At 43.8% G+C, this 144179-nt stretch overlaps 2 protein-coding genes and 1 pseudogene across 4 annotated transcripts; 1 reads left to right on the top strand and 2 right to left on the bottom strand.

The window, feature by feature from the left end:
* Nucleotides 1–6722: 6722 nt before the first annotated feature.
* On the bottom strand, nt 6723–10239 carry LOC132251923 (uncharacterized protein K02A2.6-like; annotated as a pseudogene).
* Nucleotides 10240–84728: 74489 nt separating this feature from the next.
* LOC132251434 (syncytin-A-like) lies at nt 84729–93663 on the bottom strand. 2 transcript variants are annotated; one of them, XM_059731051.1, is made up of 2 exons: nt 93067–93663; nt 84729–87333 (listed from the first exon to the last, which is right to left on the bottom strand). In XM_059731051.1, exon 2 carries the CDS (start codon nt 86539–86541, stop codon nt 85225–85227), a length of 1317 nt encoding a protein of 438 aa, XP_059587034.1. In that variant the 5' UTR covers nt 86542–87333; nt 93067–93663; the 3' UTR covers nt 84729–85224. The 2 variants fall into 2 exon arrangements, with proteins under 2 accessions (XP_059587034.1, XP_059587033.1); XM_059731050.1 differs by having other exon boundaries at nt 84729–87317.
* A 14701-nt stretch (nt 93664–108364) lies between these two features.
* Nucleotides 108365–142986, top strand: GPR149 (G protein-coupled receptor 149). 2 transcript variants are annotated; one of them, XM_019491852.2, is made up of 4 exons: nt 108365–110529; nt 111502–111694; nt 115781–116217; nt 142070–142986. In XM_019491852.2, exons 1-4 carry the CDS (start codon nt 109564–109566, stop codon nt 142637–142639), a joined length of 2166 nt encoding a protein of 721 aa, XP_019347397.1. In that variant the 5' UTR covers nt 108365–109563; the 3' UTR covers nt 142640–142986. The 2 variants fall into 2 exon arrangements, with proteins under 2 accessions (XP_019347397.1, XP_006263940.2); XM_006263878.4 differs by having other exon boundaries at nt 108366–110529; nt 115739–116217.
* Nucleotides 142987–144179: the final 1193 nt, after the last annotated feature.

The raw sequence follows: 144179 nt of genomic DNA, 5'->3' as shown, positions 1-144179 counted from the left end.
CAAATAATTATCCTGTTAATCTGAAGACTCTAGAAATACCAGTCATCTTATTTGCTATGCATTATTTGAGATATGTATTAAGGATCCAGTCCCAATGAGAGTAAAATTTCCATTAATTAGCAAGCTTTCCTACACTGGGTTTGCAGGTCAGGCATGTAACTGTTAAATAGAATTCTTGTGTTATTGTTATGCATTGGGTTAAACCCCTTTGTAACTGGGAGCATGTAACCACCATTTTAAATTTAAGATGTATATAAAAAGCTTCTAAGTGAAGGAAACATGACCTCCACTCCAAACACATGCACATGTTGCTGTCCCCATCAAAAACAGTAAGCAGGGCACATGTGGGCAGAGGGCAGATAAATTTCACAAGCTATTATTTTGTGAAGGTTTTGTATGTACTGAGAGAGATATCAGTAACAGACAGGTCAGAGAAACAGGAAAATGCAGGAAAGGGGAACCCAACTTAGTGAGATAAACATTACCCTCAAAATAAGTTAAAAGTGCAAGCTTTGAGCTTGAGTACTGGCTGCAAGAGATTTGGAACTGGGAGTGAAGAAACTGACTCCTGGGCAATTCTTCCTGGGGTCTGGAAACAAACTTTGAAAACCTTTAACAAATAAACAAATCTGATAAAAAAAATTCTGACTCAAACATCAGTTTCTCTTCCTGACAGAAACAATGAAAAAGGCCCAAGCTTTGGTGAACTGTTTGGTTCAAAAAGACTAAATGTGATATTGCTCTCTGAAATACATAATTTATTCTTTCAGAGATGGCTGACCTGGTGTATTCAAGTAGTCAGTCTGTTGCTTGTCTCTGGTAAGTTGATAGCATAACCATGTATGTTGATAGCATAAATATATATCCACATTTCAATAACCTTAAGAAGCCATTAGTTTTTATTTTATCCTTCAGTTACAAAAGTCATAGATGGGGCAAGAGGCACGTGCAGGAATGATAAAAATGTTCCCTGTGCTGCAAACTTGCAGCATGGGGAGAAAATTAGACCCCTGGATATCCTGGAGGAGGGGAGAGGGGACCTTCCCCAAATCCCCGTTCATTCCCCCCAACCCCGTTTGTTCTCCCCGCCTCAGGTTCATTCCCCTAGCTCCCAGCTCACTCCCCCCACTCCCCGTTCATTTTCCCCACCCCCAGTTAGTTCCCCCTGCCCCCTGTTTGTTCCCCTAGCTCCCTGCTGGCTCTCCCAGCCCCCCCACACTCACCGGCAGTACCAGAGAATGAGCACAAGGCTGGAGACATTCCCCTGCTGTCTCCAGCCTTGGGAGAGCAGGGGACAGCAGGGAATGTCTCTGGAGCTGTCTCCAGTCATCTGCTCATTCCCCTGCTGTCTCCAGCCTCCTGAAGCTGTAGAGGAGCAGGGGAAGGAGCAGGGAGATGTAGACAACAGGGAAATGCTGCTGTGTGGTGTGGTGGCTGGGCGAGTGCTGGGGCCCTTGCCGGGAACCCAGAATGTTAGGTGGGTACTTCGACGCGTGGAGTGGAAGTAGGCACAGATGCGTATTGGTTGCAACAAGGTTGTTTACTTACACTACTGATGTGTGCAGCGTAGGAAGAACTGGCTTAATTGCAGTTACAAACGAGTTACAAACATAGTGAGAATTCTCTGAGATGAGACGTTCCTTAAATGGCTTATCGAGTGCACAGGGAGGGGATACATCGGGAAGGTCGGTGATGGGGAGTGGTTGGTGGGTGATCAGTCCTCCAAGTTTACTCCAGGATGCATGCGGAGTTCTCCGACTTGGGCAGAAACTGCTTTGATCTTTATATGATTGGTAAGCCAATTGCTAGTTGCCAAGTAGGAATAATTTGTAACCGGCCAGTGGGTGGCGCTCGTTTGAACAAGGCGGCCGTTGGACTTGGTGGGCTTTTCACTGTGGCAGAATTTTCCATTGCACCGGGACTTTTACTGTGCCAATTACGAGGGCTTGGGGATTTTCCACTGTGGCGGGAAATTCCACTGTGCCAGAGGCATCCAGTTACTAGGTTCTGACAGTCTCCAGGGCTGTCTCCAGCACCCTGTTCCTTTCCCTGCTGTCTCCAGCCTCCTGAGGCTGGAGAGGAGCAGGGGAAGGAGCAGGGGGCTGGAGACCAGCAGGAGACTGGAGACAAGCCCCTGAAGGTAAGCTGGAGACTTCTCCTGCTCTCTCCAGCCTCCTGCTCATTCTCTGCTACTGCCGGTGAGTGTGGGGGGCCTGGGAGAGCAAGCGGGGAGCTAGGGGTATGAACAGAGGGTGGGGGGAATGAACAGGGGGCAGGGGGAATGAATGGGGAGCAGGGGAACAAATGGGGATCTGGGGGAACCAAGGGGGGTGGTGGGAACGAGCCTCCTGTTCATTCTCTTATTCTCTCCAGCCTCCTGCTTGTTCTCCTGCTCATCTCCAGCCTCCAGAGGCTGGAGAAGTGCAGGGGAATGAGCAGGAGGATGGAGACAGGTGGGAGGGGACAGGGAGGGGAGCTGTAGCCCCTGGGGGGGGGGAGGGCTTGAACCCTGCAAGCAGAGTAGTCCATGTGCAGTGAGGGGGTCTCTGTCCTGTGGGGGGCAGGGGACCACTGGCAATGCATAGGGGGTGCATGTGCACTCCCTAGCATGGTGGTGCACCCCCTCAAAAAAAAGGTGCTGATGACACTGTCGGCAGTGCTTGTAGCCAGTTGCTGCTTGCCACCTCCGCTGCCAGTGGTGTCTGTGGGCAGTCAGCGATCGCTGCTGGTCACCTCTGTCACTGCTGGTGGTGCCTGTGGGTGCTTGCCGCTCGTTGCTCCTCCCCCCACTGCTGACAGTGCCAGCAGTGTCTGTGGGAGCTCCCTGCTCACCACTGCCGCCACGCTCCTGCCACTGCCAGCGCCACCACGCCTCGCCAGCTGCCGGGGCATGCAGTGTTCATTCAGGGGATCCACCCCTCCTAAGCAGCCCCCACACCTGTCTCCCCACACCTACCCACAAAGTGACCCACATCCCCCCACATCCTGACACATCCACCCACATCCCCCCACCCTCTTCCCACTCCCTCCTGAAAACCCCACATCCCCCCATCACACACCTACCATGTGATAAAGAAACCCAAAGCAAACATTAAAACATAGATTTTTAGGATTTACTTTATTATGATGCTAGAGACACTGGTAGGCTTCCAAATTTCTTTAACATTGTAAATATAGCAATAAAACATTGTCTTTCTGATCAAACCCCCCTTTCTCTCTCTCTCTTGTTCTAATTGTGGAAGAATATGGATTTGGGGGTATTTTAAACAGTGAATTTGGGATGCTGCTTCAGCAGTCTAGCTGACGCAAGGGGCTAGTGTTCCCAGATACCAATTGCCTGGGCCCCAGAAGCTCCTGAGGTCAAGTAACACTGAGCTGCTGGCCAGGGCAGGTTTTTGTACTGCTGAGGCCAGGACAGGGCAGCTTTTTATACTGCTGGCAACAGCACAGGTGCTGGCCCCAGGCTCTAGCTCCCCCTGGCTGCAAATCCAGGAGGAGCCAGGCAGAGTTATTTTGTCCCAAATGGTACAATTTGCTCCATAACAAAGTGCATGTCTGAGCACGTGTGCTGAAGCAAAAAGCCCCAGCTTAAATTTGCACTGCTTCTATTTGAGCTGCTGCAAGCACACGTGCTTGCACGTGTGGATGCGCCCATCTTGGTTAGCAAAATGGGCTTATTATTGCCTTATCATTTCTCAACGTTTTTTTATTACTTGATGATTTTTTCCAGTAAATGTTATATTATATAGAAAGTTTAATTGTGTAAACATGCTAAATGTATACCTAAAATGTAGGAAAAACCTTGTTCTTGCTCTATTTTTCCTTTTATAAGCTCAAGGACCAAAACACATGACACGTTAAGGCCTTTTTCTACTCTTACTGAAGTCACTGGAAGCAAAGTCAAGTTTCAGGTTTCATTTACCCAGTCTTATGTGATGTAAGGATTGAGTTTGTCTTCCAGCTTTGGAGCCCCATTATTAAAAAGATATATTTTCCTTGTAATCCTCAGTATGTTCACATTGCAGCTAGGGAACAAGGCGAGCCTTTTTTGGGAGAATGTACCACCTTTAAATCTGTATGGACAGTTTGTTTTTTGTTGTAGGTAGTGCTTGTATCGCCTTTTTAAGGTATTGCACTATCTCAAGGCTTATTTTTTATTTAATTAAACTAATTTTTCTCTCTCTCTTTCTCTCTCTCCATTTGCTGCTTGGTGTCACCATCTTGAGGTGCCTAGGGCTCTCATTGAAACAAGTGTGGGAAATATACAGTAAAAACTTTTTTATCTGGCACCCATGGGGAATGGAGGGTGCCAGATAACAAAATATGATGGATAACTGAGCAGCCCGAACAGGCGTCTTTGCCTGTGTGGGCTGCCACCTGTTCCACCACACCCGGGGGTTTTGCCACCCCTCCCACCACATTGCTGTCCCTCCCACCACATCACTGCCCCTCCCGTGGGCCCTGAGGGACAGGGAGGGGGGACCCGCACAGCCTGCTATCCCCCTCGGTCATGGGGGCTTGGCAGTGCAGGCTGCTTTCTCTTGGGCCGTGGGGGCTCCGCGAAACTGGAAGTGCCATGGTGGGCACTTCTGGCTTCACTTTTCTCTTACAAGCCCTTACAAGCCAACATGCTGGTGAACAGTGCATGCTGGCTTGAAAGGTGCCGGTAACACAGCTTTTGCTGTCCCTAGGAAAAACTTAATAAGGTCCATATGTAAATATATGGTGAGGTCCATATGTACATATGGAAATACTTAATAAGGTCCATATGTAATCATGGTCTTTTTGGAGACAGTAAGTCCTAGGGAGATAGTGATAATATTCAAAATACAAATAGGGAGACCTTGTAAGAATATGGAGGTGCCATTTTACACAGCCATTCTTCCACTCATGATGATATTTTTAAGGAGTTAGTTTTAATCCACCTCTGATAGGTAAAGAGAAATGCAGGGGTTTTTCATTCTAGGTATTATTTTTCCTCTATAAGACAAGGCAAGCAATGCAAGCAAAGAGGATATCAGAGAATCTGTCAGAAAGAATTGGATGATTAAAAGAAAACAAAGGATCTTCTTTGGCACCTGTATTTGAAATCAAGCAAAAATGAGAGAACACTAAAGGCTGTGTACATCCACGGCATAACAAGAACATGCACTGTCAAGTGCTGAGGCCTAGGATCAGAGTCAGAAAATGCCTTTTGGATTTACAGTATCAACCCATTTTAAAAACAAATTGTAAATGCTTAGCCCAAGTCCTTTTTTCATTCATCCAGATCAGGAGATAGATGAAATTTTACCCTGAAAATTATAGGAATGAACAATAAAGCTGGTGAAAATAATTTAACAAAAACTAGAAACAGATTCAGTCAATATCCAAGGATTTCTGTTAAGCAGACACTATCAGTGATAATGTACCATTCAGTGGTTAAGCAATGGGCATAAGATGTTGTGGGTTCAGGAACAAAACTCTGGATTAGGATGTGCAAAGCTTCAGGTGATAATTCATTTCGGAGGAGATTCAGCCCAAATCACTGGCGGAATCTCCGAATCCAAATCGAATCAGGGGACTGACTTAAAGTCTGAATCAATTCAAAGCTCTCCAAATCTTTGGAAAACATTTGGAGAGCTTTGATGATTCAGAAGTCCCCAGTGGCTGCAGTAGGGAGCTCTGAGCTGGTAAGTACTAGGGGTGGAGGGGGGGGGCTGGAGGAAGGGGGATGGGACCATGGGGGGACCCCTGCCAGCCCCCCCATGGCTCTCTCCCACCCTGCCCCAGCTTTGTACTTTAAAGAAAAGCTCCAGTGCTCATAGGGTCCTGCTGGGCAGGGGGAGCAATCCCCGCTACCCCCCACTGTCCCACGCTGCATGGGGGGGGTTCTGCCACAAGCCCCCCAACCCCTCCTTGCTCCCCCAGCCTCCCCACAGGTGCCCTGCCTGGGCCAGCTTCAGCCCTTTAAGAAAAAAGAAAGCTGAGAAAAGCCCCAGGACTCACCACTTCTGGTGCAGCCTCGAGGCATCAGGGGCTCCTGTGGAGCCCCCCACATGGCATGGGGCAATGTGGGGCAATGGGAATTGCACCCACTGGCAGGAGCGGTGAGTCCTGAGTTTTTTTAGGTTCTTTTTTTTTTTTTTTAAAGGGCCGGAGCTGGCCTATGTGGCGCACCCTTGATGGGGCCTGGGGAGCAAGGAGGGGGGTTGGGGGGCTCGTGCAGAGCCCACTCTGGACTCTGCTGTGTTGAACTAACAGTCATTTATTATTATACCTCTTGGGAATCATATCCAGGATGGATCTTAACAGTTGCATCAGTACATGTATGCAGATCTTATACTTGCTTTGCCTCTGACTTGACCCAGTCCAGTCCTGCGGAAGGAGAGGAACCAAGGATGTCACTGGCTCCACATGGCAGAGAACAGGGAGTTCCTGGTGCTGCAAAACTGCCACAAGCAACTGAACCCTGCAGTGCTGAACATTAGGGCTTTGGCCTTAAAGAGACAGTGCAAGGAAAACATAATAAGACACAACACCCCTTCCCCCTAGACAGAATAGTCAGCCAACCATTTGGGAGGACTCCATTTCCGCTGTGGTCTTCCCATAGAACCGGACTCAGTGAGGGGTTCAGTGGATGACGGCCCTGTCAGCCTATCTGCAGACTCAACAGCGACGCTTCCTTCTGACAGTGATGGCAAAGGGTTTGCATTGGTGGAAACAGGTAGGCTCTTCTCCAGTTAATCCATGTCTGTTGGTGGTGGATTGGTGCTTGGAGATTGCTCAGGTGTTGGGTTATCAGTAAAAGAACGCCCACGCAGCTGATCCACGTGATGTCTCCAAACTTGTCTGTTGTCAGTGTGGACTGTATATGATACAGGTCCTGTGGTGCTTACAATTTTAGATTGAACCCACTGTGGGCCTGTCCCATAGTTCTGAGCAAACACAGTCTCCTGTGGAACAAAAAGAGGTAGGTACTGAATGTCTCTCACAAGGTCTGGGTTAACATGGTCAAGGCATGTCTTCAGACGACGACCCATAAGAAGCTCTGATGGGCTGGACCCTGTTGTAGGGCAAGGAATTACATGTTGAGCAAACAGAAATCTGGCCTGTCTGGTAGGCCAGTCTTCTACAACAATCTGTTTCAGTTTATCTTTTGTAGTCTGCACCATTTGCTCAGCTTGCCCATTGGCCTGTGGCCTGCGAGGTGCAATGGTAACAGTTTGAATGAGGTTGCAGCTGGCAAAATCTTGGAACTCCACTGAAGGGAATGCATTGCCATTATCAGAAATGATAGTGTCGGGCACCCCATGGGTTGCAAACAGCTGACTATAGTGGCAGTTGATATAAGAGTTGAGACAGTAATCACTTCAAGACATTTTGAGTACGAGTCAAGAACAATTAAGAAAGTCTTACCTTGAAAAGGGCCAGCTAAATCAATGTGGATGTGTAACCAGGGTTCCTTTGTCATTTCCCAAGGGAATACTGGTGCCTACAGTGGATTATGATGGGTTGCTTGACAAGTGCTGCACTCCCTCACAAACCTTTCTATGTCATTGTCCATACCTGGCCACCATACGTAACTTTTAGCTAGCGCTTTCATCCTCGTGATGCCTGGGTGTGCTGCTTGCAGTGTTGTCAGTATGATTTGTCTGCCCTTGTGGGCAGACAGCTTGTGCTGATATGATGAAAATGGCCTGAATTCCTCAGCCAATTTGTCTGCAGGCCAGCCCGTCCACACCCAGTTGAGGACACAGACAAGGATAGGGTCTTTTGCAGTCATCCTTGCTACCTGATCAGCCTGAAGAGGGGCTTCTGGCATGGATTCCAGCATGAGGATTTCCACTGGCAGAGGAGTAGCACAATCAGGTATTTGTAGTGGTCGGTGGCTCAATGTATCAGCATTTGCAATCGTTTTCCCAGGTTTGTACACGAGTGTATAGTCATATGTGTTTAGCATGATGTTCCAGCATTGCATACTGGGAGACAAAATAGGAGGAGCTGGTTTTTACATAGTAAAAATTCCAAGAAGGGGTTTGTGGTCCGTTCAGATTTTGAATTTGTGGCCATAAATGTAATTGTGATATTTTTTAACTCCTGCGATGATTGCCAATGCTTCTTTATCAATCTGTATGTAATTCCTTTTGGTTGAAGTCATTGTTCCTGAGTAAAAAGCAACAGGTGCATCTGTGCCATCAGGCAATGTGTGACTGAGGACAGCGCCAACACCAAACAGTGAGGCATCACAAGTAATAGACAGTGGTTTCTGCTCATCATAGTGAACAAGGACACAGTCTGATGTCAGCAACTTCTTGATGGCCTGGAAGGCTTTGTTGTGCTGGCAAATCCACTTCCACTGGGCATCTTTATCCAGTAAGCAATGAAGGGGCTCCGCTATGGTCTTTCAAGAACATGTGGTAAAAATTGAGAAGTCCTAAGAATGCTTGAAGATCCTGTCTGCATTTTGGTATAGGGGCATCATGTATTGCTTTTACCTTTTCTTCAACTGGGTGAATGCCAGAAGCATCAATTTGATATCCCAGAAAATTGATTCTGGAAATTCCCAGTTGACATTTTTCTCTTTTTACTCTGATACCTGGTTTATCGAATCTCTGTAAAACTTCTCTGAGTCCCTCAGTGAGTTGCTCTCTAGACGTCCCCATAATCAACACATCATCAAAGTATGGAACAACCCTGGAAATTCCTGCTAGCATTTTTTCCATGAACCGCTAGAAAATTCCTGGAGCTACAGAAATTCCAAACTGGAGGTGCTTGACAAGGCACGCTCCCCAGTGTGTAATTATTGCTGGGGTCTCAGCAGCCCTGTCATCTACTATCAATTGCTGATAGACTTGAGTGAGGTCAAGTTTGGCAAAAACCTTCTCTCCTGCAAGAACAGACAGTAACTGATTACTGGTAGACACTGGATGCGAATCCTGATTTAAATGCTTTATTAAAAGTGCACTTGTAATCTGCACAGTTGCAAACACTGCTGAAGCGTCACTGTTGAGTCTCCAGATGGGCTGATAGGGCCATCATCCACTGAACCCCTCACTGAGTCCAGTTCTATGGGAAGACCACAGCAGAAACAGAGTCCTCCTAAATGGTTGGCTGACTATTCTGTCTAGGGGGAAAGGGTGTTGTGTCTTATTGTGTTTTCCTTGCACTGTGCCTTTAAGGCCAAAGAGCTAATGTTCAGCACTGCTGGGTTCTGTTGCTTTGTGGCAGTTTTGCAGCACTGGGGACTCCCTGTTCTCTGCCCTCTGTCATATGGAGCAAGCAGCATCCTTGGTTCCTCTCCTTCCACGGGACTGGACTGGGTCAAGTCAGAGGCAGAGCAGGTATATGATCTGCATACATGTACATATGTAACTGTTAAGATCCAACCTGGATGTGATTCCTGAGAGTTATAATAATAAATGACTGTTAGTTCAACACAGCAGTGTCCAGAGTATTGTTGCTGAACCCATAACATATCATGCCATGAGGATTTAAAACAGGAACAATTGGTGTGGCCCAGCTTGTATATACGATTGGCTCGAGGACCCCCTGCACGATAAGCCAATCTAACTCTGCATCAATTTTCGGCCGCAGTGCAAAAGGTACATGCCGAGCCTCCATAGAGATAGGAGCTATCGCAGGATCCATTTGAAACATCACAGGTGGACTTGAGTAAGTTCCTAATTCCTCGGAGAATACCTGAGGAAACTCCCTTGCAAGCCTTTCCAGAATTTCTGTGCAGATACTGTGTACATGTTGAATACTGATTCCCAATGCTGAGAACCAACTTCTCCCCAGAAGACTTTTGTGGGAGCCCTTAGTGACTATGAGGGGTAGACGCTGTCTAGTAGATCCATACTGGACATTAACACTGCAGCTACCCAAAGTTTCCATGATCTGTCCATTGTAGTCACTCAGGCGACACTCAGGTTTCACTAATTTGTGGAGAGGGTGCCGAAACAACTGGAAGAATGTGCTTTCATCTATGAGGGATACTCTCAAACCCGAGTCCACTTCCATTTCGCACTTCTTTCCATTTATAACTACTATTGCAATCATCTCAGAACCTTGAGTTTTGATAACACCAACATTTTGAATCAAATACGATTTTTGTACCTCACGTTCTGGGGAGGATTCTTTTCTGTGAGTGGTTTGAGAGTGATACATTTGCCGCAGTTTTTTTTGTCTCCCAGAACTGGCCTTCGAGTGGCTAACCCTCTCTATGTGGTCCTTCTTCTTGCAGGCATGACAGTGCATTCGTAAACCTGCACTCCCTTTGTCTGTGTTGGCCTCCACAACTCAAACACGTCTGTGGATTAATTGGCTTATGTGGTGCTGTTGTTGAGGGTATAATCTGCTGAATTTGCTGGTGATGATCTGATTCTTGATCTTTTTGGAGTAAGTGGACATTGCTGGAGATTGCCTGGCCAATTTCTCTCATGTTATGGGATGCTGCTTCAGCTGTCAAGGCTTTTTCTTGGGCAGTAGCCAAGGTCAAATTGGTTCAGAGAGCAGGTGACATTGAATTGCTTCATCTTGAACCCTACAGATGAGATGGTTGTGAAGCAGGCCATCCAGGAGATCATTGAACTCACAAAATTCGGCAAGGCAAAGGTGCTCAGCCAGGTAATCTGCTATGCCTTCGTTGGCCTTTTGGTCCCCTTTAAAAAAAATGAATCTCTGCAGGGTAACAGATGACCTTGGGCTTTGGCTTTAAAAGGACAGTGCAAGGAAGAGACAATAAGACACAACTGGGCACAAATAATCCTTATCTTCACTTACTTGCATGAGCAGAAAAGAAGTATGAACTGAGCTGAAACTCCAGTTTATTACTCTGGTGCAGGGATTCTCAACCAGTGACTCTCAACAAAATCCTTTTAAGGGTGTGCGGGATACCACTCAATATTAGCACATAATGGGTGTGTCCTGATGAGTGCACACATGTGGTTTGCAGTGCCTCAAAGCAGTTTCAATGAGCTTTAGTTAAAGTACCCCCACTGGCATTTTTCAGCACAGGGATGCTGATACGGGTGAGACCAGAGTCTGCTGGAGCACAGTAATTACCACTGATTAATTGAGTCTGCTCCAATCACTGTAATTACAGTGCATCAGAGCAGCCTCCCTGCACACGTATAGGCACCCAGAGATTTAAAAAAGGAATCTATAGTGTCAAAACCATTCAGACCTGTTGTAATCTTTCTGAGGTTTTTTGTAACAGAAAATTGCTGAATTATTTTTCCACAGCCAACAAATGAGTGAAAGCTAAGAGCTGGCATCTTCTGAGAGGTGCCTCGAGTCTAAAAGTTCAGAAACATTGCTCTAGGATGCCGTGTAACTCTCTAAATAAAGCAAGAAACTGAATTCTGAAAACTTGAACTGTTGAAAAGGTCAGAAGATCAAAAGTTACAGGACATAGTTCAGAGCTGATATATATAGGTGCAGTCCCACTGAAGTCAACTTCCATTTCAAATCTGGGCTGCAATTTAGCAACATACTGAAGCCAACAAGAATACTTGTTCTAAAAGTTAATGGCAGGCTGAACAGCCTTGCTGCAGGGGTATTGTCTTGGAATAGGTGGGCTTCACAAGACAGAGTAATTGCACTGAAATGATGATATGTGGCTGTGCTTAAATAATGCATAGTCCCTTTAAAAGCAACAGCAGAAAGGGAAAACAAACACTTCTGAAAGTGAATACCAATTTGTTAAATTGGTTTGCACACAGGGGGTGCCTAGTCCTACAAACCTTACCTGAGTAGTCTTATTTAAAGTTATTGGCCCTACACATCTGGGTAAGAATTATTATATGAGAGAAGTTTTACAAGATGAGGCACATGGCTTGCCAAATCTAAAAATATAGAAGTAGCTCAGTCGTGCATACGTGAATGAAAGCTATTCCTATGGGTAAAGGCTGCAGCCTCTTCTGACACTGTGTGCATTTGCAACTCCTGCTGATTGCACAATGTGCTAGTAACTGGTTTGTGGCAGAGGTGTTAGTGTATAACAGTTTCTGCTTGAACAGTTTCAAAAACCTCTTGCCTTCTTTGGAAGATGAAACTTGCCAAATCTGACCAGCTCCCCATGTTCGCAGACTTTTATGAACAGAACTGTAGTTAAGATAGCTCTGCTCCCATGTGGATAATGTGACAGTCTGTACAAGTTCAAAGCCCATCATTTCTTTTGGGGAAGAAAATATTCCATTTGTGCTAGATTGCGCTGCGCACATCTCAGGAGAATGTTCTGGCATATAGCAATGTAACTATTACATAAGGAAATGGTTTGTTTAAATATAGAATGATTTACATGGTGTCACCTCATACAAACAATACCTGACAGGTCATGACCAGGACTGGGAAAGCGTTTGCTCTAATAGTTGTTTCTTACAAATATGTCTTGTTTCCACTGTTCAAAGATGCAAAGCCACATAAAATTCTCAAATGCCTCCTAGGTAGAGAGAGTCAATGCTCATTAGGCAATAAGCCAAAGCTCATTAGGCAATAAGCCCAAATTTTGCCTTAAAAATCCTTATTCCATTTTAATTAAAATGTAAAAATGGTGAAAAAAATTAGCTACTCCATCAAAGAAATATGAAATGGATTATTTGGTTTCTTGCCATGTAAATCACACATGGAACAGATTCTGGTTTGACTGCTAGGTGCCTTAAGTGGGCAAAATACAATAACACCTTTATATTGCAAGGGCTCGTGACAGATTTTAAAAGGAGCTTGCAGCAATCTCTTTTGTATATGAGGGTTTAATAGTAAAATATATTCCATAAAAGCCAATTCAAAAGGCAGATGCATTTAAAATACAATGCAAACAATGCTCTAGATTTATCAGATGCCTGTATGATTAGAGTCATAGTAATGAATAACTACAAAATTTTAATAGAAACACAGGGAAAATCTACCAAGATGACAAAATTACTGCTTTCACGTCTGGAAAAAGCCTCTTTTCTATCATCTGCAGTTTGGTTTTTTGTCATCTGTTAAAAAAAAAAAAAAAAAAAAAGGGAAGCCCAATTTTGTCATCTTGTGGAAAATTATACCAGAACTTTGTCTCACTAGGGAAATTTTGGAGCTGGCATTAGCAAAATAAGAAGCCCTAATCTAAGTAGTAGTCAATCTGGCACTGAAAATTATGTTAATTTACTGATCCTATATTAGAATGATTCTGGATTTTTTCCAGAATTCTCCTATCTAAAAGAAAGCTTGGGAATTTAGAGAGTATTAGTTAATAAGCTTTGATCACAATGAATTTGTGTTGTTATACTTTTGTTCACAGAGAAGCTTCTATTTAATTAGAAAAGCTTCATTTCCCTGAAAAATATGACATGTATAGTATTGTTCCAAAGCACATATTCCATGGTGATCCAGTGGGTTCAGTCTGTAGTTGGTTCTGATCTCCCTAACTTAGCAGGGTGCTAAGACACAATAGGTGCTTGTAGACGTGCTGTGGGGCTGCTCTGATGCACTATAATTACAGCAGGTCAGAGTAAACTCAACTGATCGAGTCTGTTGTTGTGTGATAATTACTGCACTCCAGTAGCCTCCCGCATCTTGTGTATTAGCATCCCCAGACTTCAAAATAGCAGCAGGGACGCTTAAACTAAAGCTTATTAAAGGAGCTTTAGTTCAAGCACCCTGATTAGTTCAAGGACCGTGATTTTGAAGTACAGGGATGCAGATACGCGAGAGTCTATGGCACATTAATTAGAGTGGCTCTTGGAGCTGATCTAGATAAAGCATCCCACCCCCGGAGCACATGTAAAAGTGCCCAATAGGTCAAATCCTCTTTGACCTTTTAGGTACCTCAGGGTTGTCTGATTCCACCCTGTTCAAATTCCTGGAAAACATTTAACACACAAAGTAAATGGCTCCTTGTCTATGCTGCTTTTGTGTCTTAAGTCTCAATGCTAAGGGGTGATGTATGGCAAAATATTTTGGGGGGGGGCAGTGGGGGGGATTTAAGCAGGATAGCATAAGGTCACTCTTCAGTACCTAGTAACTGAAATGGTATCTGCCTCAATATGTCTGGCACAGCTTCAGTGATGAACATGTACAGAGCAAAATCATAGACCTTATGCCTTTACCAGTGCATTATTACAGATTTATTCAATTTACCTCATTTTTAAAAGAGCTACTCTTTATGTGGTTGTGGCACTCTGGTCATACAAAGCTGTTTAATTACACTAAGCTTTACATGGCTCTAACCCAGTGGTGTGGTACAGTGATTGAATCCATGTCTGCCACATGGGCGATCCTGGTTTGATTCCCAGATGCAACATAGCTACAGCCATTGAGACACCGAATGTCTCAGCTCAGTTTGGCCTTTGGATTCTGTCTAGCAGCAGTATTGGAACTAAATCCTAACAGGACTGGAGAGTACAGTTTATTCATCACATCATTAGTTTGAAATTCGCCAAATGATTATTCCTTGATGCTCATTAGCCATATCTGAAGTTTAAAATTAAAAGTTTTTTTTATATATATCTGAGAAGAAAGCTAAGTATTCTTCCCTCTCCCTGCTCATTCACTCTAAGATAGCTGAATGGATTTTTTTCTAAGTAGTCATTTTATAAGCTTCCAGGTTCATTTGTAGGTGCAATTTTCATAGAAAAGGGAACATTTATTAAAGTTGTAGAGGAATTAAAATAGTGGATTTTAATGACAATATTACAATTTTATATATTCTGTAATGAAGTGCCACCCAAAATGGTGCATAAACACATACAGTGCTATAATCTTGGTCTTGAACAGCTCAAAATGTTAAGTTTGATCCTTAAGTATAGATTATTAGCAAATGGGGGGAGAAAAATGTAGGTAGTTTGTCCTCCTTTTACCACAAAATTCATAATTTACCTAGCCCTTATCAGAGTTGCACCTAGCCCTCTCCTATCAGAGTTACTGCAGTAGGGAAATAGGTGGGGGAGAAGTGGTAGAACTGATATGGAAAGATTCAATTTGTGTTCCCCTGTGGTTTTCTATGGAATAATATTGCTTCCTGAGAGTGAATGCAAAAATAGGTTATCTTCACCTTACCCAAAAATATCTAATTTGTCACTGAGGGGTTTATGTATACAGAGTTGTGCAGTATGTCTAATTCAGTTTGTAGCATCCCTCTTACAACTAGAACTACTAGCTGGGAACTGTAAAGTTATAGATCCCAGTGGAGACAAGAGCACAGATTGCTGTAAAAGTATGCTTTCCTCCCACTCAGGTTCTTGTAAGGAGGGATGTAGGCCTCCATTCCCTCCCTACAAGTTTTAAATTGGAAAATTCTTGTCTTAGGCAGTCTCCACTTTCTCATGTCCACTCCTAAATGTAATTTCTCTAGCTGTTTTTTTTTTGTTTATTTGTCTGTGTGTTTTTACTGCCCGAGTATCATCAGATAATTTTCAGGCTCAAAATAAAGCGAAGAGCAGCCTGTGTTCACAGTAATGGAGGGGAGTGTTCTGAATACCAAGGAATGAATAATGTATCTCAGCAGGTGCATGGGACAGAAGTAGCTACTGCTCCACCCACTATCCTCTTATACAGTGTGACCATACTCTCAATTCTCTCTTCTTAGTGATTAAAATAGCAAGCAGAGCTATCTGGCCTTGCACCTTTGTGCTTAATCTAAATTACAGCTTGCTTCTGCTTGACTGTGCTGGAAGGGGTGCTTGTATTTATATCCTACTGAATCCAGCAAACCTACTCTAGCCCAGCCATAGTTTGGCATGGAGGAGTACAGCATAAAGGATCGTAGGAAAGCAGGGCTAGGAAAGACCTCACAAGGTTATCTAATCCAGCCCCCAGATCAAGGCAGTCTCTTCCCTGACTAAGTCATCCCAGCCAAATGTCTGTCTAATCTGCTCTTGAAAACTTCCAAGGATTGAGATTCCACAACTTCTCTGGAAATCCTCCTCCAATGCTTGACCATCCCCATTGTCAGGAAGTTTCTCTTAATCTCCATCCTAAATTTCCCCTGCTGCAGCTTGAGGCCATTGCTCCTAGTCCTGTCTCTTATGGCCACAGAATAAAGCCCATCGCCATCCTTGCTATACTCACTCTGCAGGTATTATCAAGTACCCCACTAGCCTTCTCTTCTCTAGACTAAATAACTCTAGCTTTTTCAGCCTTTCCTCATAGGTCTTGGCTCCCAGGCACCTGATCATGTTTGTTGTTTTTCACGAAACGCTTTCCAATCTGTCCACATTCTTCTTGAAGTGTGAATCCCAAAATTAGGCGCAGTACATCAGGTGATGCCTCACCAGACCTGAATAGAGTGCTTTGATTCTCAAGTGACACTCTTGTTAATAGAACCCAGGATGCTGTTGGCTTTTTTTGCAACAAGAGCACACTGCTGGCTTATATTCAGTTTATGGTCCACCATAATACCCAGCCCTTCTCTGCAATACTGTAGCCTAGCCACTCATTCCCTAGTCTGTATTTGTGCATGTGGTTATTCCATCCCAAGTGGAGGGCTTGGAACTTGTCCTTCTTGAATCTCATCTGATTAATTGTGGACCATTTTTCCAGTCTATCCAGGTCCTTCTGGAGCGTAGCCCTACTTTCCAGTGTCCACTATTCCCCCCCAACTTGGTGTCATCTGCAAATTTGCTAAATGTGCAGTCAGTCCCATCATGCAAATCATTAATCAAGATATTAAACAATACTGGACCCAGGATAGAAATCTGGGGAGTTCCACTTGATGCCTCCTCCCAAGTAGACATTGGGCCATTGAAGACTACTTGCTGATTATGATGATTAAATCAGGAGTTTATCCACTTTACAGTACTTCTGTCTAGCTTGTATTGCCTTAGCTTGTTAATAAGAATGTCATGGGAGACGGTCTGAAAAGCCGTGCTGAAGTCAAGGTATATTCCTCTCCCCTCTTCCACAGAGCTTGTCACCTTATCATGGAAGGAAATCAGCTTGGTCAGGCATGACTTGCTCTTGATGAATCCATGCTTGCTGTTCCCAGTCACTTTGTTCTTCTCCAGGTGCTTCACAATAGATTCCTTGAGAACTTGCTCCATGATCTTTCTCGGTATTGAGCTCAGGTTGACTGGTCTGTAGTTCCCTGGATCTTTCCTCTTCCCTTTCTTACTTGCATCATTATATGGTGATTTCCAGAGGTACAAAGAATAGTTAGACTCCCAACTACAACTGGAAACCAATGATTTATAGACCTAATTCCAATTTCTGCCCGTGAAAATCTCCCTAAAAGGTAATGTCTGGTTTTGGTCAGGGAAGTGGCTGTGCTTTGCATTATTTAGCAAGTTTTAGTGTTTGATTTTATAAACTGTGCCTTGAGGAAAGGGAATGAAAGAGGTTGGGGTACAACCATAATCCTTCCTGGATAGGGAGAAAGAGGAGAGTAGTTTCATTTACAGGGAGTTTATGCTAAGTATAAAAAACTGGAGGCTTGACTTTCCCCCAGGGGTCCACAGAAAAGCAAGTTCAGATTGTTGTGGTTGTGTCCCTCTGCTTCCCACGTACTGTACAGAATGGAGGGAGACAGCTTGGTGGGCAAATTGGGGACAGATCATCTCATTCTCACTGGCCCACCAACACACCTAGCAGAAATGTGTTTTCTGCCTGGGGCCTGTGTTACTTGTGCAGAGTGCTCCTGTCTATTGTTGTAAAATCCTACTTCCTGGGAGTCTTAGGAGCTTGTGCAGTGATGGGAATTCTCAAAAGTTCAACTCCCATAGAGAACCACAGGACCAGAGTTAGATCTCACTGCTACCTCCACTCTTGCCTCCAGGTCAGTGCAGGCCTCAGGGGAATTCAAGGTTTGTGGGCAGATAGCAAATGAATGTTAAACTCTTCAGTGTGTGTATCCACACAAATCAAATGTCAAACAAACCACTAACTGATTCAGACAAAGAGATGACCTTAGAGGGAGGATCAAATATGCATATGCTATTTCTTTGTGTCAGCAAATCTGGAAATGAGTGGAAAGTTCAGACTAGGAAATGCAATATGCTTATTATATTTTATGTGGCAAAGAGCTTATGCTTGACATTGTAGCATGGCTGTTTCCTAAACCTCAGTTACAAGGACCTTGGTAGAGCTGCAATTATAAATGAGCAGGATGACTATCTTCTGCTTCCTTTGAAGCTGGGGCCACACACACATCTGCACACACAATTACTTTGTGTGAATGTGATGAAAGCAAACTAAATTTAGACTCCTGCATCTAGCCAATAAGCCTAACAGTAACCTAATTTTCTAGGAATGAGGCAAGATCTGTGTTTGTAGCTCTGGAAGGAAAAGGATAAAAATTTTCAGAAATTCCCTAATCCTATTTGCCCAGTCAGAGAGGCAGATCTCCAGTGGCTGTTTCATACAGTTGTACTCTCCTGGTCTGAAAAGAGTGTGATGTCTGAGCCACATGCAGTTCATATTCTGAATATCTTGCAAACTGCTCAAAGCCAGTCTACAGAATGAAAAAAAAAATGTTAGAACTACATGCAAAGGAAATCCAAATAATGAGTAAATGTGAGGAAAACTGTTCTTTGTTCACAGACACATGAGTCTGGTATAACCTATTCTGTGACCCTGAAGTTTTCAGCATTTACTTTTGTCTTAGTTTCTCTTCCTAGTCTTTGTAAGTCTTGTCTGTTTAGATATGGACTCTTTAGGGAATTGAATGTCTCTTACTATGTGTACAAATCGTTCCTTAAACTGTGGATCCCTGATCCAAGTCATGGCCACCACATGTTATATTATCATTTGATCCTTTGTGTTAAAAGCTTTCTACTTGATCAGGAATGTTTATCATTGCAAGTTAAAGAAAGTTTCTAATCTGCATTCATTTCCTCGAGCACACCAGGGAAGTTAAATATAGTCTTGTTTAAAAAAACAGAAGGTACTACATAGGCATACAAATCAGGCTGGGTTTCAAAGCACAGTAAACATGAAGCAACCAGTGGTTAAATCAGAATGAAGAAAAACTGCATCCTAATCAAATTTCAGCACATGCATATTTCATAAGAACATCTTATGCAAAGTAAATACGGTATAAAAGATTGGTGCATGGTATTGAGTTATAAATTTTCTAATCTATTTAGCTTCATCACAAACTAGGCTTTCACAGCACAGAGCAATGCAAATGTGACACACATTTTCTTGGTTCTTACAGAAGATAGCCTAACAAGACTACGTTTCACAGTTTGGGCATTATTTTTCCTTGCCATTTTCTCTGTAGATAAACTGATTATTTACTGTTCAGGTCCCTCAGAGCTCAGGTGGCACTCAGCCAGCAAGCAGCCCAACTGGTGGGGGGGGAGGAGCTGCTGCCTGAGCTCTGAGGGGCCCAATTCTGTTTGGAGCTCAGGCAGCACCGGGCCTGTCAGCAGCCTGGGCAGGGATAGAGCAGGGGGTTCAGCTCAGAAGAAAAAAGGATCAGTCACCTTGGAGCTCAAGCAGTGAGCTAGTCTGACTGGTGGCGGAAGACACCGTAGTCACTGGGCACACCAGGGTGGTGGCACTCACTCTTCCCAATGTCCCTAGTCTCACCACTCCCTAGGGTCCCCACTCAACCTGACAGGGGCCGCTGCATCCTGGGATGCTAGAGGACTTCAAATTGGGCAGAAGAGCTGTGGAGAGTGGCCACACCTTAATGGAACAGGACCAAAATTAGGCAGATTGAAGATAAATCTGCCCTGGAGTGCCAAAACTTTAAACGAAAAATGAGTGTCTTAGGCCACTTAGAAGGTGTTAATGTGTAGACAATTAAGATCTCCAGAAGCCACCTAAAATTACCATGTAACAAGACCCTTAAACACAATTTAACTGGCTTAAAGTTGTACCATTCCAGGGCAGATCTATCTCTGATCCATGGTACCCAACTCGTGTTCCATTAATGGGTGGCTCCTCCCCAAGATGAGCCACCCAAGTTGCAGGTCTCCAGCATCCCAGGATGCAGCATCCCATCCTTAGTCAGCGTGAGTCCCCCACCCTTCTGTTCCATGTGGACAAACTTTCTATCCCCTGAACTCCACTGTGTGTGTGTGCGTGGGGGGGAGGCGTTTCTGGCACCAAGCCAACTCTCCCCCATGCCCAGGGGTGCAACCCCGTGCAAACAGTTTGCAGAGCACATGTCAGTTAGCCTGGTCGCAGGGCTTGCAACAATGTGAAGATTTTGGTTTGCGGCTGGAAGGGTAAGGGCCATACTTCTGGTGGGTTGGAAAAGGTGAGCCATGGCATCTTCATTTCCTGCTACTGGTAGGTGATGCACATCAGTCTGAGGGGTCTCCCTTTAAAAAAATTTCTGAGAGGAAAGGGAATGGATTGGTCTTATTGCTATGTGTTTTGGGGGGGAAACATCTCCTGTTTATGCTACACACAAGCTAAGAATGATGTCCTAGGAGGATTTTCTCCCAGGTAACACATTAGTGTACATCCTGATATTTCAGCTGTGCCTAGCCAATGGGCACTTCTGTGAAGAGTCTCTCAGCATTTAGTCTTTGTAATTTGTTTCTGCTTGAACTCTTGTTAAAAAACAGCTGTGAGAGTTTAGCTGTTTTATATTTAGAGAGACAAGAATTAAGATGTTCTGCTTTACAAATATGGAACTCCCCAAGACCATTGTTATGTACACTAGTTCAGGAATAGCAGTGTGTAAGATTTTTGAAGAAAAAAATCATGTAAAAAGCAGCATGTAAGAATTGTTCTCAGAGCATAATATATATATTCTCATATACCACATCCCTCAAATAAGACACACATTTTTTTGGAAGACAGAACATAGAATAAAAGATTTTCCTATAGTCATGGTCTAGAGCTGAGTTTTTTTCATGGAGAGTTTGTTTTACAAAAGTTATCAGCCTCTTTTTCAGCCAGGAAGCTGAGTGTGGCTATGCAAGGGTTAATGCAGGATGGACTTGGTTCCATCCTGCTCACTTGCTGAGAAAGAGACTGGCAAACATTTTGCAATACAGCTCCTATATGCTTCTATTCCAGGGGTAAAAAAAAAAAGCTTTCCTGCTTAAGACATGCACACCAGTTTGGGAGAGCTGAATTTTGGGGGAGGGAGGATACATGTAGTATACATGTAAATATGGTAATTCCCCCACACCCCATGTAATTTCAGTAATTTTAGAATTATTTCTGAATGTGGGTAAATTTTATAAAAGATAACCATATAGGAAAATAATTTAAGTATGTTAAACGAGATTTCTGGGACTACTTGTGGCATACCTTCAATAATTGTTCCTCCTTTAGTGACTGGCCCATTAGAATATAAGGCATGACTACTGCTGCTTGCTAATGGAGCTATGTGTCTATTGTATGATGTGGTGATTAAGGTCAACTAAGAAATGATGCATAGGATAAAATATTCCACATTCACAGTAGACTCCTGGTTTATACCACTTGTTGTCCATCCTGGAAATATGCCACAATACACAATTTGATTTCAGATTTCGAACAGCAGATCAAAGCATAATCTACATCTATGGAAAACTGCAGCCAAATACATTTTAAAAAACCTGACTACATTCTGACCTATTCCTAGATACTCCCCAAGCAGGAAAAGAAGTTAATAATAACTTGTGAACAACGATTTCTGTAGTATGGGGCAAATCTCTGCTAGTCTCCACCAGTCTGTTCCTTCTTGCGCTGCATTTCTGTTAATATGCCTCTCCATCCCATTTTTAAAATGTCTTTGTAAAATTGATCAGCCATTCATACATTACGGTCTTAAATAGGATGTGATGAGAAATGAGGCAAGTGTAGAATGGGATAGGTCATAGGGCTGTGCAAAGCTTTGGGTGGTGATTCGATTCAGAGGAGATTCAGCCCGATTCGGTGCCTGAATCTCCAAATCTGAATCTAATCAGGGAACCAATTAAAAGGTCCAAATCGATTCAAAGCTCTCCAAATCTTTGGAAAAGATTCAGAGAGATTTGATGATTTGGACAGTCCCCGGTGGCTGCAGCAGGGAGCTGCAGCCAGACTCGGAGCTGGTAAGTAGGGGTGGGGGGGAGGGGGCCATGGGGGGACCCCTGCCAGGCCCCATCCCCTGCCTGCTCTCTCAGCACCCCCACCACCTTCCCCAACCCCTACCCACTCCCCCAGCCCCCCCCATTGCTGCCCCACCCACCCCAGCTCCAGCCCTTTAAGGAAAAAAAATGAGAAAAACCCTCAGACTAACTGTTCCTGCTGTGGCTTCAGGGCTTTGGGGGGCTCATGCAGATCCCCCCATGTGGTGGGGGGCAGCGAGAATCGCCCTCCACCAGGCAGGAACAGGTGAGTCCGGGGGTTTCTCTCAGGTTTTTTTCCTTAAAGGGCCAGATCTGGGGTGGGCAGGGCAGCCATGGGGAGGACTGGAACAGCAGGGAGGGGTGGGGGGGCTTGTGCAGAGCCCCCTACGCAGCATGGGGCAGTGGGGGCAGTGGGGATCGCCCCCCCACCTGGTAGCACCCAGTGAGTCGGGGCCTTTTTTTTCCAAGTGCCAAGAGCTGGGGCGGGTGGGGCAGCCATTGCCAGGCTGGGAGAGGGGTAAGGGATGGCCTGGCTGATTCAGAGATTCAGCAGCAGCTGAATCTCCGAATCAGATTTGGCCAAATCAATTCAGGACAGTGATTTGAATCATCAAATCGAATCACTGTCCCCTGATTTGGCCAAATCCGAAGCAAATACTAGCCACTTCACACAGGCCTAATAGGTTAGATGACCCAATTTACTTTTTTTACTTACTTGAAAGATCCAATCGTGTAGCATTCTGGAAGTATTTCTGGCCCCTGTGTGTGGATCCAAATCAGTATGCACGTGCATTTCCCTAGGGACAAATAGCAGCCGCACATAGTTGTGCCACTGCTTCTTGTCCCTGGGGAATGCCCATTAGGGCTCTGCAAAATGTCACCAGCTGTTTTGTTTCGACACTGTTTTTGACTCATTTCGAGCTCAAAACAGTGAAATAAAAACAAAACAATGGGGTTCAAAACAGCCTTGAAATGAAATGAGGGCAGTCAAAATGTTTTGAAAGTTTCAAAACATTTCAAATTTCAAAGCAGGTGGTGGGAGATGGGAGAGAACCAGGGCTGTGATCGGGCTGGGGAAAGGAACTCAGCCCGGCTGAATTCCCCTCTCCAGCCTGGTCGAAAATCGAAACAGCAAAACTGTTTTGACGAAACAGAATGGAACAGTATTTTCAAAACTAAACAAAACTTGAAATGAAACACTGTTCCTTTGAAACATCAAAATGGATGGCGAAGTTGAACGCTCCTGTTTCTCACAGTCCTAATGCCCCCACACACAAATTCTGGTGCATGGCAGAAGGCCGGCGCCAGCACCTGAGCTGGCCCCAGCAGCCTTACCTGGGATCCTGGGGGCTTCCTGGGGCTTCAGCAGTGGTGATCCAGTGCACGAAGCTTGGCCAGTGCAGGTATTTTTGACACTGGGATCTTCTGGTTTCAAAAAACCCAGTGTGCTGCAAATTAGCAATGCAGTGAATGCCTGCAAGTGTGGTACATGTGGTCTTCAGTGCTGCAGATGCGTCTGCAGTGCTGCATACCGTATGTACGTGCTTGTCTAAACGTGCCCCGTGGTATCTGTTCTTGTTTACGAAGGAGCTCTTCTTTATATGAGCAGTGTGGTAGATTTTTTATTTCAAGTTTACATGTTGCATTTCAGAGGAAGGGAGGGAGAGAGAGAGAGAAAATCAAGCTGTATTCAGAAGTCTGCAAAATTTTAGGTCTTCAATATTAGGTATTTCTATTTACTGATATCTGCTTTTTGCTTTACCAAAGGAAGTCCAAGCTCATTAGGTTGCTGTCTGAAACTTGTAATGGAAGGAACTCTGCCACCATTCATTGATTAATAGAGGAAGAGATTAAATGAAATAAATCTCATTTACATGGATGACCTATATGCAGGGGAGGTGGGGACATTTCATTAATTTATTTCAATTCTGGTTGATAGGAAATGTTGTTATCCTTATTGCAGGCAACCAGGCTGTACTCACTGCGCCCTCAGTGGATGCAGACAGAAGTAACTCTTGAAATGTTTTCAAGTAAAACACAATTGGAAATGCTTTAAAAGGGAATCATTTTAGCCATGAGACACAGGTATAGCCTGTGTGACATTCCCCAGCTGGAATGTTTAAAAATGCTACAGCCTCCTCTAGCACCAGCCAGGGACTCTGCTCCCACCTCCTCCCATCCTCTGTAACAAGCAGGAGGGAGCAGGGGTTTCTCACCACAGGAATCCTATTTTATAAGACCCAAATACCACAGATCTCTCCTCTCCACCTTTCAGCCAAGAAGAAAGCTAGAAGGGATTGGGCCTGGGGCCCAGCTCTTGTAACAGCTGGGATCATAGCTGTTGGCAGAGGTCTGGCAGGGGCATGGTGAGGGGGTTAACTCAGCTCTGGCTCCAGTAGGAGTAGGAGTAATTCCAAGTTGGAGTCCTGGAGGGTGCTGTTCATTGGGGTGCCTGATTAGCAGACCAGTTTATGATCCTGGGATATAGGAGGCTTGGTAAGAACAGGAAATCTGACCAAGGAAGAAGAGAAGAGGGGCTGAGATGGAACAACTAGTAAAATTTCTGAATGCAGCTGAGTATGAGACTGCTCTACTTTTTCATTTCATTGGCTGGTCTGTTCAAAAGGGAGGGGAATCTCTCTTTACAAGAAGGAGAGTCCTAATCAAAGAACTGAGAAGGCATCAAGAAGGATTATACAGTGCTCTGTGCACAGATATCCTGAGCTAGCTCTGAAACTGGAAGCATGTTAGCACACTTCTGCCTGGGCTAATTAGCTCTTCTGAGAAAAATGGTTTAGTACCTAGGCATAGCACTGTATGACTATGGTTATTCTGGTTCTGCCTGGTGTTATCTCCTGCCCTGCAGACCTAAATTTGGAGCCATTCACTCACACACAAATTCAGGAAAAAGAAAAAGACTTAACTTCTAGATTTCTCAGATAATGCCATGTATTCTACTATGTGTTCTACTATGTAGAAGATACCATCTAATCTCTGGATAGGCAGATGATTGATTTTAAATTCTGATTGGGGGTGTATGTGATTTTCTTTCTGTTTCTCTGCATGCCAGTTTGTTTTCTTTTGTACAAATCATGTCATGTTATCAGAGCATGTACAAAATAAAAAATGATCAAATATCTGGCACAGGTCAAATAATGATTTTTTTTGTTTTGTTTTTGTTTTAGCATTTTCCACTGCTGCAGAAATGTTATTTTTTGGTATTTTAAAAAAAATAATAAAACTGATGCTGTCCTCCTGATGCTGTGTGTTGTATAATGAGAAACTGAAATAGGAATAGCTAGTTTTGAATTAGGGGTTGTTATCTGGTGAGGTAGGATCTAGGGTAAGGGTTGAATAGTTCAGGGGAAGTATTGTACTGGAAATGGTAACTTTAAGGGTATGTACAGACATTCAGGGAGGTAGATTAAGGGGGAGGTTACATAGAGGTTAAAATGGCCACCTGTTCGAAGGTAAGTTAGGATGGAGGGGTAGTGGGAGGGCTTGGAGAGATTGTGGGGGCAAACAGCAGGCTCCAGGAGGAGGGATCAGAGGGGCAAGCAGGATCTGCGGAGGACATCTCTCCTCAAGGACCAGGGGCTATTTTTAGCCCCCCAACCTCCTCCAAACAAGCAAGCCACCCTAGTGAACCAACCCTCCCCATGCCACCCACCTGCCCTTCCCCCATCCCAACTTTTCTCAGCTGCCAGCACTGGCAAACTCTGGCAAAAGCAGCACCAGAAGCAGGTTGCCGGATGGGGTGTTTGGTGGGCTCAGGGGGAGTGGGGTAGGAAAAGTGCAGCCCTGAGGCTGGGGCCAACAGCTGGGCTTTCCCAGCCCTGGGGTTACACTGGGAAACTGTACAGAAGTTCAGTTAGATCAGTCTCACTGGACCCAACCTAAATTAGACAACCTCTGAGGTGCACTTAATATAGATCAGTTAGCTTTTTTTAGACTGATCTATACTTCCTGAACTTCTGTACAGTTTGCACTGAGATTCACCTACCTAGAGATCTAAGGGCATTTTTACGTGTCCCCGATGCAGCGCCAGGTGCTTTTAATGAACAAGCTGCGCTAACTAAAAGCTCCTGTGTGTCATATACATCAGTAGTGCAGCATGTCCCCACACTGAGAAAATGGCAGTGGGGCGCTTTGAACTAAAGCACATCAAATGTGTTTTATTTCAAAGTGCACTACTGCCATGTTCTCAGCACGGAGGCGAGTTGTGCCGCTGAGTTGAGCACAGATTGGGATATGTTTATTGGACAATTTGCAGTAATTCCATGAATCTTGCCGGAAAGTAAATCCCCAGAATAAGTAAATGAATGTGGAGGAAATTCCAAACTCTACAAATTACTGTCATAACTACCTGAATTGGGTACAAAAATCAGAACAGATTACAATGGTTTAGGATGGGACTAATTCACAGTGGACAATTTTAAATGTGCTCCGGGGGTGAAAGGACACTTTAATTAGAGTGGCTTCAAGAGTCACTGTAATAAAACTGCTGGAGCTTCTCATGCATCAGTGTCCCTGCATTTCAAATGACGTTGCGGGTGCTTGAACTAAAGCTTGTTTAATGAGCTTCAGTTCAAGCACCCCCACTGAAATTTTGAAGCATGGGGATGCTGATACCTGAGACGTAGAGGCTGGCTAGAGCGTGGTAATTACCATGGTCCAGCAGATTTGAGTTATCAGGTCTGCTCCAGTGCATTGTAATTACAGCACATCGGAGCACCCGCTGCGCTCATTTATAGGTACCCAATGAAAATTAAAAGGTAGGATCCTTAATATAAGTATGTCCTGATTATTTTTAAAGAAACAAGGTTTTCTATGGGGAAGCAGTATGGCTGAATGAATCGGTGATCATTCATTCATCTTACTTCTCAAGTCAGATGGATATCATCTGGAATTGCTCAGGGCTGTTATGAATGGGTTCCCAAATTCAAATCAATACACTGTTCCTGTATGAAAGAAATCCATTTTGAGATGTGCTAAAAATCAATGTCATTATAAAATCATTATGTTAGTTTGACAGTTTATGAGTTAAAATTTGTTTGCTTTTGAACTTGTAAACTGAAAACTTAAATTTTTCTTTTAAATCTATATTAATGAATTATGCACAAGTTCTTACATATGACAGCTTGTCAAAAACTTCTGTTTGCCTGTTTCCTTTGGTTTCTATGTGAGCAGCATGATAGATCTTTTATTTTAAGTTTACATGTTGCATTTCAGAGGAAAGGAGAGAGAATCAAGTTGTGTTAAGAGGTCTGTAAAATTGGAGGTTTTCTGTATAAGGTATTTCTATTTACTGGACTAAAAAGAAAGAATGAGTTTATCTCCAAATAGGCAGATTTGTTATCAAGATTTTCAAATATAAACCCATAAGTTTTAGGTGCCTTAATTGTGAGGTTTTAACTGAAGATATTTGAAAAGGATCTGATTTTTCAGAAAGTTATAATCATCCATGCTCTCTCTTCTTAAGAAAGGGAATAATTACTACTCTCTGACTCCTTTCATGAGCTTACAAAGTTGATACTCCTAAACTGAGGCATACAAACATCTGGTTGCTTTCCAAGTATCAATGTTGCATTATTTAAAAAATAAACTTTCATTGTTCTCATCTGGCATATTAGGTGATTTTTCCTCTGATCAAAAACACATTAAAATTGACTGAAAAAATCACAAATACTTCAATGGGCATAGTGTCAGTGTTATTAGACTCAATCATATTCCCACTGAAATCAATAGCAAAATTCCTATCAACTTGAGTAGTGGTCAGTGAGAGACTTAAGCAGCCTTTTTCCTTTGCTAAGTACCTATTTCTTATGAAATCTTTGTTCATTTTTTGAATGATCATATACATCTGTGAAACTGGACTGAAAAGTCATATGATAAATGATATCATATGTCAGATACTAGAACTTCTTTACTGATTGGAAATGCAGTTTTTGCCATTAAAAATTTAAACTTACTGTGGAGTTAACATCAGAGATACTTTAGCTATTTGCTGTTTAAAGCAGTATGGCAAACTGTTTTTGTCTGGACAGAATTTAAGCAGTAAAAAAAGCCAAAAGAAGGTGGTAGGGTGGCCCTTATCATGTATCACCTTCTCCAGAGTAACTGTTTCATGTGTCCACTTGTATCAATGGTAAGAGGACGGTGAAAGACTAGGTACAGATGTTACACTTATCACATAATAAGCACACAGAAAACTATTTACAGTCATAACCAAACAGATGATTGTGGCACATATAGCACTTTAAAAATGGGATATCCCACTCTAGGTTAGTCCTGGATGGATGTGGTATCAGACTAAAGCAATATAGGTTAGAGCTCTTTATCAAACTTCTGTACCACATCCTGCAATGAGTCAAGGTAGGTTGTATTCCTCTGGCATCCCAGGGGCCCCTCACTAGGTGGCTTACTAGCCTTGGCCAGTGCTCTGGGCAACCACCAGCCCCGTTCTGACCCTGTGCTGTCAGAGAGAAGAGACAGAAAAGGCTCTGTTTCTTGCCTGTGCAGCTGGGGGTCTGGGAAAATGGAGCCTCCCTGCCATGTGGGCCACACCAGCTCTTGCTGGGTCAGGTCTTGAGTCAGGGGCTGGGCTGCATCAGTGTGGCAGAGCGTTTCTGTTCCCCCAGCTGTAGCCAGGAGTTGCAGCTTGGGGTTGTGCTACTTTTCTCTGCACTGGGAACTGGGGATGGGGAGTAGGGGAAGAAACAGAGCCTCCCTGCCATGTGGGCCTGGCCTGGCTCTCCCCAGAACCAAGCCAGCAAGCATGGGGTGGGGGAACCACAAGGCAAGATGGCTCCATTCTCTTCCTGCCTCCAGTTCCTTGCATGGCAAAAAGCAATACATCTCTTGAGTTGCAGCTCCTGGCTGCAGCTGGGAAAATGCAGCCCCCTGCTGTGTGGGACCCAGCCTGCTTCCCCCACCACGACTTGAGCCAGCAAGTTGGGGCGGGGGGGGGCAGGACTGGGGAGAAGGGCTGCTCTGGCCTCCTGGGAGGTGTGCAGGAGCACCCCCAGCCTGCTGGCCTCAGCCAGTGTAGGCCGCTTCCATGCCCCCACCCTCCAAAGGCAAACCTCCGTTCTGTTTGCTCCCATGCTAATATAGGGCACTTTGAGTACAGCATGAGATTTAAAGTGCTTCCTTCTCAGACTTCTTGAATGTCTGTTTGTATTTAGTCATGGTAACTAAGCCCTGCCTCTATCACAGGTAAGCTGCCCAAGTTCAGCTTTTATTTATCAAAGAATAGGAGCAGACAGATGAAACAGGTACCGTGGAATATCTAATGCATAATAAGTCCCACTATTTTAACTCTGTGTAGTTTGTCTGGCTCCTTGTGTGTGCACTGACTTCTAACAAGTATGCCTTTAAATAATTTTAAATGCTTCTGACTCAAGGCTCAACTAAAAACCTGATAAGCAGTTTTCTGGGTAGTCTAAATTAATGAAATGCCAGATCCTCAGGAAAGGCAATTAAAAAAATTAATGGAGGTACAGACCAGAAAGGGAGATGAATTAGTTTTCACTCTTGAGTTTTTGGAAGAAATTAAATATTATCTTCTGACAAGTATTCAGGTTGTAACCATATTGGTCTAGTAGGAAAAGCAATCAGGACTTGTGGTAGAGGTAGTATCTTTTATTAGACCAACTAGATTTTTGCAAAAACAATTCTTTAAAGAATTTTTTTCTGCAAAAATCTAATTGGTCTAATAAAAAGATCTTCTGACAAGTACATATATACCTTACTTTGGACACTACTGAACATGAGTCAAAATGCACATTTTATACAATTTCAGAAAAATTCAAGGAGTCTTTGTACATTAGCAAGCAAGCAAGCAAATGGCATTCCCCTTGGTGCTTGCAGTGGGTTTTGACTTGATAGCCAGAATTTCCTATCTAGAACACAGGTTCTGTAATTCAAAGTACTACAGCCTCAATTATCTCATAAGCTAATATTCAGTTGCCTGAAGTGATTCATTGCAAAACTGCAACGATGCTCAGGGTTTGCTCTTTCTTTATATTGTATTAATATGAGAAGATAATGTAGTTATATAATGTCTACTGTCCAGTTTGTAAGAACTCAGTAAATGTCATTGCAATTTATCAGCATGACTGTTTCACTGAACTTACAAGTGATCTTAACTTTTCCTAAGTGGCCTAATCTAAAACCTGTTGGAATCTTTGAAAATGCCTATTGATTATAATTGGTTTTGGATGATGGCTTTATGAACTGCTTTGTCATTCAACTCACATGACTGCCATATACAGAATCATAAAATGCAAACAAACAATACAGTAAAAAAAAAAATCTATGTGGAAATGAAAATGCTATAGACCTTGTACAATAAAGTCTTTTAAAAAAAGTATTTTTTTTATTTTAACATATACGTAAGTGATTAATCTTCATCCAGGGCTAATTGATTAATTTTTTTTTTTTTTTCCCACACAAACCCTAAAGAAATATAAAAGAGTAATGTCTTTGAAAAAAGTTTCCTTTAACTAAAAAAAAAAAGATTAAAGCACTTTTCTACATTTAAGTACACAATTGTAAGACTGAACTCTTGTTAAGAGTCCTCAAATCCATTTTCTTCCCTGAGAAATAAGGGTGCTTGATTTTATTGGAGTGTATCAGAATTAGAATCATTAGTATTCCACCCATAACCAAGCTATGTAGGACAAATTCTTTCCAAAATAGCATTTATTCTGTGCAAAATAATTAACATTAATAATGAAAAATGAGGAGCCCTGAAAACCAAGAAGAAAAGGTGACATTCATGAATCAGTTAAACAAAAAGTATGAAGATGGGGAGTCATGCATTAGAGATGAAAGGATAGTAGGCTATATTTTGTTACTTCTTATACCCATATAATTCAGAGGAATTCACAGGTGTATTGGTAACAGTCTTTTTTTTCTATCATTAATTTTTTTACCCTCTTGTGTTTGGCATGAAGCTGAAATGGATGTATTTGTCTTTTTTAGAAAAATACAAATTCCAATCGTACCAATAATCCCTGAGCAGCAGCACGTCTGTTGATGTTAATTCAACCCTAGAAATAGTGCGTAGTTAACTTCTGCTTCAGAATAATAATCAGAAACAGAACATGTTGTGCTTTCAGGAGCAAGAGCAGTGGAAGCTGCTGAACTCCTTCAATAACTCCTTTCTGTTTAGGGCAAAATTTTACCTTCCTGCAGGAACTGCAAAGTATCAGCCATATGTTCAACTCAGCAGCAGTACCCTACTGTCTCAGAACAAAATGATATGACTGAGTAACAATTTGCAGCTTCCTGCTTTCAGACTGGAAAAATTGTAAACCCCTGACTAGGGCCTGCTGCTGCCTATTGTCACAACCCAAAGTTGTGGTTTTTTCTTTGTGTGTGCTTCGGCACTGCTAAATTATTTTCCCACCGATTGTAGCTTTCTTTGCATGATAGAGTTCTCTGCTGCGGGAGAGAGCTCTGGTGCAACGGGGGATTTCCCGCCAAATTACAGGTTCTTTGCAGGGTGCATTTCTTTTGCATATTAGTGATGCACGTTGCAAAGGAGTTCCCGCCATTTGTATTTGGATTCGTGCCACATTATTGGCCGGCTCTAAATGTAGGCACACGTGGCGGCTAGCTATTGGCTTGCTAGCCGTACAAAAGGCTTGGGTAGTTTCCGCCCAAGTCGGAGAGAGAGAGAGAGAGAGAGAGAGAGGAAAACTGGAGGACTTTACGAACCCCAGGAGGGGGAGGAGACTTCGCGCTGTGTGAAGATCTCTAAGCGCTGCGGATCCTACGCACCTCTCTTAAACAGGCAATAGAGGCTTAATAACCAAACCCACGGAGCTTTCGCTTCTATCCTCTCCCCGTCGCCGAGCGCAATCCAAGACGTATCCCGTTCCCGTAAACCCAATTTTCAAACCCATGGAGCCTAAACAACTCCGGGGGACCAGGGAACCGAACCGGACCTGCGGAGCTTAAACAACTCCGTGGGAGCGATCGAACTTGTCGTTGGTCTTCCAGCGAGGATCTAAGCAGAGCTGTGCCTGAAAACCTGTCCGGCCTACACCATTACCATCTTCGGGTGTAAGTAAACAATCTTTTCAATCAACCACTACGTGTTTATGACTAATTCTAGCTCGCCGCCGGTTTTCTCCAACCCCGCGTGCCTGGGCTGCTGGCCACAGCCCACATGCGCAAAGGTGGGCCGCGGATCGCCCCTCCCGACTCATGCTTGGTGGCGGGATCGGGGCCCGGCCCTCACACCTATGAGATTGGAGAAGGATAAGAAGGACAAAGTCTTGGAAGGAAAGGTGTAAAGATGTATATGTGTTAAAAGCAGGACATCTATGAGAAGAGTCTGGAGAGACAGCTGGAAATTAAAAAATGAACACACAGTTTAGGACAGAGAGATAGTAAATAGAGATCACAGTACAATAAATCAAAATGGAGGTGGTCACATAGCAAAAGGAGGAGCAAAAGAAAAAGAGCAGAACCAGGGATCGGCAAAATATGGTCTGCAGGCCAGATCTAGCCCACCAACAGGTTTTATCTAGAGTGCTGCAAGTCCCTCAGCCCTGCCCAGTGCCGGCACAGAAGGCAGCCCAAGCATGCTGCAGGGCAGAGGTGGTGCAGTGGCCAGACTCCGCTTCCCAGCAGCTCTGGCAGTGGCGGTTCCTTCCAGCTGCCACTGCCAATGTCGCCATCGCTCCTGGCCCTGGCCCCACTGCCTGGGCACCCCAGCCCATCCACCCTCCACCCACTGTCATGGGTGCTGGATGGAGCAGGTGGGTGGGTTGGGTCTCCATGGAGACTGGGCCAGGACCCCCATGGACAGGGCACACTCCGCAGGGCAGATGAGGTGGGGCTGGAGCCGGGACCAGGACTGGGATTGGGATAGTGGGAAGGTGACCAACCCGTGCTCTGTCACAGCCCTGCAATCTCGGGCCCAGCTCTGGCCACCCACCCTGCTCCCGGACACCACTCCCTGCCTGCCCTAGCTTAACTGCAGCCCAGTTCTGAAGCAGTTATGTTTCTGAACAGATCTTCATGCTCTTTCGTCAGCTCTGTTGTTCATTTAAGAAAATGCCAACTGATAAGTGTTGCAGACCAGACCAGACCAGACCAGATCAGCTCTATAAGAGCAAGTAAATGGGTAGTGTACTTGGCAGATAGCAAGATACCAATATTAAACACAGAGAGAATGAAGCTTTTGTGTAGATATGAATTGTAGTCGCTATATAGAGAAGGCCTTGAAGTAACTTAGTGATGACTCACTTCTTTGCAATTATGCCTGAATCCTGCTTTCCAGGATAAGAAAAGAAATCACTGAAATAATAAATTAGATTACTTTTAAAAACATGGATTGATTCAGATAAAATTCTTCTCCTTAAGCAGAATTTTTAATAACATCAGTACTTTGTTTTTGAAAAAGTGTATCATAGACAAAATCTAATAGTCAGGATGTTATAAGACACTTTGAAGATGAACCCATTTAAATTCACATTCCTTTTCATTTAAACTTATTAGTGTCTAAACTATTATCTGGAATATGCATTGTTTCTTTTAGTCTGATTAAATTGACTAATGCAGTAGATGGTATTGGGTCTGATATTCTTTTTTAGTACTTTTTACATTAAGAGTTGATATTCCTATACACTATTACTCATAATGAATATTTATTGTCAGCTATATGTTATTTCACAGGAAAAATAAGCTCCCTTTTAAACTGCATGAGACTGTTGGCTGTCATAAAAATGGATAGTCTGGTAGCAAACACTGTATATGTTTTAACAAATCTGCATTCTGTAAAATGGGTGGGTCAGATTGTGAACTATAGCAACCCACCTTTACTCTCGATTTGGTTTTGTTGCTGGTCTAAGCACACCAGTCCTTCTGTGTTGTGCAACAGGAGCTTGAAGGTGGTTCTAAATTATGCCAAGAGCAACTATCTGCCTTACTCTGCAAACAGTATCCTCTAAGGTTTGGCAGAACTCCAAAGCCATGTCTTAGTTTCTCCAATCAAACACAATGAGAAAGATAAAAGGCATTAGAACACCTGAGCTGGCTCTTCCACTGCAGGATTAGCCTTACATTGTTGTGGTTTGAACTGGACCATATAAAAGAGATTCATGGAATATTCACATGGCTGTGAGAACTGAATTAAATTATTATCAATTAAATATGTGTACTGATTTTGGAAATGTTTTTTGTCATAATAGAAAACCTCATGATCCTCTACAAATGAATACTAATCCATGCTTATCTCTTGGCTGTGCTGTTAGCTTGCATTTTCCTTAGCATTCAATAATTACATTAAGTATAATAAATTGTAAGAAAATTAGTATGGAATTTAGCAACAATTAATTTCCTCATATATGAGGCTCCAACATAATTATAATGCATGATACTAAGGGTCTGATTGTCTTACTTTCCCCAGAAGTAAGATCAAAATCACAGCCATTGTAACTGTAGAATTTAGTCTGTAGGGCTAAATTCTATTAAACTGGTATAAATCTGGACTAGCACCATTCATTTCAGTGGATTTACAACAGTTTAATTTTTATATCTTTGGGGTCAGATTCTCTGTCTCTCACTTATTTTGAGTAGTGCCTTGGCGTGAGAAGCCATTATAAGCAAAAGTGACAGGATGTAATCCTTATTAAAAAGTGTAGGTTTTATTTGTCTGTATTTGGTCAGTAGGAACAATATTGTAAACCCACTTATACTAAATAGTTATTCCCAGCAACATTCTGACTTCCACGTTACTAATTAACAATTAAAATGTTAGTGCATTATTAAAGGAAAACTACCCTTTAAATATCATCTATGAAAAGCACTTTCTGCACTCGGCATGTAGAAATGCTAGGCTGATAACAATAGTCTACAGCGAATGGTGATGTGGAAGAGAGCCATCTAAGGGTGAAGCTATACTTAGACCATACTAAGGGCACTTAAAAGGCAAACATCTGCATGTTAAAGCTTGTTAACTCATGCTTAGAGCCTTCCAGGCATCTCGATATGTTTTTCTACTTCAGGTGAGGGGTAACTCTTGGCCATGCTATCTACCTTGTATTAGGATAATGTCAATCTGCTCCAAAGAGATAAAATGAGCAATCTGCAGTCCTTCGGCATCCCAAGATGCATTGCTCCCAGCCACCCCCATTCCCCAAGCAGGGATAGAGCGCAGATGTAACTTCACCTAAAGCAGGATTGTCAGAGATATGGCTCATGCTGTTGTGTCATCTGGCCTGCAGAGCTCCTACTGAGGAGAAAGTTTGGCATATTGTTTCTTCTAACTTGGAAATAAAGTAAAACAGCAGTGAGACAATAGGGTTCTCCTTTTCTATTTACCATATGATTGGTCCAAATAGCTTGATACTGATATTGATAGAAGCTGTTCAGACAGCCTATCAGTATGACTATGAAGGCTATTTTAACAGCTTCCAAAACAGGGAGAGAGAGTTATGGATTTAAGATAGAATGAATGAAAGTTCACAAAAAAGTTTACTGTAGGCAACCAATTCCAGAACAAGCTTTCATATTGAGTAAGGCCCTGAGAAGTATATATCATGTGGAGTTTCTGGATATGAGAAGAGATGAACACTTCTAGCCCAATGGAGTTCTTTTATTAAAGAGTAAATTCAATTTGTTATGTCTGAGAATTTTTTTTCAAATATAGATGAAGAGCCCATATGAGGATTTGGTATTGATTATGCTGCAAAGCATTTCATAAATTTCAGTGAAGAAGTAAGAATATGAGCTCATTCTTGGTACACCCTTCTGTGAGGGACCACTCTGCTTTATTGTGATATTTCTGCTCACTATGTTCCCACTGTTGTCATAATTTTATATGACTCTGGTTACCTCCTTAGCCTATGCACAGAGAAGAAGTTAAGTGCTAAGGCTGGCAACAGGAGAGATGAAATGGGCGTTTAGCATCATCAGTCTTGAATACCAAGTTGGGATATCAGCATAAGTGAGATGACTAACATCCAAGAGATGAGGAGGGGAGATAAACATGAGAAAAGTGAGAGCAGGTACTATAAAAGAAGTCTGGCAGGTCTGAGTCCAGAAGAGTCTGGGGAATTGAAAAGAAGATAGAGTTTGGGAGCTAGAAACAGAAACAATTATGTGTTTTGGGGGCTGGTCAGGACTGTAGGCTGGTTTGGGGACACCCTTTGGAGGGGATTAAGATCCTCTGGCTGGCATTTGCCCCAGTAAATGCCTTTACTGAAGAAACTGTCTGCTGTGCTACTAGGAACAGTGGGTTGCACTGGGTCACCTCAGGAGGGGTGAAGTCCCTCTATCAGGGGTGGAAATAGATGCCAACTCCTTCGGCTCCAAGCCTCAGAGAACCAGGGAAGGTGGGGGACCACAATGCTGATGTCTTGGATTGAGAAGGAATTCAGGCTTCTCCCTTGCTTTAGAAGCCAAGCCTGGGTGGGCCTCAAAGAGGACTCTCCATAGGCACTGTCTTTTATTTTTCCCAGGGAGGGCCTAACATGATGCCCCACCCCCCTCTCCAGGGACATGTCCAGAGCCAAGCCAAGCCAAGCCCGTAGGAGGGTGGGGGCAGATCTGAGATGCACACTGCAAGCTCAGGGCTTCATGCCCCTCAAGCTTCTGCCCTCCCCCTGGGATCCTTGCATCTACTGCACCACTAGGACGAGGCACCCCCTGCCATGCCACAGCCCCCACTGCTGCCAGGTGGGCAGGGGGTGCCTTGCCCTAGTGGTGCAGCCAGCTCAGGGCTCCTGTGGAGAGGGCAGCGGGGCAGGGAGCCCCAGCACTGCAGTATGCAGCCCGCATCCACCCTCACCCCATGCACAGATCTGGGGGGCACATGCCCCTCCATGTCCCCCTCTCCAGGAGTGCACACAGAAGCAGGGAGCCAGGACCTTCCCTCACCCCCTGTGTAATGGTGAGTGCTGTTAAAGAATTACACCTTCTTTATAAAAGGAAATCTTGTTGATAATCTTCATGAATGACTCTAGCAGTGTTTTACAGACAACACTTTACAACAACAAGCAGCTCTATCAGCTCTCCAGCAGCCTCCACCAGTTCTGAATCACAAAACAAACTATGCTCCTAAAGAGACAGCATACTATTCCCAGCTCTGGATAAGCTGCCTGTGGCTCAGTCTCACTCCCAGCCCCAGGCCCCATGCACCACCCTAGCTGGGAATTGCCCCCAGCCCAGCCCCACTCCCTCCCTTTCCATGGGGGCCCCAATCTGCACCCCCTCCCTGCAGTTACCTGCAGGCAACTGGGGGAGCTGCTCTGTACCACTGCATGAGGCTGTATTTCTGGCCATGTGCATGTGTCTACATGCACACATGCATGTGGCACCCCCTGCGTCCTGCTCTCCATAGCCCCTTGCAGGCTGGAACTCTGCCAGCCTGCAAGGGGAAGCCCGCTGTTTCCTGTGTTTTTCCATGGTAAACAGAAAACCTAGATCTCTGCACAGTACTGGGAACCCAGGACAAATGCTGTCCCAGAGTCATGCAGCCTGGGACCGGGACTTGATGTTCCCATTTCCGGACTGTCCTGCCCAATTAGGGATGGGTGGTTACCATATCGTCTTCCCAAGTGGGGCCAGGACCTTCAGGCCCTCACATACTTGGCACCTCTGGTACTCTCAGAGACAAAGCTCCACTGGTCCCTTACCCTCCTTGGTTCTCCATGATCCTGATGCAAGGAACTAACATTCAGTTCTGTTCCTGAGATGGGGACTTTATCTCTTCTTGGGGTACCATGACACCTTTTGATTCTGACAGTGCACAAAAATTTACTGAAGTCCCACTAAACATTTCCATGAAGTTTATTGAACAATTTTACCTAATCATAATGAAACAAAAGTAAATCCTTAATGAGCCAGTGTGGCAGGGCACTGTTTGTGCCTGCCACTTTAAGGGCCTGGAGCTGGCAGCTGCCAGGTGCCTGATGAGGGCAGCCACTTTGAACCTAGGGCTGCCCATATAAACAGGGCAGTTCTGCTGCTGTGGGCCAGGCAACAATATTGCCTGGCTGGAGGGCTGCTGATATCGGCTGGAGGTAAGGGAGGAGCTGTAGGGGATGGTAAGGAGGCTCCTGGTCCTGGGCATGACCTAAAATTGCACCCTGCTGGGAGTGGGGGGCCTGGTGGGACTCCTAGTGGCATGGGAGCTCCCAGGAAATGCCAGGACAGTTGCCACCCTGGTGAAAGGTGGATCAGGGTGCCTTAACCCCTAACTCCCACAACCAGGTGGGTTACCCCTTGTTTACAGGGCCTGGAGGGTAGACCCCCAGGGAGAGAGAAAAGGCCATAGACTCAGGCCTGTCTGAACTTCCCCTGACTGGTCAATGCTGGGGCCAGGACCGGAAGGGTTGAAGGGCTGGAGGCCCATTGCGAGGAACACCCAAGAGCTGAGGGCCTGGGGCTCCAACTAGCCTGGAGGTGGGCCAGGGCTAGAGAGCCAAAGGTCCTGGGGGGACCACACCCAAAGGGGAAGCGGTTCAGGGAGCTATGCTGCCTATTATGAAGGTGGATGAGACCACCTGAGGAGAGGAATCCAGGTGGGGTTCAATTAGAAGGATTCTGGGCCCCAGTGTGGGGGCCAGTGATGATGATAACATCGAGATGCCATCTGCGAGGCTTGGGCTGCGGTGTAGGGGAGGAATGGAACCGCAGATAGCACCCCCTGGCATCAGGCCAGGAAATGGGCAGCCTTCCGCTTAATTACATCATTAACTAATTAATTCCAACACGGCGTGGCAGGCGAGAAGGTGGGCGGTTAGCCCAGAAACAGGTGGGCGGGCCACACTGAGATCAGCCCCCTGTACAGCCAGTTTCAAGCAGCAGTCACTACTGTGGTGATGGGTGCCATCTAACAATCTCAATAGAACAAAATCAAATAAAGAAAATAATATGGTTCATTACAGTCAGTGGCATGTCTATCAACATGTTTTTAAATGCTTGTGTTTTGTAATTTAAAATATAGCCTATAGACCACGAATGTTCCTCAGAGATGTGCTAGGTGACTTTTCCTACTGTTCTGTCTGACAGTTAAGAAGGAGGGAGTCAGCCTCACTATGCATAAATACAGTTGTTACAGTTGCCACAGGTGGGTACATGATATTTTTTTTTGGTTGCTGACCCAACTGAAAAATCAGATTTTTTACCTGATGTGGCAGCGAAGCACCCCCACAGGCTAGTGAGGGAGAGAAGAGGGGACCCACAGACCCCAGACCCCGAGAGCAAGTCCCCAGAAGGGCATACGTACTGGCAGAGGAGCAGCGGGAGGAAGAGCCGCATCCGTGGCTGCAGCCGCGCGAGCCGCCATTACGCTGGCTCTGGCAACAGCTGTTCCCCGCCCGGCGAACAGCTGAGCCAATCCCAGCGGCCGGAGCGGCCGCTGCGGGAAGGTTTAAAAACGCCGGCAGGACAGGGAGGGGAGGAGAGCCAGGGAGAGAGAGTACGGGTGTGCTGCCCATGCTGCAGGCTCTCGCATGGAGTGGAGAGGACCCCGCCTGCGGGTCTCAAGCAGGCAGTTTAGGCAAGAGCTGGAAGCCTTTCGCAAGCAGCAAAGTGAAAGGCAGTCAGAGAATGCAAGCTGAGGCACTCTCTCTGCATCCTGAAGCAGCAGACGCCCAGGAGGCAGGGGAGTGCTCTGCGGACGGGAGGAAAGGGGAGACAGCGGAGGCCCCAGGAGGGGGCTGGAACCAGGGGGAGCACCCACCAGCTCCCCCTGATTCGGAGGAGTATTATCTGTAAGAGAGGAGAAAGGAGAAACCCCTCCTAGCAGGAGGGAGGACGACCGGGAACTGGGGAACCGGTCAGAGGTCATCATACTGGGCCTGGCAACATCTGGAATACATCGCCCAGCGGTTGGTGTGTGGACGGGGTGTAGGGGAGGCGGAGCCCCGTGGATCACCACGTCCAATAACCGTGAGTAACACCGTCTATCGGGAGGCCCCACCCAGGATAAAGATCTCCACTGTAGACCCCTCTGAAGGTAATTGAGTACATCCAAATCGTGGCAGGCGAGTTGAGGGGAGGGGCAACACCCCGATAGGCCAGGCGGAGCAAGGCGCAGGCTTCACAGTGGTGCATTGGCCAGGAACGACATCATTCTCGTACGGTGGTAAAGGGACAGTGTCCCGACCCGGGACCCGATAGCGATGCAGCAGTCAGCCCTCGCGCCCACGGAGCTGCTTACACAGGCTATCCAGGCCATAGGGCAGGTGCTGGCAGTGCAGCAACAACAGGGCACACACCAGCAGGAGTGGATACAGCGAAATGCTGCTTTATTTAAAATGCCCCGGATGACTAGGGAGGATGACCCAGAAGCTTATATCGAGGCATTCGAGAGGACAGCCATCCAGACAGGGTTAGACCATGGTCAGTGGGGCCACCACCTGGGGGCGCTGGTGATAGATCAGGCCCAAGCGGCCTACCGAGCGCTATGAAGGGACGAAGCTCATGATTACGAGACAGTGAAAGCAGCAATCCTCTACAGGCTTGAGATTTCACCAGAAAGTCATGGTCAGGCCTTTAGAGCCCGAAAGTCCAAGGAGGCCAGGCGACCCCGGGGGTTGTTGCAAGCTTTAAGGGACTCACTCAACAAATGGTTGCCAGCCGGCAAGTTCGACCGGGCGGGCGTGATGGACCAGATCCTGTTAGAACACTTCCTAGGGGATTTGGAAGAGGATGCCCAGAGGTGGGTACGCAGACACCAGCCACAAACTAGCAAAGAGGCACTTCGCTTGGCGGAGGCCTTTGCGAATTCGGAAAGGGAACGGGGATACGGACGAGGCTCCTGAGGCACGAAAGAGGGACCCACAAGCGAAGGGGAAAGGTGAATGGTCTCCAGAAGAGGGCCACCGAAAGGGGTGGTGTGTTACCACTGTGGGCAAACCGGACACATCTCCCGTGAATGTGGGGAAGGCCTGAGCGAGCTGAGTCGCACCCCTACAGAATATCCACCCTCCCGGGATAGAGGCAAAGAGGCGAAGAGAGGGGAACCCATGGATTGCAGTTTCGGGTTGGCAACCCAGAACGAGGGATGGAACCGGCCTGTAGTAACCGCATGGGTTGGAGACAGGGTGGTTAAGGCCACATTGGACACGGGGTGTTCCCACTCCCTACTTCGGGCAGACCTCGCTCCGCAGAGGGAACGGAAGAGTGAGGGGCCCCTGACGATGACCTGCATACTAGGGGGGGAGATGCGGTTCCAGACTTGCTATGTTCCGCTTAGGGTAATGGAGTTTAGCGGAGAGCTCCGAGTTGGAATTGCCCCGACCCTGGCATGTGAGATGATACTAGGCCGAGAATGGGGCCCATTCTATGCAGTCCTTGAGTGAGTGAGGGCTACGCAGGAGGCGAGGAACTGGATCAAGAGGGGCGACGGATGGGCCGGCGAGGGCCCAGCCCGTCGCAACGAAACAATGACAGGCGACATCGACCTAGAACAGTTCGTGAGCACGGCCCAATTTCGTAGGGCACAACATGAGGACCCGGACCTGCAGCGGATGTGGGACACCGACCCCGGGGAAGGACCCTCACAGGGGCGTCCCGGCTTCGAGGTAACAGGGGGGCTATTATATCGGGTCCAACGGGGTGAGGAGGGTACCATACGGGGGAGATAATTAGTACTCCCGACCTCACTTCGCCAAGTGGTGTGGAGACTGGCCCATGACTCACCCCTGGGTGGCCATCTGGGATGTAACAAGACCCGGGCGAGGCTGGCCCAAGAATTCTTTTGGCCTCGTCTCCAAGAGGATGTGGAAAGGTGGGGGGCCGCATGCCCAGAGTGTCAGAGGGCCCAGGAATGGAAGCCCCCAAGGGCACCCCTGAAGCCCATGCCAATAGAGACACCGTTCTCGCGGGTCGCCCTGGATATAGTAGGACCCCTCCCCAGGTCTCATAACGGATACCAATATATCCTGGTGATGGTAGATTATGCCACCTGTTTCCCAGACGCCGTGCCCCTAAGGTCCATAACTGCCACTCGAGTAGCGGAAGAACTTCTTAAGTGGATAGCACGGGTGGGCATACCTTGGGAGATACTCACAGACCAGGGAACAAACTTTATGTCTGGGGTAATGAAGGCTTTATGTAAAACCCTTGGCATCACCCAGCTAAAGACCTCGGTCTACCATCCCCAAACTAACGGTTTGGTAGAAAGGTTAAATGGGACCATCAAGCGGATGCTCAGGCTGTGCGCCCAGGAAGACCCGCGGAGGTGGGATACTATCTTGACACCCTTGCTGTTCGCCATAAGGGACGCGCCGCAAGAGTCAACCCAGTACTCCCCATTTCAGTTGGTGTATGGCCATAGCCCTCGGGGACTGCTACAAATCGTAAGGGAAGAATGGGAGAAGCCAATAGGCTTGGGGGTGTCGGCAGAGAGGTACCGGGAGGAGCTACAAGACCGAATCTCCACGGCCCAACGGATCGCCAGGCAAAACCTGAGGGATGCCCAAGGCATACAGGAAAGACGTTACAATCAGAAGGCGAAAATACGGACATTCCAGTCGGGGGACAAAGTTTTGGTATCGCTGCCAACCTCCTCCAGCAAACAGCTGGCTATGTGGCAGGGGCCATTTACCGTGGTGAGACAAGTAGGGCCTGTGGATTATGAATTGCTTAAACCAGGTCACCGCCGGGAGCGACAGATTTACCACGTAAATCTGCTCAAGGAGTGGAAAACTCCTCAGGGCTGGTTGGCCCTAGACAAGGATACAAAGGAGGACCTGGGACCGATGTGTCCCGGGTTAGGGAGACCCGGGAAGGAGGGGTCAGTACAGATGGGTAAAGAGTTGGGCCACCACCAACAGCAGGAATTACTAGCTTTGATAGAGGAATTTAGGGCAGTGTTCCAAGAGATCCCGGGGCGAGTAACGGGAGTAGAACATGAAATCAGGACCCCTCAGGGAGCACTGGTGAGGGAGAGATGGAGGCCGATACCGCAGCGGTGGCAACAGGAAATACGGCAAGAGATCATGAGAATGCAAGAACAAGGGATTATACGACCGTCCTGCAGTCCATGGCGGAGCCCCATAGTCCCCGTCGTCAAACCGGATGGGTCATTGCGCATATGTATAGACTACAGGAAGCTCAATGCCCTGACTATGTTTGATGCCTTTCCGATGCCACATGTCACTCACCTCGTTGAGAAAATCGGGGAAGCACAGTATATAACCACGCTTGATTTGGCAAAGGGATATTGGCAGATCCCGATGCGACCCACGGATTGTGCCAAAACAGCCTTCAGGACCCCATTGGGCCTATTCGAATTCACGCGGATGCCCTTCGGCCTCAATGGAGCAGCTGCGACGTTTCAGAGGTTGATGGACAACCTATTGGCACCGCATGCAGCTTACGCGGCGGCATACATTGATGACATCATTATATTTTTTGCCAGCTGGCGACAACACCTCCAAGACCTCAGAGCAGTCCTGGGGGAACTCCGAGCAGCAGGGCTGACCGCCAACCCGAAGAAATGTAAACTGGCGGGGAAAGAAACAGCATACCTAGGATTTCGAGTAGGCCGAGGGACAGTTCGGCCACTCACAGATAAGATTGAGGCTATAAGGCAGTTCCAGGAACCGAGAACCCACAAACAACTGCGTTCCTTCTTGGGACTCGTTAATTATTATCGGTGATTTATACCCTGCTTCGCGACGCTCGCCACACCACTTACAGACACGTTAGGTGGGAAATCTGTGACGCCACTGAAATGGACACCAGGGATGCGAAAGAGCTTCCAGAATTTGAAAGAAGCAATGCGCCATGACGTTGTCGTGCACACGCCTAACTTTAACGCCCCTTTCGTTTTACAGACGGATGCATCAGGACGGGCGCTGGGAGCAGTGTTAGTGCAGAAACACGGGCAGGAGGAGCGCCCAATTGCCTTTGCCAGCAGGAAACTCAGTCATGCAGAAACCAGGTATGCCACCATCGAGAGGGAGTGCCTGGCAATACGCTGGGCTATAGAATATTTTAAGTACTACCTGATGGGGAGGGAATTCGTGGTAGTAACAGACCACGCACCACTACAGTGGTTAACGCAGAAACAGAGCATGAACACCAGGATCACCCGCTGGGCTTTGGCTTTACAGCCATTCAAATTCACGGTGATACACCGTCCGGGCTGAGATAACTTTGTGGCTGACTTCTTGTCCAGGTGGGGAGGCGCAGACGATGCAGAGGAAGGTAAGGGCCAAATCCATAGGGAGGAGCCGCCGGTGACGCATGCCACCACGAGAGAAAATCAGCCGCCACAGGCAACTTAAGGGGGGAGGTCTGTGGCAGCGAAGCGCCCCCACAGGCTAGTGAGGGAGAGAAGAGGGGACCCACAGACCCCAGACCCTGAAAGCAAGCCCCCAGAAGGGCATACGTACCGGCGGAGGAGCAGCGGGAGGAAGAGCCGCATCCGCGCGAGCCGCCATTACACTGGCTCTGGCAACAGCTGTTCCCCACGTGGTGAACAGCTGAGCCAATCCCAGCAGCCGGAGCGGCCGCTGCGGGAAGGTTTAAAAATGCCGGCAGGACAGGGAGGGGAGGAGAGCCAGGGAGAGAGAGTACGGGTGTGCTGCCCGTGCTGCAGGCTCTCGCACGGAGTGGAGAGGACCCCGCCTGCGGGTCTCAAGCAGGCAGCTTAGGCAAGAGCTGGAAGCCTTTCGCAAACAGCAAAGCGAAAGGCAGTCAGAGAGTGCAAGCTGAGGCACTCTCTCTGCATCCTGAAGCAGCAGACGCCCAGGAGGCAGGGGAGTGCTCTGCGGACGGGAGGAAAGGGGAGACAGCGGAGGCCCCAGGAGGGGGCTGAAACCAGGGGGAGCACCCACCAGCTCCCCCTGATTCGGAGGAGTATTATCTGTAAGAGAGGAGAAAGGAGAAACCCCTCCTAGCAGGAGGGAGGACGACCGGGAACTGGGGAACCGGTCAGAGGTCATCATACTGGGCCTGGCAACATCTGGAATACATTGCCCAGCGGTTGGCGTGTGGACAGGGTGTAGGGGAGGCGGAGCCCCATGGATCACCGCGTCCAATAACCGTGAGTAACACCGTCTATCGGGAGGCCCCACCCAGGATAAAGATTTCCACTGTAGACCCCTCTGAAAGTAATTGAGTACATCCAAATCGTGGCAGGCGAGTTGAGGGGAGGGGCAACACCCTGATAGGCCAGGCGGAGCGAGGCACAGGCTCCACACCTGAATTTACAAATAGTTTTCATATTCCCAAAACAATGCTTTGGGAAACGTAATGTTTATTTGGAGGGGGGGGGGAATTACTCTCAGATTTAGTTACAATGAAGTTGTAAAGACACAAATAAGAATTAGGCAGCAGGAAGAGTAACCTATGTAGCTGCATAAGGGAGGGAAAGTGATTCTGGTTATTTCTCTCAAGCTGTGGTCCACACTATAAAAATGACAACACCTGATCAAGAGTATGAGCTCAGCTTCACCACATCATAATGCAGAGATCTGCATAACTTTAACTTTCAGCAAAATTTGAAAATTTCAAAGGCACTTTATTGGTTTTCATTTATGAACCTTCACATCCTCGTCAAGGCTTCTAAATCTGAGAGAACCTGAGCTGTGTGTCAAGTGGATCCCCACTCTCCTCCCTGGTTTCAATGAAGGTTTTATGATGAATTTGCCAGATTACTGCATTCTGGAGTAGATACAACTCAAAATCAAGCAAAATGTAATGTACACAGGCATTTGGGGTGGAGGATTTTTGTTTTAGTTTTGGAGTTATTTTCCTCTGTTCATTTCCTTAATGTCAAAGCTGAATACAGGGAAAAATGCAGGAGGCTTGAATTAGTGAGGAGCAAAGCTATAAACCAAAATTGTCGACCCACCTCAAACTTACAGTTTTTCTATAGTTGACCATGCTGTTGTAATTTGTGCATTGTCAGCCTGTGTGAATGTTCACCAGTACACCTCAAAATGACTTTTTTAACTTAATGGTGAATGGTAACCAGGCTGAATCTTGGATACATTTTTTCTTTCCACATGGTAGATTCTCTCAGAGCATGAAGTTACCTATCATGCACTGAAAAGATGATATGATTTTTAAGTCTGAGTGATGTTTATTCCTTTGTGTTCATTGTCCTGACACAGGAATGTCCAACTTCTAAATGGCTGGTGACCAAATGTCATGGGCTCCCTGGGTCACATGACATATAGATACTCCCCGCCCCCCCCCGTAGCTTCACTATGCACCTTCTCTCCACTTTTATTAAGAAGCAGATTCAGGCCCCTTTTTCTTTTATACACAGAAGGGACAGAGCTAAGGGATCTACTTCTTTGTGGTACTTCATATCTTCCCCAATGTAAGGCCACAAAAGTACTGGTACAGGTTACTTTATGCAATCCTCTCCTAAACTAACCTCAGTGGAGCAGCTCTGGAGGCTTTTGATGGCCTAAAGGTGGGTATTCTCCCTGCCACAGCTACACAAGCTAGAGGCTGCGATTTGAGTTCTTACCTAAGTTTTCTTTTTGAAACTGTGTCAGTTTAGACAATGTCTTGGAACACTGCACAGGAAAACAACAAGAGCTGAGCAATGTAAGTGCCCTTCTACACATGCAGGTAAAGGCATGATAGGATCTAAGGTGTGATCCACATAATTGTGCCTCCTACTAGGCCACACTTCTGTGCTGGCAAGAAGCAAATTCCTGCAGCTGGGATCCCCTTCAGCTTGAGGGGGCTCCAAGCAGTGGGGGCACATCTTGCACTTCCATGGCTGGGAGATCATAGCTGCCACAGTCTCCCAATTGTGGGGGCACACACCTGTGGTTGGGACCCAGAGTCCCACAGCTGCTGCCACTGTAGGGGCTGTGTCCTCTCAGCTGCGTGACTCCCAGCTCTGGCTGAGCATGGTCGAGCCCTGCAGCTGGGTGCCCAGTCAGCTGATGGGGCTCTCAGCTACAGGGGATACCTTGCTACACAGGCAAATTAAAGCTCAATTGCAACCAGCTATTTAGTACACATTTTTAGGTCTATCTTTATAGCTGATTGGACCTTTTTATGGCATGATGGGTACTTTGCATGTGTAGCTGATCTGTTTAATTGAGAAATTTACCAGTTAATTGTGCAATAGCTATAATATGCAGAGGGGGCCTAAGTCACTATAATGAATGACTACTACAAATTCTGTAACTAGGTTCTTTCTCTCTCTCTTTAAAAAAAAAAAGGAAAAAAAACCCAAACTTTGGCTAAAGACACTGCACTACAGTTGCATGAAGGGGATAAATCCCACATGTCTTGCATGTTATGCTAATGAATGGCAAGCATTGCTGAAATGTCAGAATTCTTTGAAGTCTGAATCAAGGTTCTTGGGAAATGTGCATAATGCACATCAAGTCCTTCCTTTCATCTTTTACTTTAAGTTCTAAACTTTCACCATTGATTACTGCTCCAGCAGTAGCTGAAGACTGCATTTTCTTCCACTTCTACCCTTCTCATATGCCCCCAGATGTTGTTTGTGTAGTACTTATCTGGACTACCTGCTCTCTGATTGTTTTTTGTTTTTGGTTTTTTCCTTTTAGACACTTGATAATGAAAAAATTACTTTCCATTGATGGAAGTGAAAAACTGTAAACTCTATTCCATTCCCTCCCCCTTCTCCCCTCTCCTGCCTTTTATATACTCTCCTTTTTTATTAATGGGGTCCTTTTTGCTATGATTACGTCTTGGTGATACTCAACAGGGTTTCTCTCCTTTTTTTTTTAAACTTCACTTTCCCAAATTTTAGCCCCCTGTTTAAAAGAATGGGATGGTCTCTCCAGAGTGTGTTAAGGTTATTCTTTAAATCCAGTTACAAAACTGAGCTCTACTTCCCCTGAACTGGAAACTATAAGTGTTCCCCAGGCTGGAACATCACTTTAGAAACAATGCACAAGATCTACTACTAGTTAGTTAAGTGGACTGCTTAATTACTTCTTTTAAATTATTTTAATTAAGGCTTTCAATAGACAGCATGTGTAGTAATACTGTGGAGTCATTTAGATAAGTATCGTAATTATACTAAACTATTTAGGAAATCTTCCTTGAACTCAATTTATACTACAATCCCTCTGACAATATAGCATCTTAATAATACTTAGACTTGAATCAAAGATATTTTTCAATAAGCTTGAAATCTTCAGTCATTAAATGATAAGGTACTGCAATAAGCTTGAAGTTTTATCCTCTTAGCTCAAGTATGCTTTTTATGAAACCTAACTATGTGGATTTTTTATAACTACTTTGTGATCTTTAATCCTATTTATCCCTGTTAATAAGTTAGTATTGCCATCATAAGTTTCATAGCTTTCTCCGTGGCTCTTTAATAAATAAATAAATGCACTGATTAAGGAGTAAAATGTGTTTCTGTATGGGCATTTCAGTTGTGACATCTTCATAAAGTATTTTATTATTAGTAAGAGAAGGTAACGCCTCATCACCAAAACATGCTTCCCAAAGATGGGCCACACCCTGAAATCTTTGCTCAAAGGAATAACTCATCTCCATTTCCTTCAAAAGGATTTCTTCCATGAGTAAGAATTGTTTCTTGAATCCAAGGCTACAGGATCAGGCCACAAATATAGTAAATTGTCTTTCTAGACCTGTATGTCATTCATGATGTTGTGTTCTGTATTGTACCATTTTATTGTGCCTGGTTTTAGAATATGATAATTTGCCCTACCTGAAATGGTGTCTCTTCAGTTACCTCTGAAATGGTAGACTCCAGAAGACAAAGAAAGATACCTTCACTTATGGGCAGGTTTCACCCCTTGTAAGACCTAGGCCAAGAACAAACATTCAAAAAGCCCAAGGAGGAACTGATGTAACCTGTGTGAGTTTCTGCAAGTGGCCTATGTTAGGGCGGTAGCATACAGAACACCTTAGCCCTTTGGTGTGGGGGGCACACAGGCTGCCTGTACTGGTGAAGGTCAGCAGGTTGGCAAAGCTTCTGCTGCTGGAAACTGCTGAGCACAGCTGAGTGTCCGGGCTGCCCCTGACTGGCTGTTGGGAATGGGCAAGGATGCTCCTATCCTCCTACCCTGCCTGCTCCACACTCCAGGACTCTGGGACCCTTCAGCTGCAGGTCAAAAAAGCCTTGCAGCATCCCAAGTGCCTAGGGCCTAGGTATCTGCAGGCAGTGGCCAAGCCACAGAGCTCACAGGGTTGGATCTGTGCAGGCCTGGTCTTGGGTCAGGGTGGCAGGGGGCAGAACACACCAGAAAGAAGCTGCACTGGCTCCTGCTCAGGGCGGGGAAAGGGGCAGGGAGAAGGAAGGGTCAATGCTGGGGTCTAGGTGGCAGGGTGCCTGGCTCTGGTCACTGAGATGTGCTATGCAGGAAGCAGAGTTAGGCTTTGTGAGGCAATGCGCAAGCATGGGGACATGGGGTTCCTTGGCTGGATGCATGCCCAAGGCTGGGCTCTGTGGGGTCTGTGTCTGAGCACATGGAAATGGGGTTCCCCAGCTGAGTATGTGGCCAGGGTCACGCTCTGTCAGGCTGTGCCAAAGTATAAGGGTTCTTCTGAAACCAGTGTCAGGTGTGTGTTTACATAGTGAGGTACTTTATGATGGGGTATGGGTACAGGACCCAGGGATGTGGGTATCCAGGTCCCAGGGCTCTTGCAGGGGACACAGATAGCTCCCTTCCACACCCCTCTACTACCTGCCTGCAACTGACAGATGGCCAGAGGTAGGTCTGGGGACAGGGTCTGTGCTGGCTCAGCTGTGGGAAAGCTCAGGGCCAGGGCCTGCTAGGTGCTCAGCCAGAGAAACAAAAAATGGGCCAAGTGCTAGTGCACCTTCCTGAGATGAGGGCTGAAAAGGAGGCTGGGATGCCAGAGAACAGTGATATAATGCAATTGATAGGGGATCTGGTACAGAAGTACAATTCAGTGGTCTAATCTAAATCAATTAGATCTGAGTGCACATCGAACCAGGTCTATCTTAAACTGGGTACCACCATTTTAAACTGGCCTATGTGCACTGAATTTGTATACAGTTATGGGTTTAGATCAATTTCTGATCACTTGGATTGTTTATATGTAATGTCTGTACCGGGCCCTAGTCATATTCCAAGAAATATAGTGTGTTGAGCAGAAGGAAATATGAAGGAATAAGGAATGGTAGAAAAAGGGAAAGAATGAAACAGAATGAAGAAGTGACGAGAGACAAGAAGAAAAAAGGTCAAAAAGAGATGAAGATAAAAAGGAAAATGGCAAGTATAAATATAAATCAGGAGTACTGTCTAAAACTAGAGTACTCGAGAAGAATTGTGTCCCAGTTTTGACCTAGACAGATGATAGTTTCTCAGTGCAGAAACACACAGGTAAAACTAGGAAAACACTGTTTTTAAATGTGTAAAAGCAGTTTGGAAAGTGATTACATTTATTATGTGTATTGAAAAAGCCCAGCCCTTTGCCTGTCATTAATAACATAATTGTAGAATCATAGAAAATTATGGTTGGAAGGGACCTTAGCAGGTCATCTAGTCCAACCCCCTGCCAAAGCAGGGCCGGCCCCAACTAGATCATTCCAGCCAGGGCTTTGTCGAGCTGGGCCTCAAAAACCTCCAAGGATGGAGACTCCACCACTTTTGTAGGATAACCCATTTCAGTGCTTCACAACCCACCTGGTGAGAGAGTTTTTCCTTATCCAACCTAAACTTCCTTGCTGTAACTTGAGACCACTGTTCCTTATTATGTCATCTGTCACCACTGAGAACAGTCTAGCACCATCCTTTTTGGAACCACCTTTTAGGTAGTTGAAGGCTGCTATAAAATCTCCTCTCAGTCTTCTCTTCTTCAGACTAAATAAGCCCAGTTCCTTCAGCTTCTCCTCAGAAGTCATGTGCCCTATCCTCCTAACCATTGTTGTTTCCCTCCACTGGATTCTCTCCAACTTGCCCACCTACTTTCTATAGTGTGGGGTCCAAAACTGGACACGCGGTACTCCACATGTGGCCTCATCAGCGCAGAATAGAAGGGAATAACTATTTCCATTGATCTGCTGGCAACGCTCCTACCAATGCAGCCCAGTATGCTGTTAGCCTTTTTGGAAACAAGGGCATATGTTGATTTTTCATATCCAGCTTACTGTCCACTGTAACCTACAGATCCTCTTCTGCAGAACTGCTGCTTGGACAGTTGGTCCCAAGCCTATAGTGGTGTGTGGACTTCTTCCATCCTAAGTGAAGGACTTTGCACTTCTCCTTATTGAACATCATGAGTTTTTTGGTCCCGTCCTCCAATTTGTATAGGTCACTTTGAATCCTAGCCCTACCCTCCAGTATATCTGTTGCATCCCCCAACTTGGTGCCATCCACAAACTTACTTAGAGTGCACTCCATCCCATCTTCTAGATCTAGATCTCAAGTCGTTGATCATTACCCTTTGATCCTGATGATCCAGCCAGTTTTCTATTCACCTTACAGTCCATTCATCCAACTCGTACTTTCTCAGCTGGCTTGCAAGAGTGCAATAGAAAAGAGATTAAAAGAAAACAAATATTTTCTTAAGACCCCAGTTGTCAGGTTGCCTATTGGTTCTATTGGAAATCTGATTCCCCCTTTTGATTGTATGTTTTGTAGTATATGGTGCTCATTTTATAATTTGGCTTTGTAACAGGGATGCACTTTGAATTTTAGACCATAGATCATTAGTTAACTCTCAGCTAGCTATCCTGGAGACTAGCAAGTTCCTTTATGAGCATGTACAGAAAAAAGACATGGTAGCAGGGAGGAGAAAGCCTGCTGTGATTTCTGTCTGGAGAGAAGCACAATTGATTGTCTCTTTTCTGTGTTGAAAACTATGGTGAGAAGGAGAAGGTTCCCCATGAAGGCCCAAGAAGGGCAGGAGAACGGCAGTACTTATCTCCAAGTACAGAGCTGATGACAATGGAGCAGTGAGTAGAGCTGCCACAGAAATTTATCAACACCTGCTTCATGTGGGCCAGGCAGTGCGCTGGGAGTGACATCACTCCCCCGTGACCTGGCATGAGCAGAAAAGGAGTTGGTGAGCTGCACAGAGGAGAGAAGCAGAACCCCACTGAGGAAAAATCCCACAAGGCTCCCAAGCCAAAGAGGAGCAGTGCTGTCTCCACAGCCTGGAAACCCAGAGGAGTCTCCAGCCAGCCTCCAACCCCAACCACACAGGGAGAGACGTTGCACGGACTTATGTACCAGGACTCCAGGGACAGTGCATACGAGTCAGGCAGACTCTGGGGACCCAGGCATGACGAAGCCCCTGCCATTTTGTTTTCTTTAAAAGTTAATTGTCATTTTTGCTGAAGACTCTGTGGTTTATAACGGGGCAGACTTAAAGACCCCACAACAGAAGAAATACTCAAAAATTGATTTAGTGAGTGTCACGGCGGGGTCCTGCAGGAGGGCCGTGATCTCCTCAAGGCCCCCTTCCTGTGTCAAGTTGGCCCAAGGACACCCTCAAATTCTTGTCCACCATGTCTTTGATATTCCAATATATTAGGGAGGCTGCCTTATGTCTTCTTGGACACAGTCCGCTGTAACCTCTGGCCCCGTGGACTCCTGGACCCCTCGCGGGTCTTGTCCTGCAAACGGGTGCTTCGGGGCACCCTAGCCTTATGGGCTATGTGTGGCTCCAACCACCCCTTTCACCACGCCCCAAGCCTCACAGCTGAAATAGACCTTGTTTGGTCTCTCTCTGTTTCCACTCCCTTTCTGGCACTCGGGCTCTCGGCAGCCCTGTCTCTCTCTTTTTCCATGCCCCCTGCTCCGGGGCCTTCTCAAGCGCCGCCCCCTTCTCTGGGGCCTTCTCAAGCGCTGCCACCTTCTCCGGGGCTCACCACGCCCACACTGGGGCTTCTCAATTGCCCCTCTCTGGGGCTGGGGTCTATGTAACCTGAATGCCGTGCCCTCACTGGCACTGGGGTCCCCACTCTATTGTGAGTCCCCTATGAGGCCTCCTCCAACCCCTAATAGCTTCACCCAAACCACTGGTGATAAACAACAACACAAATGCAAGTCCTTCGGCTATAACTTAAACTGAAGCCACTTGGCCATAACAACATTCAGTCCTAACAGGGATCATAGATTCATAGATGTTAGGGTCGGAAGGGACCTCAATAGATCATCGAGTCCAACCCCCTGCATAAGCAGGAAAGAGTGCTGGGTTTAGATGATCCCAGCTAGATGCCTATCTAACCTCCTCTTGAAGACCCCCAGGGTAGGGGAGAGCACCACCTCCCTTGGGAGCCCGTTCCAGACCTTGGCCACTCGAACTGTGAAGAAGTTCCTCCTAATGTCCAATCGAAATCTGCTCTCTGCTAGCTTGTGGCCATTATTTCTTGTAACCCCTGGAGGCCCCTTGGTGAATAAATCCTCACCAATTCCCTTTTGTGCCCCCGTGATGAACTTATAGGCAGCCACAAGGTCACCTCTCAACCTTCTCTTGCAGAGGCTGAAAAGGTCCAGGTTCTCTAGTCTCTCCTCGTAGGGCTTGGTCTGCAAGCCCTTAACCATACGAGTGGCCCTTCTCTGGACTCTCTCCAGGTTATCCGCATCCCCCTTGAAATGCGGCGCCCAGAATTGCACGCAGTACTCCAGCTGCGATCCTTTCTCTCTCCTCAGTATCAGATGCAGTTCCTTCCTCAGGCCTCTCCTTTGTAACATGGCTGAGAGCTCCTTCCTCCTGGGCTGCTGGCAGTGAACTGCCTCTGGCCTTATCCCCTAGGGTTTATAAGGGCCAGGCCCTGCCCCTTACAGTCAGCTGACCGCTGGCAGGTGTGGGTCACTTGCTGACTCCAGTTGCCCTGGCAACCAACAGCTGGGCTCCTTATTCACTGCTAAGGCTCTTTCCCTAGCAGTTTTCCCCTCTTTAGGAGCAGGGCACCTCAGTGCTCTGCGACAGTGAGGAAAATTGATTGCTTGCTTTTCTTTTTTTTTTTTTTATTGATTGTTGAAGTAGACTAACCCCACACCTGAATTATGCCTGGGTTATCTTGGGAGACACCGGAATTAATTAATCAGTGCCAACCCAGAGCAGGGTACAAACTTTATTGATTTGGGCATAAAAATACAAAAATTGGTTTAATTTTTCCAGTAGGCAGACCCAGGTACCATAACATAAGCCTGGCCCGGTGGACCTATTATTAATCTATCCTTAAGGCCACCAGAAGCCAAAAAGAGGCATGTGAGAGCTGACTGGTATAAGGGCCCACCCACATGGTCAATTCATTTATTTCCATCTGGCTGGTGTATGGACAGGGTAAAGGGGAGATAGGAGCCCCGTGAAGAAAACTGACTGGACAGATCCTATAACAAATGCTCGATGGACAGACCACCTCTGGATTATAAAAAGATTCAAATAAAGTCATGGTGGGCGAGAATCAGGCAACATTAGTCGAGTGCTGGGACCTGGGAAGCTTCACCCCTCATGGCACAGTCCCTTTTAACCTTGAGTCTCTGAGGGCCTCAGCCCTATCCAGTACAGTGGTGACAGAAATTTCACCCATATAGATGCACCATGAATAGGCTGAGGCTTGGTGCAAAAATAGGTATCAGTTGAGAGGAGATGGGGCCATAGAATCATAGAAGTAGGGTCGGAACGGACCTTGCAGATCTTCAAGTCCGACCCCCTGCCTGGGCAGGAGGGAAACTGGGCTCAAGTGACCACAGCCAGGTAGGCATCAAGCTGCTTCTTAAAGACCCCCAGGGTAGGAGTCAGCACCACTTCCCTTGGAAGTTGGTTCCAGTTCCAAGCCAACCTAACTGTGAAGTAGTTCCTACGGATGTCTAATCTAAACCTACTCTCCAAGAACTTGTGGCTGTTATTCCTTGTTATCCCGGGGGATGCTAGGGGAAACAAGGTTTCCCCCAAACCCTTCTGGTTCCCCCTAATGAGTTTATAGATGGTCACAAGGTCCCCCCTCAGCCTTCTCTTGTGAAGGCTGAACAGGTTCAGGTCCCGTAGCCTCTCATTGTAGGGTCTGCCCTGCTGTCCCCGGATCATGCGGATGGCCCTCCTCAGGCCCCTCTCAATGTTGTCCACATCCCTCTTGAAGTGGGGTGCCCAGAACTGGATACAGTACTCCAGCTGTGGCCTGACCAGTGTTGCATAGAGGGGGAGGATCACCTCCTTGGCCCTACTTGAGATGCACCTGTCGATGCATGATAGGGGCCGGTTAGCCCTGCCGACCGTGACCTCGCATTGTCGGCCCATGTTCATCTTGGAGTCAATGATGACTCCAAGATCCCTTTCTGCCTCCATGCTCTCAATAAGGGAGTTTCTCATCTTATAAGTGTGCTGCTGGTTACTTCTGCCCAAGTGCAGCACCCTGCACTTGTCCGTATTGAAACGCATCCTGTTTTTGTTAGCCCACCCTTGCAACCTATCCAGGGCTTTCTGCAGTCTTTCCCTCCCTGCTAGCGTGTCCACCTCACCCCAAATTTTGTTATCATCAGCAAATTTGAACAGGTTGCTTTTCATCCCATCGTCCAAATCACTGATAAAGAAATTGAACAGCGTGGGCCAAAGGACCAAGCCCTGGGGGACTCCCCTGCCCACTTCCCCCCAGGTCGAATATGACCCGTCCACCACCACCCTCTGAGTATGACCCTTCAGCCAATTAGCAATCCATCTGACCGTGTAGGCATCGATGCCACAGTCGCCTAGTTTTTTAATGAGGATAGGGTGGGAGACAGTGTCAAAGGCCTTGCTGAAGTCCAGAAAGACTACATCCACGGCAACACCTGCATCCAGTGCTTTTGTGACCTGATCATAAAAGGCAATCAGGTTGGTCTGACTTGACCTGCCCCTAATGAAACCATGCTGGTTCCCCTTGAGCATCATCCCCGATGCCGGCCCATCACAGATGTGCTCCTTGATGATCTTCTCAAAGAGTTTCCCCAGGATTGAGGTAAGACTGACGGGCCTATAGTTGCCCGGGTCCTCCCTCCTCCCTTTCTTAAAGATGGGGACCACATTGGCTATCTCCCAATCATCTGGCACCTGGCCCGAGCACCACGAGCGCTCATAAAGCTGTGTCAAGGGCCCAGCAATAACCCCTGCTAGCTCTCTCAACACCCTGGGGTGGAGAGCATCGGGACCTGCTGACTTGAACATGTCCAGCCCCTCCAGAAGCACTTAAACCCGGTCCTCCTCAACCTTAGGTCTTGAGGCGTTCCTCTCAAGTCTGTCTTGAAACACGGTGGGGGAGTCCCGGTCCCTGCACAAGAAAACAGAGGTGAGAATTTGTTAAAGATGTCTGCCTTCTCCTCTAGCGCAACCACCAGATTGCCCAGTGCATCTTGCAGGGGCCCCACATTTCCCGGCACCTTCTTCATCCTCCCTATATATTTGAAAAAGGACTTTTTATTATCTTTGATCTTGGACGCTAGTCCTAGCTCTATGTCCGCCTTAGCTTTCCTAACAGCCCCCCTACAGGCCTGAGCAGTGGAGGTATACTCTTCTTTGGAGATATCCCCCCCTTCCACTGGGTTTATGCTGCCTTTTTGGCAACTAGGCATTCCCGGACTTCCTTGGTGAGCCAGGGAGGCTTCTGGGCACTCTTGCCCCACTTGCTTCTTGTTGGGATCGTCAACCCTTGGGCCCTGAGTATCGTCTCCTTAAGGAATGACCGCTCATCTTGGGCCAGAAGCTGAATCAAGAGACCCTGAGGCTAAACTCTTATTTTGGTAGGGGAACCTGTTCCAGTGCTCACTGGGCCATAGGAACCAGCTATGGGAAAGACTTAGTTTAATTTTAAGAAAAGGAAGTGGTCTGCAGGATTCCTGGCTTTGTGAGGGTGGGGGGAGGGGGAATACATTAAAATTGAGCGTATTTGTCTTCAGATCCTCAGTGCATTTGTTGAGGATGGGTGCTTATATTTACTGTGTCCTAAGGGTTAAGTAAAAAGCACTGAAACTCTACTCATAATTTAAAGTACAAGTTAATTAAGAAAGAAACAAACAGGAGACCTGGCCTTGAGTCAGCTTTTTATGTTAATTACATTCATTATGTTTTGTTTCTGCTTCAATCAAAAAAGCTGTTGTGTGCTATACAGAAATATACTTTGAGTAGACAGACAACTGATGCATCTGCTTTGTAAAATCATAAATGGATGAATCTACATGGCTTTGACTACTGAATTAGAAATATTTAGCTATCCCACCTTGGCCATAAAATATATACGAGGAAAGAAAGCTAATTCAGAAATATCATATACCTGTTTATACAGGTAGGACATTTTATGCTTAATGTCTACCTTAAAGTTGATGCTATTTTAAGATAAACTAAGTAAGCTTCAACAGTTTCTAGCATGAAAATTGATCTGTGGGAGACTGGATTGTTCAAAGGTTTTTAGATAGGTAGGGTGCTTTTCACCTTCTATACCACCAGATCAAAACTGGCCTAGGTTAGTTCTGCCTGACGGTCATCATTGTTCTCTTCTGATTACCTATATAGAATAGGTATTCAATAGGTATTCAATACAGTGGCATCCAGTACCTTACCAGATCATGACTACATATGTAATTCCATAGTTTTGAGCAAACAAACTATTTTCTCTTTTTTATTACAGTTTCTCAATATTTAAATCAGCCAAATTTACAGGTTTTGTGTTTCTCATAAATGATCCTATCTAATACACTTTGAATAAAATAGGCCTCCTGAGAGAAATTCTGATAATCCATGTATAATCATAGTAATTTAAAGGATACATTGCTATGTCTATGAAGTTATTACAGGATTGAAATGCATATACTAAAATTTTGTGTCCTGTAATATATTTATGGATAGGTAGAAAAACCCCTTCCTTCAGTTTCTTTCTTCTCAAGAACTTGAGTTATACTCCATCAAATAGTCTCACATCTACACAGGCCTATCAACATCTACGCAACTATCAACATTTGACAGTTTAATGCTTTTTAAAATAATACCAGATTTTCTGACATATCAAATGAATATTCTTTGGCATTTATAAAATAATCTTTGTGTTTACACAATGAAAAGTCTGTTTACTCAAAATAAGGCTCCTAGCAAAATAAATTTAAAATAAATACACCGATTACATATATTTTTAATAAACAATGTGGTCATCTGAATAAGTTTTATTCTTTACATGTCATAATCTAGGATGACTTAATCTACTGAAAAAGTCTGAATGAAACAGTAGATATGAATAAGTAACAAATCTGTGTAATTCTTTCAAAAGAAAGTGAGAATTTACTAGGGATTTGACATAGATGAAATCTATGATGACTGAATAAACACAAGAGAAAAAGTGGGGGATTGCAATCAACTAAAATTAATATTGTCAAAATATTTTTGTTTATATAGTCTATTGCTACCTTCCATATTTATGGCATGATTAACTGGAAATCAATCTGTAGGAGACTGGATGGATCAAGGGACTTTTAAACTGTTATCATTCTTTTTAATCCTCTTTACCTCTGAGTCAGAATCGGCCCAAGATTGGTACAGCCTGACAGTAATCATTGATCTCTTCCAGTGGAAGGTCAGAGATTTAAATACTTTTGGAGGCTGTCTTATAGGTGGTCCTTCCACCTAATGGTGGAGAACCATTGCCTGCCAATGTGTAAGGGTTAATAGCACCATTAAGGAGTTTTCTCACCAGAACTATCACTTTGTATATTATAGTGCTCTTTTATCAGTAAGCACTGGTTTTGGTAAATTTGGTAGGCCAGTTAAGCATGATAGTGAGTTTAATAGTTGGATTTCAAGTGCCTGTTCTTTGATGGCCTGATTCCTGAAATCTTGAAAATCTTCAGGGGTACCTTCTCAGTCAATATTAATTAACTCTCAAATTATAATTTGCTCTGATTACCTGGTATGTCCAGAACAATGTATGGACACTATTGCATGGAATTTCAATTTCTCTGCTATTATAGGAGAGAGCTTGTCTGTAGTGCTAGGGACAGAAATTGCACATAAATTGGTATAAGTGATCAGAAACTGGTTCAAATCTGCAACACAACTGAAGTTCAGTACACATAAATCACTTTCAAAATGGCCAAAACTGGCTTAAGATGAACCTGGATGGACATAGTATCAGACTTAGCTGACTTAGGTTAAATTGGTTAATTGAACTTCTGTCTCAGATCCCCTCCAGATTCAAGTTAACTCACAGTCCCCCTGCATCCCAGGATACTTTGCACCTCCCCTGCACATCCCTTTTGCAAGGAGGGCAGGCTAGCCTTTGCCCAAGCTGTCTGGTCCAGCACAGCAAGGAGGCTTGCTCTAGCACCCTTCCCCCACAGTTCTGGCCAGGGCCACTGCAGGCATGTGGCTGCATTTCCAGAATCAGAAGTGAATGTCTTTTATCAGTCCTGTAAAGACTGAATCAATTCAGCCTATGGCTTTGTGACTTTGTGTACCTAGCCTACAAGAAGCCAGAAATGAATCCAAAACATTTAGAGTTTCAGAGGTTAAAATGAGCCTGTTGACTTAACAGAAAATAACATTTAAAAATAAAAAAAATCCAAAAAACCCAAAGCCTCCTCTTCCCCCCCAAAACAGAAACAGTGCATACTGCAGAGCCCAAGTGTAATAGGCTCCTTAAGTAAGGAGAACCTTACTTCTTAAAACTGGTCTGTGTTTATGGTGTTAAATCTCCAAACCTTATTATAATTTAAAACTTGATGTTAAATCCATGAGCCTCAATAACAAGGGACCCGAACAGACACACAACAAAATACGATGACAGGAATACTAACAGAAGAAGATAGCTTATTAAAAAATGAATTTCCTGAAATCAGACAACTTCAGCACCTTAATATAACATGAAGATCCAACTTCTCAGATGTGCTGTAGGTGTAGTATGGCAGACAAACTTATTCAAAAAGAATTAGAAATAGACAAAGTAAATGTTAGAATGTCAATTAGACCCCTTCAGATTGTCATTGCTCATTTATTTTGAGAATTTGTATTGCTGTCTGCCTGAAGAGTTATAGTATGTTTTATAACTGAAAACAGCCAGATAGTCTTCTCATACAAATTGATTTCAGTGGAGGTTCACTGATTTACATCAGCTTAGAACCTGGCTTGTACATTCTATGTAACAAAAAAGAGCATTTCACTTTACTTATAAAAATAAGAAACTAGTTTCTTGGGCATATTTCCTATAAAGCTAGTAATGCATCGTTTAAATGTTAAAATGTAACTGGGAGAAACAAATATGGGTGCAGGAGGTAGAAAAAAGAGCCATGTTAAACTTATGAATGTGATCTTAAACTTTTATATATGTCTACCACACTTATGCACAGAGCTTTTTGAAAATGTTTGTTACAAAATGATTCAAGAAAGAAACCAAACTATCCATGTGTGGTTGACAAGTAATGCAGCATGGAATCTGTTGACTTTATACCTGATTAATCAGGTGAACACCAGGTTTCTGTAAACTATGAATAAGGTTGCTTATTAAAACACTTTCATTTTCACAGGAAATTCATTATTGATGTGGAAAATATACAAAATTTACATAAGCCAGTCACAAATGTCCTTCCATGAAAATATGATGTTGGTCAAATGCGTCCTGGGTGTAATTCCATTGGCTCTGAGTGTTACATTGTAAACTGTGTTCCAGAATTGAAAGGATAAGCTTTCTGAAGATAGTTTCCAAAAGTCTGTTTTTATGCCTTTGTTCTGCCCTAGAACACCTCCAACTCCACTGACTTCAAATAGAATGATATCAGATTGCTTGAAAATGTCCATGGTTTGCATTGCAACCAAATTTGTAATCAAGCAGCATTATGTGTTTCATGCACAGATCCAAGTAATTTGGAACTAAGAGTGTGATTTCTTTCAAAAGTACTTGTACTAACCTTACTCAGCTCTCACCAAAACTAACAATAAGCCCTATTTGTTTCAAAAGAACAGAGTCCCACTGGCCTTAAGTACTTTTGACAACATGGGGTAGAATTTTCAAATCTGTAATTTGAGTTCTTTATGATAATACACACAGATGAAATCTCCTGGGATTAGCCAAAACTAATTGACAGCTAGATTATCCTGGCATTGAAGTGCAGAGTGGCCAGCACATCAAAGGAGCCAGCCCCATTGCACTTCTTTATGTACTTGAATTCCATGTATTAATATTCACAGAATAAAAACTATATTTAATAGCACTGAGCAAAACATTTAAATAAAAAGAACACTCACTGATACCAACATCCAGAAGAAATAAACCTATTGCTTCACGCTCTTGATATGACCATGACCAAAAAAATAAATCAGGTTATATCACTTACAAGCATAGGTCTTGATCCTACAAAGCCCTAAAATGTTATCCCAGGTCTAAAAGTGGGATGCTATAGAAAAGGAAATACTTTAGTGTGGTATCCAATTAAAAAGCTTGTTGAATCTTTCACTGAAACAGGCTGATTAGTTTAGCCTGATTCACATGCATATATTATTTCAGCTAATCCAATTTGATTAGGACAGTAGAATTACTGTGCTAAATACAAGCAAATACATTATTTGTTTTTCAAAAATAAAAGAGATTCAGAGGTATAATTACTTAATGCACTGGGATGATGAATGTGAACTTCTCCAGATTGATAATGGTTGCATGTGAAATGCTTGCCTCTCCCTGTAAAAATGTGAGTAACAAGATTTCAATAGGACTTGACTTCTGTGGCTGTCCATTTTGTAAAGGCAAAAAGACTGATAGTAACTTTGGACTGTCTCTGCCATGTTGATTGTCTGGAGTATCCTGATGGGGCTGTGCAGCCCCATGGTGATGTTTGGTGACAGAATTTGTGCTGCTTTCAAATTTGAGTAGTGGTTCAATAGACTTTCAGGTGCCCTAAATCTGGAATAAATTACTTGGTTGTAACTCTGTGCCCCATATTACCCATTTCTGAGGTTCTGAACTTCCAAGTCAAGGATTTGTTGTGGTGCCTACTTTGTACTCCCTGCTTCTTTCCCAACCAGAATTTTGCCAGGAACCTAGTATGAGGGTCTGTCTCCCATTACAGAAACAGACTTTGTTACTGTAGCTCAGCTGTATCTGCCTGCTAGCCCAGCCCTCTCTATTGCTGATGTCCCACAAGTGCATATAATTGTTTATCTTCCATCTGCTGCATGCCTGCCGCTAGCACAGCTAATAAGTCCCAATAAGATTTGCTTCTGTAAATTATAGTGGAAGCAGCAAGAACATCCCCCTGGGATGTATCTGGTATCTTGTAGGTAGGCAAACAGTGAAATATAAACCAGTGCAGGAGCTCTGGAAATACAGAGGATGCAAACTCAGAGGCATGTTCCTTAGTTCTTCTTGAACAGAATAGAAATCCCGTTTTTGCTTGTTTGGTTGGTTTTTTGTTTTTTGGTTTTTTTTTTTGTTTGTTTGTGGAAGACTAAGTACCAATCTAAAGTGAAGCAGGTGTAGTGATGGTTCCACTCTGTTTTGGAGTAGCAGACTTGGGGTTGTACATCACAGGCAAGTTATCTAACTCACTGAGCTACTGGACAAAATGGGATGAGGCACCTCAAGTATCACCAACCCCTACATTTGTATTTTGTGTGGGTTTGATGTAGTCTGAATATGTCTGGTGAATTAGGCCCAGCAAGTGAGAATGACAGGGACACCCATGCCAGTGATTCTCAACTAGGGTACCAAGGTACTTTGTGTTGCCGGGGATCATCTCAGGGGTACCACAGGTTGGCACACAATGTCAGCACTGTCAGGTTTGCAAACATGATTCACAAGATAAACCTAGGGTTTTCGAATAAGAATCCATAGTTGTGGTCTTTGAGTTCTCTAAAGTTTTTCTGTAGAAAAAAAAGAGTAAAAACTAAAAGCTGGCATTTTCAAAAGGGTGCCTTGAGTCTAAAAAGGACGAGACCCACTCACCCATGCTGTGCATCCCACCAGAGCTATTGGGGCTATCAGCCCAGTGCTATCAGGACTTAGATGGTTGTTCATACATGCAGCAACAGAAATGTAGATACTTGTAGGGCTTTTCTAGTGGACCTTTAAGTGTTAAGAGATGTAAGTACCTATAGGCTTAAATGAATGCCAGTAGCACCTCAGTGTTGAACACTGGTGAAATAAGGTGCCCAAGTCACTTGTGAATCTAGCCCTCTCTGCTTAATGTACAGTTCCTTTTTCTTCTCTCAATTCATGCTTTTTTTTTTTACCTAAGGAACCCTCAAACTGCAAATTCCTCACCTCACATAGGCCATATGTCCTCAGAAAATAACCCTGAGTAGGGCATCAGCTACTTCTGAGGTTCTGTGTGAAATCTTCAGAGCATTTTGGTGCTAAACTCTTAGATACCTCTAAATAGAATGTGTAAATTGAGATTCTCAAAGACAAATTGTTTTTCTAGCTTTGGGTGTTCTAACTTTGGGTGTTCTTCCACCCCAAGAGAACAGCAAAAGACACATCACAGATTATGGATTAGCCCTATCTAGTTTTTAGCTCCTGTTGCAGTGTTTACAAATGTCACAGGTCCTCATCAAGAGAGTTGTAAGAATTGTATATAACACTACAAATGCAAGGATGGATTAGCTCTGCAAATGTAACACCTATCCCTGGCCTTAGGTTCCTTCTACACATGAAAGTAAAAGCACAATGGAAGCTAATGCATAATTGTTACAGGGCCCCTCCCCCATTACTGAATAGGGGAGGGAGCCAAGCGTCAGCCTCCTGGACAGACTGATAATGGCAGAGGGACCTTCAATAAGGGTACAGGCAGTGATTGACAGGCATGGGGCAGAAGTAGAGGGTCAGGTGACACAGAGAGGAGGCACATAAGCCCAGAGCCTGAGCTAGAGATGGGTAGTCTGGCCTTGCAAGCTGGAGGAAACAGAGCTTCAGAGAGGACATGGACCAGACTGCCCAAGGAGGAAGAACTCCAGACTGCAGGAGAAAAGCCCCTGTACCATTGAACATTTTGAGTCTGTGTTGCAGTGCTGCCATGGTGTGGGATTAACCATGAGTGGGGAGCCTTTGTTTTTTGGGAGCAGATGCTCATGTTTTGCATTGTATTTAAATATCAGAGGACTTGGTGTGGCTGATAGGGTTGGATCAGAGGCACCCAGCATAGAGCCCTTCTTGGGTCTGGGACCTGATGGGTTACATAGGGGCAGAAGTCCAAGTACTTTAGAAAGAGTGCTTCCATTGTTGGAGGACTGTGATACCAGACAGCAAAGACTGGGGGTGTGAGCCCCTGCAAAGGGTAAGGCCAGGAACCAAGGGGCCCAGGGCCCTGGTACTGTGGACCTCAGACAGAAGGACTAAGCTAGAGTAAAGTGGGCCAAGACCCGGGGGCCTCAGCCAAGGGCCTACTACACAAAACCCCCCTTTGCCCTCTATGGGCAGGCTTCTTGTCAAATCATAACATTAAGGCATGGCAGGAAAGATAATACACTGGGACCCTGAAAGGCCAGACCGGGCAATGAGGTGGAAGCTAGGCAGTGGCCAGGAAGAGGTGACTTTGCCACTCCGGGGCCAGGCACATTACAGTAATCCACACAATTGCACCTCTTGCTATGTCACATATGCATGGCAGGAGGTGTGATTGTGAGTTCATGCATTAGATCCCATGACGCCTTATTGCTGGTGCAGTGGAAGCCCAATCCCCGGCTGAAGGATCTCCCAGCCATTGGGGAACACCATGCTCCCCATGCCTGCGAGACCATAGCAGGTGCTATCTCTCAGCCATGTGGGGGGTCCGTGCACCCCACGGCTAAGAGACCATAGCAGCTGTGATCTCCCAGCTGTGTGGGGGCTCCATGACAGCAGTGATTTCCTAGCCTTGGGAGTTTCATGCACCCCCTGGCACCTGGAGATCATGGCAGCAGCAATCTCCCAGCCCCAAGGGTTTCATGCACCCCCAGGGTTGGGAGATCATAGCCATGCCCTGTGGCTGCTGGCACCCAACTGAGTCCCGGCACGTACACAGTGGGGATTCAACGTCTCTGGGTCCTGGCAGCTGCAGGGTACTGTGAGAACTCAGAGTCTGCAGCTGTTGGAGCTGAAAGTCCTGTCAGCTGTGGGACTCCCAGCCCTATCTAGGCATGGTGCACCCCAGCAGCTGGGAGCCTGATCAGCTGATGGAGCTCCCAGCCTCAGCTCCACAATACATGTGCAAATTAAAGCTCAATAGCAACCAGCTAAAACGTTAGTACACATTTTCAAGGTTTTGTTTGATAGGCAGCTGGAACTTTTTGTGGTGTGATAATTACTTTATACATGTACCTGGTCTCAAGGCAATTGCATAATTAACCAGTTAATTGTGCAGTAGCTGTAAGATGTTGAGTGGGGTTTTGGACACCCAACTCCAGGAAAAGGGTACAAGACTGAGGATTCTGAGTGGAGAACCATCAATTCCATCTTGGCTCCCCTGCTTCTCTTGCTGCACCCCCACTTCTCTTCTTGGCATTTTTCTGCATAGTTCCAGAACTGTGTACTTGCACCAGTAGTGACTGCCCTCTCCCTCCTTGCTTTAAGTTTGCCATCTGTAGGTTTAGTCTTTGTCCTGGTGAGGGGTACAGAAGCTCCCTGCTGAGGTGGTCAGCTACTGAAAATCCCATGTGCAGGCACTTTGTTATCCTGATGTGCACTACAGGCAGCATAGAGCTTCCTAACTCAAAGCTGCAAACAAGGGGGCAGGCTACCCAAGTGGTGCACAAATCACTTTAAAACTCTATAAAAAAATTAAAGAATTTGCATGACCTGTGATATGAGTATGAAAGCTCAGCTGTATAGTTGCACATGAATAATGTTACATAAGTGTTGTTTTGTCTTGATTCACGTCAAACAGGGAAAATAGGAGAATAGAGCCTATTGTTGCTTATCCCTAGTAGTGTCATTAAAGTAATTGAATGCTTGTGGATCTAAGCTGAACAAATGTTAGCGCAATGGGTCTGCATAGTTTTGTGCTCACACTGCACACTTTTAAATGTTCCCTTATTCATTAACATTAATTTGCACTATGCAAAAAACTTTTTAAGGGCTCTTTCTCTTTTATTAACAAAATATAAAAGGGAACTTTGAGGGAAAACAATTAGTAGTTATGAAAATCAGGAGTAATATATCCCACTTTTACTGGTGCTAAAAAATGACATACTAAGACAACAGTGTTGGGTAATCTGACATATTATCTGGTAAACAATATATTACAAAATATTAAAATACAGTTTTTCTATTATTTGAGCTGGGTAACAGGTAGGTGTTTGTGCTAATGCACATAAGATAAATATTGATGTTCTTTCTTTAAAACGGACTGAACAGCAGATATAATAAACTAGACTTCTAAGCTGTTTCACTGGCTTCTATTGTGTGATTTGTATACTACTAAGCACGGTGAAGTCCTTGTCCTGGTAGCTGTGGTAATATGTATTGATGTTGATAAGAAGTGTATGCTTTCTTGACTCCATGTGCTGTGGTTTTAAGAGCTGTTTGAAAAAAAATCAGTAAACTCCTTCTGATGAAACTCAAATGTCTCATGGAAATGTATGGGGAAAAAAAACAACTAAACAAGAGGTAAAACAGGGCATAATATTGCTGTGTGTCAGCTTCTCCACAGTAACTGCCCACTAGTGGAAGTTATACTATAGCAGAAGTGGCCAGATTGCAGCATGCATGCCACTTCTGGCACAGGCAGAGTTTGCGTGTGGTACCCAAGAGATCAGTGAGGGAGTACTGAACACAGCAGCAGATAGTATTGGGAGCAGAAAGCACTGCAACAGAGGATAATGAGTTTAGGGCAGGGGGAAGAAAGCAGAACAATAGGTCTAGTGGGAGAAAGGGATCAGAATGTCATTTGGGAAGGGTGCAGGGGTTAGCTTGTGACAAACCTGCCAAAAAGTTTGGTATCTTGGACTTCTTTCACTAAGGAGTAAGACTATGTCTATGCTGTTTCCCTGCCAAGCTGTGGACTACCACTAGGTTTAGTTTTGTCACAAATCTAATGGCATACTGGGATTACTGTCAGAAGTGTTTTATGTAAGTCATGGGAAGGGATTCTTCCACTATATTCGGCACTAGTGAGTCCTCACCTGTGCCCAGTTTTGGGAACTACACTACAGCAAAGAATTTTTTAAAATTGGAAAGAGTCCAGAAGAGAGCAGCAAATATTATTAGTGGTCTAAAAGATGTCACATATGAAGAAAAGCTGGAAGAAATTTGAATATTTTAGTTGAGAAAAAATAAGACTGAGGGGTTAATTTGATAAATGTCTTCAAATAGACAAAGAGGACAATGAATGATCTTTGGGTCCTAGGACACAGGGCAGGAAATAATGAGGGTAAACTGCAACAAAGAAAATTTAGGTTAAATAATACAAAGAATTTGCTAACTCTGAGGGTGGTTAAGCACTGGAACAGATTACCTAGGGTTGTGCTAGAACGTTTCATTGTAAATTCTGAGGTGCAGGTAAGACAAACTTTTGTCTGAGATTAGTTTAGACAGGCATAATTTTGAGCAGCAGGTTAGACTAGATCAGTGTTTCTCAACCTGTGGGTCATGACCCAAAAGTGGGTCACAAGATTATATGAAAGGGTTGCAAACAAGCTGTAGAAATGGATGAATTCACTTTAAAAATGGATTCTCTTTTAAAAGAGAAAAATGTGGGAAATCATGGCTTTTCCCTTGCAGGCTGGCAGAGTTCCAGCCTGCGAGGGGCTGGTTGGGGCCCCCCAGGCCCTACACATACCACCCCCTTCCCTACATACCCACCCCCTGCCCCACACACTGGGGGAACTGGGGCCTGGGGGCATGGGGCAGTGGGTCAGAAATGAGAGGTACTGGGTCAGGACTGCCCATCAATGTTTACAAATGGGTCCTGGTACAAAAAAGGTTGAGAACCACTGCACTAGATGACCTCTTGAGATGATCATATTTTGATTCATATCTAGGATTCCAGGCATATCAGTATCAGGGGTTTGACTGTGTGCCATACATCTTAATTTCTGTTTTATATTTCTTCCTTCAATATCATACCAAGGTGCAGGCTGGAATATCAATATTTGTGGAAGACTTTAAGAAAGTAAGGTACTAAGTAGCTGTAAAGCACCTTGTTATTACTGACACATTTTTTCAAACCAGAATGTCTGAAGGCAAGCTCCTAAATCCATATTCTGGCACCTAAAAAGTGCCCCAATTTTCAAAAGTGCTGCTTTCGATGAGTTTGTGGAGGTACTGGGTACCTTTGAAACAAAGACCACTTTGTTTTGCCAAACAAAACTGTGAGTCTTATATTTTAACAACCTACTCGTAGTCTTGTCCAGTTTTGAAAATGTTGGTGGTCCTTCATATTTTTTATTAAATATAAGACTAACAATTTTATGACTCTTAAAATGTACAACATGCTAATTATTTTATGGCTAACATTTGAAATTATCTCATTAATTTAAGTGAAGATTTGTTGTGTCTCTAGATGTTTCTGTTTGGGGCTGACTTGGTCCTGTTCATGACAAATGGTTTTGCCATTTAGATACAGTTGAATTAACAAGACTAAAATATGGGGAACTTCCCCAGCCCAGTTCTATAGTACTGTTAACTAAGAATTTGATAAAAAGTTTTGTAGCTAATCCATATGGAACTGACAAGTAAATATTAAAATCTCTTAATGAGAAAACTGTATTGTTAAATATGATATTTTCCTTAGCTAACTAAGAAATCTGTAAAATTAATTGAACGTCTTATCCTTGACGTGCTCACCTTCCATATCTCCTTGAAAAGAAATGTTAGTTTACAAGCTTCTTCAAGACTGGGAAGATGTCAGTTCTACTATTAGGTGAAGAATTTAGGAGACTAGAGTGTGAAAAGAAATTAGTGAAAGCTAAGTTTGTGCCGTAGATTAATTTGGGGGGACATGGTCCTTTAAGAATGTCTGCCATTCAGGTAGCTAAGAGAATAAAGTTGAAAATTAATTATTAGATTTATTGCAAAAGAGGCAGGGGGAGCTCTGATTTTTCATGATAAAAACCTCCAAATCAGATACCAAAATGTATAGGTATTTTGGATGTATTTTATTATACTGATTGAGGTACTTTAAAGCTTCCAAATTGCTTTAAAATTGTAAATATATCAATAAAACATTGTGTTCAATTGATACCTGTATTTATAGTGGAGTTTCATTCTAATCATGGATTTGGGGGGGGGGGGGGGGGGTTAATCAGAGAATTTGCAATTTTTAATAGAGAAAACCAGGATTCCTAGTGATGATTCACTTTGCTGTTACTCTACTGCATTCAGATGGAAGTTACACACATTGACTGGGGATCTGCATTAAAGTTTATTTGTTTTGAGGGTTGTATTTGCTTTGCATAATTTTTTTAGATTATTCTCCTGAGAGTTAGTTTCTTAAATTATTCAATGTTGTTTTTTAAAAAAAAAATTAGATTGAGAACTTTGCCATGGGACTGTGACTGTGCCTCATGAAACTATAGCTTCATTCAAATTATATTTTTAAAGGTTGAGCATGCAATTTTGTCATCTGCAGTTCAACATAAAGGTGCACATGTAGGAAGAGCCTTTTTTAAATAACATCTCCTTAAGTGCTCAAAAATAAAAGAACCCAGAAAAATTACAAAACATTTTTGCACACGCCAAAGAATGAAGTGCTGCTTTTTTTCAAACAATGAGTGGGAGTTCGAGTGCGTAGTAAGTAGTGACATTGACAGTAGCATTTTAACCTGTTAATCATTGTAACATGCTAACAAGTTTTAACAAGATACATACAGTTTCTGAATGAGAGATGGGAAAAGTGAGATGTGTTGACCCTTCACTGTTCATTTGCATCCAAAAGCAGAAAAATACATTGTTCAGGTGGTTTGACCCTGTTGGCCCTTCATTCTTCCCGCTTCATTGCAGTGTTGAGTCACTGATTATGATAGCAATGCTTTCTTTTGACTAATTAGCAGAAAATGTTACATGCTAGTTTAGCTAGGGTGATGACGTGACAAGTAGATTAAGAACAGGATGATAGCTTTCATACTAAGATGAAAAGGAAACTGAAAAACCCCAAAGGGCTTTGAGTAAACATAAGTAAGACCACAGCCACTCCCATAGTCAGTAGGGTTTTCTGATGCTCTCATATGACAGAGCCAATCTGTTAGTTGATATTGTTCCTGTAAGATTTCAGGACTCTTGCATAGCTAGTTCAGGACAGGGTCTGCCCCATGTGAGGCAAGAACTGGATTGGCTGGACTTTGCAGCTGCATCTGGATTGGTTGCCTTGGGGGACTGGCTGTTGGGAGCTGTTCTAGGGTACACGAAACAGCTCTTGGCAGTGGGATTTAGACCCACTAAACTTCTGTCTCCCAGTACTCAGATGGATTTTCCATTTTCCATTTCTGTTTCTTCAGAAACTTGGCTGGTCTCCTTGTTCCTGTTACTCCTGATGCTATGCTGACTTTGGCCCTCCTCCTGGCTATGTCTTGTGGACTGCCCACCTTCTGGTCAGTACAGTTATCCATGGCCCTTGGTTTGTTTCTTATATCTCAACTCTGACTGGTGGCTGGGTGAGCCATGTTCAGTCTCTTCATTGTTCCTAGCTTCTAAGCTATTATTGTAGGTGTGTTTGAATGCCATTTCAAAAAAGAAAAATTGAAGACAGCTGCACACAGACAGATGAAAGTGGGAGAAATCTTGAGGTCAATTGCATCTGAAAACTGAATAGCAACTAATTTTAATTAAATAAAGATGGGCAAGGGTGTCAGTTGAAAAAATTAAGTGATTACCTAACAGTATTTTCTATTTAGAGAAAGCATATACCTGAAAACATAAGGAAGGCAGATAAAAAATACTAGTCTTCTGACTTTCATTTTAAAAGTCTTTGGGACTTGTGCTTCTAAATTAGAGACTTCTGAAAATACACCCCTATAGACTACCTTAAAAATACAGCAATGTCCTTGAAGTCTTCTGTGTATGTTTGCATACTTCAGTTCAGAATGCCACTTAATTGGGGCATGCATAATTGGGAAATTTCACTTAATGGGAACATTTCCCATTGATTCGAAAGAAACCTAGTTATGCTTAATAGCCACAGACACTCTTTAAAAAGACAGCTATTCTACTTACTGGTGATGCTTGGATCATTTACATGATCTCTTGCTGTCTCTAATTGCATTCCCTCCTTCGCCGATACATACAGAAAGTGTTTTAATTGTTTTATTGAAATTATTTCCTGCTGTTACTTTCCTTATTCTATGAAATGGTACCATATATTTGTTGGGACTCCACATAAGGGCCCCTGGCATTAAGCATGCAGCAAACTCAGTATAGTATCAAGATGTCTCTGCAGCTCACCTGAATAGCAGCACTACCCTATGCTAAATGTTCTATGTTCTACTAATCAGAAATTCTTCAAACAGGGATGAAGATAACTCATAGGAGCATCCTAATTAAGATGAATCTATTGTGTAGCTAAAGTAACTTGCAGTTTGTTTGTTTGCTGTACACAGCTATGTCATGTTGAGCCAGTGGCTGTGGGCTTCATGAATACTGTATTGCATTTATCCTAAACTTCAGTCAACTTAGTTTGAGGTTCATAAATATTTTATTAACGTTTTTTCTCCCTCCAGACTTCCATATTACATTGCAAAGAAACTAGAGAAATGAAAAACATTATTTTTATTGTGTTCCAAGTCTGACTGAAAACAGGAAATTCCAAATATCTCACAAGAGATCTGTTTTCATAATAAGTCTAGCAATATTTTTTTGGCCTTTTTATATTAGTATAGCTTATAGGTTATTTTAGAGTAATACTAGAACGATTAGCCAATTATGTGAAAAATTGGAGACTTACCTGAAAGACTTTATTCAGTTTTTCACTCCGTTCTTATTCAGGCACTCTCTGTTTGAAGTTAATGAAAATTTGCCTCAAGAAGTGACCCAAATTGGAGATCCTAGTTTTCCGCACACCCTCCCCTCTCTCTCTCTTTCTCTCTCTAAATATATATATCTATATATATATATATATATATATAGATATATATATTTATATATGTGTGTGTGTGTGTGTGTATATGTGTGTGTATATGTATCTAGAGAGAGAGTGTGTGTGTGTGTATATGTGTGTATATATATGTATCTATAGAGCGTGTGTGTATGTGTGTGTATATATATGTATCTATAGAGACAGAGAGAGAGAGAGTGTGTGTGTGTGTATGTATTTGTTCTGGTAGTTCCTGTTAGATTCTGAACAACCAAAGGCTGAAAGTAATTTTATAGGTTTTCCATGAGAGCAATCTTCAGGTGTGATTATTTTTTTAGTTATAGTAAAACAAATAAAGGACCTGCAATTGGATCTGGTCCCCTGGTTAGAAATATTGTCAAGAAATTGGAAAGTGTATTATCTCATTATGAAAACAATATAGATTGATAGATCACAGCCCTTTGCATAATGCAACCCATGGAACTTCTCCTAGTCATTCTCTTAGTGAGCCCAAAACAGACATTATCATATTCCATAGCAATGTAGTATAGTCAGAAAGAGGAGAAGGATCCATCCCCATCTCAAATTATCTCAAATCCTCTTTTGCTAATATTTTATATGAAGCTTCTGGAAATGGCTTAAAATATAACTATTTTGTTGGAAAGGCTAAAGGAAATGTCTAGGAAAATTGGCTGTGCCATGAAATCCATACTCTATTTTTTAATCTATTTACTTATTTATGTTTATATTGTCTTATATTTTGACTAAAGATTGCAGTGTTGAAAAACTTTTTTTTTTTACTTGCAGTCAATACGACGATACTTTAGCAATAGAAATAACTAGCTGCATACCAGATCATGGGGGAATCAGGTCAGGGTTGGGCTCATAAAATGCCCCTAAAGAGCATAGCTACCTTTCAAATTAAAACCATTAATATTTTTGACTAAAAAAAGAGTACTCCTTTCCCCTTACATTAAATAAACTCTAGTCCTGATTAAGGTTGGCCATAATAGTAACTGTAATAAAATTAGTAGACCAAACTAGATTTGAAACAAGTGCCAGAAAATGTAATAACAGGGGGTTTTCATTTAAGATGTAGACTGAGTATCTGTAAATTTGAGTCTGGCTGCCAGAACATCCTTCTGTCTTGTCAGCCATCTCAGAATACACTACCTGCAACAATGTATTAACCTTAACTTTGCTTATTCTAATTTATTAATCACTTTTATTTTTCATACAAATATATGGGTAATTACTTTTTCTTATTTGAAACTTTCTACTTTGCTTCTGATCAAATTTCTTCAGTATTTTTGGCAAATGTAACCTTATTGAAAATCAAAAGGGGAGGCTATTACACAAAAACTTACCAATTATAACTAACTGTCCATTCCTAGCCTCTAAGTAAGTTGGTACCTATGAAAGCCATGCCTTGCTCAACCAATTAGTCTCTTAGGTGCCATCCTAACCTACCTTCTGCCTATCTAACTGCTTGTAAAGGTTATTCGTTTTAAGGAAATGTTTATTGTTGAAACTGTATACATCATCAGTAAAAGTCTGACTTCATTAATCTGTGACCTGCCAAAATATCTAAGTCTCAGTAAAATAATTTCTTAAGTTTAGAGCTAGAACACGCATGTCATAAAAGCAAGCAAGGTATCCAAACAACAAGAATAGTCCTTCTATTTAAAACTTTAAAAAATGCAAGGCCATCATATTTTACTACATGTATACTGACCATCTGACTGGTTCTTTTAGGAAATTCACATTGTTTGAACAGATGCCTTCATTAATTTCTGTTCTGAGACAGTGTCTCAGCTTTGTAACATCTTTATTTGAACAGATGTGTTTGAAACATGTTTGATGTTAGTTGCACAATGATCATTGGTGCTTGTTTATACTCACTTGGACCATGCATAGACTAGATACAAATATTATACCAATTGTGTGGTAAGTGTGCAGAAAGCACTCTATAGCCATAACTGAACAGATGTTCGTGGCTCATAAACTGCTTTAAAAATGGTAGATTGTGCTCTAAGTTAATGCTCAATGGATGTGGCATCTGACTAAGGGGCTTCAGGTTAAAGCACTTTTTTGAACATCTGTACAACATTCCATCAGACGTTAAGGTAGGTTGCATTCTGCCAGCATCCTAGGCGGCTTTGCACAGGCTCAGGCAGAGCTTGTCTGCTCTGCCTGAATGTGGGGCTGGCCCCACCCCCTGGGCTGTCACTGACCTGACTCACTGACAGCCTCTGATCCCAGCCCTCTGGCCAGCTCTGAGCCTCAGCCTGGGGGAAGGGGAGAGGGAGCTCTTTGCGGCTGCAGCCCCCCGGGTGTTGGGGCTTGCTGCAGCCTGGCTGGGAGGCTGTGGAGAGAGAGTTCAGGGTCTTTGTCCCTGTAGCCACCCTGGTCCTTGAGTACACAGTAGCCTGGCCAGTGGGGCTTCAGGGAAAGGGTCCAGAGTCTGTCTCTCCACAGCTGCCCTGGCCCCAGGGCATGCTGAAGCCTGGCTGGGGCAACTGTGAGGAAGCCTGGGTGGGGCAACTGTGTGGGGTCTCTGTCCCTGCAACCACCCTGGCCCATCGACACCCACATCCCAGGGATGTGCCCCTCCCACCCCATCAAGAATTACCTCACAGCCATGATGCAGAGCTCAGGAAATGAGCACAGGCCTGCAGGAGCTGGGTCCTGGCACCCACACAGCCTCCCAGGCAACCCCAGGGCCTTGCATGCAAGCTCTGCTCCATGGAACTGGGTCCTAGCACCTGTACACCCTCTCAGGCAGCCCCAGGGCCAAGCACCCTTCCACCTGGACTCCAGTATGCCCTCCCTGGAGCACGAGTTGGTATGGGTGGCTCCCCTCTGCTGGGTCAGGGTGACAGGAGGCAGAGCATTGGCATTGGGCCTGCATGGAGATGACCCTATAGCCTCCACAGCTCAGAAGCTGCTGACAGGTACATGGGGCATGGTCATTTGGTGTGCTGCATAGTTCATGGCCATCTGGTTTGCTGCAAGCCACAGGGTCCCAGAGTAAACAGGACAGAGGGCAGGGAATTAAGCATCCAAGCTGGGACAAGCAAGTGGTTGCCCCTAGAACCTGCAGAACCAGGTCTGGTGTAGTTAGTTCCTTGTGTGGGACAGGTCTGTGTGGCTCAGTGAAAATTTCTATGCTGGGGTTGTCAGACTCGCACAGTGACTGCTGCAAAGTCCTGGCAAGTTCAATGGTGTGGCTATGGCATGAACAGCAGAGCCCCAGTCACTCTGGAGCAGGTGCCACACCTAGTTGAACTGAGAGGGAGAGGCACATGCTGGGACCAGTACTTTCTAGCCTTTCTGCCACCCTTCCATTCACCCCCTCATAGCCAAAGCCTCATCCACGTACAGAAACCAACACCCCATGGGCACCACTGCAGACCATGGACAACCCTGCCCCATCCTCTACCATCAGCCAAACCCAGGCACACAACTGGAAGCACAGGGAGATGTGGGCTCTCATCACCATCTGGGGTGAGGAAGAGAACCAGTGGCGGCTCCAGAAAGGCACCACAACAGGCATATCTTTAAAGCATTGCCCAACAGATGCAGGTATGGGGGTGTGCCAAGACCAAGGTGATGAGGAGTCAGTATCACTGCATAGTTGATGCCAAGAAGAGGTCAGGGGGCCAGAGGCAGACCATGCCCTTTTACAAGGAGCTGTCCCACTTCCTCACCAAGGACAGGGCCTTTAACACCCTGCACACCTATGGCACCACTGGAGACCAGAAGGAGTTGCTGGCAGGGATCCCTCCAGAAGATGGGAAGACATGGAGAGGCTACAGGACAATAAGACAAGAGGGTGCCCAGAAGCAGGTCCCCAAGTGCTACAGGGCAAGAGCACAGCTGCAGGAGCTGGCCCCTGAGGAGGCTGGCACATTGCTTCTGTAGTCTGTGGGAACTTAGTACCTGTACCTGGAAGTATGCTCCCTGAACATCTTCTCACCCATGGCCAACAGCATGGATCACAGCATATAGGAGAGAAGGAAAGCTCTGACCCCGTGGACATTGGAACCCAGGACCTGGAATCTGGGCATGTGCCCTCCATTTTGCAGGAATCTCCTTATCCCAGACCTAAACCCCGCAGACTGTGCCTGAATTTGCAGACCCCAGGACACCATTCCCCAGACAGGGCCCATGGCTATTCCAGACCCACTCCTTTAGCACCTTGCTGCATTCTCCTGGAGGGGCAAAGTATGTACCAGCACCTCCCTGCTGCTACCAGAAAAGTGGCTTCTGTACAAGCACAGCCCACATGATCCATGAGTAAGGAAACCATCCCTGAATAAGGAAACACTGAGTAAGGAAACCATGCAGCCGGGAATGGTATGATTCACTTCCACGTCACACAACCAAGATGGAGATCCAGGCGTGAGAGGAAACAGGGAACCTCTAGGGGAAAGGGGGCTGGGAAAGGAAAAGGAAGCAGTGGGAACCACTGACCCTACAGGCCACCCCAGTAGTCTCAGCCTTCTTTCAGGCCATTATGGCTGAGAAGCCAGAAAGGGGTTGAATGGAGGGGGCTATTAGGGGAATAGTGGGACATGGAGGGGAGGGTGATTCCTGCTGCCCTGCTCATAGCGCATTGCCTGCTCTTAGCGCATTGCCCCATGCCTCTGAATTCTGCAAAGGTTTCTGTCTCAGCATTTAGCAGACCTCATCCCCTTGCTTTCCCCTCCAAGCCCCTACCTCCCTCCCATCCCCAAGCACAGCCAAGGCACAAGGTTCCTCCCCGCTCTGCCCTCAGACAGCTGCCCATGTCCTATTCAATGGGAACAGAAATCTGCTTAATTGACACCTCAGTGCTCTATCTGTCAGGGCCATGCTGAGAAGTGGGGAGCAGCCAGCTTTACTGCAGGTGGCCTGAGCACTCGTGTGGAACCTCCTCCTCCTCCCCCTCCCCTCAAGCAGGCATGGAAAGGCACTAAAGGTGTTTATTGAGCTGAACTTTCTAGGCAAACTCTAAAGAGTGGGTGCACAGTGCCCCATTCTGTTTGGCATTGCTACAGGCCTGGTTGGCAGACAGCACCCTGAGGTCAGGGACAAGAGATAACATGCAGCTATTTAATTAGAAACCCCTATAGTCATAGCACAGCAGGAATGGGAAAAACTCCCTTACAAAAGTCTCCCCAGTCCTCCTTCCCCTCCCCTCTTTCCCCACTCCCTCCTTATCAGTTCCAAGACAGGGACAGACATGATGGCAGTACTCCTGCATGGGAGCTGTTATCACAGCAACTTCACTTTTGCTGCCAGGGCTGCTTGTATAGCCAGGGCTGCTTGCCTTAAATTGAAACTGGGTTTTTAAAAACACCACTTCAATTTAGGGAGAATTAAACTGAACGAACCCCCTGTGGTGTGTACACAAGGGTGGGGGCCCAACCCTTACCTGCCTCTTCAGCAGCGGGGGGCGGGTGGGTGGTGAGCTGCCAGCAGGTCAAGCAGTCCCTGAGCTGTGCAGGGGCTGGACAGGCTGGCAGGTAGCACAAGGGCACTTTTCACTCTCCCCTCCAATACAATCAATGCGTAAAGTCCATGGGTCCCAGGTGACTCCCAGTCTCACCGTGTAGACAGACACAGTACTGACCAACACCCTCTCCTGCCTCAAACTGGGTGACTTAACACCTGCAGAGTGCATGAGAGATGTGTGTAGGAAGTGCCAGTGAAGTAAGGATGAGATGTTACATGCTCTGGTCACAGCCTCTGAGCTCAGGACACACACTGTGGACTCCTGGCACCAAGAACTGCGGGACTGACATGAGGAATGACTCAAGATGTGGAGAGGGGAACTGGTCAGACTGGGGGATGTTTACACCTGGACTATTATTGTTCAGTATGGGCTGTCAAGGCCCAGGAACAGGCTGCCGAGGCACATGGATGGGGGGGTCCAGGTGACCACCTGCTGTTTGGAGGAGACAATCTGTGCCCATGCAGAGCTGAGAGTTGCAGCACCAATATAGGGAGTTTACACATGGAGTCCTGTACCACATGGGGTCTGCCTGTGACACCCCTGACTGGTGCTAGCGCCCCCTCCCATGAAGAGCTTGTAGACCTACCAGGCAAGAGTACTGGGAGAGGCTGCTACCCAGTCCCCCATGGCATGGTGAGCCCCACTCCAGGGACTTTTCTCTAGGGTGACAGGAACATGGTTCCCACAGGGGGGGAAACCTGGATGATAGATGAAGGGGAACACTACACTGTGCCCTGACTGGGAGATGCTAGGGGGTGAAGGGACACTGGGACAGATGTGGCACATGGGAGCCATTGACCCATGGTCCAAGGAGGCAGAAAGGCATCTTATTAATCTTGCTCTAGGGAGCAGCAGTGGGTGAAGGGAGTAGGACCAGGCTTCCCAAGACCCAATAGCAGGGTCATCAGACACCACACCATTTCCAGGACCAGCTCACTGTCTCCAACCACTGGCAGTTGCCCTGTGTATAGGCCCCACATGTGATTCCAGGCCAGTTCCCAAGAGGTGCAAGAGCACTCACAAGGCAGGGAGAACACAGCCCAGCAGTCTGCTGGGCCAGGCTTTCACTGGGACACCATCTGGCACCATAGCACACTGGCTGCAGCTCATCCACCCATCAGCCCTGAGGTCCAAGGGAGAACTCTTTAGCTCCCTGGGGCTCCGGTCCTGCTTTGGTGGGGATAGGCAGCCCCTGGACTCAGGCTGGCTGTGTAACATGGACCCCAGGCATGGGAGTGGATCTAGGGTCCTTGAAGGGTGACACTGGGCCCCAGGGGTGGAGCCCAAGGGTCCCAGTGGGGAGAACCAGGAGTCCACAGCACCTGCTGTGGCAATGTCTCCTGGCCTGCAGCTTCCTCTGCCCCACAACACAGCAGCTGCCTCCCACCCCAGTGCCCTCTCAGACAAACAGTGGTCCAGGATCACACACCTGTCCAACTCCTACACAGAAAAGTCCCTCCTTTTCATTCCCGACCCCTACAAGTAGGGTGCCAGGTCAAAAGCCCCTATATCCTGTGCCTCCCTTCCATGGGTTTATGTTTGTTAAGTTTAGGCGCTGCAGCATTCCCCCTCACCCAATCCCCTTCTACCTTCCTTTTCCCTTCCAAAACACCCTTCTATCCAGGTTCTTTTAGCCCTTTCTCAAAATCACTCCTCCACCCCCTCCAAAGGTTTGATAGTTTGTGTTAACTGAGAAAAGGGATCAAATTCTGCCATGGTCAATATTCAACACATTGTCTTTATTAAACACACAAAAAGTTTGGCAGCTTTAGCAGTTTAATAGGGCATGGGGCATGCCTCTTCCTCATGCTGAAGGCCCCCCTACCCCAGTGTTTGCCCCTGGGGGAGAGTTGGGGAGGAAGAGGGGAGGGACAATGGTGCCTGGGTAGCCTGGGTTGTGGGCAGCGCTATCCAGGATGCAAGGCCAGACAAGCCCTGGGCAGGAGACCCATATCCTAGTGCCAGGTTGGAGGCACTCAAAGCCCTCCAGCCTTGCTCACATGGGGAGGGCTCCTTGTCCACACAGGTGAGGAAGTAGTTGGCCAGGGCTTTGTGGATCCATACAGCTTTGTGTTGTGTGGGACCCAGGCCACCAGCGCTGGTGGGGGCTTGCCCTCGCCTTAAGCACTGTGTGACATGTGCTTATGTTGCCAGGCCCAATCATGGTCCAAGCCTCCTTGGCTCAGGCTTCACAGAAGACTTCCCTGCTGGTTGAGGACACGTGTTCAGTTTGAAAGCGTTCTACCTTATAACACTTTAAGTAAAGCACAAAAGTTTGAGCACCTTTGCCACAGGCTTTTTGAACATCTGTACTTAGCTATAAATGCATTAATGGATTTTTCAGGACTTGAACAGGGTAAGATATAACCACATTTGGGCTTGTTAGTTCACTTAGGCACCAGTCTTGTCCTTGTTGTGCATAAGAAACATTGTGAAACTCCAATTTGGCATTAAACTCCTAATTAGGAAAGTATTTAATCCCAAATTTAACTTTATGTATGAACTTCCTAACAGGTAGCATGGAATCTGGCCCTGAGATGTTACAGCTGCCTCTCACATTGCACTTGGGGAAGTATGCTGGTTTTTATTTTAAAGTGAAATGAAAAGCCACAAATAATCCTAAGTAAATATATCATTAGTAAAACTATGATTTTTTTCCAGGAATCAGGATAGCCACAAGATTTGAGTAAGCTCTGTGAAACCTTACAAATAAGTATAAAAATGCATCTAGTTCAAAAGGTTTGTATTTCATGTAAAAATACATGCCGTTTTCTATGGTAATATCAAATCAAATCAGTGGGTCTCTCCCTTGATATGATTTTTGCTTAGCCTTATCAACAGGCAGCAGGTATCTGTAGCAGGGTAGCTTGGCCCGTAAGTACCGAGCAAGGAAGCAGGTAAGTGCTGTTAAGGTGAAAATGAGGCAAAATGGTTTCAGCAAGTGTCAGCAATGTAGGAAATGAAATTGCTAAGCAGAGAGTTAAAAGGGGATATTTCACAAAAGTGGTAGGATGTTTGGCACAGCACATAATGTTCCCACAGATTTCAGGTGAAAAGCAAGCGCTGACAAACACCCTGAGAGTGCCTTGCACAGAGGGAATATGCAAGCATTGAATCTGAAATAGGAAAGACAAGAAGAGTGAACAAGCTATTTTCTGTAAAGACAGGCGAAAACACAGGCATTGGAGGATAGAAATTTACTGGCATTCAGGTTTTTTGTACCACTAATTACGCTAGACACCTCTACTGTGAAAATCCATGAAAATCTCTAAAAAGCATTGGAATCCTATTTATTCAGATACATTGAGAAGCATGTTCTTATCAGAGTTTTAGGAATGTCATGTAGATTACGTGAAATAAGACTATACCTCAAACAGTCTTTCAATAATTGTTGCAGAGCAGAGAACAGGTGCTGAGGGCTATTGTTTTCCAGCTACTATAGCAGGGCTATGCTGTACCTTTGAAGATACCTCATGATGATTAGAAGAGAGTTCGGAACTTAAATTTCTTCTTATATACTAATGAATATTGAAACAGCAACTGTTGGAAACATTTTAGAAGAATACTGGAAAAAGTCTGGTTTTGTTAGTGACAATGCTATATCTATGACAAAACTGTGGGGATGAAGTCTCAAAAGTGTGGGTTTAAAACGCAGTTCATGTAGCCTGAACAGCACATTTTCTGAAATCAGTTTTGGTGATACATGGGTCAACATGTTTGCAAACATCAATTAAAATTAACTTGCTATTGCAGAGAAATAGGCCTTTTCTGCATACTTTGCTTGCAAGGTACAGTTGCTTCAATGGTAAAAAGGGAAAGTGCCTGAAATACCACCTCCACTGATAATCAAAAGGTAAAACATCTGGTCTGAAGTTGTTCGGTTTCAAGCCAGCCACCTTGGCTAAGTACAGACAGTAAGCCTGAGGCTGAATTGATTAGTCTTTGCAGGTTTGTCTAAGCTGCATAGATAGATTGAAGCAATAAGCAAATGAACACACATTTACTTTTGATTCAGAAAATGCAGCCACATGCCTGCAGTGGCTCAGGCCAGAAGCTGGGGTGTGCTAGAGCACAGCTGCCAGCCACTGCCAAAGGGAAAGGAAGACAGGAACCCTCAAAGACTTTTCCCCCCTCCCTGCTGGAGCAGAGGGGGCATGGCCAGGCCCCAGCCCATGCTCTGCCTGAGTCGGGGGAGGTAGTGACATTGAATTCCTAAAAGCTTGAACAAGAATAGTTCTTTCTCTGAAAAACTATAAACTGAAGAACTATAAACACAGCATGCCAGTGTGTTTGCTTATTCTTCCTGCTGCCCCTGAGGTCTCTGGGATTTGCAGTCCACAATCACAACAGCACGACTCTTCAGGGTTTGTCATCACTTCCTCTCCCTGCTTCTCGGTGCCTCTGAGGTTTGTAGTCCACAGTTGCAGCCAGCACTAAGTAATCCAGCAAGGAAGGGCAGCTCTGTACTTGGGTGAAAGTGAGTTTAACTCCCCTTCCTGGCCCCAGACACCAGCCAGGGTTTGCCTGTGGGGGCAGGGAGCTGGCCAGTGACCCAGCCCTCACTGCTCTGGCTAGGGAGCAGAGGGGCTGGAGCAGACAGCACAGCCCAGCTCAGGGCTGCAAAGCCCCCTGGGGAGACAGCACAGCCCAGCTCAGGGCTGCAAAGCCCCCTGGGGAGACTCTTATTTAACTTGAACCAGGAAGGGAACAGGAGTTTCATAAACTTAAATCAATTAAGTTGGATACTACATTCAACCAGATTTATCTTAAACCAGTTTCAGTCATTTTGAAACTAGTTTATATACACTGAACTTCTGTTCTGTTACAGGTTTAAACCAGTTTCTGATCACTTAAACTGATTTATGTGTAACTTCTGTCCCTAGCCCTTGAGAACTACATGGGGTGTCTTGAAGTTAACCATGAGGAAATTTGTATTTCAGTAATTGAGGATATGGTCCTCTTCTATGAGTTGTCAGAAATATATGCGGATATTTCTGCAATAAGAGCATTTACCTCAAGAATAATATCTGTTCTTAACACTTCTTAGAAATCATAAACTGAAGCATAGGAAGTGGCAAACAATTTGGCTAATTCTGCCAGCTGTGGAAGGAAACATCCTGCCTTACAGTCAAACAACTGAAAGCATGTTAGTCAGGCAAGCCCTCACTGAAAGCACCAGGAAAGTCAAATCCAATATACAGGCTGCTGCAAGCTTTTTGCCAGTTAGCAGCCATTTTTTTCTGGATTCTCATCCCATTTAAAGACCAAACATCTTGAGTTTGAAAATAGTGAAAAAAATCAAAAACATCTTATGTGCTAAGTCAAATGGGAAAAATTTTCAAACATCTTGAGTTTGCCTCAATAAATATGAATTTGATAGCTTTCTTGATGCAAGTTCCAGTGTAAAGTGCCATGTTTTAGTGCACTTTACATTTTCATATGACTTAATAGAATACTTTCCAACATTGGTTGCAGTGATTTGAGACCTTAGTTCATCTCCATTAATACTGCAGACTGGGGAAAGCCATTTTCTATTTACAAAGATGTCTTGCAAGATGATAGCTGTGTAATGAAGGAACTAAAACATTAGGGTTAGCATACATCCAGGTTTTCCCCAACATGTTCTCTTTTTTGGTCCCCTCTCCTTCTTCCAGGCAGGTTTTTTAAATATAAGCAAATATCCCAGTTTTTGCTCTGCCTCTGCTTTTCCTAGCACTTCCAACTTCGATGCTTAGGCCTGGAGGCAGTAGGGGAAGGTGATTGGCTGCCAGGAATAACATGCTCCATACACAGGGTTGGAAGTGAAGGGCACCACCATGGTCTGGGGGGTGGGGTACAGTGGGTCAGGAGTGAGGCTCGGGGTGGGGTTTTGGCTTAGGAGTGAGGGGCAGAGACAGGGCACCATGCTCCCTGCCCCCCCCACACACTCATATACCCCTTTGACCTCCTCCTTCCCCACAGGTATCCTTTTTTTTGTAACTGGAAATATGGTAACCCTATACAACATGCAGTTTCAGAATGAAGAACAACTCTAATTGCAAATATGCATGGCTGGGGGTTTTTCTGGATTTTTTTCAGTAATCAATTATTTTACTTGTATATGTTAGGACTGAGAGTACTAACAATACTCACTTTATTATTTAAACCCTCCTGTGCATGTTGGTGTACATAAAGCTATGTTCAGTAATCTTTACATGAATACGGGGGGCGGGGTGGGGGAGTTCTCACACCAGTCTCCTGCCAGTCTGCAGTTTCTTTGTCTTCAGTAAAGAATGTTGCCGCTGCTACTGTTTTGGGAGTGGTTCAGCGCAGCAATTAGAATGGTCATGCTTAGCTGTTATTCTGAGAGCCTGAAAAATTGTTCCTGAGGAATGAAAGCAAGAGAAGAAAGATTTTTGGCTTTCAGAGTTTGTTTCTGCAAAAGCTGAACAGAATTCCTTGAGGCCAAAGGAAGGGGGCACTGCTGTCTTTGAGGGTATTCCCTCTTTTGAATATCAACGGCCTACTGCAAGAAAGGTATGTTAAAACTTCCCAAAGGAAAGGTTGCAAGAATTCTTTATGAAGGTAAGTGCTGGGCATTCTAAATTTTGGGGTTCCTTCCAGCTTGCCTCATAAAATATTGGGTTTACAGCTACATACAACAGCAGAATGCAGCTTTGCCTTCCTTTCAACCTAAGTAGAACCAAAGGCGGCTGACTACAGAAGCAGCTGTGGTGCTTTTCTTCAAAGACAGCCCTATGCCTGAGAGGTGCTAGTGTCATCTGTTCCCTTTGAAGTCCATGGAAATAAAGAATGCTGTGTATTTGGTATCTTGCAAGAGGATGTTTGCAAATGTTTTAAAGAAGTATTTTAAGCAGTGAAAAAGTGAGATCCGCTTTGAAAAAAAATCTGTAACTGAAAGATATAAAATAATCTGCAAAGAGAATGTTTGATCTCTCTCCCTCTCCTTCTCTCCTCCCCCTGCTCCCCCACCCACCCACCCAGTGAGGGAAATTCAAAAAGTCCAACCACTTCTTACAAGTCTGCAGTGCTGCTTCCTTCCAGTGCTTCAGACATCAGGAATACTCTTTCCTTTTGATGAAGAACATACCTTTAATTAAATCTTTAGCCTTGTCATTGGGTTCTTTTTCTCCTGCAAGAGGAAAAATTGTCATTTACTTTCAGCAATTCGTTTGCTGCTTTTCTCACCCTTTCTAGTATAAGCCCAGCCATCCTTTACCTCAGCTGAGTTAATAGACCTTCTTACTGTCAATCAAAATTAATTAGAAGCTTTTTCCTTATAAAACACCTTCCACCAGCTCTTTACAAATGCATGCACAAAGGTCTATTTGTCCTTTCACAAAGGTGTTATAGGATGCCACTGTCGTGGAAACACACACAGAGTACTTTTGGGTCAGGTCAGCAGAAGCTTTTATTCAAAAGAAACTACAGCTGTAGGGGGAGTTCCAAAGTGACATGGATTTCGCAAGCACTTGGAAGGGGTCCCCCCCCAAGAGCAAAATCAGGAGGCTTATATACTTTTTAACAGTCGCTTACAACTCACGTGATCATATAGTGAAATTAGCATGAAAAGCGGCTATAATATTACTTCATTATTTCTTTGCTGTTATCAGGATGGGAATTATGGGGGAGATAGGGTTAGTTCACAAACCTCCTTCTTGCACCTGGAAATCTACTTTGTACATACTTTTTTTTTTCTACCTTCAAGGCCGCGGTGAGCGAAGCATTTGCAGAAGAGTTACAAAGAACAAACACTTGCCCTTATCTGTTCTACTGTACCCAGCCAGCAATTCTACACAAAGCGGTTATGTCATCTTATAACTAAAATAATCAAAGTTTAAGGCATATATTTTTTCTGATTCCACAGCCCCCCCCTTTGAGACTATTTAGTCTCACTTTAGCCTTAAATTTCCATTCTCATGAGCCCCTCTATTTCATCATGCAGCCTTTCATGTTTTCTTTCAATCTGCTCACACTTTTGTAACACCATTATTCTAGACTCTGCTGTGGGTTTTCTTGCCTTGCTAAAGCTTCCCCTGCTGGCTTTCACGCAGCAGAGGATCAGTTGTATTAAGACATAGAACATTATCAGAACTATCAAGACAAACAATATTCCATACAGGATTTTCTTGCCAAGGGCCCCGAAATCTGGGAGCCAGGAGGTTAGCCAAGACCACATTTCTTCTAGACCCCAGTCAGTATTTTCTGAGGCCACTTGATGTAGGACCCTTAACTGATTTCGGATTTTGCGAATGTTAGTTTCGATTCGCATGTCCTGATTGACATAGACACAACAGGTGGAGTTTACTAAGGCACATACTCCTCCCTGGGATACCAATAGGTAATCTAGGGCTATGCGGTGTTGTATAGTTACTTGTGAGATCTGGGAGATCTCTTTTTGCAGAGCCTGAATTGCATCCGCAGTGGCATTTCCCATAGCTTCCATTGTGGCTGAAATGTTAATTATGGCTAGTTCCAATTCTCTTATTCCAAGCCACGGTATGAAGGTTCTCACAAATCGATGGAACCCTGTGTTTCTGGTAGCTAAGGGGTTAACCGCCCTTTTCATGTGATGGTTGAAATTTTTTACTTGTTCCAGATATATTGCACTATGCATTTCGAAACCAGGGATAACACGTCCAAGAGTGCGTGCCCCCACCCAATTCCAGGGCAAGATTTTATGAGCCCTGTTTCCGCAGAGCCAGTAAAGGCCTGGGGCAGAAAGGGTACTCAAATCTCGACAGTTGTTGTGCCCTATCCGGCACTTTCGATTGATATGCATCGTATAGGACGGTCCACGTTCAGCTGTTATCCTGCTGGACCGAGATATATTACAAGAAGTAAAATTGGAGTGAATGTAAAATTCTGATCTGTTTGCAATGAGAGCAACATGAGGTTCCTTAGAAAAGTTGTAGACCATGAATCCTGTACAATTGAGAGAGGGTACGTTACCCAACAGGATTCCACTGGTGCTACTAGGGCTATAATCTAGAGTAGTTAGGCAATGAGGGTAGTGTCCTACAGGTGTGGCTTTATTATAAGCTCTGGTGTTGTTGGATCTGTAACAGAAAGGCGCCTCTACTCTTGGGGAGATTATCCAGTTAGCAGGGGCGGCCCTCCATTCTTTAGGAGCGGACCGATGGGCAGCTAACGAGTAGTGTCTAACGAAGCCGCCGTTTATTGTTCCCCATTGCTGGAGGGATATTGGTACTCCGATCATTGGGATTCCTTGGTGTAGGTGTGCTGGGCTGTGAGAGCATATCCAGCAGTCACTTTTATTTCCAGCTTGAGCCACCGCATGGGAGATCTACAAATACAAATTTTTCTCCCACCCCCCTTGGGTGATACTGAGATACCCAAGTGTGATATATAAGGATATCAGTGCCATTTTTAGATACAGGAGGGACAAAGAATCTTAACAACAAACATAACCAGCACCAGTAAGAAAAAGAACACTACCAGCCAAACCCAGGATGGCAGCCAAAGTCTTTCTTCGTCCTCTGGGCTCAAGTTACCTAAAGGACTGATAATGTCGGCTCTTGGTCTTGATCGAGGTGGTGATCTTCCGAATGGGAGCATTCACTTTCTTCGAGGCCGAAGATGATATCTTCGTTCTTCAACTGATGAATCCGGCTGGGCTGAGGTGTTGGGTGCAGGGGAGAGGTTACTAGCACTTGCACCCTGATGCTCCTCACTTGCCTGAGTGAGGTCCTGAGGGTCTTTGTCCTTGGCCTCAGGGAAAGATCCCAACCTTGGTTGGAATACAGCTGCTTCGGGATCCAATGGAGGTGATACCTTCTTGCAGTGCGAGGCGTGAGTCCACGTTTGGTGACCTTGGCAACGAACAGCAGAATTAGTGGTCAGAAGTACCTGGAAAGGTTCTTTCCATCTGGGTTGAAGTGCGTTTTTCCGTTGATAGACCTTTACGTAGATCCAATCCCCTGGTTCGAGGTTGTGACAGGGAACATCCGGTGGTTGAGGTAAGGCTTCTTGGACCTGTGAATGAACAGACCTGGCATACTTCATTAATGCCTTGCAATAATTTAGTACAGTTTCATCAGTTAATTGTAGGTCTGTTTGGTGAGGGGCAACAGGTGGTGTAGCTGGCATCCTCATGGGTCGTGCCATGAGTATTTCATAAGGGGTTAGGCCATGTTTTCTGTTAACAGTGTTTCTAATGTGCATAAGAGCAATGGGCAGTGCATCAGGCCATTTGAGGCCTGTTTCAGCACAAATCTTCGAAATGCGCGTTTTTAAATCAGAGTTTTTACGTTCTACAGCACCACTTGACTGTGGATGATAACTACAGTGTAGGGGTTGCTGTATGTTGAGTGCTTGGCAGATGTTTTTTACTATCTGTCCTGTGAAATGGGTGCCACGGTCACTATCTATTGTGAGAGGCAATCCAAATCTAGGGATGAATTCTTTGAGCAATTTCTTTGCTACAGTGATGGAATCAGCACGTACGCATGGGTAGGCTTCCACCCATCCAGAGAACACATCAATAATAACAAGAATGTATTCATAAGAACAGCACTTAGGTAGCTGCACAAAATCAATTTGCAGATTTATAAACGGTCCCCATGGAGGGGGATGGGCTGTGGGTGTCGTTTTTACCCGTTGCCCAATGTTGTGAGCTAAGCAGATGGGACAGGAGCTACAGTACTGTTGTGCCATGGAAGGAAAATTTGGGGCAAACCAATTTCTTTGTACTGTAGCAATCATTCCTCCTTTGCTCGTATGGGCCACAGAGTGGGTTAAACGAGCAAGATGTGGCAAAAGCTCTCTAGGCGCCACCAGGCGGCCGTCCGGGGAGCGCCAGAGAGAGTCGGGGTGCAGTGAACATCCTGCACGCAGCCAGTCATTTATTTCCTTTTTTGGGGCCTGATTTTGAAGAAGGGCCAGACTTGAAAGGCTAGCCAAAGGAGACTGGTCTGCTGAAAAACAAACAAAAACAGAGTTAGGAGCCTGTGGGCCAGAAAGGGCCGCATTTCTGGCAGAACGGTCTGCCAGATCATTTCCTCGTGTGACATCATCAAAGGGTTTCTCATGAGCTTTACATTTGACAATAGCAATAGCAAGAGGCAATTGAACAGCTTCTAAGAGCGCTTTTACATAACAACCATGACTGATTTGGGTCCCTGATGAAGTGAGGAACCCTCTTTGTTTCCAGATTTGTCCAAAATCATGAACAACACCAAAAGCATACTTAGAGTCAGTATAAATGGTTGTGGTTTGATTTTTTGCAAGAATGCAAGCACGTGTTAAAGCAATGAGTTCAGCAACTTGAGCAGAATGAGCTTGGGGTAAAGAATAGGCTTCCAAAACAGCATACTGAGTGCATACTGCATATCCCGCAACTAATTTGCCTGCATCATTTCTAAGACAGGAACCATCAACAAACAAAACAAGGTCAGAGTTCGGGATAGGAATGTCCTTGAGGTCAGTTCGAGGGGTTAACAATTGAGTTGTGATAGACAGGCAATCATGAGGCTCACCATCAGAGGCAATAGGCAGAAGTGATGCAGGATTCAGAATTGAACAGCGATTTAAGGTTACATTTGCAGCTGACAGTAGAAGTTTCTCATATTTAGTAAGACGGGAATTGGAAATGTGCTGAGTTTTGCCCTTGAGCAGAAGGGCCATCACAGCATGTGGAACTGCAACGGTTAAAGAGTGTCCCAAAACTAGAGAATCTGCCTTTTCAACCAACAAGGCAGCAGCTGCAACTGAACGGAGGCAAGGAGGAAGTCCCGCAGCTACGGGATCAAGGGCAGAGCTGTAATATGCAATTGGGCGATGCTTTTCACCATGCAGCTGAGTGAGTACTCCTAAAGCGATTCCTTCCCGTTCATGACAAAACAAGGTAAAGGGTTTCTTATAATTAGGAAGTCCAAGAGCAGGAGCAAGAGTGAGGGCTTGCTTAAGGACCACAAATGCTTGTTCAGCTTCAGGAGTCCAAGGGAGGGGTTCCGGGGTGGTATCATGAGTGAATGCTTGCAAGGGTTTTGCGAAAGCAGCATAACCCAGGATCCACTGTCTACAATAACCCGTTGCACCTAAGAATCCCCTCATCTGTTTTCTAGTCATAGGTTTGGGAATGTTGAGGATAGCTTCAACTCTACTAGGGGAAAGGTGTCGTTCTCCTGCTGAGATATCATGCCCTAAATAATGTACCTTAGACTTGCAGAGCTGCAATTTAGATTTTGAGGCCTTGTGGCCTTTCTGAGCTAAAGCTGTGAGGAGTGTCAAAGTATCTTGCTCACAGGCCTCTAAAGTGGGTGAGGCTAACAATAGATCATCAACGTACTGAACAAGGGTGGACCCCCCTTTGAACGTGATAGGATCCAAATCTTTTTTTAGGATCTGGGAAAACAGGGTTGGGGACTCTGTATATCCCTGAGGGAGTCTTGTCCAGGTATATTGAAATCCCTGATAAGTAAATGCAAACAGATACTGGCTATCCTTATGAACGGGGATAGAGAAAAAAGCAGAACAAAGATCCACTACTGTGAAATATGTAGCATCTGAAGGGATACAGGAAAGAATAGTGGCAGGGTTAGGGACCACGGGGAAAGCGGGTAACACAGCGGCATTTACAGCTCGAAGATCTTGCACAAAGCGATACGTATCTTTACCAGGTTTTTTGACAGGTAGGATAGGTGTGTTGCAAGGCGAGCGTATTGGGACAATAATCCCTTGCTCAAGGAGTGAGGAAACGACAGGCTTGATCCCTTCCTCAGCTTCCTTTGAGATGGGGTACTGTGGGACACGAGGAAGTGGCTTGGCAGGGTTCAGGATGATACGCACTGGTTCAGCACTCAGCATGTGCCCCACTTCATTCGCATGGGTGGACCACAGCTGTGGAGGTACTCGTGCCAACAGTTCCTCTTGCAAGTAGGAAGTGTCAGGATCAGAGTACTCCTGGGTTAGCAAAGCCACAAGCTCGGTTTCCCTATGTTCCGGTACCTCAAGGTAAACACCATCTGGGCTACAATAAATCACGCATCCCAGTTTACACAGCAAGTCCTTACTAAGAAGGTTGACAGGTGCACAGGGGCTAAGAAGAAAGGCATGATTTTCAGACAAAGGGCCAATAGAGATGGAGACAGGTTCAGAGACGGGATGTGGGATAGGTTGTCCGCCTATACCGACAGCATTTACAGTTTCAGGAGAATAAGGTAGAAAAGGAAACTCAGCAGCCTTTAGCGTGGAGCGGGACGCTCTGGTGTCGACAAGACAGGAGACAGGTTTACCAGAAATAAGGCATTCAACAAACGGACCAGATTGGTCAGTAGCAAGCAAAGGAGCAATGATGTCACTGTCCCTCAGGCTGTCCTATTCAACACTGGGAAAATTGACAGGAAGTGGAGGTGGGGGCTGGGGTCTGGGTCCTTGGCCGGGGCGGTTGGGGCATTCTGATTTCCAATGTCCTTCTTGCTTGCAATAATGACATTGGTTCCCATAGCCTGGGTTTTGTGGGCTCAAGGATCTATCTCTTCCCCTGAATCTACCCGGGCCTCCCCTTCCCCGTCCTCGTCCCCTTCCTCTACCTGGACCCTGCAACTGAGAAATCTGTAAGGCCATTAACTTAAACTCGGCACTGTCTTTAGACCGTTCCAATTTGTTATGAAAATGGTTAGCCGCAGCAAGGACTTCGGTCAAATCTTTAGTTTTCCAGCCAATAATTACTGTTTGAATTTTCTCAGCAATTTTAGGGTTAAGTCCCTGGACGAATGCTGCCACTATTGCTTGTTTAGCATTTCCGACTGGGTTATCCATTCCTGAGTATCGTTCAAATGCCTGTTTGAGGCGTTCTAAATAGTCACTGGGGTGTTCATTTTTGTTTTGTTTACAGGTATTTATTTTGGTCCAGTCTGCCTTTTTTGGGCAAATTGTGAGAACTGCCTGAACCAAAGCATTTCTCTTGTCAATAAAGTCTTGGCCAATCCCTGGGTTTTGATCTGGCCAAGTACAGGCAGCGTACAGACGTAGCATAGTCTCCTTGGGCAAAATGGATCGCATGAGCTGATTAATGTCAGCCCATGTTGGATTATAACAATTTATAACAGTCTGCAATTCTTCCTGAAATTTTTCTGGGTCTTCCCTGATTTTTGGGAACTTTTGAGTTAAATTGTAGAGATCACCTGGAGTCCAGGGTGCGTGCACAGTTACTATATTTTGTCCATCGGTGCCAATGCCTGGCATTTGTCTTAGGGGGTAAACTTGTGCAGTTTGGGATCTCAGATTGATGGGAGAACTTTCCATGCCTATTCCCATTCTTCTAAATACACCTGTGGTGGGTTGTGACCCAGGAGTAAATTGCCACACTGGTGATGATTGAGTGGCAGATATGGTGGATGAGTCCAGACTATTAAGCTCCGTGGATGGATTTACTGAAGGAGCTTCAGCTAATGGGTCACTAGCCTGGGCTGCAGCCTGATGTTGAACCGGTTGTTGCTGATGTGGGAGTCCCAGGAGAGCGGGGTTCGAACAAAGGTCAAGGATATCCTCTGCTGGCTCCGGTGGTGGGGGCGCCCCGGGCAATGCTGGATACATTGGAGCGGTGGCCAGCGTGTAATTTGGGGGAGCAGCCAATTTCTCCCGAACAGCTTTTAACTGCTGTTTTAATTTTTCTTGAGAGTCTTTTAGGCTCCTAGTTTGAGATTCTGTCCGCCTTTTGGACATTTCATCATACCAATAAAAGAACGCGTCCCACTGGTTTTGTGGTGTTTTGGATCCACGGGACTCTAACGCCCCTCTCAAGTGCACTATTTTATCCTGATCAAATGTTCCTTCCTGTGGAAAATGTTTCACAGGATCATCCCTAGTATACCAGTTCCACTTATCCAGGTACTTGCAAGTCTCGGGAGAATAGTGTGTGTACATAAAGTACGCCAGAGTCCCCTTAGGGGGGACAGGAACCTGTTTAGACTGACTTGTTCCCATTTTCAGTCACACAGGGAGACGTAGGAGAGGCTTATTTAGGATGTCCGGGCCGCTCAGTGCCTTGCCCCGCAGTTTTTCACTGCCCAGACAAAAGGCTTCTGACCCGACACCGGCTCATAAAATGGAAATGGGGAGGGAAACACTAGAGGGATCCTTTCACTCCTGCTTTCGGCAGAAGCTACTGGGACGAGGGGTTTGGAAAAGACAAAATCACTCAGACGCCCTGTCCACTGGGTCACGAGGTTCCAGTTGGGTCCCCTTGCTTTCAAAACTGCCCTGTCAGGCAGAATTGGGGCGGCTGAACCCAACCGTAGTCTCAGTCCTGGTCAGTGGCTCATATTTCTAAATACACACACACATTCATTCAATAAGCCCTGTCCACTGGGTCACGAGGTTCCAGTTGGGCCCCCTTGCTTTCAAAACTGCCCTGTCAGGCAGAATTCGGGCGGCTGAGCCCAACCGTAGTCTCAGTCCTGGTCAGTGGCTCATATTTCTAAATACACATACACATGCACATTTATTCAGTCAGCCAGACCTCCTACCCCACACCGCCTTAGTTAATTAACTACAAGCCCGATGTGCTGTTGGATGAAGGTGCCTCAAACAGTTTCTCCCTAAAACGTACGTTACCAGACACAAAATGGGATCCTTTACCAGACAGAAAATTTTAGCCGGCAGTAAGGTTCAGACTGACCTGTTTTAACAAGGTTCAGATCCAGTTACCATGGCCAAGTTGGGAGCCTACAGGCAGTCCTCCTCCGAAACCCCAATAGAGATTTTGAATTAGGTCTCTTACCTCTCAAGTTTGGCGCCTCAGGGTTCGGGGGGGGGGTAGCCTGCGGTCCTCCTTCCTCAGCCTGTGTTCTGGATCCGAGTCACGGCACCAGGAATTGTCGTGGAAACACACACAGAGTACTTTTGGGTCAGGTCAGCAGAAGCTTTTATTCAAAAGAAACTACAGCTGTAGGGGGAGTTCCAAAGTGACATGGATTTCCCAAGCACTTGGAAGGGGTCCCCCCCCAAGAGCAAAATCAGGAGGCTTATATACTTTTTAACAGTCGCTTACAACTCACGTGATCATATAGTGAAATTAGCATGAAAAGCGGCTATAATATTACTTCATTATTTCTTTGCTGTTATCAGGATGGGAATTATGGGGGAGATAGGGTTAGTTCACAAACCTCCTTCTTGCACCTGGAAATCTACTTTGTACATACTTTTTTTTTTCTACCTTCAAGGCCGCGGTGAGCGAAGCATTTGCAGAAGAGTTACAAAGAACAAACACTTGCCCTTATCTGTTCTACTGTACCGAGCCAGCAATTCTACACAAAGCGGTTATGTCATCTTATAACTAAAATAATCAAAGTTTAAGGCATATATTTTTTCTGATTCCACACCACTATGTTTAATATATAGTTTTTAAAGAGATAGGACATAGGTATAAAAATAACCAGTGGGTCAAAGCTGGCAAACACTTGCAGCCTGCCCTCACCTCATGCACTAATCCAGGAGGCACATGCCCCACCATGTCTCCCTGGAGGTGCGTGCAGTGGTGGGAGCTTCCCTCCTTCTCACCCCTCAGCACACCATGGACAAGCTTTCCATGGCTCCATCCTGTGCCCTGCCCTAGTCCCACTCCCTCTCTCACTGTGGGGGCCTCAATCTGCACCCCCATGTCCCTTCCCCCCCATAGATTTAATGGCCAGATGCTGCCCTCCAAGCTGCCAGGCTGCATTCCTGGCCACATGCATGCTGCAGCTGTGCGCATGCATGTGGCATTTATCGGTGACATTATTGGCTATACCAGCCAAAAAAAAGCTGATCGTTGATAATTTCAATTTTCCTTTCACTGATGCTGATCCAATATGGACCAATATATTGGTGCAACTCTATTCATTGATTCATCTAATTATAAATATTCCATTACAGAATGTTTAAAATAAAACCAACTAAAATGATCGAATCTCCTATTCTGATTTTCCATTTTTATCTTAAAGTGCTCACTTATCACAGCCAAGATATAGAAATGCCAAATCCTCCATAGACAGCATTTAGTTCCTAAAATGTTCAGTTTTTAAAATTGTCCCTTGCTTTCAAAGCCAATCATTTTTATAGCTGTTGCCAATCCAGAGGTTTAATTTCCTGCTGTACTAATTCAGCAGGACTAATAGCTCCCTAATAAGTAATGGGAGAAAAGAAGGTCAAAGGAAAACATGAAAGAAAAGTAAAGGACCAAGAAGAACCCCATCAGACACCACAGGGCCATGTAACAGCAATCAAATGAGCAAAGTGGGTATTATAAATGGCTGTTGTGGTTGTTAATTTTATTACTAGTGGAGAAAGTGCTGATCATAAAGTTGGTTTACCTGCTGTTTTCAGACAGGGTTAAAGCTGGGTCACTCAAAGGCAGATGGCTTTATCTGTTGTTTTATTTTCTTTTAGTCTCTAAGATGCCACCACCTTGCCCTGCCTTTTTGCAAAAGTAGTAATTGATCCTTCCCATATGCATTGATCTTCCAATTAACTCTGTTTGCTGTGTTATACTTTGCCTTCTTTGCTCTGTCATAATGTGGTGCTGATGCTCAGAGCCTGTTAGGTTGCTCAGCAAGTCTTGGGACAGAAGGTACACATAAACCTATTTAACTGATCAGAAACTGGTTTAAACCTGTAACAGAACAGAAGTTCAGTGCATATAAACCACTTTCAAAATGACCAAAACTGGTTTAAGATAAACTTGGTTGAATGTGGTATCAGGCTTAACTAATTTAGTTCTAACCTGTTTATGGAACTTCTATCCCAGATCCCTTCCTGGTTTAAGTTAATTCGCAGTCCCCCTGCATCCCAGGATGCTTTGCAGCCCTGGACTGGGTTGTGCTGTCTACTCCAGCAAAGCAGGATTGGCCCCACCCCCCTCCTCCCTAGCTGGAGCACTATCACTGCTCTGGCTGGCTGAGAAGTGGGTGGGGATGGGAAACCCTGCTCTGGACTGCAGCCAGGGTCTACAGGCTTCTCCATCTCACTGCTCAAGAGGCAGGAGTAGGGGGTGTGGCCAGATGCCAGTAGCCCGAACAAGGGTGGGCTAATCCCCCCTCCTTCCCCTCTCCCTCTAGCCCAGTACCACAGCTGGGGTCTGCCTGGCAGGGGTGCAGTAGCCACTGCCAGGTTTCCCTTCCCCTCCACTCCCGCTCACTGCTTGAGCAGCAGGAATAGGAGGCATGGCCAGATGCTAGTATCCTAAGGCAAGGGGGAGGTTAATCCCCCCTCCCTCCCCTCTCCCACTAGCATGATACCCCAGCCAGAGTCTGCCTGTCAGGGGCACAGCAGCCCCTACTAGACCTGCCTATTAGACCTGCCTATTAAACCTGCCTCCCTCCCCTACTTTGCCTCAGCATGCTAGCCAGGGGCTGGGGGCTGGCCATGCTCCCTGCCACTTGAGTGGAGAGTGGGGGAAAGCCTTGTAAGGGCTGCTACTGCCCCTCCCCCAGCACATTCTGGCTGGGGACCGTGCAGGCCAAGATGGGGGTTTAAACCCCTCCCCGATCATACTCAGTGGCCTGCCAAAGCCTGGCAATGTCCCTCCCCACTCAACCCAGCTTTCCTCCAGTCTTCTGGCCACTGCTGAATGGAAGGGAGGGCTTGCTCTAGCATCCCCCCCCCCCCCCCCAGCTTCTAGCCTGAGCCACTGCAGGCATGTGGCTGTATTTCCAGAATCAAAAGTGAATGTCTACTAGGTTAGACTAAACTTCAAAGATTGAATTGATTCAGGTTCAGGGGTACTTAATCAAAGTGACATACATTTTTAACCCCATATGCTTTGTTCATCAGTACCTAAATTAGGAACATTATTACTGTACACCCTTCCTCCCAGAAAGGGTGGCTATATATCCTGTTTTTGCCAGGACAGCCTCATTTGAAACACCTGTCCAGGGCATCCTATCATTTTGGTCCTATCATTTTGTCCCATTTTCAGAAGGATGCCTGGGTCTGGTTTTTAAAACAAATCTGCACTGACAAAACCAGGATAGTTTCATCCCCCGCTTGCCACTCCTTCACACAAACATGCACTTTGGCATGCTCAGTTGAGACTAAAGCTCAAAGACAGCTGTATGCGCCAGGGAGCAGAGTGTCCTGTTTTGAAATTGGGGAAATATGGTCACCCTACCGATAAAGCACAGTAACTCTGTTTAGTGATTTGCTATGTACTTACTGGTACAGCTGTATGAAATACTCAATAAAATTTAAAATATTCATAAAGTGTCATATTTATAACAGGAGATCAGTCACTGGAGGAAGATATATGTAGAATCATAGAAAAGTAGGGCTGGACAGCACCTCTTTATGTTTCCAATTCCAACCCCCCTGCCTGAGGCAGGATCATCCCTATCCAAACTATCCTATACAAATCCATTTGCCAACCTCTTAGCAAAATTACACAGTCAATCCTTACACAATACAAGATATAACAACCTTACCTGCTACAAGCAAAGCAGAGGAACACAGTAGCCAATGCCCTGCTGCTTCAAAAGTGGTTAAAATATGCTCAAGAGATCCTAGGAAGAGGGCCACACCACAGAGGAAGGCAAAAACTCCTACAGTCTCCACCAAGCTGACCATGGGGCAAAATTCTCTCTAATATGGTGAGAAATATGGTGATCAGCTGACCCTGAGCAGAGAGTCAAGACCCTCCAATCAGGAGCATCCAAGTTTTTGTCTCAGCAGGAACATGGGTACACACCTGTCAAAATCCTCAGCCTTGGCTACAGGCAACACACCCCCAGACATGTGGTGGGAAGCGGGTAATGAGAAATTCCCTCCCAGCTCTGTGCAGCACCCGGCAAAACCCAGAAGCGTGGGAAATATCTATACTAGAACACAGGCGTAGCTGTGCCTAGAACATCCCCAACCAGTGGCTATCCAACCTCTTCTTGAACACCTCCTGTGATGGACAGTCCACAAGTTTCCTAGGCAGGCAGTCTTTTCCACTGCCTCACTATTTTAACAGTAAAGACGTTTTTCATGATATCGAATCCAAACTTAATTTGCTACAACTTCAAGCCATTGATCTGTATGCAGTGAGAGAAAAGGTGTTTTCCCTCTTCTTTATGGCAGTCCTTCAAGTATCTGAAGATTTCTATCATGTCTCCTCTTAAGTGCCTTTTCCGTAAGCTGAGTATGCCTGGCTCCTCCAGCCTCTCCTCATATGACTTCCCATCCAAACCCTTTATCATTTCTGTCACCCATTTCTAGACCTTCTCTAACTTCTCCACATCCTTTTGAAAATGTTGAGCCCAAAACTCCACATACGCAGCCTAGATGAGGCCTAACCAGTGCTGAGTAGAGAGACACTATTGCCTCCTGTGTCTTGCACCTAATACTTCTATTCATGCATCCCAAAACTGCATTCACCTTTTGTGCAGCTGCATCACATTGAAGACTCTTATTGAATCTCTGATCTACAAAGACTCCCAGATCCTTCTCCATAGTGCTGCCTTCCAACCAGGTGTCACCAGGTCATATCTTTTATTATTCTTCCTGAGGTGTAGCACCTTGCCTTTGTCAGCACTGAACTTCATCCTGTTAGCTCCAGCCCAGCTTTACAATCTGTTGAAATCTTCTGAATTGCACTTACATCCTCCAAAGTGTTCACAATTCTTACTAGTTTCTTCCCGTAGGTTGTTGGCAAACTGGCTCAAGAAGCTCTCAATCCCAGCATGCAAATCATTAATAGTTACTGAGCTAGTTGTCAGTCCACCATATATCAATTTTGTCCAGCCCACATTTCCCCAAGTTTTTAATGAAGTTATGCGAGGCCTTGTCAAAAGCTTTGCTGAAGTCCAGATACATTACATCCACTGCATTACCTTCATCCATCCAAGTAATTGCTTTGTCAAAGAAGATCAAGTTTGTTTGACAAGATTCATTCTTAGTAAATCCATGCTGGATGCTTGTGATCAATCTCTCCTCCTCCAGATGCTTGCAGACTGACTTCCTAAGAACATGCTCTAGTAACTTCCTGGGTTCTGAAGTGAGGCTAACCAGTCTGTAGTTCCCGGGGCCTCCTTTCTGCTCTTTTAAAAGAGGGGCACTGCACTGGTCCTTTTCCATTCCTCTGGTACCTCATCTGTCTCCTATGACTTCATGAATATTGTTGCCAAGGGCTCTGAGATCTCTTCTGCCGGTTCCTTCAGTACCCTGGGATGAAGTCAATCACAACTTCTCTGGTCTTTCTTTTCTGGCCAAGATAGTTATAGAACCTCTTCTTGTTGTTTTAATTTCCTTCACCAGGTGCAGCTCCTTCTTTATCTTTGCCTTCCTGATTTGTCCCTGCAGGTTCTTGCTGGAAAGCTTCCTTGATGACCGACACATTTTTCCATTGCCTGCATGCCTTCATTTTGGAGTTAAGGAATCCTAGAAACCCCTTGTGCAGCCACATTTGTCTTTTGCCATTCTTGCGCTTTTGGCATGTTGTGTTTCCATGTAAGCACAGCCTCACCTGCCAGTGTCTCCTTTACCACTGACTGAACCACTGGCTGCCTGACAGCAGTAGCGCTGTGTATTGCTTTGACCCAAGGACTCAACCATCCCATCCCAGCAACCTCCAAAACTCTTACCTGTCATACTCTCTGGAGTTCAGGTTGCCCTCTGCCCCATTCTTGGTTAGAAGCTCTGCTCCCATTGCTTTCTTTCTGCTTATTGGAGCCCAAATCACTCTCATTCTCCTGAGATTACTTCTAGTCCCTGCTGTTCTCCTCCATTTTGCCATGGTCTTTCCCCAAATTGCTCATTTCACTATTACCTCCTTCCTTCATATTGATCTTACTATACTGGCATTTTCTGAGAATGCAATACCCCTGACTTCTGTGTAGTGGGTATTTGTGCTACCTACATTTAGCTATACCTACCTCGCAGTCATCTCGCCAACCTGACAAAGCTGCTGGCAGCTTCTTCTATGACATTCACTTTTGTAGTCTGGTGAAGATGGGTGGCAAAGAAAATTCATTTCACAATTCCACTGGGCATCTGTCACACAAGTAAGATGTTTGTCAGATCACTAACAGTATGAGTTCTGAGCCTATAGCAGTTTCACATTGCTACCGGGTGATTGACATGAATAGGTACACCCCAGTGCTTCAGTGTAAAGTGATGCCAGAATCAATTCCAATGTTTTAGTTCCTATCTGATCATTTTTCATTGGAGAAAGTGGGACAGTGTACTGCAGCATGTGCCAATGCCATGGGAAGTATAAACAGTAACAGCCTCAAATTGGCATGTGTTAATGGAGGGTGTCTACAATCTGTGATCGAAGCAGAATGATAGAAGAGCAGATCTGTGCTCTCAAGCAGTGAAACAAAATTTTCCTTGCACGGTGTCATGATAGGTTACAACTCAGATATATATGTAACATGTACACACACCTGTGCTGTATATGGCAAGGTGTGTGCCTTTGGTGGTTGTGCAGTGTGTGTGTATTTCCTGTACTTATCTTTTTTTCCTTTTTCCCCTTTTCTCCTCTGGCCTTTTGCTTTAAGGAGCAAACATGTTGTTCTGGCCACATATTCTGCACATGGAAAGCTGATGTCTTGCATCTGGGTAAGATATGCAAAATCGTCTGACCTGATTGGCCAGGGGGAGCAAAGTCTCCTCCAGGCAGATTGAGTAAGAGAGAGGTTGGAGTGTGGAACTCCCTGTTTGGACAAGGCTTGGGTATGTCACATCAGGTATATGAAAACGTCTCAACTAAGGCTGTCTCTCTTTTTCTCCTGGGGCTTCTAAGAGCTGCAAAGCTGAATTGGGAGGCAGAGAAACTGCTCCCCATGGTGGGGGTGGGGGTCTCCCCCCTCTTTGCTGGAGAGGTGACCTATAGTGGTATAGGTGAGACTGAATGTCCAGGCCGCAGCCACATAGGCTTGGGCCCCTTTTGCTGTTTCACAGCTGTTGTGTCTCAGCCTGGCTATAAGGCTAAACCCCAGCTGTATGTTTGGCTGGCAGATTTGGGCCAGAGTAGAGTCTGGCGTGGTTTAGGCCAGGGTGAGACAGGGTACTTTTTGTTGTTGATTCAGGGCTCAGTGTGGTAGAGGCCTGACCCCTCCTCCGAGTTCTTTTGCAGTTTTCTGCCTCAGCAGAGCTGAGATTGGGACAAGGAATTTTGGGGTGGGGTATGCTGACAAAAGCCACAGTTTGCCCCTCAAAGCCACCATGCAGAAGGGGAGGTCAGTGCTCTACCACTTCTCCAGTGGGGCTCCTTGTAACGCAGAAGGACCCACACTCTCGAGCAGCTCCCCATGGTGCAGCAAACCCAAGGAGCAGTTCATAAGACTCTTCAGGACAGGCCCCACTCTCCAGCCCATTGCTGAAGGGCAGGTATAGAATCATAGAAAATTAGGGTTGGTGGGGACCTCAGGAGGTCATCTAGTCCAACCCCCTGCTGAAGGCAGGACCATCCCCAACTAGATCATCCCAGCCAAAGCTTTGTCCAGCTGAGTTTTCAAAACCTCCAAGAATGGAGCTGCCACCACCTCTCTGGGTAACCTGTTCCAGTATTTTATTACCCTCCTAGTAAGAAAATTCTTCCTAACATTTGACCTAAACTTCCCTTGCTGCAACTTGAAACCATTGCTCCTTGTTCTCTCAGGGCTACGGGGGTACAGGACCTCAGAACTACCTTTGGGGTAGCCCCTAAGCCCCAGACTGTCTGGACGTGAGTGCAGCTTCCCCAAGAGGGAGCAACCTATAGACTTTGTCTTGTAGTTAATAGTGTTTTAAATTTTATTTGGTGTTTTCCTTTGGGGTTTTTTGCCTTTATTTTCTGTAATAAATCTGTACTTTTGTGTTTATACTGCTTGCAAGGAGGGGGCTTTGTTTATGTGGGACACCCCAGCAAATGTAGTGTTCCCAGATTTGTGGTGGGGGGAGCTTAAGCCATTGATATGGCTTATTGCGTATCCTGAAATGTGAACCGGCCATTCTTGCTGCCAACTGGTACAAGGCAGAAGGGTTACACATACATTATATATTCTTTGAAATTCCATGGCAAAACGTCACTTCTATTTCTGGTCATAATTTTGGGAGCACAATTTTTAAAGCCAAAATGTGTCATACTATTTTTGAATCTGGATAAAATAGTAAATGGGGTGGCTTTACCTACTTTTAATATTTTCAGTACAAAATTAAATTTCCAAATTATTTTTGTCTTATACTTGATATCAGAAGATCTATTAACAGGAGTAAGTACCTTTCAATCAGCAAATTATGACACTGACTCATAACAGCGACTGACTTCCAACAGTGTTGTACAAGTCTCCATTTAGTCTGGTTCAAAGATAAGTGCCATCATTGCTGTCCTTGGATGCATGAAGAAGCAGGAATGAAAAGCAGATTTTAAAAAGCATGGGGGCTAAGACACACCTCTGTTTCACCCCATTGCTGACATCAAAGGCATTTTGATTCTTTGTTTTCATACACCACAGTTGTATGAATTTGTAGGTATGTTTATACCTAACATATAAACAAAATAACAACTATTCAAAACTGGTATCATTCTGTAATAATGTATTTATTGTGTTCTATGTATGATGAATATTTTATCTTATTTACATGTGTTTTTGCATTGCTACATGTTCTATGTCTGGTAAAAATTCTTTCTGGAATGTCAAGTACTGCTGAATCTTTAAAGAAAGAGTCATTGTTTTGTAGGGATGTTTGAAATCAGGCCAGTGATGAGATTTTCATGTATAATATATTGCTTCTCTGAGATCATTTGCTAATGAGAAATTCTGCACCATAGAAAAAGAGTATATATAAATAATGCAGAAACACACTTTCCCTATCTTTGGAGTTTTGTACACACTAAACTGTGCACTGACTTTCATATTGTGAGTGATGTAGTAATGCTTATATAGATACACCCATCAACTTTTATGTTACAGAACTGGGTTTATAAATGTGGGTTACTACGCACCTTGGCTAGGGACAGACATTACACATAAACCACTTTAAGTGATCAGAAACTGGTTTAAGCCTGTAATAGAACAGAAGTTCAGCGCACATAAACCAGTTTCAAAATGGCTGAAACTGGTTTAAGATAAACCTCATTGAATGTAGTATCAGACTTAACTTATTTGGGTCCAACCAGTTTATGCAATGTCTGTCCCAGATCCTTTCCTGGAAACCAGAATCCCCCTGTATTACAAATGCTTTGCAGCCCTAGGCTGGGCTGGGCTGGGCTGGACTGGGCTGTCCAGTCCAGAGAGCAGGGCTGGCCCCGCTGCTCTGCTCCTTAGCCAGAGCACTGGCAGAGCCTGCAGGCACAGCAGGGTCTGCCTGGCTCACCACTTGCTGCTCAAGCAGGGATTCCTTCCTCCCTCCCCCTTCCCTCCCTCTCTACCTCCCTCCCATTTCCCATAGCATGGATCCCAGCCCCATGGACCCTACCTGGTATGTAGTATGCTAGCTAATGCTGACAGGTATCTGTGTGTGTGCATCTCCAATTTCACTGGGACAGGACAAAGGCAGACAGGACAGTGTCCACTTAGGGCTTTTTGGAGGTAATTAACAGATCAGCTGGTAATGTCCCTCATTCCTTCCTTGCAAGAAGCTGTTTAAGAAGAGCTTGAACTAGTGAGAGAGAGGTTTTTGTTTTCTTGATGGGCTGCTAAACGCTGTGTTATCAGCTCCCTGCTGGCTCCCTAGCCTGTCAGGTTTGTTGCAGACAGTATGGACAAGCAAGGAGAGGGAGACTGAAAAGCTCAGTATCATCAACAGATGCATGCACTCCACCCCCCCCCCACCCCCCCAGAGTGCTAGCTGGGGGCTGGACTCCTGCCTCTTGAGCAGTGAGTGGGCAAATGTCTGGGACTGTGCAGGCAGGTGGGGGTTTACACCCCTCCCTAATCAGAGCATCCTGCTGGGGCCTGGCCACCCCCCACCCTCAGCTCAGCACTGTGGAAGGGAAGCACTAAAGCCCCCTAGCTTTTAGCTTGAGCCACTGCAGGCATGTGCCTGCATTTCCTCAGTCCAGGGGGAATGTCTGTACACTTGCAAAGACTAACTTGCAAAGATTGAATCAATTCAGGGTCAGGCCTTTTGAATGTTTGCCCTTAGTCCTTATGGTTAAATTAAGCCCAATAAGGTTGAGAACACTGAAAGCCTCTGAAAGACATGTGCACCCTGGATTGCCCATGTTTTTCTTTCTAATTCTTGCTATATTTCTGCAATTTGATGGGTAAAGAGAGAGAGAGAGAGAAAGAAAACAATTTGAAACTTGGCTGCTCGTATTCTGCATTCGGGTCATGAATTATGCGTGTATCTGACAATTTATAGGTTTGCAGAGCATTGCAGTGTCTATTACCAATGAGTATGGAGAGCTTGATATTTCACACAGCATTAATTTTGTTACAGCAATGAGCTTTCATTACTGGAAATTTAACCCACAAACTTAACATGAGTTAAATCTTTGGTTTTAGTGCAAACAATCCCTCGGTTCATTCTAAACCTATGCCTGATGCTTCATCTTGTGTAACCAATATCTATCCAATGCAGAGCAGCTGACAAATGAGTAATACATCATAGGCAGATTAAAATCTATGAACTACCAAACAGCACCTCCCAGTGTGACACATTTATTAGGAAAGGAATAAAACATTCAGCATTTGAGAGGTTAAATAATATAGAGGAAAATGAAATAAATAATATATGTCTTAGGCAACCTACAGAAACATCTTGCCCTTAGGTATTATACAAACACAAAGTGCATCCAGTGAGGGTTTGCCAGAAATGAACTATGCCTTCTGCTTCCTACTGAGGATATGGACAGATAAAGAAATTATACCAAGTTAAACAGAGTGGGGATTTGCTGGGGTTTAAGTTGAATGCTATAACTGTTCAGCATATCAGTTCCATTCTGTAGCAAGTTTAAGTTAAACTGCAATGACTGAGCAGTTGTTTCAAACTACTGGTTTAGTTGTTAAGTTTAGTTAGGCCTGGTTTAGTTTCCACTTACCACAGGATAGAGCAGACACACCAGTTACAGCAGATGAGTTTAATGCCCAGCAAATCTCCTCATCTTTTTTACTTGGTATAAGTTATTTTGTCTGTCTATACCCAATAACATGAACAAGACTGGGGCACTGTGGTGGCAAGTGGGGACAGCCCACAGCTGCCATCATTGGTGTCGGTGGTGGGAACGGGGGGTGAATGGTGAGTGGGGACTGACCACAGATGCCGCTGGATGCATCGGCAGCAAGGGGATGGTGGGGGGCAGGTGCAAGCAGTGGCTGCCTGCAGAAGCCAGCGGCGGCTTCTGCAGTGGCCAATCTAAGGGGCTTCCCCATACCACCCCCTACACGTAGCCTATGCCCAATAAGATTTTTGCGAAGGGTTTTTCTTTTACTGTCATTGCATGGCTATATCAACAGTCCATTGCAGGTGACAACCTACTGATCCAATCAGCATGTGGCTTCTCTGTTTAGGTTTCTCCCAGAAGCTGAAAAGTACTCTTTTTGTGCCTCTCCCTTTAGGATTAGGGACAGAAATTACACACAAACTGGTACAAGTGATTGGAAACCGGTTCAAATCTGTAAGACAACAGAAGTTCCGTGTATATACACTGCTGTCAAAATGGTTGAAACTATTTTAAGATAAACGTGAATGAATGTACAGTAAAAGCCGCATTAACCGGCACTTCATTAACCAGCATGTTCTATTAACCAGCATGCCAGTTGATGCCGGTCAATGTGGCAAAAGGGAAACCAGAAGTGAGACTTCCAGTTTTATCGAATCCCACAGCCTGGGGGAAAGCAGCCTTTGCGGAGCACCCCCTCCCTTTCCCCTAGCACACTGACACCAGGATAGGGGCAGGAGGGGCAGCATGGTTAATGTGAGATATGGATGCACTGGACATGGCAGGAGGAGTGTCTTTGCCCGAATAAGCAAAGATGCCTCAGATAACTGGCACATTTGGTTATTTGGCACCCCCATTTCCCATGGGTGCTGGATAATGGAGCTTTTCTGTAGTATCAAACGTCACTTATTTAGGTTAAATCAGTTTATTGAACTTTTGTCCCAGATCCCCTCCTGATTCAAGTTAACTCACAGTCCCCCAGCATCCCAGGATGCTTTGCACCTCCCTTGCATCCCTCCTCCCCCCACCACTCTTGCAGGGTGGGTAAGCTATCCTTGGCCCAAGTTGTCTGCTCTAGCTGAGCAGGAAGGCATGTTCTAGTACCCCCCCGCCTCTCCCCTCCCACTTCTGGCCTAAGTCACTGCAGGCATGTTGCTGCATTTCTGGAATCAAACGTGAATGTCTATTCACTTGCGTAGCAGTTCAGTCTTTGCAGTTTAGACTAACCTGAGATGTTTGAATCGATTCAGCCTTGGGTTTTTTGACTCTTTACTTAGCCTAGAACCTTTTTCTGAGATGAATGCTAGAGAATGACCATATTCCCTGTGTTGACCCTACTCCATATTCCTTGGAGGCTTTTAGAGTGTTAAGCTGGGCACACAAGCTTCCATAGGGTCCCTGCTCTCTGATTAATGCTGGTTTCACTTAGAGATGAGAAAGAAGATGTGGGTGGTATGAGGACAAGCATATTATTACTTAACAACTGTGTAAGGAAACCAGGATGTGTGGCTGGGGCTCTACAATGGAGTGAGAGTGAGTACAGGTTTAGGGAATTAAACCGTGTTTCTTATTCCAGCAAAGTTCCATCTTTTGCACTGGAAGAAAGAAGCTTTCTGTGTGTCTTTATCAGAAGTTGACTCAATTTGAACTGGCTTGCATTTTAGGTAAAATTAATGGCAAAGTTAATCTCTTAAGTATTTTAGTTTTGTAAAGGTATGCAACTTCATGAAGCTGTTGTAGTTTTCAGTTAAACTTGTCACAAAGATTGGCAAGGTATAGATCAGGTCATTTAATATACTGAATGGCAAGTGAAGCAGAATTTACTTATAAATTGCTTGTACTTGATAAGAAAGGAGATTAAAAAATCTGAGAGAGATTTTTTCCTTTAAAAACTATAATAAGCATTTCTTTCCAAATAAGCAGGGGAAATTGCTTTTACCAAAGGGTTCAACACTTACAGAAAGTATGAAGGCTTCGTATGAAGAAATAAGAGAGCGGTCTTTACATCAGTGAAAACATGTGCATAGGAGATCATCCAGTAATTGAGATTTTGAACCAGGAGTTTTCATAAACATTGTATTTGATTTCTCAGCTAGACCCAAAGCAGCTGGCATAGCAGTCAGACCTACTGTAAATGCAAGTAAAACATTTCATGATGCAAGAAGTAACAAAGAAACATTTCCCAATGGGAAAAAAAAATCTAAGGGTTTTTGAAATAGTCTCTAAAGAACATCAAGTTCCCTTCATAGAAATGTGGCAAGGGAGAACAGTTCATGCATCCAGTGAGAGAATGTGCAGGGAATACAAGAATGAAGGAAGTTGAGAGCTAGGGCTGTGCAAAGCTTCGGGTGCTGATTCAATTCGGAGGAGATTCGGCCTGATTCAGTGGCAAAACCTCCAAATCTGAATTGAATCAGGAGACCAATAAAAGGTCCAAATCGATTTGAAGCTCTCCAAATTGATTTGGAAAAGTCAGAGAACTTTGGAGATTTGGGCAGTCCCCGTTCCCTGCCACAGGGAGCTGGACCCGGACTCCATGCTGGTAAGTAGGGGGCAGAGGAGGGGGGGTCCCATCCCCTGCCTGCTCCCCCAGCCCCCCTGAGTGCCCCTGACCCCCTCCCACTGTTCCCATGGCTGCCCCACCTCCCAGCTGTTAAAAAAAAGCCCCATACTTACCAGCTGCTCCAGTGGCCTCAGGGCTTTTGGAGGCTCATAGCAGAGCGCCACCAAATAGTGTGGGGCAGTAGGGCGCGGGGATCACCCCCCCCCCGCCCCACCTACAGCAGTTGGTAAGTGCAGGGCTTTTTCCTTTTTTTTTAAAGAGCTGGAAACTGGGACTGCGAGAGCAGGTGGGGGGTGGGGGCTTGTGACAGAGCCCCCCACGCAGCATGGGGCAGTGGGTGGTAGCGGGGATTGCCCCCCACACCTGGCAGCAGCTGGTGAGTGCTGGGTTTTTTTTTTTCCAAATATCTGGGAGCTGGGGCCGCGCGAGGCAGCCATTGATGGGGCTGGGAGAGTAGACAAGGGATGGGACCAAATTGGAGATTTGGTGGTGGGCGAATCTCTGAACCAGATTTGGTTGAATCAATTTGGGACAGTAATTCAAATCACTAAATTGAATCACTGTCCCCTGAATCAGTCGAATCCGAATCCAAAGCGAATACTAGCTGCTTTGCATAGGCTTATTGAGAGCACAGCTACTGAAACCAAAAAATAATGATCCAAAAACAGTTGATGTGTGTTTCTCCTCCTGTTGCTTGACAATATTTATGACAAGACTTGGATTATTCATATCACCATTAAGAGTACTGCTGTTAATTTTTGTTGGCTTGAGGCAGGGACAGCAGTAGTTTGTAAGCTTACTTTCAAGGGAATGAGCCCAACCTTCAGCTGGAGCAGCACATGTTCACAGTCAGTAGTCCTGTAGGACAAGGAAGTCACATGGGTCAGTTCCAATCCTGTTCTACTCTGAAGGAAAGGTATGTGAGCCAAGTCCTGGGATATGTCTGATGTAGCTTCAGACTTGAAAAGTGAGTGGTCTGTTAATCCACTCTGAAGCTTTCTGATCCTTGAGCTGCTCTTGAGGAGCAATTTATAGTAGCTTTGAAATTGTTCCAAATTGCAGTAGTCCTTAAAGGGCTAACTGGGGACCCACTGGATGCGGTCCCACGTCTTTCACTTAACACCCTACCATGCTGAAGACATCATCTGCTGTCAAGCTGTATGCCCATTGTTTTGTACTGAAAAAGCAGCACAAGGGAGGTGGATTGGGGATCAGGATTAGGCTGGTGATATAGGTTTTAAGTGAAATTAGTTTAGAACATTGATCAAGAATTTTCATGTATATCTACAATAATCCTACACAACAGGACAGTAAAGCTAAGGAACCCCTCCCCCCCCCCCCCCCGAACATGTTTTTTTTTAATAGAAGGAGTATTGTTGGTCAGAGCAGAGAGGCAGAGCTGTGCAAAATTATTGCATTACTCTTTCCTGCCTGCAAGATGCTGGTCTGTTGCCGATGCTGGCAATTTGTCACTTTGATCAGCATCATATTTACAAACTATAAGACAGTTACACCCACCAGAAGATGCTCACATTGCAGGGTTGCCTGTACTTAGTCAAGTGCCTTGTGTATTTGATGCCATTCACATTGGATTTTCTGTGAAATAGAAGTTTATATTCCTCAGCATAAGGCTGAGCTATCACAAAGGCAGTGCATAACTTTCCAACTTGCAGTGCTGATTGTTGTGCATTTGCAACAACATTTTGCTAATAAGTAAATACACACATGCACACACACACACACAAGCATGCATGCATACAGCCAGAGTAAGACTAAAAAAAAATGTTTGAAAGCCCAAACACACCTCTGCTTCATCTTTTTATAAAGGCTTCTGCAGCTTCCCCCTTTCCATGCTCTGAGTACAGAAAATGTAAAAATAAAAAGCAGCTCTCTGCAGCTTGTACTGTAGCCATAGAGCAGGCCTGGGTATTAAGGGATGACATTTATGGCTGACATCAGATCTGAGTATTTGCATTGGATTTTCGTGTCAGCATTGGAGGTGGGGCTTAGCAAAGACACTGTTTTGTGCTTGTGATCTAGCTAAGAGGCAGCTCTGTCTGAGAAGATACTCATTTCCCTCTTTTCTGTTATCCTGCTTGGATCTGACTCCTCCCTCCTGCAGCTCTGAACAGCGCAGTCTGAATCAAAGAGCCTCTCATTCTCTACTATGTTTCTCCGTGAGCCAGTAGGACTTGAACATGTCGGTCTTCATTTCAGTGGAACTCTCAAGTAAAAGCACATTGTCTGACATCTGTCAAAAGTGAATGGCTTTTTTTTTTTAACCTCAAGAGCAAAACTTAGCCAACCTCTTCTATTTGGACGGATTATAAAGCAGCAGACCAACCCCCCCTCCCATATCTCTTTTAAGGAGGATTTGCTTTTTTATGCTTTTTGGTACATATGTTAATGTTTCCTTTGACGGAGCCAGATTTGTGAGCATGAGTTGCTTTGGACAGCGAGAGAGGACACATCTGAACGTATCCTGATCAGGTGCCAAAAGGGAGAGTCTTTGAGAACAAAGAAGAAACTTGTGATGAGGAGCTAACAGTTAAGGTACATCTGATGAAAACTTGTGAAGTCAGTGAGGAAACCCAATAAAATCCTTAAGGACAATGTCGGTAGCAACTAATAATTTATCGCTAAATGGGACAAACTTTGTTCCTGAAAATCATGGCATTCTGGATAAATCCAATGGAGGAACAACTTTGAATATTTTTCTTTTTTGCTTGACTTTTATAATTACATTCACTGCTCTTATAGGCAGTGTTTATTCACTAGTTACCCTGCTGAAAATGCAAAACAAAACCACTGTTTCAGTGATTGTGACTTCCCTGTCTGTGGATGATTTGATAAGTGTTGTGCCAGTGACAATCTTTATGCTCATGCAGTGGTCCAGCGAGGCACTCCCTACATCTCTGTGCACCACCTCAGCTCTGCTGTATTTATTTCAGGGCATTTCTAGCAATCTGAAAGGCTCTCTTATAGTTTCGTACAATTTCTACACAATCAACAAAGCGGTGAGGATAAGTCCGGGAACCTCCAAACAGCCAGTGAGCGTGATATGGGCCATTCTCATGATTTGGATCGTCAGTTTGCTGATATGTATTTTGCCTCTCTGTGGTTGGGGCACCTATGCACCCACCTCCTGGGGTTGCTTCACTGACTGCACCAGTTCCTATGTCTTGTTTTTATTTATTGTCTATGCTCTGTGCTTCTGCCTCCTTACTGTGCTTTCTGTCCCTCTAACTTACCAGCTGTTGTGTTCAGATGAACAACAGCATCTTTATGTTGATTACCAGGAAATATCCCGAGGCTATCTAACCCCTGGTACACCCCCCATCTGTAGTACCACTCCATCCCTTTCTCCAGAGGACCCTGTGGATAAAACCTTAAAGCATTTCCAAGATGCCTGTCCAAGCTCAGAGACAGCATTGAGAAAAAGTGCAGCTGAGAGCAGTGGACTTGAGCCCCATTGCATAAACAGTACATGGAGCAGGAGCTTCACTGTGGGGTTTGCTCAGAAACGCTTTTCACTCATCCTTGCTTTGACAAAAGTCATTCTTTGGCTTCCGATGATGGTAAAATGTCAAACTTTTTACTACTTTCAATCATTTCTTTCAAATAGGATGTGAGTTTGTGTGCTATTCATTAAAACAGAAATGCATGCTACTTATCCAGCAGCTATTAATTGTATCCGCAAAAGTCATTACAAATTGATTTGTGCTTCAGTAAATCCATGTATCTTGCTTTTATTAGGATTGAGATAGCCAAATAATACTCTATTTTTACACCCAGGTTCTTCTACTGAGGCTAATGCAGCTACATAGAGCTAACCAAATGTAGGGGTGAATGAAATTCAATAGGTTGTGGTCTAAACACTCTTTCACAAGTATTAGTTTGACTTCGAGATCTGTGCGTTTGACTAAGGTAGATTCTCCCCAATCCTCAGAGTTGTGAGTCATGCCCTTTGCCAATTGTTTCTGGATAAGAAACTGCAGCTTGTCTGCTGAGTGATGAAGACTGTACATCTTTGTAATTATTCCAGCATTATTTTGATTTGGTATATGAATGGTGCAATATGTGAAAAAGATCTGGCTTAAGAATGTTGTTCAGTGTTATCTTCATCTCCTAAGTCTGTATGGAATAAGCATCTTCACCTCTTTCCATTGATACACAGAATTATAAAGCATTTGAAGTCCAATTTTGTGTGTCCCGAGAGTAAGGGATGCTCTGTACCTTATCGGCGTGGCTCAGCGGTTTCTCTTGAATTGCTCAGTGTCTGAACTGCTGCTTGAGCAGTACTCAGGCATCAATATTTATTGTCTCACTTGCAGCACAAGGTATTTTGAGGAATACAGAAAAGGGAGAGAGATTGTGGGAGAACCTTTGGTTAACATCTCTTGAAAGCGAAAGTCCAAAAGCTTAGCACAAAATCAATTAAAACAACCTGTGACTTTTATTTTTGTCATATTAACAATGAGATGTTTTTGTTGTTCCTGAAGATATTACATGATTGGAGCCATTTAATTTCTTAATACTCTGCCTTTCAGATACAAATCGTTGTCCAGCACATAGTTGATTTTCAAAGCCTTTCCTTTGAAACATTCAGTTTTCTACTGACTTTGCTAGCTGCCACGGTCACCCCAGTGTTTGTTTTATCAGAACGCTGGATCCACCTGCCCTGTGGCTGCATCATTAACTGCAAGAGGAATGTATATGCTGTCTCTTCAGAAGAAAGCAAAAGTAAGTATGGGAAACAGGAAGAGAAGCTATCTCAAGTAATATGCTATATGGGAACACACTATTAAGAAATTTTGTAATAGTTTAGGAAGTAACTTGTTGGCACCAATATGCAATTCTCCTTTATACCTTTCATAGAAGGCTCTAAATGGTCTTCATAAATATTCATAAGCCTTTCAAAGCCCCATGAGATGAGTGGACAGTATTATTATTATTATGATTTATAATCTGGGGAATTGAGGCACAGAAAGCTTAAGTGACTTGTCCAAGATCATACAGCAAATCATTAGCAGAGTGTCTAGTAAAATCTAGGATTCCAACACCCAGCTCCCTCACCTCCACTTCTAGACACCGCTCCCTCTCTAAAACAGCATTCCTGCTGAAGTTTGACATGACTTAGTAAAATTCATGGTCCACACTAAACACATTTAAAGCCAGACAAAAACACTTCTCAATTTAGAATAACCTCACACCCCTGAATTACTAGAACCCTGTCAATGAGAGAATACATTAACTGCACATCTGCTGTGCAGCTACTGAGCAGCCTTGGGTGTTGACATGAATTCACAACCAGAGCCATGGGCAAACAGCAAGAGAGTGTAAACACCCATAACATCTCTTGTGTTTGTTAAAGCTAGGGGCTTAGAACACACTTTACCACAAATATTTGTTCACATAATTAAGGAATTCACCCAGTCCATGTGTCATATTTTGAGCATGTTGGGCTCCCATAAATAACTTGCCTGGACCCTCTAAAATGCTAAAGCCAGCCCTGCTGGGCCTCCATGTAAAAGTGGGTTATGGTGTCCATCTCCCTGTCTATCCATGCTGCAAAGGCTGCTTAGGGCACTGTTCTGACACTGCTAGCAATTGCCCATCTCGGCTGTCCCAGATGCAGATTCTGTGTCTTCTAACATCTCTGCCATGGTCTAAGGTTATGCTATCTAAAATCAATTTATGGTGTTCTATGTTTTCCATGAGGGCACATACCTGGGAACTCAGTTATTGCTCACACATTTCCACTTAGTTACTGGTCATGCTCACCATTTTCCCCCTGCATGTCTCAGCTTACAGAGGCCATGTAGAGCTAGAAATTCATGGTTTTTCCATCTACCGGTATTTGGATGATAGGCTATATCATCAGATTTCTCTATATGGGTTATACCACTGGATATCCATTTGACCCTACATGCTTATAAAATATAAGAAAACCCCCCTCCAGCCACTTTCCCTTCCCAAGCCACTTACTTGGCCCTCCTTCTGACTGCTAGTGCAAATATGATTATGAGTAACAATTTTTAGAGCAGATTAACATGTAGGAACACAAATTGGAATTGATTTGAGTCAGTTTGTGGTTAACAAATTGCTTTTCATGATGTCTTACCTATACCCACAGCTTAAGCCACATTTTAGTCAGACATTATCTGGTACTAAAAAAATAAATCTGCAAGCAGAAATTGTATAAGCTTTTAAAACAAAACATCATTGTTCTTTTGATAGACTTCGAACAAGATGAGGAAATTTTAGCTATGGTTATGATACATCTCTGGGTGCTCTTAATACCAGAAGCAACTTTAGTTTTGTGTAAAGTGCTGTTGTCAGAATCTCCTGATTTTTAGGTATAAATCTCAGTGGTCACAATTACCTATGTAGTGTCTTCAGTTTCTAATATACCCATTAAAAATAGGACAGAACATCAAATTAAGGAGGTCTAAATGAGAAAATAGATTTTCTACTGTTTTTTTCTGAGGAAAGGGATTATTATTAAATGATGTTTAATAAGCACTCAAGTCTTTTTGGGTTCCTGCAGATGTGCGGGGAGGCTACTCAAATGCATTGTAATTACAGTGAATTGGAGCAGATTATTAACTGAGTTGATTAATCGAGTCTGCTGGAGCATGCTACTTAGCGACCTCCAACAGCCTCTGCGTCTCAGGTACCAGCATCTCCATGTTTCAAAATGGCGGTGGGGGCACTTTAAAGCTCATCCAATGAGCTTTAGTTAAAGTGCTCCCACTGCCATTTTGAAGCACAGGGATGCTGATACACAAGACAATGCAGGTACTTTGATTAGAGCGGCTCTCAGAGATACTCTAATTAAAGCGTTCCCCCCACCCCCAGAGCATATGTAAAAATGCCCTTTAATTATAGTGCATTTACATTAATCATGCACACAAGCATTGCTTTACGTTCAATAATTATAAAGGTTACAAGAAAAAATTTACCAGAGGAAATTAAATACATCTGTACTTATTAAGCCTTTGTAAATATATAATAAATATGATATATTAACAATAACCATAAGCAAGTCAAAAAGGGAGCAGCAGTCCCTGTCAGATGTATTATTGAAAATAACAGTAACAGAGGAAAATATCACTTCTTTTGCATTTCATTTAGGATGCTGTGTTGCAATTATATTCATATATAATACTGTTTTTCTTTTTTATATTAGAATTTCAGCAGCAAGAGCTACTTGTTTGATTCTTTTGCTAGGCCTGAGTCTGCTGTTGCCTATGACCTGCTTCAAAGGAAACTCAAATCAATGGACAATCTCCCTTTGAAAATTAGAACCATACATACTATTGATGGTCTGTCCTCATCCACTCTTTAATCTGATATTAATTTGTTGACCTGTTGTGGTTCAGTGGCAGAATCCTTGTCTGCTTTGTCAGGTTTGATTCCTGGACATGCACATAACTACAGCCATCGAGGCACCAAATGTCTGGACTCAGTCTGGCCTTTGGATTCTCAATGGTCTAAAGAGGAAGGGAGCAGACTCCACTCCTCCATACTGCTAGATGTGTATGTCAAAGGCCTGGGTGATCATACACCATGACCCAAGATGATTGGCAGTTTCCTACTACTAAAATTTGTTGACTTCAGTGGATTTTTTCCTGGTTCGTATTATAATACTTAAGAAGAAAACAAGGCCCATTATCTTCAGAAAAACATTCTTTGCTTCCTGTCTTTAATTCTCTTTGCAAACCTTTCCTTCAAACCTAGAATGATTTGTATACTAACGCTTGGCCTTTTAACCCATTTCACAAAGAGAGTGGCTGCAGATTTTCATGAAAACAGTTTACTCGAGATAGTGTTGCCCAGAGTCTAGCGTAATATTTAGAAAGAAAAACATATGACAGATGGTGAAGCAACAATTATATAATAAACTAAACAGAAACTCTTTGTTTTTAGATGTTTATGCTAGAGGCCATTCTCAGTTATTAACAGAATGATTGAGTTTGTGATTTCGCCCCTAGTTAAACATGATCTTTTAAAAATAAAAACTATAATGTATACAAATAAATGCTTTAGAAATGGTTTCCAGTACTTTTCTTTTAAAATGGTTTAATATAGGTTTGATAAGGAGATGCCTTAATTAGCTGTATAGGAGACCTGCCATTGATTATTGTATCTTATAGCAGGGAAAAAAACTAAGGATATTTGTTTGATGGGAAGAACAAGAGAACTCTTTCTTAATACTTAAAGACTGCATTGATGAAACATAGTTAGCCAGGGTATTGATATTGGAGAATATATACTCCAATACTGAAGACCATATAATTGATATATGAAGTCTCTTGTTCAACTACACTATTATTTTCTGATGTAGAATTGTATTTGTTTTGTCTCAGAATTTCTGAGAATTTCTCAGTATCCACAACTGAAATAAAAAATGGATAAAAGATATAGCAAATAAACTATAATTTGGCTTTTACTTCTTCTACGGATTTTATTACACTTTGAAACTCCTGCTCTTTAGAAAATGATGGGTAAAACTATTCCTTATTTATGGCCATTCAAAAAAGTTGAACATATAGCTTGCTCTTAGAAAGAAGTGATATATCTAATGGTACAAATGGAAAAATGCTATGATTCTGCTATTTCTCAACAATTCATACTTTTAAGGATAAAGAAATGCTGTTATTTTTTCCTGATTTTTATTTACAGATGAAAATAAGTCTATTTTAATACATTTTATAACATTTCTTCTTCCTTCTCCCTTCTGTTTAATATTTTAAGTATGGAAAATTTTCCCTTTCTGTTTAGCAAAAAGGAGAGGTTTTGAATTCAATCTGTCATTCCACCAAGGTTATGGAATCTACAAGATATCCGATGAAAACCACCAGCACTATGATGATGATGATAAATCTATATCATATCACAACTTGATGAACTATGACAGTGAAAATACAAAAGAATCTCAAAAAGAGAGCAGCAAAATTCTTAATTCTACCAATACTGAGTTCAGCACCATACCCTTGGAGGACAGCTCCTTGCTTAAAGATACCAATAAATGCAAAAAACTGGACACTACAGAGATCAAGCAAGATCTTGGGAAAGACAAGAATATGGACCATCTCCTTTCTGACAAACTAGGAACATTTAAAAGAGAAGAAGTCAGAAATTTTGAGAAATCCATGTTTTTGGAAGGACAAGAGAGAAGGCTGTCCCATGAGGAAAGTCGTAAACCAGAACTCTCAGATTGGGAATGGTGCAGAAGCAAGTCTGAAAGGACCCCACGCCAGGTAAAGCATGCTTTTCAGTTTTTAAATTTCTTTAATTCCTTTGAAATACATTTTTAATTTTGCTTGAAAAAAATGCCGTTGGCCCTATTAATGATGCAATTTTTTGCGGTAGAAAATACAGGTTCCAACAGACAGTCACACCAAACATGTTAATGTATATATTCAGGCACCTTTTTCTACACTCTTTCCCCTTACTATATTGCTAGAATTGTTTCCCATGTGCACCACTATTTATAGATTTTAAATTTGCAAATGCATTTTAATAGGATAATTGTAATAAAAGTTAAAAAGGAAATATTTTTAATTTTACTCTAATTAATAGGCATTTCCTGTGTCAATGAATCACATATGCAAAGGCAAATTTTAACTACATGCTAAATTTTTTAATGCTTACATTTTGGACGGTCTGGGGCATGAAAAATGCACATGAAAACAATAGACGGTTGAAAAGATTCGTGCAAAAATACAGGCACAGTTATAGAGATTCAGTGAAGGCCTTATGAAAAATTGCCATATAATTTCAAAATGGTTATCATAAAGAACTGTGGTCTTAGCTAATACACTTTTGATTTATTAGTTTCTCTCTAAAGGAAAACATTTTGAAAACTTTAGTGTGTTAATACAGTTCTGAAATCCAGCTAACAGTATTGAGAGATCTTTTTAATGAATTGAGATTTTGCACATATAATCCTTCTCCTGAGATTGTTCTGTCTGTAAGCATTGGTCATAGGGGACTCATATGAAGACCTTGCTTCATTCTGGTCCAGTAGAGTAAGAGAACAAAAATAGCACTCTTTCATTCCTGACTTGCTACCTATAGTTATTAGGAACAGCACAGAGAAGAGAATACCCACTGTCCAGCCCCTCCCTTTCATGGTACAAAGGAGTAGGTGGAGTGTTGGCTTTCTTTTCTTTGCCATGACAACCAGAGATGCTGAGCAGGTGGCCCGAGTGGCGGAAAACTATACCTGAAAAAAGTTCTGACTCTTTTTCCTATCCTAGTCAGGTAATAGGGGAAACAGGAACTGAATTGTGATATTGGAACCACTTGTCCTGAATCAGGCAGACTGAAATTGCAGATTATCCTATAGCATGAATTTAAGCTGAAAACGCAAATGAAAAGCAACATATCTTTTGGATGATGTACTATACATTTATTTATTCAGTGAAATGCAGTTGACTGGATTTCAATCTTGGTATCTGTATTTCTGTTGATATTAACTGGGAAGATGATGCATCTTAATATGAACATTCCTTTATGTGCTATGTTAAGTAGACTGCTACTGGGAGCAAGTAGGGTCCAGGAACTAAGTTAGTTTACTTTGTACTTCATATGAAGATCCTCTGATATGCAGTGATCGAGGTCTTAGATTTTCTGCCTCCTAAAATTTTGGGATCGTGAACAAAAGGCCAAGTATTGGCTTCAGGCAGAATGTAAAACTCAATAACTGCAGCTATAGGGGAAACTGAAGTGAGCAATGTTTGCATCTCAATCTTCTCTTTGCCAGAACTGCTGAGTTTACACTTCAGGATCTCTTCAGTTACTGAGTTCTGAGAAAGCTTTCCATCATGGATTTGAGTGAAAAGGATTAAGATGTGTAATAGTATTGCAAAGCATTAAGATCCAAACCTCTATTTCTTAGTATGGACTGTTCATGCGTCTGACACAAGTAATCTATGAAGACACTTTTGGGTTGCCTGAGATAATTCAAATAATGATATTTTAGTGCATTAATATTTACCCATTTTCAGCTCAAATCATTAGAGAATATTTGAGGGGAATATTGCCTGTTCTGCTTTGTGTCTGATACAGTCAGATTTTTAAGTACTTCTGTAAATTGGCTCTGAGGCTACCTGAAATGTCAGCTTTGCCTACTCACTTGCAGATGTCATCAGGTTCCTTGTTTAAATCCAAATGAAACCATAATTTGCTATAAGGGTATGAACTGAAGATGAGACATCCAAGAGAAAAGAGGAAATAGGGACAAAAGTATAAAAGATATCAAATTCACCCAAGGAACCTTGTCTGCCTAATACAAAGGATAATAAATCTTTTTCTTCATTATTGACTTACTAGTTAATGTTTTATTTTGTTTTTTATCAGGATCTTGTATGTTAAATAACAAAATTTATGATCTTACCTATGATTATTTTTGACAGTTTTTTAGCTGTAGGGAAAACACCATTTAATTAATAAATGCTCCTAAAGCTTTATAGGAGTTGTGACACTGGAGAAAAACATGAGTCACTGTCTTTGGATGAACAAACAAAAATATGCATAAATAGTAAAGATTGGAATGCTCAAGAAAAATGGTTAAAAGTGAAATACTTGCTATTGCAACAGTGACAAACTGAGCCAGGACAGTTGTTATACTCCCTCTGCCCTCTAGTGGTCACACAAATAAAGTTTCAGTTACCTCTCAAAGTGATCCAAATGGACTTAATCTAAATCAGTGGAAAGCACTGTGTGCCCTGTCAAACATATTTGCAGGAGATGTGACAGAGTGATTCTGGCCCACAGCCAGAATTGGAGAAAAAAAGCTAATAAGGTTCCTCAGAAACAGAGAATCATTTTAGAAAATGTTAATACTTAGAAAATGTAAGCAAATCCCAAGAGGAAAACAAAACTGCTTATCTTGGGAGTTAACAGCTGGGCCTGGTTAAGGATATATAAATCATGATTAGGCCAGTTCTAGACATGGAAAAAATATAAATGTGTTATATTTTTCCATGTCTAGAATCTAATTATTGGACGGTTGCTTTAAATTCGACCCACGCAAAGCAGTGGTAGGGGACAAGGGACCCTCATCCCATGCCCCCTATGTTTGTGCCTGCTCCCCCCATCATCTGTCATCCCAAATCCCCCTCCACCCCTTGCACCACCCTGCTGATTGCTTTCTGAGCAGCAGCTCTAGCTCCGGGGCAGACAGCAGTGGCCCTGGCTTGGCCTGGGCTGGCCCAGCCAGGAAGAAGCAACAGAAGCAGCTCTGGGCCTGGTTGAATCAGGACCAGAGTGACTGGAGCTGAAACTAAGCAGTGGGGAACTGGCAGCCAGGAGAGAAGGCTGTGTGGTCTCCCCCACATTTCCCTGCAAATCACACACCATGGGTCGGCCCATGAACCCCCATCCCGCCCCACCCCTGCTGCATGAGGTACCCCAGCCTGGGGCAAGCATTGGCCCTGAGCCAGTACTCAAATCTAAGCAGTGAGGCTTTTTTTCCCCACTTGATGACTGGGGAAAAGAACCTTGTCTTGGATTCAAGTAAATACCATATCTAAATAATGCAAAAAGTCAGTTTTGCATAAACTGTAAACTGAGCCAGAACTGAATAAAAGAGACCGTTTCTAGATGGTGGAATTACTAGCCATTAAAAAAGTGTTTATTCATTTTTGGAATGCAGTGATGAACACTTTTTGTTCTATACAAAATGAAACTGTCCCCACATATACCACGTATAATCTAGTAGACAGAGTCAGGTTATGCTCTTGTGGGTTTATTGCTGTTTTATAGTAGCCTCCAGTAATTTTTATTTCAACAAGAGTTCTCCTTGAAGGCTGTCCTTTCAAACTGCTAGACCTGTGACTTCTACCTACAGCTGGTACCAGCCTCTGCCTGTGAAGCAGCTGGCAATGATTACATGTGGCTAGCTTTATTTGCCCTGGGGATGGTGTTTGTCACTTTTTGGACAGACCTCATCACCCCTTGCCATTGCCTGGAATCCCAATTTGTGCTTTTTTTGACATTTTCCAAATTACAGCACAGTGTGAAGTTGTCAGGCATTAATGGTCTTAAGGTCTAAAGTTCAAGATCTGTAGTTACAAGATTTCTTTGTGTCTGACATTCACCTCTAGCTTCCAGACCCCCACAAAGCTGATGTCCTGCTCTCTGTTAGCTGTGTGGGCTTCTGGCATGCACTGATCATTGACAAGGCTAAGAAAATGTAGACTAATCTTTCAGTGAAATTAAACCTTGGGTCATCTACAGGTACTGCTTATTGGAGCAACTGGCTCCAGTAGCTGCTTATACATATGATCTTTTTTTATTTTTTATAAGTGTTGAAAGCTTTTTCTAATTAGAGCAGCAATAGATAATGTACTTGAAGAAATGTTCCTGCAGAGGCAGGGGGAATGAGTGTTCCTGTATACTTTTAGCAGATAAAAAGTATATTTATTTCACTTCTTGTAAAGAAGTTGCAATTCTTCTGTAGGACATATAGAGTACATCCCTGCATGCAGGGGACATGTGCTTTCAGTGGCAAAAATAGTAGAAGCACAAATTTCTGCGGCTACATTTTGCCACAATGCATGCCCCTGCACTTGTGCTTTGATGTGGGGCAAATTTCCCCAGTTTGGGCAAACTGCCCTTTCCCCACTCCTCCTGGCCCAGCATGCTGGAGAAACCAGGGCACAACTAAAAAAAAAACAGTGGAGATGCTTAAGCCAACAATCAGAGCATCTCCCCAGAGGACCAAGCCTCCATATCTGCTGCTGCACACTTCTGTCATGTGTGCCATGCCACATTTTTCTCGCCTTTTTTTTTTTTGCTACTGGGATTTCTCAGTAGCAAAATTTGCCCCCACACTGCAAATTTGCAGCACGGAGCACATTTTAACATTCTGGGCATGTGATTTGTGGTGCCACAAACCATGCATGCCTGTGCATCTGGATGCTGCTTAAGGGCATGTCCCTATGAGCGGGAACATGTGTTTCCCTGGAGACAAACAGCAGTGGCACAATGTGTGCTGCTGCTACTTATCCCCAGGGAATGCCCATGCCTAGTGCACTCTGGGGTAAGGGAGGCTGGGGTAGGAGAGGCGGGGGGGGGGCTGGGGCCAGCAACTGTTCTGGTCCCAGCAGCCTTACCTGGGGTATTGCTGGCCTCCGGCAGCTGTAGCCATGGTGATCCTGCAGCAGGGAGCCTGGCTGGCAGCCAGAACACGGCTTGGGCTGGTCAGGGTTGCACCACCTTGCTTTTTTTGGGCATGGGTTTTTTTGAACCTGGGATCTTGTGGGTTAAAAAAAACCCTCCCTGCAAATTTGTAGCCTGAAGTGTAGTGTGTGGCACTGCAGACAGGTCTGTGTCGCTGCATACCATACGCCCACGCTCATCTGGACATACACATAGAGTGCATTGCATGAAATACCGCTTTAGGAGGTCAAGATGATGAAGTTAAAACATTTTGGTGGTTATAGGAATTTAAGATTCATCCTGAACACTGCTACTTCTCTGTGACCATTTGGAATCAGAGCTCCACTTTCCCAGGTGCTATGCAAATACCTAGGAAAATGGCCCCATTCCTGCCTAAGAGTTTATAATCTAAACCTGATCTTTGAGCAGTTGTAAGGAGCTGCACAGGTTTCTAAATAGCCCAAATAACAAATAGTAGATTCACCTTCAATCAGAGGGATAACTATACCCTTTACTTCATGTTCAAGCCACATCCCACAACTCATTGTCATTGCTATCATTACACAAATGAAGCCTCAGGCACCTTTCTTTTAGTTGTGCCTCTATCTTTACCTATTGCTTTGTAGTTGAATTGTAGCATAGTTGTAGCAATGCTGGTTTTGCAATAACTTTTATTGGACCAACTACTGGTATATACAACAGTAACTGTGTTTTCCAAATGAGCAAAACCAGAACTGGGGATCATCAACTTTTTGGGAGGCTCATTTATCTATGACTTGTCATTAGTTCTCCAATAACTTACACACCTGTTGACTAAAGACAAGTTACAGGGGGAAAAAAAGAAAAACTCTGGTGTCCCAAAACAAGCAACCTGAAGGTTGGCTCAGCAGGAAAAGAACAGGTCTTCCAGAACCCAGTCCCCTCTAACATGCTGCAGTCCACAGGCAAGTCAAGAGCATCCTGTGACCAGCAGTAGCAAAGGTAACACGGTAATCTAATCCTAGCGCATATATTTCATCCACCAGAAGCAGAAGGTAGCTCTTGATGCCACCACTGCTGGTTCCAGCACTGGCAAAGGTCAAGGAAATTAGTTGATGTCACAAAAGTACTATGATAAGAACCTAGATAGATCCTCTTCAAGTCGTCTGGCCAAAACCTTGTCAACAGGCTAATATGATGGGAGATGGGGGTTTCCACACAAAAATAATTATTCATTTGAGCATCATCACCATCAAGTATGCACTTTTTAAAAATCACCTTGATGGTGGATATAAAAATGTTAAATATTTGATCCATTATGTGCTAATTTGTTTTAAAAATCAAATGGATATTTAAAAAGGTCAAGGAAAGTTCAATGAGAACTAATTGGAAATGCATTTTATCATAGTTGTGTAACTTCATTAAATAATTGATGAAAAAATTACAAGTAGTACTCTGGATATAAACTGCCTGCTATGTACTAAGATTGATTTTAAGACCACAGGAGAACTTTTAATTCAGAATATCGGGTAAAATTTCCTGAAGTACCTAAGTCCCAGTTTCAAAAGTGTACCTAAGTCTCCTAATATTTTCTTTTAAATATTGCCATATTTCTATTGGATGTGATTCTGCTCTCTCTAAACCTGCAGAAGTTCTGTTGAACTTTAACGGTTATCTAAATCAGAAGCTCTTTGTAGCTTAATAGTAACATTAAAAAACCCTGAATAAAGTGGACTAATTGCAGAGTGGGAGCTAAATATCTCTAATGGAGCAACTCTGTACATTGACAACAACTTTGACAGTATTTGAACCCATACATTTATATAAATGGTATTTTTGTTCAATGTTAATTTGGAAATGGAAAAAAACATGTTAATGAAGTCTTCAGGAACCAGTGCAAATTTAGTATATTTCATTGAAGATCTTTTTTTCAGGAGGTGTATTGCAACTGATATTCACACTGTGTGTTGATGCTAGGGGAAAGCATGGTTTAACACGGTGCTTCCTGACTGAGTGGAAAGTCTTGAATTTCACCATTTAATCAATGCATGCCCTCACAAGCAAGTTCTGTTATCAGCGGATTGGTGACAAGAACTTGCAGCAATCAATTCTGTGCTATTCCTTTCCATCCTGCCAAGGCATACTGTGCATCATTTTCAAGGTCTTGATAAAAGGTGAGAAAAGCAACATGGGGAGAAGGAACATGTTAAATTATGTGCCCAAACATGATTTAGAGCAAGAAAGCTATAAGCCTGCTCTGAAAATGGCATCTCTTAGGAGCCAGCAAAAAGTGCTATTTAACCACAGCATAGAAATTAAGCATGTACTTTTCTGATCTGACTGACCTCCTTTTTCAGTCTACTGTTTCAAGGGAACCATTAACTAATTTATCTCTTCTGTTCTTCACCTAACCAGCTGCTGTCAGCCAGTTCTTATGATTACATAACTTCATCTGTTCAGCTTTTCGGTAGCACAGAAAGAGATGGTTATTACAAAGGAAGAGGGTATGAAGTGTTCTGTTTTCATTCCCAGAAATAATACATATGTATAAGATCTTCTCTACCTCTTATTTAGAAAAAAAAAAAGCCTACCAATTTCCTGTAATAATGGTCCAAAACACATAGCTCTAACTCTATGCTAATCTTTATTTTTCCTATCGTTACCAATAATATGGTATTTTGTGGCCATTTACAGTTTTAGAGGGGTTTCCATTACTGTGCCAGACTGAACATAAGTCTAGTTCTTGGACCAAATTCATGTCTAATGGAACTTTCTTGTGTTTACTGAATTACATCAAGGATGAATTTGACATTCATTTTCCCTGCTCCTTTGCAGCTTTACAATGCGGAAACTCCACTGATTTCTGTTTGTCAAAGCTGTTACCAGAGTACTTTTTCTATGTTGTTTCTATGGTGCAGGGATTAGTTACAGAAAGACAGAAAGTAATTATTATCCTTTGAACATTACTTTTACAGATTATGTAATCAAAATAATAGTATTACTAAAACAATAGGCTGAATTCTAACAATCCTTTTTACTGAATGTGCAGGATATTAGCTCTTTGGGCCTTGTACTGTGACATTTTTTATAAGTAGCCACTACTCAAACAGTTGCACAGAGACAGAGCAATCACTGGATTACAGGGCAGAGCTCTATTTCTGCTTTTAGAGCTTTACCCATTTGCTGTATAGAAGGAAAAGGTCTAAAAGAACAAAAAGTGTGTTTGACAGAGGAGTAGGAAAATTGCTTTGTTCACTTCTTAGCCACCTGGAACAGATAGGTAATATAATACGCTCCCATTTTATGTCAGAGCCATTCTTGCTTTTTAAAGGGTATTGCCCAAGTGTATGTGGACAATTAACTTTGCAAGTTATATAATTTACTAAGAATACGTGTTACTTTAAATTTAAAAATGAAGGCTTAGATTTTTTCCATAGTTGGCAATGGGATGTTGATGCACCATGTTCTATGAATCAGGGGTCTTTGGAAATCTCAGCTGAAATGTGCTTTCTTTGAGGGATGCGTCTTTAGAACAGTATTCAGAAATGTTCATTTACGTGTTTGGTGAGACCATGTCTGTGCACATGTCTGTTTGCACAAATGCTGGGGAAAGGCTGTTTTTCCTACACACACTTGCATAAATGGGACTTCTGATTATTCATTTTTGTTAATTGCTCCTAATTCATTTTCTCTTTTTAGAGAAAGTTTCAGTTGACCAGTCAGGAAACAAACAATACCATATCCAAAGCCTAGTGCTGATCATCCTTAAGGTAGCCATCACTCTGACAAGTCCCCTTTGAAGTGGGACGTCGCATAGCAGCTTGTGGAGCCCTCAGCTTTCACTCTCCCCCTTATCTTTCATGCCAGCAGGCAAGGCGCCCCATTAGAACCGAGTGGCATGATGCTCAGGGGATGTAATTAGGTTATTCATTTTGAATACTAGCTCTTCAGGGCAGAATCCTTTCTGTCGGTTGCTGCCATACCAGAAAATAGTGATGCAATACTTACTGGCAACTTTTTTGCCAAATCAGCACAATGCACTAGACAGCATAATCACCAGTTCCTTGAGGGGTAGACAGGAAAGGATATAAAATTAGATCTAGCTCCTGGCTCAGGCTCAGAGAACCACAGGCTGTAGGTGGATTTATCTGAAGGTACCTGTCTAGAGAACTTAATCTTAAATTCTGTTAAAAATCATTTTGCCATTAGATTGCTGTAGTGTAGAATGGGATGATTTCTTGGCATACGTTAACCCTTCTTCTGGTTTGTTTTAATTTTTACATTTGTTAAAAGCCAGATTTTGGATATGATCAGTCCAGTTTAGGAACACCCCACTCTGAATAGTTCATTGTCATGCATGGAACAAAAGAACCATTAAGGTGAATTAAAGGATCAGAATTTACCTTTCTAAAGGCACCCGAGTCTGTAGAATGTGGCTCACTGCAGCTAAAGAAAAACTACAAGATATACACATGATGAGAAATATTGCTAAGCCAGTTGTTGAGAATATTCATATTTTGGAACACTAGTTCATGTTGATTCTGTCTTTGGATTGGCATGTCCTCCTACATGTCATTTCTTACCTATTTACATCCTGCCAACTCTCTTCTTTTCTTCCCTCCCTCTTCAGATTTCCTCCTACTCTGTCATGAATACTTTTTTTAATCATCCTTGCTCCTTTATCACCTTTCTGTAGATATGCCTGACCTATTCCTGTAGCTGCAGATGTATATGTTTCTGCCAATCAAAAATAACCCCATTGGTGTGGTTACTCCACTTCCATAAGCCTTTCTTGATACAAAGCAGGTATCAAGGGCTCCACCAATAAGATGGAGTGGAGACAAAATGAACACATGGAGTGTTGTACTGTATATTAATCACAGTGTTTACAAGATAAAAGTATTCTCCAAGGGGATATTTTCTGCAACGGATCTTAGTTGTGTTTCTCCCATTAACTTTAATGAAAGTTAGGAGGGTAAATCTATACCATGTGCATTAAAATGCACACTTTTGGATTTATCTGATAAAATCATCCTGTACAATTCCTTCCAACTCTTTTCCAGCAGTATGTGTGTTCTGAACTTATATTCGTGGTTATTTTAGTCTCTTCCATTACAAATCCTTCTGAAACAGGACAGATGTTTTTCATGATGTCCCTATATCATTTTATCCATTGCCAAATCTGTAGATGTTGGAAGGGTTTTGTCTTCCACAAAGGCATTTCTGTAATGCTCCTTAGAATTGGTTTGGATAAATGGTGGCAGGAATCAAGAGTTCTGAGTTTTATAACATGTTCTACATGTCATTTTTACATGTAGCACACTCTATAGCCATAGGACTACCTATGCTCCATCAACTGATCGAAGATTGCTTCAGACTGGACATAAGGAAAAACGTCTTTACATGTTGAGAGCCAAGGGTTTGGAGCAGGCTCTCCCCAGGGATGGTACAGTCACCCACCCTGCCGATCTTCGAAAAGCATCTTGATGCCCACCTTGCTGGGGTCATCTGACCCCAGCAGTCTTTCCTGCCCAAGTGCAGGGGGGCTGGATCTGTAAGGTCCCTTCCAGCCCCTAGCATCTATGAAACTATAAAGTTAAGCCATGGCCTAAAGAGGCTTTCCATCTACATAACCCATAGGAAAAGTTCGTTGAGCTGGGAGCCAAGAGTTTTGCACTCACCTCAATATTATTTCAAGCACAACTAGAAAGAGCATTTGGATTCCTAATATGACAGAACTAGTATTTTTCTCAATTCAGCTTTGTTGTGGCTAAAAATAAACATGTCAAACTTACAGCCTACATTTCTGATGTGTAGTCACTGCTGCAACTACTAAAGCCCTCCCACAAATAAAAACCAGAATTCCTGATCTCTCTGGTCATATGTGTTGGAAATGTTTTTCAGTACTTTTTTAAAGCTAGTTTATCCAATTCATATAGAAAGACAACATCCTTAAGTGAGTTCTGTAGTTAAACATTATTATCTTTCAGTTATAGCACAGGTGCTCCGCAGTTCAGTCCTCTTATCATGTTTTCTGTCATACAGTTTTGAAGGATGAGAATTATAGTCTTCATGACCTTGTTCTGAATGTATGTGAGAGGAGAGAGAGACTGAAAAATAAATAGTGCTAAAAGCAAAGCCATCTCCAGTGCACAGATCCTTTAGCTCGGGAATTATGGCTTGGGATAGTATAAGGGAGTTGGAAGGCTCAGAGTAGCTCTTAGCAACTCAAACTTTTTCAGAATGAATAGTAACTATTTTACTGAAATGAGTGACTACTGAGTCAGACCAAAACATCCAAGGTCCAAACTAAAAATCTCAGTCAGGAAGATTCCTCCCCTCCCTCTTTATATTTAATAGGTTTGCCTAAGTGAAGGATGCTGCCCAAAGCTTTCATGAAGAGAATTATTGCTGGTTATTTTATGTTTGATCAGATTTTTGGTGGAAATGCTAGTATTACTTTTGGACATATTATATGGGTTATATAAGTCATTTGGAGAAGAGGATATGTTAAAGTAAGCAGAGTCTCCAGTGGATTCTACTTTCATTTCAGTGTTTTGAATCAAAACTAACTACTGATATGGTTGCTCCATTACCAAATAGGTTGGAGAGAAGAATGAGGCTGCCTGTACTTCATACACATACACCCTAAAGAAGAATAGGAAGAGAAATGTTCAACATAAAACAGGCTTAGAAAAATTATTTTTGTCATTTGTTAACTCTTTTCCAGATGCATTTATGAGAAATATCTTTAGCACTTTATGTAATGGTAGGTTTTCTCCTCTCTTCTGTAGAATAGTGTGTTGAACAGTGAGTACCAGTATAACTAGGTATTACTTTTGCCTCTAGCTAAGTACCCTTAGGCAACAGAAACCTATCAGAATTTAATATAATATAGATTTTACTGGTTTTTCTCACGACTTGATATCTTGTCTGCTAGATGCCTCAAGGAAATTCTTTTAAGAGGCTCTTATCTCTAGAACCATTTATGTGCACTGCAAATAGAAGGGACAAAAGGATTTGTCATTGATTTCACTTAGATAGAGTCACTGTTATATCAACTCACCTGCTTACAGTTGGAGATGGTTTGTTTTTAGTCATGGGAATAAATCCAGAGTCAGGTACTAAGATAAGTTATTTGTCTTGCCTTCATATGTGCATCCCATCCCCAAAAGACTAACAATAAGGGAAATAGTAAATGCCAGTCCCAACAGAGATGCCTACGATATGAATAAACAAGGAGACTGAAGTATCTTGAACAAAATCAAGCCCACTCTGGCCAAATGACCCCTAAAGCACACCAGTGCTATGGTGGCAGTGCACTCCAGATGGACTACCCTGCATGTGAAATTCCCATTCAATCCTGCTAACATGCTTCAAATCAAGAAGTACGCTAGTGAAACCATCCGGGTATCTTTCTGCTGTCACTCTCAAGAGCTTGATTTCCAGCACGCTTGAGAGCAACTGCTGAAGCAACCATGAGCAGCCTCACCAGCTTTCTAGGTCTGTGCTAAGCTTTGGTCCATGAATCAATTCGGCCTGACTCAGTGGCTGAATCTCCAAATCCAAATCGAATCACAGGACCCTTTAATCTCTCCATATTGAATCAGAACCCTCCGAATCCATTCAGAAAGATTTGGAGATTAGGACATAGACACAGCTTTAAATGTTTTTTCTACATACCTCTAGGTAGCAGGTGGCTTGTGAATGCTGCGATGCTGGGGCAGATGGAGTGTCCCACAGGAGCATGGGGGGGGGGGGGGGGGCTCCCCAGCATGCTCGGCAGCAGACCCAGAAGTGGACCAGAAGCACTTTTGGTCCACTTCCGGGTCCAACAGTGACCGTGTGGGGGGGCCCCTTATGCTCCTCTGGCTTAGTGACTGGTGCCTCCTGGGTCTGGGGGGGGGGCACCTGGGGTCCCCCTGTGGTTGATCGCTGAGCTGGGGAGGGGGGGGAGGGGCATGGCTCAGCATGCTTCCTAGCAGACCTGGAAGTAGACCGGAAGTACTTCTGGTCCACTTCTGGGTTTGCCACCAAGCATGTGGAGGCCCCTCCCCACACTCCTGTGGGATGCCCCATGCACCCCAGCATTGCAGCAATCATAAGCTGTGCCTGGTACCTAGAGGTATGTAGAAAAAACTGTTAAAGCTGTGTCTACATCCAAATCACTGATTCTCTGAGTCAGCATCGAATCTTCAGATTCAGATTCAGCCAAATTGAATCAGGGACAGTGATTTGAATCAACGAATCAAATCACTGTCCCTGATTCGGTCCGAATCAGAATCGAATAGGGCCTGCTTTGCACACCCTTACAGCTTACTTCTAGGTGTGGAGCATGCATGCAGAAGCAGGTGTACAAAGTGTTCCCAGCAATATCTTAACCAGAGCATGCTGTCCCAATGGGTATAAAAACCCTCACTGACCTACCATAAAACTGCAAAGTGAAATGAAAGAATGATGTAACTTCTTCAAAAGCCAAGGGGTGCATCTGTACATGCTTTTAATGCGAAGCAATAAACTCCAGTGCGGTAAGCACTATAGAACTGTAACATGTTCTACATGTTTATCGTACTGGAGTTTATTGCTTCTGGGTGCGCCATTTGAATGTACACCTGGAACCACAGCATGTTGAGCTGGGTCGGATCAGTCCCAGCTGACAGGGGGCCCCAGGAGTCAGCCTGCCAGCCTGGGGATGCTCCTGCCCACCTCAACGTGCTGTGAAGGGGCTGGCTGGGCATGACGGTGCTTCAGTGTGGGGCTAACTGGCAGGCAGCCCCTGCATTTAAGGACCCTCATGCCCCAGCCAGCCATGTCAGCATCTACATGTGTGCTGCTGTGGAGTAAATACAAGTACTATCCTGCTGTAGAGTTAATGAGTTTATTCCAGCCTAACTGCCCTGCATGTGTAGATGTGAGATGTTTACTTCCAGCTAATTAGCCAACTCCACAGTAAATGTCTTGTGTCAAGGCGCCCAAGTACTCTGTCTGTGATCTTTATTCCAAAACAATTAACTGCTGTTTGGACTTAGCCTCACAATAGGTTGTGCCTAGCAGAAACATAAGCAGAAGGCTTATACATTAGTTAAAGCCTCTTTCCCATTCTGCTCTCATCAGATTGCAGTACACATATCAAATAAACCTCACAGAATCTGGTTAATTTGATCTACTTAAACAGCAGAGGATTATGCCAAATGGATGAAAAGGACAAGGCCTATTTTTGTAGCTGCTATGCAACTAGGAGTAGTATTTTCCACAAACCCAGTGCCAATGGCTCATCTTCCACTCCAGGAGTACCACGTGGGCCAGGAGCCCCATGTTTCTGGGAAGGAGGTGAGAGAACGAGGTTGCTGAGGCAGACTCCCCACTACCACACACACCCAAGCCACCTTCCACATCCACTATCTAATGCTGTTGGCTCATTTCATCCATCCTGTATCCGACAAGAAAGTAGTCTTTTGCTGTTAGGGAAGATTACAGATAGCTCTAAAGATCAAGCAGAGGAGGTCATCTGTTCATGGGTCAAACCTTGATGATTCATGATTAGAGGCCATTATGGTTACATTATATAACACTTCTTTAAGAAAAATAAACTAATTGTGTACAAAAATATCTGTGTTAAAAGAAAGTTATTTAACTTGCAAAGTCAGGCCATCAAAAATTAGATAGCTTTGTGGTTCCCTATGCAACTTTAATTTTGACCTGCTGTACATAAACATTATGATACTGTTCTCAGTTCCATGATTGCACTTTTTCCAACAGAACCTGTGTTTGATTCAGTGTACAGAATGAAATACAGTAATGAACAAACAAAGACATGGCCTTTACTACATTTTAAATACTGAATTTTTTTACTTAAATGTTATCCTAATGTAGGCTGTTGCATGTGATTTTTATTTTGCTACAATTCCCCTAATTTCTGTGTGAAAATAAAGTCATTGCCTCCATTCACATGGTTAAAATTGATGTACTTATTTCAGTTCTGCACACAGCTGATTTATACACATTCTACCAGAAAGTATAAATGATTTATTATGAGTTACCATAAATGCCTGGAACTATATTATGAAAGCAGCTGCCCAAGGTAAGTGAGAAGTGATCAATAGGTTTTTAATTGCTCATCTAAAAACAACATGAATATAGATGAAAATGGACACCCTTGTGTTCCCAGTTATTTTCCACAATTATAAAGCAGGTGTCCAGAGTGAAAGGGAATGTCAGGTGAAAACCAAACATGACACCAAATCCTGCTAGGTAACTCTGTTTTTATTCAATGGATATGCATCACATAAGATCAGCTCTTCAGCTAGCAGAATGCCTATTTAAATGTAATATATTTGAGATATAGAAATCTTTGGCCATATAACTGAATTGATTATTTATAATACTAGTGGTTTATAATAATGTTAACATAAGAGTAATAGTACAGCATGTATAAAGGTCAACAGCCATTATAATATAAAGAAATTAAGATCCATGCTCTTAAAAAAATGTAGAGAAGGAAAAACCATGTGGTCATCTGAATGATATTGAGATGGCAGTCATTTTATCTTGTTTAGTCAAGGAAATGAAAAAAAAAAGGAGTTTTATAGAATTCTTTCTTCTTTTCCTTCCTTTAAATCTCCACTTACGTAAGCAATGCCTAAATATAAGGCAGAATTAACAACTCAATCTATTATTGTGAAATTTTAAAATAAAGTGTAGACATGCAGAATGAATCCTGTAGATACCAAAGTGAGTTAAATGAATTGTAAGAGTCTAAAAACACCTGAGTCACCAGGGCCTTAAGGTTTTAAGTGCAAAGGTGCCTTGAATCTGACCTAACTCCTGCACAACTGTTCAGCAGCTACGTTTGTCAAGCTTTCGCATGGCTGCTGGTTTACAGGCTATGACAGGGGTGTTTTTATGCTTGACTGATCTCTGGCTTCTAAAGTGGACACTGGCTGATGGGGCCGGTTACAGCAAGCCAAAGGGTGATCTTTTCTTACAGTAGGTACCAGACTGGGACTGAGTGGCACCAGGTTAGAGGACACACTAAACTTCAGAAGGCACTCTGAACTCACAACTGCCTCCCTCTTATCTGCTTTCCCCCGCTTCCCTCCCTCCCCCCAATGTTGCATAGGACTGGCTGCTGAGCTGAGCTCTTATACTTCCCTTCCAGACAACACAGTACAAAAGCCAAGGTAGAAAAACATACATTTTTCCCTTTTCATTTTGGATGGTGTTTCTTGTTCTTTTTAATTAATGTACTCCAAATATAGATCAGACATATTGGTTAGGGCAAGAGCAATCATTGGTTTCCAAGTCCCTTGGGGTGACCTCATCTATTTCTGTCACTACCACAGCAACTCTAAATTTACTGCAGTCAGCTTCTCAAAGGGCAGATTTATGCAGTAATTAATTTTACTGTTGTTAATTTTTTATTTTTAGGAGATTGGAAGACTAAAGTCTTTATATTAAAGTAAACAGAAAATACATTGTCTGTGAAAAGTCAGCATGAACGCCTCATTGGAGATATTCTAAAAATAAAAACTGTTTAGCCCTAGTCTACATTCCTCAGAAGAGATTAGGAGGTGCAGACCCAATATAGACTTACCCATTTTTTATATTATTTCTGTCTGGTGGGACAATGCTGTCCAATGGAATGGGTACAAGACTAGGACTCAAGAAAACTGTTTCTATTTCCAGCGCGACCAGTGATGTGTTGGGTGATTAGCCAAATCACTTCCTTTTTCTGGGTTTGTTTCCTTATCTGTAAAATGGGGTTAATGAGATTGACTTCCAACTTCCCTTGAAAAGTATATGGAAATCTCTGCAGGAAAAGCATTATGTAGATATTATTATTATGGAGTAGACTTTGGGTTTTAACACTAAATTGATTAAGGCCAGAATCTCAGCCCTTCACTTTGTTTGTTTCACTAATTTTCTGTTGCAAACACAGCTTTACCTTTGACAGACTAGGTTGGTTTACATCTCAGGAGTGGTAAATTTATAATGGGAGAAAGTTCTGGAGCTCTCTATCTGCAAGGTAGAGGCTAAATGGCAGGAGTAGGAAACAAATGGATCTTAGTAGGTTTCCGGAGTTATAAACAGGACCAAGACAACAGAGCTGGTGGAAAGCTGAAAGACAGAGCTGAGTGGCTAGGCCACGGATGAGATAGACGTCTTAAACAGTTAATGCTTTTAATGGATTTTAAATTTGTTTGGAACATATCTAGTTGGCCATTCCTTAAAAAGAAGTGAAGGAACCCTAAACGAGTGTTTTGGTTTTTTTTTCCTTTAAAGCCTGGCTGTATTTTTTGTTTTGTTGGGAGGGAGGGAGTGAAAGAAAGTTATAGGATTGTGTTTTGAATACCTTGTGACATTTTCTAGTGTCCCAAAGTCGCTTACTGTTGGTTATATGTGAATATTCTATGTTGTTTTAACTGGAGCCTGCAAGCTAATTCCAGACTCTATTCTGCTTCATGGGACTTTGTAGAGGGAGAGGAAGTGATTGTAGAAAATAAACCCCAGTGGCTTTCTAGACCTGAAAGTGGGATATCAATGAACAAAGTGAGTCACAAGAAATGTTGTGTGCACAGCCTGTGTAGAGGAGACTATTGTAACTTTAGCTAAAATCAGTAGAGTTACTGCTCATTTATATCTTTGTAACATATTTTATTTGACTTCCAAGTAGAATAAGACTGAGGCACTTCTACAGAGTCTTTTTCTAGGATCATCTAAATTTGATGACAGAATTTCTAGCAGGGCTATATATTCACACCCAAGCTAATGAATAAGCACTACTTTGGTACAGCAGATTCCCACATACTAGGATTTAACTTCACAGTTCAAGTGCTCCTACCTTCTTCTGCAAATACCAGAAACAATGAATTGACAAACTGATATGATTTCTGATCTCCCACTTGCACTGTATAGCACTGCCCTTTTTCCAGACATATTTAAAATTGAGCGAGCAAGTATTTACCTCGTAGGCTGCTCTTTTAACTTCCTGTTATCTGTGGACTTGCAAGGATCCTTTGAATGAAAATGGTACTGTAGACCAGGGGTGTCAAATGGAGGTGGGTCATCTGGCCTATGGAGCTTCTTTTCATGGCTGCCAGAGTTGAATCAGAGATGAATTATCTGGACCATGGGACTTTGCGGAGACAGGTCATCCAGTGCATGGAGTTTCTCACTACAGCCACCAGAACCACTATGCTGGCACAGCTAGAACCCATGTGGTTAATGCTACCACCACCAAGCCCCCTTTTTACTACCACTGGATTTATGGTTTTCAGTCACCACTGCCCATGAAAATCAGCAGCAGGGGAGTAGTAAGTGATTGTGGTGTTAGCTCCCTAGGCACTGGCCATGCCAACAGTAATTCCAGCTTCTGACAGCAAAATATAGCCCAACACCTTTTCCCTACCACAGAATTTGTGATTTTTGATCACCACTGGCCATGAAAATCAGCAGCAGTCAGCAGTGGGAAAGGAAGGGGAGTATTTAGTGATTGTGACAGGGTGTATAGCCCACCAGTATGACACTCCTACTCTGGCCTATAAATAAGTACACAAAGAGATGCTATGGAATTTCATCCTTAATTCCAAATACCATTGCTTTTATATTTGTATACCTTCTATCATCTTACATGAAGTTTCTACCTTCATGATTCTGGAGAAAAGCTTGATAATGTCAACCTAAAGGTTTAAAAGCCAGAACAGAAATAAAAAGAATACATTTTTTCAGATTTTTAAGGAGAATTCAGAACTTTTAAGGGGCATAACTTGTGATGTTTTAATTGCTGGTGCTCGTAATATTGCTGCGGTCATTTTTGTCTTTGTAATCAAACTGAGGCAGAAGTTACATGAACCATCTGTCAAGTACTGTGTTTTGTTACAGAACATTTTCTACTCTCAGAAAAAGTCAGATGCTAACAGGTATTTCACTAAAGAGCAGACTCTGCTTTGTTCTCAGGAGATAAATTCTTAATCAGTGAAGACATTCAGAAAATGAAGCTGCTTCATATTTTCCTGTGTCACCACGTAGTCCCACTTAACAAAATAAAATCTCTAAAGCTTCCCATTGAGTTAAGCATGGTCTTATCCTTTCTTGAATTGATCAGGGGGCTGGACTAGATGACCATGTAAGTTCCCTTTCAGCCCTACTTTCCTGTGATCCTATGGATTCTGAAGGGGATTGCTTAGCAGTTAAGTGACTGAGGTTTCACATTGTTTGGTATTGTTGAAAAGATTCCTTGAAGCATGGGTGTGACAATGGGGAAGACTACAGGCCACAGTTAGTGCCAGGGAGGAACAGAGCATTTGATAGAGGACTGTCAGATGTCCAGAGGCTGTGACAGCAGGTTACCAAAAGCCCAAGGAGTGAGATAGCTGGGCTCTGACTCTCACCCTCCTAAGAGACTGAACCGATGAATGAGGCAGCACAGCAAACTTGAATAAATTGAGGAGCGAGCTAGCCCAGTGAAGTGATCCATAGAGCAAAATACTTCCAGAAGTCCTTCTGGTGAATTAAGGCAACCTCTCAAATTAATAATCCGTTCCAAAAAAGATGTGGGAGGTGAGACAGTGAGCCAGCATCCCAGGGTGTCAGAGAGGGAGGCAAGGTTAGTAAACCCGTAAGAGTACTGTGGCCACTTCCTCAGGTGTGATGGTCACATACATTGATGCATTGGGTGAGAAGTGGCTCAAACCCTAAGGTGCCAGTGTGGTGATGGAATGGTTGATGCATCTTCTGGGAAGCCCCACACAAAGCGTGCGCTGGCCTCACTCTGAGGCTCACTCTGCACATGATGCACAGGGCCAGCAAGAGGCACACACTGCATGGGGTGCCCCGTCAGACCAGCCCTGTGCACTGGATCCTGGGCTGGTCCAGATTGGCTCTCACACTGTCCAAGACCTGGGATGGATCATAGGGCTTTATGGGCCAGAGCTGGCCTATGGGCCATATCTTTGACAGCTCTCCTTTAGATAGTAAAACTGACATAATGGGTATCTTTACAAGAACAAAATAAGTGAAAGCCCACCACCATGCAGCCAAAAAAGAATAACAAGGCACACATTATTGTTAATGCTTTGTAGAAAAACTATACCATGTGTTTTTTTTAAGATAATTGAGCTGAACAGAAAATATACAGGTATTCTCCCATTTACTCTAGTAGCCATTTAGACTAACTCTACTGACTCTTATGGGTTTATCCTGATTTAACCGGATGCAAATGAGACCTGAATCTGTCCTTCTCTTTCTTTCAGAAGAAATAAAGCTGTTCTAAGCCCATTCATTTTAGAGTAAATCTAATACATGTGTTCCATTTCTTAACTCAGCTTCCTTAACTACTTATGCATGAGATTTGCCAAACAAGCAAACCAGCCAAGATAAATGATGGGAATCCAGGAGAGTCTTTAACCTCTAGCTCATATTGTTCAGAACATCAGTTAGTAACGATACTACATGATTGAGGTGCCAGACCTTCTTTGCACTGCTGGGAGGGCTGCTGTCCTGGAGCTGGTTCAGGTGTTTTATCCTTTCAGGTACTTGATTCAGAAGCATTTAAAGAAGGTTGGTTGCACAGAGGGCCTTTCATCATCTCTGACTGCAACCCTGTGGACTTTGGAGTTCTCCTTCATGGCATTGTCACTTTTAAGCATCACTGTAAGGTACTCAACTCACAGATGCCACCTGTAAGCTTCCCTGGTGTAGAACACAGCTGCACTGCATCATTGTGGTCAGCCAGCATGAACATTTAAGAGTAGTGACTTAAATCTACGCTCCCTTTACCTCCTTGTGCTATTCCACGAGTTCGATTTATTTAAAAACTTAGAATAGTCTGTGATTTAGTTAGCAAACATCAAAATATTATATAGGGCTTGTTAGCTATACTTAGTATTTGATTTCATTTTGGGTTTTTTTATGTTGTAGTATTTTACATTGGTGGCCAGTGAGTTTGTTAATTAATATTTGTTTAATGAGATGCGTAGGTAGTAGATTTTTTTGTTATGTCAGTAGCAATTTATGAGAAACTATTTGTTTAGGCTTTAAATTTTTTCATTGACCATGGCAAAACAGTCCCATTCAGATTATTTAGTGCCCCTAAAACATCACTATATTACAATATATCGGTTATCACTTTGTCTTGTTACCTGACTGCATGAACTTGCTAGTAAATAGGCCCATATCACTGAAGAGGCACATAGATAAGGTATATTATTTCAGTTTTTCCTACTGGAGAAATTATACTGCCCACCAAATGTAGAAAAAAAGTATAAACCTGGTGTGTACATCTTGCTGCTAAAACGGAGGTTGTTTTCTTAATTAAAAAAAAAAGTCAGACTACCTAGAAAAAGCAGTGAGATGTATGGTACAAGTAATTACTCAGAGATATCTTCCAGCTTCTAGATACTACAGGTTTGTAAAATTGGATATCTCAAGGTAGAATCTAGCCTTGCATTCAATAGGTGCTCAAATAATTAGTCCTTATTCAACTTTTGTTTTCCTGCACTTCAGATGTCTTTCTATATAACCTGCACTATGAACCAGAGGAACTATTGCAGAGATGCAGACAGTATAACTGACTCTTATAATGGAAATTTCCAGTATACCAATTTAGAGCCTGCACAACACAAAGCATCTAGATCTGGGGTTGAAAATTAAGCCTCACATTTTTTATCAGTTACTTAGAAACAAATTTGTGAACAACTTCATTGTTTCTTCCACAACCTCTATTGTAGTTCAGGACATTCTCTCTCTTTGTTCAATGAGAATTCAGTTTTACACAACAGATAAATATTACCTTTCATGCACCTAGCTACAGAACCAAGGGCCAGACCCCTAACCTTGAGGTCTTGACCCCATTTGGGGTCACAACAATAAAAAATGGGGTCACAAGGACACTCGGCAGTGTCGACCAATTATGATGAAAATAACATTAAAAAGAGGGAAACAACAGGTTCCCTTTGCAGGCTGGCAGAGTTCCAGGGCTGCAGGGAGAGGCTGCTGCATACCCTACTGGGAAGGAAGGCCTGGGGGGGCATGTGTCCTTCAGATTTGTGTGCAGGAAGCACAATTGCACACCGGTGCTGCTGCTGCTGCTGCCGGACAGGCAGGGAGCACCTCGCCATGGCAACACAGTCAGCATAGGGCTCCTGGCAGCAGCACTGAGCCTCCCCACCTCTCTTTCCCCTCCTATGCTGGGTCCCACCTGCTAGGCCGCAAAGGCCCCCAAAGGGGAGGCAGCATGATGGGGAACCTCGAGCCTCCCACAACCAGCGCTGCCCGCCCTCCTCTCCCACACCCCACACAGGCTCCACTCCAGATGTGCTGCCCAGGGATTGATCTTGTCTGCATCATTCTGGTGTTGCAAAAAATTTCCAATGTTTAAATGGGGTCATGCTGAGAAAAAGGTTGGGGATTAATGATCCAAAGCAAGATATAAATGTATTTTAGGTGCCTAAGTCCAAAACTGTAATTTCAAAAAGCTTCCAGTCATTTGCTGCCTATCCCTGGAAGCACCTACATTTGCTGAGAACTCTCCTCCCTTTCCTCCTCACCCCCTGCCATTTGACTTTAATGTTCCCCAGGCTCCTGCATATGTGCAGTTCTGCTTCTGAAGAAGTCTGGAACATGTCCAGCTTCATATATATCTGTCAAGTTTTCCCACCTAGGTTCCCTAAGGAACTCAACCTGATTGTTGTTCTCAAACCCAAACCAACAGGTTCAGGTTTAACTGTCCAAAATACAGTCTTGGCTCCTGTCTTTTATAACATGACCCAAAGAGAAAGTGATGTCAGTATGTCATTAATACTATATTAGTCAAAATAATTGGCTGGGAAAAGGGAGACCTGGTTTAATTCTCTTATCTTGATGTTCACACTTGTAGTGCCCAGGAGAGTGACCAGGCAATCAGAGCATAGACTATTCTGGGTGAGGTCCTGCAACCTTTACCCCTTTTATAGAAACTGTACCATTGTGCAGCAAAGAACTCAATATTAATTGGGCTAGAGAGAGACAACACAAGCAGGAAGAGCGGTTAGGACAGTCACCTAGGAAGTGGGAGTCTTGGTTCCCAGTTCATGTATTTTATCCAATGACTGTTTAATCCAAAATTTACAAAGAGTCTTTGAGCAGAGACGGGAACCCACATGGCTGACCAGCCTACTAACTGATAGCCTAGTGGCTAGGGGGCAGTAAGAAGTCAGAGGACCTAGGTTTGAACCTCTTTGAGCTGTAAAGGGAATTTAACACAAGTTTCCTACTTCCATGGAAAGATCTCCAACTACTGGGGGGTGTGCTGTAGTCACTAAACTATGTCACAGAGTAGGTGGAGAGTGACATTACTGCCACTTCCTTCTCTGCTCAAGATATTTTTGGTTAAAACTGAACCCTTTTTTTGAATAACAAGTTGTGACTATCTTCAAGTGCAGACTTACTGTGGAGTGCAAGTGGACAATGTTGCATAATGCCAAGGGAAGGGTGGGCTATCAGGCATCCTTCTGTTGACAGTGTTTTCTCGTTGTGGCTAGCTCTACGAGAGCGCTCCATTCAACGTGCTGGCAGTTTTGGCTCCTGTTCTGCAGTGTGGTCTGCATACGGAGCCCAGGTGCCCACCACGAGGTTCTAAATTCCACTCCCAGAGGGCAGGGTGCTGGAAAGTTGAAGTTATATTAATTATCATTGGATCTAGTCTGAACTAGATCCAAAGAAAAATGAAACCACAGAAAAATAAGCTGTTTGTGACATTGAGTGTACATTGATGGTATGCTTTTGATATCCATTTTCCTCTGACAAATCTATTAAGACTTATGACTTTTATTCCTTTCTTAGCAAGGCAAGCCCCAACAGCTAATATTTTTCAGACTAGGTGCTTTGTCCAAGCACCAGAATAGGCCTGAGTCTAATAACCATCTCTTGTACAATGGGACCCAATTTTCTTTTTGTGAGATAGTCTCTTTGTATCTGTGGTGAGGTCTTGCAGCACTTAGTTAATGGCATGGCAGTCCTGTAAAATTCGGGGCTCAATCTTCAAGGTTTCATCACAAGATCTTTTCTTAATAGTAAGTAACTGACCTTCCTAATCCTCAAAAGATTTTGCCAGTTGTTTTCAGTAGGAAAGATGGTATTGTTATTAGTTCTTTCCTTGGGTTTTTGCATGAAAGGAGGCACCCTTTCAGTTCCTGAGTAATGCCAGAGTGCATCCCTGCCTTGTTATTTGAGCTAAAATTTGTCTTAACTCTCTTCCCTCCCCACCCTTTTTTTCAAATCATGAACCTTGTGGGAGAGACATGTTCCCATTTTATGATTAACACACAAAGGGGATTTGGGATCATCCATAAATGTAGCAGGTAAGTAGCAAAGGTAAAGGCCAGTGGTTTTTGTAATCAAGGAACAAGGTACTATTCTGAGCTCTCTGCTGTGTAGGGTTTATCCAGTGTTCATGCCTGTCAGCTAAAATGTCAGTTTGTCACAACACTGTCACAAATTAGAAGGCAAATTCTGCTGTTCTCTGACCAGTTGTTTCCTTCCCTTATTTTAGCCCTCCCTTAGCTAGAGGGTGAGGAGTACTGTGCCTAGTCTCCTGTCATAATCTGAAAAATTGGCTGTCTGTCTTCTTTCTCTCATTTTCTCACTGCTCTTATATTTTCCCTCATCCTTTTTTCTTTTCTCTTTGTTTCAAGCTCCATTTTGCTTGAGTCTTCTTTTCCTTCCCATATCCTCTTCCTCAGACATGCCAGAAAAGTGCAGGCTACTGCACTGGAAGGGTGAACAGAGTTCTGAAATGTGGGTTGGTGGGCTGCTTACTGAGCCCTCAGCCCTGTACATAGCACCATCTCTGATGTTACAGCCACGGGGAAAATATGAAGGGAAGCAGGGTCACTTATGAATTGTTGCAGGAGTTGTTAGCTGTAGAGGTGATGGTAGCACACTCAGGATGCAATGCACATTGCTTCTCACTAGCACACTGCTGACCAGCTAGATTGCTTCTGGTACTCATAGGGCACATCTACACATTGCCATACGGTGCCGTTGCTATGGCGCCATGTTTTAGCACTTCTGTTTGGAAGTATTAAAGCACGGCACAGTATGGGTGGTGACTGCACGGTGTGCATGGCACAAGGGTAGATTTCTCCGCTATGTCACTATAGCAGCATGCTATACATGGAGAGCATGCTGCTATGGCAACTTAGCTGGTGATTGCGTGTAGATATATGTGATCACTATGTTGCCATAGCGTGCTGTATGGCAATGCAGCACATCATTACATTGCCATAGAGTGACCTGTACATGCACCCATGTTAACTTGTTTAAGGCTAATTTAGGTAGCTCTACAGCAGGGGTAGGCAACCCTCATCACATGTGCCAGGGTGTGGCATGCAGAGACATTTTGCGTGGCATGCACGCCTTGGAGTAGACAGCGGGGAAGTGGCTATGCTGCCATAACGAGGATCAGGCCCCGCACAGCTCTCTTGCCCCCTGCCCCCAGCATGCCAACATCTTACAAGTCAAGGTTGTGACCATTTTTTGGCATTCTGCCCAAAAACATTGCTGACCCCTGCTCTACAGGATGATTCTGTCTGCAGTGCAGGCCTATCCCTTCTGTCTTTGGAGGTGAGGATTTGGGTTCTATGGCATTTTCAAATCATCATGGTCTGCAAATCCTTTTCAAATGTTATAAAATGTCTTTGTTATCCTGCATATAACTGAATTATAATCACTCTAATGAGTGAGATCTTGCTTTTTGTATTAAAATGTGTCATAGAGACTTGCTATCTCTAAAACACCTATTTTAATGATTTTTTTCCTTTAAAAAAAAAAAATCATATTGATTTAAATGCCAGGCTTCTAAAGTGATCCTATGGAGAGCGTACTGTAATGAAGGCAATCTAAAAAGCTATTCTTAATTTGCTTATTTATAATAGATTCAGGCTTCACAAAAGAACAGTAAATAATGGTAATTTTATTTCTTTCCAGCGTTCAGGTGGGTCCTTAGCTATTCCTTTATGTGCATTTCAAGGAACTGTATCTCTTCAGGCCCCCACAGGAAAAACTCTCTCTTTATCTACATACGAGGTAAGCACTGAAGGGCAAAAAATAACACCCACATCAAAGAAAATTGAAGTGTATCGATCAAAGAGCGTTGGTCATGAGCCAAACCCTGAGGATTCTCCTACTACATTTGCTGACACAAGTGTCAAAATTCATTTAGAGGTTCTTGAAATTTGTGACAATGAAGAAGCCATGGATACTGTGTCTATCATCAGTAACATCAGCCAGTCCTCTGCTCAAGTTAGGTCTCCATCCTTGCGCTATTCACGGAAAGAAAATAGGTTTGTTTCTTGTGATTTAGGGGAAACAGCCTCCTACTCACTCTTTATACCTTCAAACAATCCTGACAGTGATATTAACATATCAATTCCAGACACTGTTGAGGCTCACAGGCAAAACAGTAAAAAGCAGCATATGGAGAGAGATGGTTATCAGGAAGAAATACAAATGTTAAATAAAGCATATAGAAAAAGGGAAGAAGATGGCAACAACTAGGAGGCATTAATCTGGCAAAACTGATGCTGCTTCTCTGAATCAGCTTATTCTGTCAAACACAACAATAACTGTTTTCTTTCCTGTAACATGTAACTTAATTTTGTTTGCTCATATCATCAGTAAATGTTTTAATGATGTATAGATGGAAAAACAGTAAATATTTAAGTGCTTTTATAGCATTTACTAGAGAATTTCAACACTGATAACAGGTTATTTTTTTAAGTTACTGTAATTTTTAAGACCTTTTCTATATAGATGTGTAGAAAGCACTTTGTTTACTTGTTGGCACTAGGCAACCTATGTATGGAACCCTACAACAATGAAATGATTAAATCATTCCCATCTAAGTAACAAGTCTTTACATTTTTTGTCCTTTGGTTGCAATTCTGCTATGCCATACCTGAAATATTTACTAGAAAAATGTAGCAAAAACCAGAGGCCAATCCATGTATTTGGCTACATACAGGATTTTAAAAAGTCTGAGGGCACTTTTGCACATGCTCTGGGGCTGGTGGGGAGGGAGAAGGGCATGGTACTTTAATTAGAAGGGCTCTAAGAACCGCTGTAATTAAAGTACTGCTGCATCTCATGAATTGGTGTACCTGTGCTTAAAAATGGTGGCGGGGGTGCTTGAACTAAAGCTTGTTAGATGAGCTTTAAATAAAGCACCCCTGCTGCCATCTGGAAGCACTGGGATGCTGATGCAAGAAACACAGGATGCTCAATTAATCGCTGGAATTCCAGCATGTCAGAGGAGCCTCCACGCTCATGTATAGGTGTCCTAAGTGCTTTAAGTTTTCACTTCTTTGTACACAAATCATACATTGTGCCTAAGTAACTGACAGTCATACCAATCTGGGTAGCTGAAATATAAGCATACACATTCTGTAAGTAGATAACATGCATTTCACCAAAGTTTCAGTGGTTTAATATGGCTTTTTACAAGTGTGACAATTATTTGGTTTATTTATTTATCCCAGAGAATCTAAGGACCCCCCATCCTAGTCCCTCACGAACAAAGAAATGTTCCAACCTTATGCAATGTAACTTGATCCGTACAATGGTCACAATGGAAATTTTGAAAAGATCCAAAACACCAATTCTAATTTACTTAAAATGCAATTGTCTGTATCTTCAAAGGTTATCAAGGCCAGACTCAGCCTTATACAAGTACTAGTATAGGAACTGAAGGTATTTTACACTTCTCCTTAGTAGAGGCCATTGAAGACTCATAAGGTCCATGACACAACCTTGAGTCACAGCTGCAGTAGTTCTGAATATTGTTTATAATCTTTTATCTGTGGAGCTCTTCTTCCAAGCATTTGTCAGTCAGACATTTGAGTTAAATAGGGGTAAAGATCTAATACTTAAAAATGTTTTAAACAGTTTGAATAAAAATCCAATTCCCTTTCAATTAGTCAGGTTTCATTTCCATGCTATATATAGGATGGCTTACACTCTTCTATATCTGTAGTCATCTACAGTTTTCCAAAGAGAAATCAAGAGAAGGCCTGATTTTCTGATCAAACATAGGAGGAGA

This window comes from Alligator mississippiensis, chromosome 7 (genome assembly GCF_030867095.1).
Source record: "Alligator mississippiensis isolate rAllMis1 chromosome 7, rAllMis1, whole genome shotgun sequence".
Classification (NCBI taxonomy): domain Eukaryota; kingdom Metazoa; phylum Chordata; order Crocodylia; family Alligatoridae; genus Alligator; species Alligator mississippiensis.
Note: the sequence above shows the minus strand (reverse complement) of the source record. Positions and strands in the feature narration are given on the sequence as shown.

Coding starts and splice junctions, on each gene's coding strand:
- LOC132251434 (XM_059731051.1), bottom strand. CDS start 86,541: ATGATCGGAGTACCAATATCCCTCCAGCAATGGGGAACAATAAACGGC.
- GPR149 (XM_006263878.4), top strand. CDS start 109,564: ATGTCGGTAGCAACTAATAATTTATCGCTAAATGGGACAAACTTTGTT. Junction 110,530..111,501: donor TTCTTTGGCTTCCGATGATG/GTAAAATGTCAA, acceptor TCTGCCTTTCAG/ATACAAATCGTTGTCCAGCA. Junction 116,218..142,069: donor CTGAAAGGACCCCACGCCAG/GTAAAGCATGCT, acceptor ATTTCTTTCCAG/CGTTCAGGTGGGTCCTTAGC.